At 42.5% G+C, this 144,179-nt stretch overlaps 1 protein-coding gene across 1 annotated transcript; it reads left to right on the top strand.

The window, feature by feature from the left end:
* The first annotated feature begins 14,933 nt into the window (after positions 1-14,933).
* Positions 14,934-97,309, top strand: LOC126235406 (glutamate receptor 2-like). Its single transcript, XM_049944128.1, has 8 exons — positions 14,934-14,990; positions 32,722-33,021; positions 37,817-37,878; positions 44,925-45,095; positions 48,195-48,418; positions 64,017-64,243; positions 78,588-78,841; positions 97,078-97,309. Exons 1-8 carry the CDS (start codon positions 14,934-14,936, stop codon positions 97,307-97,309), a joined length of 1,527 nt encoding a protein of 508 aa, XP_049800085.1.
* Positions 97,310-144,179: the final 46,870 nt, after the last annotated feature.

The raw sequence follows: 144,179 nt of genomic DNA on the forward strand, positions 1-144,179 counted from the left end.
CGTGCACACTGAATAGTGCAGATGGTGTAATGTGCAATTCTAACCACAGCCATCGTATTGCAACTCATCTGTAATTTGTAGCCGACGCCATTTACGTTAAGACGCAAAAGGCACCATCCATTGGTAAAATTTTCGTTAAATCGGTTTCTTCCATAACGTTTCCCCCCGAGTCAGTAATATACTGTTGAAATTTGACGTCATCCTGAACAGCGGTTTTTTCCTAGAGCGTACTGAAACTGAAACTTTGATTATGGAAGCCATGTATTTCATCTTTCATTGAAATGTCCGGTTGAAATAGTTTTGTCATCAGAGATGGACTGCTCACTCCTTACTTGACATTGTTAGCCGGAAAAGACGGAGTCGTGTTATGTCAGAGAGAGAAACTCAAAACGTTTGTCTCTGAGCGAAAGGATATACAGGAAACGTAGTTAGAATTTGGAAAAATATTTGACTATGCTATGTATAGATACACTGAAGTACCAAAGAAAATAGTATGGACATGCGTATTCCAAAACAGAGATATGTAAACAGGCAGATACGGTGCTGCGGTCGGCAAGTCTGTATAAGACAACAAGTGTCTGGCGGAGTTGTTACATCGGTTACTACTGCTACAATGGTGGGTTATCAAGCTTTAAGTGAGACTGAACGTGGTGTTATAGTCGGCGCACGAGCGATGGGACACAGCATCTCTGAGTTGGCGACGACGTGGGGATTCTCCCGTACGACCATTTCACGCGTGTAACGTGAATATCAAGAATCGGGTAAAACATCAAATCTCCGACATCGCTGCAGCCGGAAAAAGATTCCACAGGAACGGGATCAACAACAACTGAAGAGAATCGTTCAACGTGACTAGAGTGCAACGCTTCCGCAAATTGCTGCAGATTTCAGTGCTGGCCCATCAACAAGTGTCAGCGTGCGAATCATTCAACGAAATATCATCGATATTGTCTTTCAGAGCCGAAGGCCCAGTCGTGTGCCCTTGGTGACCGCACGACACAAAGCTTTACGCCTCGCCTGGGCCCGTCTACACCGACACTGTACTGTTGATAACTGGTAGCATGTTGCCTGGTCGGACGAGTCTCGTTTCAAATTGTATCGAGCGGATGGACGCGTACGGGTATGGAGACAACCTTATGAATCCATGGACCCTGCATGCCAGCAAGGGACTGTTCGAGCTGGTGGAGGCTCTTTAATGATGTGGGGCGTGTGCACTTATAGTGATATGGGACCCTCGACATGTGAAGATACGACTCTGACAGATGACACTTATATAAGCATCGTGTCTGATCACCTGCATTCATTCATGTCCATTGTGCATTCCGACGGACTTGGGCAACTCCAGCAGAACATTGCGACACCCCACTGGTCCAGAATTGGCTCCGGGAACACTATTCTGAGTTTAAACACCTCCACTGTCCACCAAACTCCCCAGGCATGAACATTATTGATCATATCTGAGATGCCTCGCAACGTGGTGTTCAGAAGAGATCTCCAACCCCTGGTACTCTTACGGATTTATGGACAGCCCTGCAGGATTCATCGTGTCAGTTCTCTTCAGCACTACTTCAAACACTGATCGAGTCCATGTTACGTCATGTGTCATGGATCGCGGGGCCCTACACGATATTAGGCAGGTGTACCAGTTTGTTTTGCTCTTCAGTGCCTGTACCTAGTAGAACAGTTCTGCATCTACATAACTTACCCTGCCACCTCTGTGAAGTGCAAGGTAGAGGGTTCTTAGCATGGTACCACATATCAGGATTTCTTCCTGTTCCAAGCATGTACGGAGAGTGGGAAGAACGATTGCTGAAGTTGCTCTGCAAGTGCTGTAATAATTTTATTCTCTAGAATCTTCACTTACTATTGGCCCTCGAAACATTGTAAGTAGGTTTTTGCAGAACGATGTGCCCCTACCTTCAAAAGTCTGGCAGCCTTTGTTTTTCAACTTTTCCGTGACGCTATTCCGTTCGTCAGATAAAACTATGACCATTTGTGTCGCCCTTCTTTGCATACGTTCAGTATCCTCTGTTAGTCATATCCGGTCTGGGACCCAAATACTTGAGCAATATGCTAAACCTGGCCGCACAAATGGTTTGTAAGACTGATTGGATTTTCGCAGTATCATGTTAATACGCCGAAGTCTGCTACCTGGCTTATCTGCTGTTGAGCCTATCTGATCATTCCATTTCATAGCCCTACACATCGTCATACGCAGATATTTCAAGACTGATAATAATTGTGAATTTTTAGCAGTTTTGTCACAGGGGTACAACTTTACTTTTCTGTACATTTAGAACAAATTTCTAAACATTGCACCACTTTGATATTTGTTAAGACCTGACTTCATACTGTGCGTACTTTTTACGCACTATTTTATTTTACATAAACCCCTCATCTGCAAAAAATCTGAGATTACTATTAATATTGTTTGCTAGGTCATTGACTGATACTGTCATAAAAAAAGCTAATACCCTGAAGGACTATGTTCAGTGGCATTAGGTATAATACACTACTGGCCAATAAAATTGCTATACCAAGAAGAAATGCAGATGATAAACGGGTATTCACTGGACAAATATATTATACTAGAACTGACATGTGATTACATTTTCACGCAATTTGGGTGAATAGATCCTGAGAAATCAGTACCCAGAACAACCACCTCCGGCCTTAATAACGGCCTTGATACGCCTAGGCATTGAGTGAAACAGAGCTTGGATGGCGTGTACAGGTACAGCTGCCCTTGCAGCTTCAACACGATACCACAGTTCATCAAGAGTAGTGACTGGCGTATTGTGATGAGCCAGTTGCTCGGCCACCGTTGACCAGACGTTTCCAATTGGTGACAAATCTGGAGAATGTGCTGGCCAGGGCAGCAGTCGAACATTTTCTGTATCCAGAAAGGCCCATACAGGACACGCAACATGCGGTCGTGCATTATCCTGCTGAAATGTAGGGTTTCGCAGGGATCGAATGAAGAGCAGAGCCACGAGTCGTAACACATCTGAAATGTAACGTCCACTGTTCAAAGTGCCGTCAATGCGAACAAGAGGTGACCGAGGCGTGTAACCAATGGCACCCCATACCATCACGCCGGGTGATACGTCAGTATGGGGATGTCGAATACACGCATCCAATGTGCGTTCACCGCGATGTCGCCAAACATGGATGCGACCATCGTGATGCTGTAAACAGAACCTGGATTCATCCGAAAAAATGACGTTTTGCCATTCGTGCACCCAGGTTCGTCGTTGAGTACACCATCGCAGGCGCACCTGTCTGTGATGCAGTGTCAAGGGTAACCGCAGCCATGGTCTCCGAGCTGATAGTCCATGCTGCTGCAAACGTCGACGAACTGTTCGTGCAGATGGTTGTTGTCTTGCAAACGTCCTCATCTGTTGACTCAGGGATCGAGACGTTTCTGCACGATCCGTTACAGCCATGCGGATAAGATGCCTGTCATCTCGACTGCTAGTGATACGAGGCCGTTGGGATCCAGCACGGCGTTCCGTATTACCCTCCTGAACCCACCGATTCCATATTCTACTAACAGTCATTGGATCTCGACCAACGCGAGCAGCAATGTCGCGATACGATATGGGGGCACCAGTTACAATTCGTATGGTATTTGTTTCTGCCCGCTAAATTGCACAGGCTATAATCCCCGTGCTCTGCCACTTCTTCGACAAGAAGCTGATGTACTTTTTTGTTGGACGATTCACGTCCACATACGGCTGCTATGATGCAACGTGCTCTTCGTGGTGTACAACAACAACCTTCGCCAGCAAGATTTCCAGCCCTCTCGCCAGTTGAACATGAATGGGACACGATGTAGCGGGAACCTACTCGTTCTCCAGCGGTTGCAAGAACCATTGCCGAATTGCAACAAATGGCTCAATATGCTTGCGACAGTCTGTCACAGGATGCCATTCCGCACCGTTATGATCGTTTGCGTGGGAGAATACATACTGGGTACTGTTGCTACTGTTTGGGAAGCCTTTACTGTAACATGTGTGTTTCATTCGGCCTGAATTTGTTATACACTCCTGTAATGATGGACTAAGTGTCAACCTCATTTGTCTATAAAATGATCTTTTCGTTGAGGCCGTTGCATTTTTTCCCCGGTAGTGTACAGTATGAACAACATCTACATCTACATCTACATCTAAATCTACATAGATGCCAAGCAAGCCGCTGTACGGTGCGTAGCGGAGACTACCCCGTACCACTACCCATCATTTCCTTTCATGCCCCACTCGCAAACAGAGCGAGGGAAAAACGACTGTCTATTTGGCCCGATATGTGCCCTAGTTTCTCTTATCTCATCTTCGTGTTCCTTGCGCGCGATGTACGAGGTGCATTCAAGTTCTAAGGCCTCCGATTTTTTTTCTAATTAACTACTCACATGAAATCGATGAAACTGGCGTTACTTCTCGACGTAATCGCCCTGCAGACGTACACATTTTTCACAACGCTGACGCCATGATTTCATGGCAGCGGTGAAGGCTTCTTTAGGAGTCTGTTTTGACCACTGGAAAATCGCTGAGGCAATAGCAGCACGGCTGGTGAATCTGCGGCCACGGAGAGTGTCTTTCATTGTTGGAAAAAGCCAAAAGTCACTAGGAGCCAGGTCAGGTGAGTAGGGAGCATGATGAATCACTTCAAAGTTGTTATCACGAAGAAACTGTTGCGTAACGTTAGCTCGATGTGCGGGAGCGTTGTCTTGGTGAAACAGCACACGCGCAGCCCTTCCCGGACGTTTTTGTTGCAGTGCAGGAAGGAATTTGTTCTTCAAAACATTTTCGTAGGATGCACCTGTTACTGTAGTGCCCTTTGGAACGCAATGGGTAAGGATTACGCCCTCGCTGTTCCAGAACATGGACACCATCATTTTTTCAGCACTGGCGGTTACCCGAAATTCTTTTTGGTGGCAGTGAATCTGTGTGCTTCCATTGAGCTCACTGCCGCTTTGTTTCTGGATTGAAAAATGGCATCCACGTCTCATCCATTGTCACAACCGACGAAAAGAAAGTCCCATTCGTGCTGTCGTTGCGTGTCAACATTGCTTGGCAACATGCCACACAGGCAGCCGTGTGGTCGTCTGTCAGCATTCGTGGCACCCACCTGGATGACACTTTTCGCATTTTCAGGTCGTCATGCAGGATTGTGTGCACAGAACCCACAGAAATGCCAACTCTGGAGGCGATCTGTTCAACAGTCATTCGGCGATCCCCCAAAACAATTCTCTCCACTTTCTCGATCATGTCGTCAGACCGGCTTGTGCGAGCCTGAGGTTGTTTCGGTTTGTTGTCACACGATGTTCTGCCTTCATTAAACTGTCGCACCCACGAACGCACTTTCGACACATCCATAACTCCATCACCACATGTCTCCTTCAATTGTCGATGAATTTCAATTGGTTTCACACCACGCAAATTCAGAAAACGAATGATTGCACGCTGTTCAAGTAAGGAAAACGTCGCCATTTTAAGTATTTAAAACAGTTCTCATTCTCGCCGCTGGCGTTAAAATTCCATCTGCCGTACGGTGCTGCCATCTCTGGGACGTATTGACAATGAACGCGGCCTCATTTTAAAACAATGCACATGTTTCTATCTCTTTCCAGTCCAGAGAAAAAAAATCGGAGGCCTTAGAACTTGAATGCACCTCGTATGTCGGCGGTAGTAGAATCGCTCGGCAGTCAGCTTCAAATGCCGGTCTCTAAATTTTCTCCATAGTGTTTCTCGAAAAGAAACATGGGTCCCAACACACTGTTCTGAGGCGAACCAGAAGTTATTTCTATATCCATCGATGACTCCCGACACAAGACATGCTGCGTCGTCCCTATCAAGAAATTCTCAGTCAAGTCTCAAAATTCGCTTGATACCCCGTACTATCGTACGCTATAGAAAGCGCGCGCCTGCTACTGAGTAAATCGCCTTTCGGACGCCAAGAAATGCTGCATATACCCGACTCCCTCGATTTATGGCTTTCAGCATGCCAAGTAAGAAAGGTGCTAGTTGCGTTTCACATTACTGATGTGTTCGGAATCCATGTTGGCTGATATGGAAGACTTAATTTTGTTTAAGACACCTCATTATTTTTGGGCTTAGAATATGTTTTAAGACTCTACAACAGACAGAAGTAAATGAGATTAGATGCTAGTTTTGTGGACCAACTCTGATATCCATCTTGTAGATACTTTTTTTTCGAGTCACCTGGGTACGATTTTTTGTTCAGGGTATCTACGACATATTGCGGTTAAAACAGGAGCTAACTCGGTTACAAATCCTGTGTAGAATCTGACAGGTATCCCATCAGGTCCTGTAGCATTGTTTACTTTCAGTGATAAAAGTGTCCTCTTCTTCCTCTGCATCTTTTGGAAGCAGTGAAACCTTGCAGCCATATTTTCCTCCTCCTACTTTATTGTGTTTATTGTGCTGCTGGAGCAGCTAGCTATTCGTGGAATCCTCTCAAACGCAGCTGTTAATGGGACTTTTGTTTCCTCGTTTGTAGTTTCTAATCAAAATTTAGTGACATTGCATACAATTCCACTTTCCTGATTATGAACTTCCCTGCACCTACGGTGCACAGAGACTGCAGTACCGCGCTCTGTAGTAAACAGATAGCAGAGAGAACAGTCCAAGTGTACAGGTCAGTAAGCGGCAGTCAGCTGAGGCGGCCGCCGCTTTGGAACAGCAGGATCAACTCGCCCAACACTCACGTCGAGAACGCGTTTCTGCACATGGGTCACCTTTATTTGCACAACTTCTACGAGACGTTGGCTGTACGACCCTGTACAGCTGAGTGAGCAATGCGTCTGTCCTCTAGTGTGTTACTAGTGTCATGGCATTGAAATACTGCTTGGCATTGAGTATGAACTCCTAAACTGAGCTATTTTGTATCCTCATGGCAGTCATCTCTCTTCTTCTGTTTTAGTAAAATTATTTTTTTACAAGAGCAGATATAATAAAACATGATAATTAAATCGAGACCTTACGCTATCGATAGGCTTAGTGCCCCTGCTGACTACACCCATCACTCGCGGCAGACAATCTGACCGAGTCCCGTAAAAGTTCGGGCAATGCGTGTGCATCTGCACAGAAGAAGCTCATGGCCGGTTAGCCTGAACTATATATGGAGATGTCCGAAAGAACAGATACTATCGGTGACCATGCAGCGCTATAGAAAGAAATGATAATTCAATCAAGACCCTAAGCTGTCGACAGGCGTTGATATACATCAACGGGGACAGTTGAAAATGTGTGCCCCGACTGGAACTCTAACCCGGGATCTCCTGCTTACATGGCAGGCGCTCTATCCATCTGAGCCACTGAGCGCACAGAGGATAGTGTGACTGCATCCCTTGCACGCTCCCCGTGAGACCCACATTCCCAACTTAATGTCCACACACTACATTCGTAGTGCCCCTGCCCAGTACACTCATTACTCGCGTCAGACAATCTGATCGAGTCCCGTAAGAGTTCGGGCAATGCATGTGCATCTGCACGGAAGAAGAAGGTCATGGCCGGTAAGCCTGAACTATATATGGAGACGGTATCTGTTCTTTCGGACATGTCATACGGCGATAAATATGGCAAGAAGGGGTGGTTATACAATAATTAAAATAATCAAGTGTACTATAATAATTCATTCTGCTAGAGATCATTTTACAAAAGTACATCAGATAAGTCTTCCAACCCCAAAATACCTTTCATTTGCGAACAAATTGCTAAGAAGGAAGAATATTTTTTATTTTGAGGTCCATGTTTCTTCTCACGCTCTCATTTTTAATGCTGATGGTTCACATTACTTGCGCGTTATTGTCTGGTTTTTGCTTTGCGCTTTGCAAATGTTTTCTGTTAGAAGAACACCTCTCGTGTGTCAACAGACAGTGACCAAAACCATTTACAGCAATGAAATCACTCTTTACCCTTTATTTGGTGTGGGGCGAGCGTTATCTACTTCGTCTCCTGTTATAGCTTTTGGCTCGAAGTGATGGATGGATATGCATGTAATCCCCAGTAACAAATCGGCGTACAAGCTCATTTATAAGTTATCACTATAGCAAAATCTACTAATACCAGTATTGCTGGCCCCTGTTTTGATCACAGCCGAGATAGATTCTTCCTACACGTCGGCCAGGGGCCTGAAGATGGCGTAGTAAAACGCTGAAACTGGTTGCCAAATAAAATAAGGTTGAAGACTTGACGGCTGAAAGGTTTTTAATTTGACATCCTGTATCACACAGCAGAGAACCGCAACCATCTCTCAAAAGGTGGAGATATAAAGTCATTTGTAACCTTTTAAAAGGGTTCAAATATTGCTAATGAATTCGTTATCGCATGTTTTTTCGCAAAACATTTTAAAAAAGCGGAACAATCTTGCACAAAGCTTTTGATCATTAAATATTCAAGTAAAATGAAGTGCACTGTTATTCTGGTATGCCAATGGCACCAGCTATTTAATACACATTTAATCGCTGGTCGTGAAAAACTGCGCTGTGTACTCTCTCCATGTTTTCGTCTGTGGTATTTCTGAGACGTTAGCCTCATGGATGATCTTCGAGAGTAGTACCGTCATGTTCAAATTCAGCTACCCATTCCGTAGCTGTTGAATGTGAAAAACTGTTCGTTCTAACTTTTTGAATTTTAGGTTGTGAGAAAGATGCTGAAGCACTGTATGACTGTACAGTATTTCATTTTATTCACGTAAACAGAGCTCATAGTACAACAGCATGGTCAAAACCATTTCACAATACTATATACGTGACATGTGACAAAACAATAAAGAGTCAATGATACAGTACCGTGTGCGTGTGACTGCCCGAAATTTTCGATTTGTCCTCATAACTGTATATTGATGAGAATTTTCTCTCCATGGTGTGTGAATAACCACTATTCAGAGTGAGTCGTTCGTGGAAATGTTTAATACGCTGGTTAGATAGAACATACGCTTCCCTATGACTAGAAATGCGATTCAGTAGCGATGATGAAGCTGCAGGAATCGTCACTAGGCAGTTTTATTCGCAGCTGAAACATTTCTGCAGCAAATGTGTGAAGTACACTGGGTCCACTCTACGATAACTCACCCAATAGCGGGAATAATCATAAAAGAGGTTGGAAACTGCAAGTATCTTAAACACTCCCGTTAACACCTTTTTCTCGTATACTCTGTGCAGGATGAAACTCGTGTCTCAAGGGTTTCTTTTTCAGAACTGAATAATTTTGAGATTGAAGTGGCAAGGAGATAGACAAAATGTTATACGATAGTGTCGTCGCCAGAACTTTAATTCCCTTATGAACAATTATATATTACATACATAAATTTTTGCGTTGGTCATGTTAAAAAAAAGTGACATGTTGTGGGGTATCAAGTGAAATTTATGACTGAATTGCCGGCCGAAGTGGCCGCGCGGTTCTGGCGCTGCAGTCTGGAACCGCGAGACCGCTACGGTCGCAGGTTCGAATCCTGCCTCGGGCATGGATGTGTGTGATGTCCTTAGGTTAGTTAGGTTTAACTAGTTCTAAGTTCTAGGGGACTAATGACCTCAGCAGTTGAGTCCCATAGTGCTCAGAGCCATTTGAACCATTTTTTTGACTGAATTGACGATTTCTTGGTAGGGAGACGCAAAATAACGTGTTGGATGGATAGTAATCGATGGATGAAGTATTTTCAGGTGTGTGTAAGGATCCTTGTTATTCATGTTATTCGTTAATGACCTGGAAGTAATGTTAATAGTAACATCCAATTTTTTGCAGCTGAATGTAGTTGTCTGTAACAATATACTATCTGAAATAGGCAGCGCAAATATTCATTCAGATCTGGATAACATTTGAAAGTGGAGAAGTTATTGATAACTACCTTTAAATGTCCCGCACCTCACAAAACGCAGAAACATATTATCTCAGAACTACTATATCGATGAGTCAGAACTGAAATGAGTCAACTTGCACAAACATTTGGGCACAACAATTTGTAGAGATAAGGCGTGGGATGACTACAAAGGCTCAACCAGTAGTAACTGAGGGACCTAGAATATACTACAGCTTCTTATGTATAGCTTCTGTAAGGACCGCGAACACAGAGTAAGATTTATTACATTGATCAAAGGTTTCATTGACGTTAGCCGCATTTGGGCATTGAAATATGTACGTGGTAACAGGTGGAAATTTGTGTCAGACCTGGACTGTAACCCAGATTTCCCGCTTAACGCAACCGGTTGCCTTAATCACTTCAGCTATCCGAACACACTCCCTCCCCCCTCTCCCCGCCACAAGTTCAAAATTCCCAGCCTTTTACACACTACTGCCGTACGTTACATTTCCGAAAGAACACACATCACATATAAGCGAGCTCGGATAATCGGCAAATCAGGTTTCCAGTCTCCACGTGTTACCATTGAGACACTTCAATGCCCAAACGCGGCTAACGTCAATGAAACCTTCGAACAGTGTGTTTATATTGCTGCTGGATCAAACAAGGTTTCTGCTCTTACGGACATGTCCGAAAGAACTGTCACCACATACACTGATCAGGCAAAACATGACCACTGCCCACCACGAGGCACGTGACGCAGTAAGGAAAGAATGTAAGCGGAAGAGAGACGGAATGTATCGCTACCGCCCAGGTCCGGACACCATCCGAAGTATACTTACGGTATCCTCAACGAATGTGACGAAAAGAGTGTAAGAAAAACTTAACGCCTAACCTTATCAATATCTACGCCCGGCAAGAGAGTGAATAGAGCACATATGTGGCAGAGCGGACACAAGAAAGAATGATGATACTGTGGGGGACGGACTCTACACTTTCGTAAAATAGTTCTGATTATTTAACAGCACACGACACACACCCTTGTTAATACAGGATTGCGTGAGGCGCGTTTGTAATCTGTTAAAAGTGACGTCTACGTGGAGCGCTCATAGAGACAAAAACGTAAACGTAATCTCAGGGATTATATTTCGTGTTATCACATTAAAATATTGCTGCAGGATATCTTTACCATAGGAAAATTTCATTGAAAGGAACCTTTGAATTAAAGAAATTTTTTCCTTCTTTTACACTGAATAATCTTTGTTTTGCCGAGAAGCGGTCAATGTCTGTACTGAAATGAATGTTCTTAGTTTTTACTCGTATATATCACTTCACAGTGTCTTGAAAGGAGGATATAAGATGAACGTCAACAAAAGCAAAACGAGGATAAAGGAATGTAGTCGAATTAAATCGGGTGATGCTGAGGCAATTAGATTAGGAAATGAGACGCTTAAAGTAGTAAAGGAGTTTCGCTATTTGGGGAGCAAAATAACTGATGATGGTCGAAGTAGAGAGAATATAAAATGTAGACTGGCAATGGCAAGGAAAGCGTTTCTGAGGAAGAGAAATTTGTTAACATCGAGTATAGATTTAAGTGTCAGGAAGTCGTTTCTGAAAGTATTTGTATGGAGTATAGCCTTGTATGGAAGTTAAACGTGGACGATAAATAGTTTAGACAAGAAGAGAATAGAAGCTTTCGAAATGTGATGTTACAGAAGAATGCTGAAGATTAGATGGTTAGATCACATAACTAATGAGGGGGTATTGAATAGAATTGGAGAGGAGTTTGCGGCACAACTTGACTAGAAGAAGGGGTCGGTTGGTAGGGCATATTCTGAGACATCAAGGGATCACCAATTTAGCATTGGAGGGCAGCGTGGAGGGTAAAAATCGTAGAGGGAGACCAAGAGATGAATACACTAAACAGATTCAGAAGGATGTAGGTTGCAGCAGGTACTGGGAGATGAAGAAGCTTGCACAGGATAGAGTAGCATAGAGAGCTGCATCAAACCAGTCTCAGGACTGAAGACCACAACAACAACAACATATCACTTCACAATGGTTGGTAATTTACATTCATTTTGTTAGAAATAACATTTTCCTTTTTTACAAGGTTTCAAGTATTTCTACTGTGGGCATTGCTCTATCTTCCGCCCTTACACCACTTGACGAGTGAGAACAGCTTGATAAGATTGAATAATCCCGGTAAACATTAGCTTTTTCCTTTATTTAGGTTACAGGTGACGGGAAAAAACCGGGTTAAAAAAACCTTCCCGGAGTCTTCAAACTGCTCACTCTCCCGCTACTCACAAGTATTGATTGTGAAATATGTTATCATTTGATTACCTTGATCTGACGATCATTTTTACAATAAACAGTTTTACAATTTTAAATCATTTTGCCGCCGGAGTGGCCGAGCGGCTCTAGGCGCTACAGTCTGGAGCCGCGCGACCGCTACGGTCGCAGGTTCGAATCCTGCCTCGGGCATGGATGTGTGTGATGTCCTTAGGTTAGTTAGGTTTAAGTAGTTGTAAGTTCTATGGGACTGATGACCTCAGAAGTTAAGTCCCATAGTGCTCAGAGCCATTTGAACCATTTTAAATCATTTTATCGAGCATACAATATGAAAATATGCAAATCACGCTTAATTTGACTAAGTTCGTTAACTTTTCAAAGCTCTTCAACTTTCAATGTACGTCCACTTTACATATGTAACATATAGCACAAAAACTGTTTTTAGGAGATACATACAGCATAAAAATTTTTTCATTCATGTCTCTCGCAGTGAATACTGCAGAATATATCAATAATTTGTGGTTATGCATTTTAACGTATTTTTATAACAAATTAGGCGACGTCCTTGCCGCAGTGGATACACCGGTTCCCGTGAGATCACTGCAGTTAAGGGCTGTCGGGCGTGGTCGGCACTTGGATGGGTGGCCATCTGGGCCGTCATACTATGCTGCCATTTTTCGGGGTGCACTCAGCCTCGTGATGCCAATTGAGGAGCTACTCCACCGAATAGTAGAGGATTCGGTCAAGAATACCACCATAACGACCGGGATAGCGGTGTGGTGACCCCACGCCCCTCCTATCCGCATCCTCCACTGAGGATGACACGGCGGTCGGATGGTCCCGGTAGGCCACTCGTGGCCTGACGACGGAGTGCTTTTTTTTTTTATAACGAATTATTACGACGCTCATCGTCGGTTGACATTGTTGTTCGATACCGCTGGAATGGTGGGCAGACGATTGGGAACACTGAGTTCGCTTCCGTGGGTTCCGAGGTGGTAGTCGAAGGCATCATGACAGCAGTGGACTATGTGAACATTATTGCGGACCATCGGCATCTCTTCACGCTTCAAGCCTCCCCCTGCGGCGAGGAATTTTCAGCAGGATAACTGTCTGTGTTGGAAGGCCAGAATTGTGCTACAGTGGTTTGAGAGACATTATAGTGAACTCATATAGATGTTTTGGCCAAGAAGTGTGCCTGATCTGTACCTACCGGAACATGTATCCGGCGCCAGCTGCACGCCTGTAAACCGTCATCCCGCAATTTTCGGGAGCTGCTTGACGTCTGTGTGTAGACACCTGATGTCACGTAGTTCTGGAATCCGTCAAGTACTTACAGAAGCCATTTCAAGCAGAATTTCTGTTGTACTGTGTTTGAAAAGTGGAATAACACGCTACTAAACACTTGGTCATAATGTTTTGTCTCATCGGCCTATACGGATATGGAAGATTAATTGCGGTGTGCACAGAGTTAATTCAGCAGTAATTATTCCTACACTCCATACGTCATACACGGGAGGAATCTCTTATATTCACTTTACAGTGGTTTACAGAATGTAGGTGTAGATGTAGATGGTGTCAAGGTACTAAATTGTGTCCAATTTCGTATAAAATCAAGTAATACAGGGAAGTTTCTTCAGAGTGGTAAAATGTACCTACCCGAAGACGTGTGATGGTAACATTGGAGAGAATTCTTGAGGAACTAGGAAATAAGTGTATTTTAGTTTTATAATGAAGCTTGGAAATAGAACAGAATGTCTAAGTTCCCGAATAGAATAAAAGAAAGTACTCGTGAATACTGGATGGCATTCTTATTCAGCCATTATAATTACATTCTAATTACTTCTTACACAATACGTTAGTTCGCCTCAAGGATTATTTAGCTGATCGAGTGACACAACTCCATCGTAAAATTCGCACTTTCACGGACGACCGGCACTATTAAACATAGTAAAACATTCCAGGCTACTGTGTGGTTGTCCGACAGATTCTGTAGCCTTCCTGCCTCGGTGCGGTAATGAAACCCTCGACCCCCTTCATCCATCTTCAATTATCAGAATATGGTTGCAAACGACTCTCAGCATGATGTAACAAGTACTAAGTAGGAAGTCGAAGAAGGTATCCATCCGATATTGCTGTTCGTAAAGAAGTAAATTTTTGGGGACCACAAACTGAAAACCTGTCAAATGCGCTTAACATGACACACGACATGTGTACCTCATGCTTCGACTCTCAAGTGTTGCAAGAGAGGAGATGAGTAATTCGTATTGCGCTTATCGATCATAACAGAAGAAAAACGATGACCATTACAATAGTGGACGCTATTCGGAAGTTAACTGGCTGTAAACCCCCATGCTCATCAAAGTTACTTTAAATATGTGTAATCACGTCTCCTTTAGCAAAGCCACAGTCGATTGCTCGCCCAGCATTGAGCCCTACTTGTTCACAGACACCACATGACGGATGACAGGCTGCTGCACTCAGCCTCAGTAAAAGAAGCTACTAATCAAAGTACATGTAGTCAACATGGCGATGTTAATTCTAAGTCAGAAAGCCATTCGTATCTCTAAATTAAGTTTTTTCATGTTTCAAAATAATTTATGATATTCAGATTACTAGCACAGTGTAGTTATCCCATTTGTTTTCTGACAATCACTTCGTGTGAATGTACTTGAATAGACAATTAAGATTTTTAATGCTCTCCAGAAATGCTACGGAAATCAAGAATTCTATCAAAATTCCTCAGACAAATGGCAACATATCATCAGACGGGAATTATGCAGAATACATTCCAAAAAGAATTTATTCACAACTGTCCAGGAATGCCGCTACTCATTGTGCCAAACAAAGATTTGCTCTCCAAGGCCTCTAACCTGACGGTAAGTGAAAAATCTCAAAAAAATTCTTGACCGATTTACTACAAATTTTTAGCCGATACTCTAATTAACATTCCGACGGGTACAGATGATGTACTACATGGTTGTAATTGAACTTTTCCTATTTAACACTTTATAACACGGAAACAAATTACCGTACGCGGATCAGACTTGGCAGCATTAATGTCAAGAACAGGGGGAAGAGAAATAATGTAGAATCAATTCAAGTGAAACAATTTTAATTTGCTGCTACGGCACACCATACCATTACATACCGGTACTGTTACAATAGAGGCTCAATATGGCGTCCATCACTGTCCAGTAGAGCTTGAAAGCGAAGGATTGCATTCTGCACAGCAGAACGAAGCATGTCCGTAGATATACTGGCTGCCTCTTTTGATACGCTGCACTTCAGAGCAGCACATGTGTGAATGCGCTCCTAGTAAACTCTGTCCTTCAGGTAGCCCCACAACGTGAAATCACAGGGAGTGAGTCAGATGGTCGTGCCTGCCAAGCATTTGGAAACGATCGGCTGATATTTCGATCGTTTCCAAATGTGTTTCGGAGAAGCAAGTGAACTTCACGAGCGATGTGCGGTGAGGCCCCATATAGCATGAAAACTGTTCAGTTCAATGCGTCTCTCTCCTGTAGGGCGGGTATGACATGCTGGCGAAGCATATCGCAATAACGCTGGCCAGTCACATTGCACGTCTTTCGTCCTTGAGCGCCAACCTGTTCAAAAAAGAATGGGCCAGTCATGAAAGAAGCCGTGATGCCATATCATTGTGACACATTCACCATACAGAGGAACTTCATATACAGTGACTGGAGGTGAAGATCCCCACACTCGGAAATTCTTGTGTTCACCTCACCTGTCAGAGAAAAATGAGCTATGTCTGTTCATAGGATGGTCCAGGACCAGCCCTCGTCAACTTCAATCCTTGCCAGTGCAAGCTGCTGTACGATATGGATCTTGTAAGGATACCATCTGAAAATGATTCGAAGCACCTTCCGTTCAGTGGACTACGGGATGATCAACTGTCGTGCGGCAGCATGCGCACTGCCTGACGATCGAGAATTGTGACAGCGTTGTCTGCCATAGCAACAGCGATTTCATCAACCACCAGTGGTGCAACTTGGCTATGAGGCTATGAATCACGATGACTGATCATGGCACATTGTGGCCACAGTTGGAACTGGACGGTGGCGGTGTGACGCATGGAAATCATGCACCCCATACTCTGGATATTAATGCTACCAAGTTTGGTACTCGTACGGTAATTAGTTACCGTGTTAAATAGAGAAAATTTAATTATAACCACCCGGTATTTCCTTGAACAGATTTTGTGTTGAAATCGACTGCGAGGAAGCAAATGTTGTGCTCTGTTGTACTATGAAAATGTTTGATTTCGGTTTCTGCCTCTACAATATCTGGGCACTGATACCACTGGACAAATTGTTCCTCCCACAAGCATTCTTTATCATTTACAATTTTGAATAAAAACTGTATACACAACAATGTGTCATTTTTTTCCTTCCTCGCTTTCGGTTTTTGCAGAAAGTAAGAAAGTTGTATTTATGGTTTACCGGTTTATGACTACAATGCTACTGCGGTATGTGAATTGTCTGAAACCCCGTAATCCTATTCGATTGTAGATTAACTTGTATGAAGTTACTATCTTAACAGATCCAGCAGCTTGAGAGATCTCTCTCATACCCTGTGTACCGATTTAACCATTCATTTTAAGGGAGGAGGGAGACAAGATGGACGGGGAGAAGGTAGAGAAGGAGATGGAGAGAGTTGTGTTAGGACGAGAGGTAGGGAGGTAGGGACGAGGAAGTGGACAGAGTGGGGGGGGGGAGGAGGGAGGAGGAGGATATGGGTAAAGAGAGGGGAGGAAGAGAAGGTGTAAGAGACTAGAGGAAGAAGGAGATTAGCATTTATATCCAATTCTCATATATAATTAGCAACTGTGAATGATTACTGGGTTTGCTAATGTTTTAATATGTTCTTGCAAAGTTTTGATGGCAGAATGACGAGCAGATTAATGTATTCTCAAACTATTGGTGTGAAATGTCGTAACAATATCTGCTTCTATAAATATTTACACTTTGATAATGATTTTCCTTTCCTTTCCGTCTGTTACGCTAACTGCGTAAGTTCGTATAACTTAACTATCTAATTAGCTTTATTGATATTGGTTATGAAGAGAAACTTAATCTCTGTGTTGTGTAAACATAATCATTGTACAGATAAAACCTTCTTTTGTTGGTCCGTGTCTGCGTAAAATAATATGGGATATTAAATGTAATTATTTGCCACTCACAGAAGGACACAACTGAACAGGCAGAAGACATAGAAGTTGAGTACACTGATAATACAACAGACTACATCACATCTGGAAAAAGAAGCGGGTGGTACACACAAACACATACTAAGAAAGTAAAACATAGAACTGGAAACACAATGAAGCAAGGGGTAAGAACAGTATACAGTACAAAGAAGAACATGAAAAAGAATAATGACAGACAACAGATCTCCAGACAAACTCATTAGATCAAGTGCGTACCAACTCCCATCCACCTTCTGTCTGTTCCAATAATAGGATAAATATACAAGAATATCCGAACAAGGTACACAGTACTCATGAGAGCTCTAAAGAGTAGTAGCACGCCCTCCCCTTTGGCAGAACACTTAATAAATGAAAACCACCAGGCCACAAATATCGAAAATGATTTACACATTGTAGGCCACCCACATTTTTTGGGTAATGATCTGAGTATCTGAAAATATGTCTTCAAAATAATGCTCTTAATATGTACCCCTCTCTACATAAACTTTTGACCCAGGAAGTAGTTTATATACAAGTAGCAATCTGGCTACAATTCATAAACATATTCAAGAGTAGGATATGATTACTTTGCGAAACGGAAAAAATTAGAGCATAAATGAATACCTGAACACAATTCAAGATTACTGTTACTTCTAGCATTTTCTTGATCTGACTTGGAGCATGTATAATTAATCTTCATTGTTGGAAGATCATGTCCAATAAGCATTCATGGCTCCGTCTGATAATCTAGCACATTTCCACACAAAACCTGAAATATTAAGATGTACCAAGCACGTCGAACATAGTCTGATAACCAGCAAGCTGCTTCAGAGTCTCCACACCACTACTTTCATTCTAAGTGTAAGGCATACAAAGAACAGGAAAAGGTGCCTGCTGACTACAGCTTAGAAGAGGCTTATATTGATTGCAGTTTTGCATTACACTGACAATCGTTCCTGCTGAAGACTGACTTCAGATTGTAAAAGAATACAAGGCACGTGCTATAAGCGCAATCTAAGTTTACTCTCGGAAAATTGACTGATGGGAGCAACTGTAAATGGGAAATGCCTTTACGACCACTCCCACTGTGTCGAGTATCAACTTAGTTTACACATATAGCACTTGCCTTTGGGCATTTAATTTCGTAAGTGACACAGGAATAGAAATAAACCCGATAAACTCCAGTTAAATTTATGATTATTGCGAAGCAGCCCATTTCTATTGATATATGATAGAGTAAAATTGTCTGTACATGGAACACATGGCACACAAGCAGTTACATGAGGAAACAATGAACAAAGAAAAATTGAGTATGTACATTGGAAAATTCTGAACACATTAAAATATACTACAATGGAAAATCCAGGATGGAATGTAACAATATTGTGAAAAGGAAAGTTACTACTTACCATATAGTGGAGATGCTGAGTCGCAGATAGGCACATCAAAAAGACTGTTGCAAATATAGCTTTCGGCCAGTAACGCCTTCTTCAAAATTAGATGACATACACACACAAGCGCAATTACACAAACGCAACTCACACACACATGACTGCAGTCTCAGGCAAGTGTGGCCACACTGCGAGCAGCAGCACCAGTGCATGATGGGAATGGTGACTGGGCGGGGGTAAAGAGGAGGGAGGGGGAGGGATAGTGGGATAGGGCTGGCAGACAGTGACATGCTGCTGGGGAGCATGCAGGGACGAGGTGGAAAGAGGGTAGGGCAGCTATGTGCAGTCAGGCGGTTACACGGAGGGCAGGAGAGAGATGGGGAGAAGGGGATAGCGGAAAAGGAGAGAAGTAAGAAGACTGGGCGTGATGGAGGAATGAGGGCTGTGTAGCACTGGAAGGAACAGGGAAGAAGGGGATGGATGAGTGAGGACAATGACTAACGAAGGTTGAGGCCAGGAGGTTTATGGGAATGTGAGATATATTGCAGGGAATGTTACCACCTGCGCAATTCAGAAAAGCTGGTGTTGGTGGGAAGGATCCATATGGCACAGGCTGTGAAGCAGTCATTGAAATGAGAATATCATGTTTGGCAGCGTGCTCAGCAACAGGGTGGTCCACTTCTTTCTTGATCACAGTTTGTGGGTGGCCATTCATGTGGACAGAGAGCCTGTTGGTTGTCATGCCCAAATAGAATGCAGCACAGTGGTTGCAGCTTAGCTTGTAGATAACATGGCTGGTTGCACAGGTAGCCCTGCCTTTGATGGGATAGGTGATGTTTGTGACTGGACTGGAGTAGATGGTGGTTGGAGGATGTATAGCACAGGTCTTGCATTTAGGTCTATTACAGGCATATGAGCCATAAGGTAAGGTGTTGGGAGCAGGGTTTGTGTAGGGATCGACGAATATATTGCATAGGTTCGGTGGGCAGTGGAATACCACTGTGGAAGGGGTGGGAAGGATAGTGGGAATGACATTTCTCAATTCAGGACAGGACGAGAGGTAGTCGAAACCCTGCTAGAGAAGTTAATTCAGTTGCTCCAGCCCTGGGTGGTACTGAGTTATGAGGGGAATGCTCCTCTGTGGCCAGATGGAGGGACTTTGTGAGGTGGTGGGAGACTGAAAAGATAAGGCACAGGAGATTTGTTTTTGTGCAAGGTTGGCAGGACAGTTACGGTTTGTGAAGGCATGTCTTCATTCGACTAGCGAGAGGCTATGATACCTTATATGCTAGAGAATATCCTTGCGACAAGCTTGCAGTTCTGAATTAGTAGAAGAATGAATACCGTTTGAGCCCTAATGGACCATAATTCCTCTTGTACAGAGCTCTGTTAATTAGTTGGAATTCTCCCTTTGTCCTTCTTCAAGACTTATATGGTTTTCAGCAGTGCTGGATCTTCTCCCTGCCCAGCATTTAATGTAGTTGAAGTTTCACTCACGCTGCTGTGTTCCACTAAAGGATTCCTTGAAAGACAGTTGCCATCCTTGAGTTTGTGTACCTCTGTGAAGTCATACTCCCGAGCCTCAGTGCTCGTTTCGCCAGTCGATCCAATGGATCCTTCAAATTAGTCAGCCAGCATGCAGGATGGTGTTTTGCCACAACGGTGACAGGTTTCCCAAATAAGTATGGCTGCAACCTGTTGCACAGTAGGTCATCTCGGATTTGGATACTATTCTACAAGTGTAAGCTACACCTTTCCAATACCTTCCTAAATTTGCAGTAGAACTGCACCTATCTCATAACCACCAGGCTCAGTGTTTATTTCTCTCTCAGCGTTCTCGTTATACAATGCTAGGGCTCGTGAAGGTGTTAGCAAAATTCGTGCCTTGGTAGGGAATTCCTTTATGAATCGCCAGTATTAAGAGCATATTCTTAGAAATTGTCGCCCATCACGAATGTGCCGAGAAGTTCGAAAATCTGTGACCATTTTTATTTTCTCTGTATTGGGGCGGACTACATAACCATTCAGTACCTGCTCCAAACTTTTAATTTCTTGGGCAACAAATGCAGCTTTTAGGATTCAGGCCTAAATGTTCTTCAAATGTCTTCGAAAAACGACAGTTTCATTTAGATAGCAAAGACACGTCGTCTGTTTAAAGTATCGAAGCAGGTTGTCCTTCCTACGTACAGAGGTCACTGGAACAGTACATATTCCACAAAGAATAATTTTAAACTCATAGACGTTAACAGGAGTTATGAAGGCAGACTTTTTCGTGTAAGCCACGTCAACCTCGATTTGCGAGTAGACTTTATGCATGTCCACAGCTGAGAAACGCTTTTCTTCTTTCGAGCACTCTAGGGAGTCATGAATGTGCGACAGTGGGAAGACATCTTTCTTCGTGATTTTTTTCTGTCATCGCTGGACGAGGCCATGTGCCATCCTTCTTCTTCACAAGAATTGTACAAGAGGACCAAGGACTCTTAGGCTAGTCAACGGCATGCCAACTAGCCAAGTTTGAGCGCCTCCACAACAGAGTGTGGTCAACCTGAGTGGTAAGCAGATCGACGAGACCACCTTAAAACTTCGCAGTGTCTCCCAGAAAGGTGCCTGTCGCACCCATCATCAGTGCAGTTGAACATGCAGCCAATACCCTATCTTCCAGTGTGGCTGAAGAGATCCATAGAGACACCTGCAGGGCACTCACCAAGACCAAGCCACCCAAATCCAACATCTCAGGCGACGAAAGGGTGGGGCTCAGGCAGCTCCAGGAGGATGACACCATTGTGGTGATGTCAGCAGACAAGAAGAAAACGGAGAATGACAGAAAGATACAACAGCTACTGGAGGATCCTGCATACAAAGCAATAGGAAGCGACCCAACAGACAAAATGGACTAAAAGACCAGGGCTTTGCTGAAGGAGATGGGTCTGCCTGAACAAGTCATCAAGAAGCTGCATCCCAAAGCGCCAGTACCACTCAGACTGTATGGACTCCTCAAAGTTCATAAGAATGAGGATCCTCTTCGACCTATTGTTAGCAATATTGGCACAGCCTTATACCCTATTGCAAAATACCTGAAAAAGTTGCTGACACCATATGTGGACAGATGTTCACACCACATTCAGAACTCGGAGGACTTCCTACAACAGCTGAGGAACTACACTTACAAGGGGAGGCCGCCAATTGTGAAATTCAGATTCGATTCATACTGCGCATAATAAAAGCTCATGGCCAGAGGTGTAATGTGGCAAAGCACCAAGATGCACTTCTCAGCCGTTGTCGAGAAAATCGACAGTTAAAAGAAACCGTTGCGATGAAATACTCTCTACGAACAATGATTTTCTACAGCGTCGTGGCGCAGCGGTAAGCGCTCGGGTTCGTAATCCGAAGGTCGCACGGATCGAATCTCGCGCCATGCAATTTTTTTTTTATTATTAGTTTTTTGTAATTCAAATATATATATATTGCTTATGCATGTTGGTGAAGGCGGATCGCTCTCCAATTGTACCGCCTCCATTTTTCCGTTTTTTTTTAACAGGGTGTACCAAAGCTCTCCCGTCCGCACTGATTTTCGACGATGTTATATGTTGCGCTAGGGACCACATCTACCTTCTTTCGAAGTTAGCAGGCAACTACGCTGTTATGCGGCGGCTCGTTTCGGTCCATTCAACATCTGTCCTTCAAATGTAACGAGCGAGTAACGGAGTTTATATTTCATACTTGCCACAGCAAATTTGTGTTCGTGGGGTCTCTATTATAATTCGAACGTTTGACTTACGCTATACGTATTCGTTTCGGAGTATCGTTTCTACGTCTTCCGTTAACTATACGTGGTTAACATTATGAAGACAATTAATAACATTTGTGAAATACAACTTTGTTTGCGGAAAACATAATGATGTTCGAAGTCGCCAGTTTTTCCACGACAAACGACTTTCAACAACTTATTATATGCATAATTGTTGCAACTGATTGCGGGGAATTATAAAAAACAAATACTAAAAAAAAGGTTGCATGGCGCGAGATTCGATCCGGCGACCTTCGGATTACGAACCCGAGCGCTTACCGCTGCGCCACGACGCTGTAGAAAATCATTAACCGTAGAGAGTATTTCACCGCAACGGTTTCTTTTAACTGTCGATTTTCTCGACAACGGCTGAGAAGTGCATCTTGGTGCTTTGCCACATTACACCTCTGGCCATGAGCTTTTATTATGCGTAGTATGAATCGAATCTGTATTTCACAATTGGCGGCCTCCCCTTGTTAGTGGACTCTGACATCATCGTCAGTTTCGACGTGGTGTCTCTGTTCATATGAGTGCCACTGAACGACTCACTCGATCTTACCGGAGAGAAGTTGGATGGGGCTCTCCTCGACTTATTCAGGCATATACTAACCTCAATATACACCCTATCTGGAGGTTAATTTACGAGCAAATGGAAGGGGTGACGATGGGTAGCCCTCTATCACTAGTGGTGGCCAACCTATTAATGGAAGGATTTGAAGAGGAAGCACTTACATCGGCCACATATCAAGCCAAGTGCCTTTTCAGGCATATGGATAGTACCTTTGTCATCTGGCCCCGTGGTAGGGAGAAGCTAGATGATTTTCTGGACCATCTGAATTCACGCCACCCGAATATAAAATTCACGATGGTACTGGAGCACAGAAGAACGGAATGCCCAGAACTCTAGTCCACAGGGCGCATACTCCGTCAGAACGCGACAGTTTGGCGACGGAAATAGAACACTTATAATCGGTGTTCAGCAAAAATGGGTTTCCATCTAGAGACATCCAGTAGGCACTTCGATCTGCCAGTCAGCCACAGGTTCCAGAAGAAGAAACAGAAGAGGCGCAGAAGATAGTACACCTACCATATGCTGGACCGATCTCTGCCAAGATCAGCAGAATTCTCATGAAACATGACATCAAGAGCATATTTTGCCCACCCAATAAAATTAGGACGATGCTGGAGAATGTAAAGGATGATCTGGGGTTACGCAAGCCAGGTATTTACAACATCCCGTGCCAGTGTGGGATGTCACACATCGGCCAGACCACCAGAACTGTGGACACCAGGTACAAGGAGCACCAGAGGCATACCAGACTCATACAGGTAACAAAATCAGCCATGTAGGGGACTGTTTAGAACTTGGTCACTCGATGAACTACAATGACTCCAAGATTATCACGCAGACCCCAAGATACTGGGACAGTGTCATAAAAGACTCCATCGAGATAAAGGTCACGGATAATTTCATCAACCGTGACACTGGGTACCAGCTCAACGCTGCCTGAGATCCGGCTTTTGAGCTTCTGAAAACTCAACGAAGGACAATTTAAGATTTCGGATGAAACAGAAGTGCAGATCGAGAAAACAGCCATGAGACAGAGCACCAGACATTACAGGTCGGATTTGAAACACGCAGCCCCAGAGGACGGCGAGCCTAGTGTGAACTATGTTACAACAAAGGAATCCTAGAGTCGAAACTTCTAAAACGAGACGCAAGAGTCTTAACATGTGGTACTTGTATAGAACAAATAGGATGTGCGTACGTCCGGAGGTCTCTTACTTCGCTGGTGTAGACAGACGTTACACCTCGACTCGGACACAAATCTGAATACAGGAAACAGGCACGTAGATGACCGGACGGACAGCTCATAATTTTGTGAAAAAGAAATGGGATGATTTGAAAAAGGATGTCCTCCTTCGTAGTCCAACACCGTGACCTCACAACCACGACGCCGTTGCTATTCAAATTCGATCGACGTTGCTCATCTTGAGCTTGGACCGTTCACTGTTTCTATTTTGCTTCTTCTTTCACGGTTTAGTACACCTAAAAGCCTGAGCAGACCCATGATGTGATGCCTAACTATGCATCATGGCTCGGAAATAAAGCCAATTCAGAAAAAAACTTTATTTAACATTTTACTCTTACTTTGATGCACTCGTTATACCCGCAAAGTGTGAAGAACTACTTTTTAATCACCCTGCATTCTATCAACACCTACATTTACATCTACATACATACTCCGCAAGCCACCGTACGGCGCATGGCGGAGGGTACCCCTTACCACAACTAGTTGTGTCCTTTTCTGTTCCACTCGTAGATAGAGCGAGGGAAAAACAACTGTCTATACGCCTCCTTATGAGCCCTGATTTCTCGTATCTTAACTTCGTGGTCCCTACCCGAAAAGTACGCTGGCGGCAGTAGGATCGTTCTGCAGTCAGGTTCAAATCCCAGTTCTCTAAACTTCCTCAGTAATGTTCTTCTAACTGAATGTCTTCTTCCCTCCAGGGTTTCCCACTTGAGCTCTCGAAGCATATCCGTAACAGTTGCATGCTTATCGAACCTACCGGTAAGAAATCGAGTAGATCGCCTCTGAATTGCTTCGGTGTCTTATTTCAGTCCGACCTGGTGCGGATCCCAAACACTCGAGCAGTACTCAAGTACAGGTCGCACCAACGTCCTGTATGTGGTCTCCTGCACAGGTGAACCACACTGTCCTAAATTTCTCCCAATAAACCGAAGTCGACCGTTCGCCTTCCGGACCACAATCCTCACATGCTCGTTCTATTTCATATCGCTTTGCAACGTTAAGCCCAAATATTTAAACGACGTGAATGTGTCAGAGCACTACTAATGCTGTATTCGATCATTACGGGTTTGTTTTTGCTACTAATTAGCATTAACGTATATTTTTCTACATTAAGAGCCAGCTGCCGTTCAACCAGAAATTTTGTCTAGGTCAGCTTGTATCAACCTACAGACACTTATCTTCGACATCTTCCTGTAGAGTACAGCACAATCAGCAAACAACCGCAGGCTGCTGCCCACCCTGTCTGCCAGAACATTTATGTGTATAGAAAATAACAGCGGTTCTATCACACTTCACTGGGGCACTATAATGTCACCCCCGTCTCCGATGAATATTCGCTGTCGAGGACAACATACGGGTTGTATTACTTAAGGAGTCTTCGAGCCAGCCACATATCTGGGTGCCTATTCCGTATGCACGTACCTTCGTTAATAGTCTGCAGTGGGGTACAGTGCTGAAAGCTTTCGCAAAACTAGAAATACGGAATCTACATGTTGCCCTTCATCCATAGTTCGCAGTATATCATGTGAGAAGAGAGCAAACGGGGTTACGCAAGAGCGATGCTTTCTAAAGCCGTGTTGATTCGTGGACATGAGCTTCTCGGTCTCAAGGAAATTTATTATATTCGAACTCAGAATATTCTCTAGAATTCTGCAGCAAACCGATGTTAAGGATATTGGTCTGTAATTTTGCGGGTCCATTCTGTTACCCTTCCTATATACAGGACTCACCTGCGCTTTTTTCCAGTCGCTTGGCACTTTGCGCTGGTAGAAGGATTCGCGATAAATGCAAACTCAGGGACCAATGACTCTTTGTAAAACCCAACTGGGATTCCTCTCGCAGAATGGGTGTTAAATCTTGCGTCCTCGCCTCGTGTTTCTCCTGCCTATTACATAGCTTTACAAACGCTGGTTTTATTCTAGCGGCGGTAGTCAAACAAATTAGGACCCGCTCCTCTCGCGCCACACACCATCTTCAACCGTCATTCGCCAGGAAATCCCTTATGCAGTGGCCATTCATTTTACCAACCGCCCCTTTGACAGTTGCAGTATACTTCGTGGTTGGTACAACCCACTATTGATAGTGGCTCAGTTCTCGTCTGCACCAATCTGTCAGCTCCAACACGCCATCTCCTAGGGAACCATGCCAGCCTCTCTACGGGCACACACCAGACCCCTATCTGTCAAACCTGCGAGGGTTAACCGCGTCTATATACAAATAAAACCTGTTACGGGCTGACACTAAAATTAACTGTTCTTAATGAAAAAAAAATTACTTTTGCTATTTCGGTCCCCTAAGACCACAAACTTTTCCACAGATTACTCAATTTTTTGAATTATCTGGTCATCATCCTCTACTGAACGAACTACAGCTTCGACACATTCAGTCACCTCAGTTGATACAAATGGCTGCAATAAGTGGTGTCACGTCCATGTCAGAACAATAGTGAATGTGCCGCTCATTGTGTCATGCAGCCCGTCAACTCGTCATCACCGTACATATGATGCCAACATCCTAAACATCATATTACTGTCTACACAGCAAGAAAAAAAGTTCTGGTGCAAATGTTTCACCGAATATATCTATTTGCGAAAGCACTGAAATTAATATCATTTTTCATAGAGTGTTGTTCTGCTAGAAATATTGTCACGTACAAGAAGGTGTAGGTAGATGAATGAGGAGCACTAACTTCACTTAACGAAGGTTTATTCAGCACTTGCACATACAAGAGCGCCGAGCGAACTGCATCCGGCCAGAACACGTATGGTATACATACAGCTACAGAACATTCTAGTACAATGATTCTTGCCATTTGTGGATACTTCTAGAATGTACTCGAACCTAATATAGAAATTTAAATTTTCCACTTCAGGTGAGTTTTGAACTCACGACTCTCCATGCAACAAACTAGCATCATAACCACTACACTACGGCGGCTGTGCTACTCGGCTTCTTCTGTGACATTGCTCCCTCCTTAAGCGAACAGCGTCTCGGTGTTACGTCCTCCTGATCCGAGAACGAGTCATCGGTCGTGCATACTCCGACTTCCGATGGCTGATGTTCGCCCTGGCGGTGATCTTCTTACAACTTCCCTTGCCACTACGCTCTTCGTCACCTCTCCGCTTGTTGCCTGCCGCTGGTGCTTCGAATTTACCCTGGGTTGCAGGATCCTTATAGGACTTCATTCGAAGGATGTTGACCGTATATCTGATCGTTCGTCGTCTTGTGTCGGGGTCGAAATCTTCAACATCATAAGTAACATCAGACAACTGTCTTACAACCTTATAAGGTCCAAAGTAGCGCCTGAGGAGCTTCTCAGAGAGACCAACCTTCCGAACAGGAGTGAAGATCCAGACGAGGTCACCGGGCTGGTAGACGACAGGGCGGTGGCTCGCGTCATACCTTCGGCGATCGTTTTCTTGAGTCTGCAGCGTGCGGAGTCGAGCTAACTGCCGAGCTTCCTCAGCTCTGGTTAACACCTGGCCGATGTAGTCGTCATCCATGTCATCAGGATGTAATGGAAAAACAGTGTCCATCGTCGTCGTCGTCGCCTCACGTCCATGCACCAGGAAAAATGGCGTAAATCCTGTGGTGTCTTGTTTGGCGGTGTTGTAGGCAAAGGTCACGAAAGGTAGCACCTCATCCCAGTTGCTCGGACGAACATTGACAGCACGCCGGCCAAGGTCTTATTAAGGCGTTCAGTAAGCCAGTTAGTTTGCGGATGGTAGGCAGTGGTCATATGATGAGTAATGTTGCACCGACGGCTTATCTCTTTCACAAGATTCGATTGAAAAACTTTCACTCGAACCATAATTAACGACCTTGGGGCACCGTGTTTTAATTCAATTTCTTCTACGATGAATTTGACTACCTCGAATGCTTCGACTGCTTTCACGGCTTATGTAATGGCATAGCGTGTCAGATAAACAGTGCAAACAATAATCCATCTATTGCCTCTGGCAGAAGTTGGAAATCGTCCGAGGAGGTCAATCCCAACACGCTGGAAAGGTGTTCCGGCTGGTGGAATTGGTATGAGTCAGCCAGGTGGTTTCTGAGGAACTGCGTTTCTCCTCTGGCACTCTCGAAAGAAAAATCTCTTGCGACCCTATCGTTTGTCTTAATAAATCCTAAATGCCCGGACTCAGGTGTGTCATGGAATTTCTGTAGAACATCTAAGCGCATGTGTTTAGGAATCACTGGTAGCCACCTCTTTCCAAACGGACCAAAGTTTTCCTTACAAACAACCTTAAATCGTCCTTTCACATCCTCTGACCGATTTAAGGCAAGCATAATTTGAGATATCTTGGCGTCCTGCTTCTGCTCAGCAGAGAGATCCTGGAGTGCAGCGAGGCAGTCACTATTTTAATCAAAGTCTTGATGGTCTTGCACAGGGTTTCTTGAGAGACAGTCGGCATCTTGGTTTTTCTTCCACTTTTGTACACTATGGTAATGTCATACTCTTGAAGACGTAGTGCCCATCTGGCGAGTCGTCCTGTTAGATCCTTAAGACCTGTCAACCAACAAAGTGAATGATGGTCCGTTACAACTATGAATGGCCTTCCATAGAGATACTGTCGAAATCTGCACATGGCCCAGGTCACAGCAAGACATTCTCTTTCTGTAGTTGAGTAGTTTCTCTCGGCTTTTTTCAAGTGTTCTAGAAGCATAGGCTATAACTTTCTCTTTTCCATCCGAAATCTGCACCAGAATAGCACCGATCCCATCCCCACTGGCATCTGTGTGTAGTTCTGTAGGTGCTCTCTCATCATACAGACCAAGTACAGGGTCAGTCGTCAGAGCTTTTCGCAGCACATCGAAAGAATCTTGTTGAGCACCAACCCAGATAAATTTAGCATCGGGTTTTAACAACTCTTGGAGTGACCTGGCTTTGATACAAAAATCTTTGATAAAACGACGGTAATAAGAACATAATCCGTGGAAGCTTCTTACATCTCTAATACTTTTAGGAATGGGAAATTCCGTTATAGATCTCACCTTTTCTGGGTCTGGCCGCACACCTTCATTTGACACTAGGTGTTCAAGTATTTTGATTTCTTTTGCTCCAAAGAGGCACTTTCTTGGATTAAGTTTCAGTCCGGCTTGTTGGAGACACTTAAGAACGGCCCACAGTCTTTTTATGTATTCATCATCTAAATAACAAAGACACATCGTCCACTTCAGGTGCCTTAAAAGATCATCCATCATCCATTTAAAAGTTGCTGGTGCATTACACGAACCAAACGGCATTACCTTAAACTCATACAGGACCTCAGGAGTGATGAATGCAGTTTTCTCACGATCAGCCCCATCTACTTCCGAGTACATGTCCATAGTTGAGAAATCTTATCCCCCTTCAGACAATCTAGTGTGTCGTCAATTTGTGGAAGAGGGTAAACGTCCGTTTTAGTTATGTTACTAAGTTTCCTGTAGTCAACACAAAAGCGCCAACTGCCATCCTTCTTCCTGACGAGAACCACTGGTGACGACAATGGGCTCTGCGAACTCTGAATGATTTTTAATCATTTTTTCTACCTCGTCGCGAATTATTCGACTTTCCGTTGCTGACACACGATATGCTCTCTGGCTTATTGGTTGATGGTCTCCAGTGCTAATCCGGTGCTTCACCGTCGATTTGTCTAATTTTCTCTTCACCTGTGGATTGAAGCATTCAGAGAACTCTTGAAGAATGGAAAGTAGCTTCTTCTGTTGTTCCTTAATGAGATCTGGTAATAGTCAAGCTAGAAGATCTTGTCTCGTAGTGGTAGCGCCAATTTCGCCCACAGGCTCGGCATGGGAGGTTTCTATGACGCTCAGCTGTTCTGCAATTAACGGCTCGGCGTTTGCTACACACATGCGTCTTGGAATAATCTGCGGTTCTCGGCGACAGTTCACTATCCACAATTCACCGAATGCGTTCTTAAACGAGACGACAGAGGCTGGGATGACCAAGTTATTCTTCAGTGGTATGCTTCTCTTACATTCCACTACAAGATCCATGGGTTGATGCATGGCTTGACACATGACAGTTACCTTTCTAGCGATGACTGCAGGAATGATCACTTCACCCAGCACACATAGTCTCCACCCACTCGAATGCGCATCTTTCTGTCCACAGTATCTCATCCCGTCTAGCATAATCTTCGAGCGACCACAATCTATAATTTCCTGGGCTGGCCGAAGTGGCCGTGCGGTTAAAGGCGCTGCAGTCTGGAACCGCAAGACCGCTGCGGTCGCAGGTTCGAATCCTGCCTCGGGCATGGATGTTTGTGATGTCCTTAGGTTAGTTAGGTTTAACTAGTTCTAAGTTCTAGGGGACTAATGACCTCAGCAGTTGAGTCCCATAGTGCTCAGAGCCATTTGAACCATTTTTTATAATTTCCTGAGAAGTTTTCAAAAAGTCCCATCCGAGAATGACGTCATGACTACACTCTTGTAAGACGATGGATTCTAAGGGCTGTGTATGGCCACTTATACCCACACGAATGGCACATCTTCCTAGGTTTTACATATCTGCCAATAGCCACCTTCAGCAGAGATGTTTTGCTGTCGACGCATACGGTTTTCTGCAACTGGTGACAGTACTTATCCGAAATGACTGAATGTGATGCTCAAGAGTCCACAAGAGCTTGGGCTGGTCGGCCATCCATGAGGATATCGACGTAGTTTCCTATTATTTTTGTCGTGATCGACGGCGGAGGATTTTTCTCTTCGGCCGCCTCACCTCCAAGGAAGGTTGCACCCTTTAGTTTTCCAGTTGGCGGCGCCTAGGTGATCGGCTGGAGCTTCTAAACGGCTAGGGAGACCTCGATCGACGTGTTGGGGAGCGACCTCTCCAGCGGACAGCTTGCGGCGATGGTGACTTACGTCATCCTGCAACCACAACTTTTAGTTCATATTCGTCGTCCCGGAGTTGGCGTCGGCTAAGCTCGGTCTGCTGTCTTCTGGCGCGGGCGTCATCAAATATCCTCCGCCTTTCTCGATAATAGCGCACCACATGTCCCCGTCGTCTTCAGTGGAAACATACTGGTTGGTTATCCTGGGTCCTCCAGACGTCAGTCTTCCTTGGTGCCCAAACAGGCTCCTCATGCCACATTGTAGGGCCGTAACTTCGCCTAGGTCTCGACTTTTCCACTGTTTGAATGGGAAATGAAGGATGAGAGATTGGGTTCAATGTCTGTTCCACTTCCTCTCTTATGACGCTTGAAGCGTCTCGGTGTTTTGCTCGCCGTGCAATCGAAGTAGTACCTTCTGAACTTCCTCTGTCACTATCTGACGAAGAACACTTTTGAAATCAGTTCCTTCCTCCATCAGAGACATTGATACGACGTTTGGAAGCCCTTCAGACTTCTTGCGTGCAATTCTTTTTTGATGCATTGTCTAGATATACTGGCACCATTTTATGAAGTCGTCTGCTGTCGAAACCTCATTCAGGAGTGGGGCTTGATACATGACTTCAGCAACACTCTTCATGAGATGTGCAACCCTATCTTTCTCCTTAATTCTAGGGTCCACTATTTTACACAGCTCCAAGACGTCTTGAATGTAGGATGCTGTCGTTTCTCGTGGACGCTGTGCCCTGCACTTTAATTTATCCTCATCCTTGCAGTTCTGTCGTTGTGTGTCGCCGAAATACTTGCGCAGTTCCGCCTGGAATACTTCCGAGCTTGTGAACTTCTCCTCGTTGTTCTCATACCGTTGCTTGGCAGTGCCCTCCAAGTAGAAAAATACGTTAGCCAAACACACGGTGTCATCCCTCTTGTTAAATTTGGCCTTACGCTCATATACCTTCAGCCACTTGTTTGTATCTTGACCATCTTCACCAGAGAACCTGGAAGGATGTCTCATGTAGTGGCACACAGTTGCTGTCATCGTAACGTGCTCTTCTTCTTCTGTCTCCGATAGATTGCCATCTGTTGAATATGGCTCGAATCGGGTTTCTCGCCACGTAAACGGCGGCTCTGTCGTGGCATGATGGGAGGCCACTGTGTCGTCGATAATGTGTGCTATTACAAGTTCCAGTACCCAGCGTCTCCACCAGAATAATTTCACGTAGAAGAAGGTGTTGGTAGATGAATGACGAACACAAACTCCACTTAACGAAGGTTTATTCTGCACTTGACCGCGGAGCGAAGTGCCTCCGGCCAGAACACATACATTTCAGTACAATGATTCTTGCCATATGTGGATATTTCTAGAATGTACTCGAGCCGAATATATAAATTAAAATTTTCCAGTTCAGTTAAGTTTTGAAGTGACGACCTTGCACGCAACAGTCTTGTAGTATACTCACTACACTATGGCAGCTGTGCTACTTAGCGTCTTCTGCGACAATGTAACTAATTTTAAAAATATATCTAATTCAGAACATAATTTCCTTTGATTAGTAATTTTATATTTTTGTCCCCTCAGGATCTGTTTGAGAAGCGGCAGTCAGAGTTCGTGTGGCTGTTGCTGCTGAATGACAGGAAGCCAGATTTGGTGTTGCACGATCTGCACATTGAGTTCAACTCGAATTTCTACATCGCGGTGCCATCAATTCGGGGCCGACTCAACTTACTGGAAGCTTACAGGGTAGGCAAGGGATATCCGCTCATTATGAAGAAGTACTGCACATGGCGTGCCAGCAAACAGTTTATCTGCGGAAACGAAACCGTCATCATGCGCCGAAAAGACCTGATGGGATACAACATGACGGTGGGGATAATTACGGTACGTCATCATTCACTTTACTCAAAAATATATGTCTGTCCTTCAAGAATGGAAAAACGTTGAATTATGACGCATTTTATTGGGATAGTGTACCAACTAGAAGTAGGCAGTTGTAATAGGGGCTGTTCAAAGCTAAAGGAACCAGCAGTGCAGAATGAACATCCGTCTCCGAAATCAAAAGTGGCCAATGGAGTTAAGTGACAATTGTTTTATATAATCGAAATGAAAGTTCCATTTACGGTGACATGTACCGCAATGATACTTACTGCTAGAAATTACGTATGTATGAAACAAAATGTAGGATGTGACAACGACTACACATAGTGTTGCGAAAATTAAGGTTTTCACATCGTAACACTGTGTGGTGGTGTATGCGAGTATGTTTCCATTTTAATTTATTCGATTTTTTCCTAATATTGTATATACATGAACAAGGCCCTGTGTAGCTAATCTGACATGAGAAATAGAGCCGGTGACTTCCACTGGCAGGTCCATGTGGCGTCGTCATCCGTCACAGCCCCGTCGTCCTGGTGGGGCAGCGAGATTCGCACCAATTCCATCACAGAAATGACCAGTGCTTACTGTCGGCAACAGTGCGCTCGTTGTGCAGTGCGCCATTACCAGTCACGTGTCCTAAAACACTACCGCCACTGTGAGTGTGGAGATACGCCTTCTTCCTTGCCACGCTAGTCCGCGAATTACTGTTGGGTTCACTCTTTCAGAAAAATAACCTGCCTTGCACGATTGCACTGGCCTTGTTGAATTATCACAGTGACAGCATCCCACGTCCACCTGCTGTCACAGTACTGCTGCCATACACCGCTCAGGCTTTCGCTAATATGCCCATATGTGGTCGTTTGTGCAACATTCTCTGTTCCTTAAGAACATTTTTGCGCTCCCGCTGAACAAGTTGGAAGGCAGCGTTATCACTGAGTCGGCGTGAAGATTAAGACATGCTCTTACGAGCTCATCTGTTATAAGTTTCTTTTCGATTAGATCCGTCAATTAATTTGTAGTTCAGTGTATGTGATCATTGCGTTATTTAAATTAAAACATGAAGAAAATAAATGATCTTTGTTGAAGTGTGAAGTAATAATTTTTCTAAGATCTTTTGCTTTTTTTCGAAGTATGAGTGTACTCTCACTTATAAAATTCTCATATTAATAATTAATCAGGGCTTTCGTAGCTGAGCAGAACAAACAGCTGGTTAGATACCCAAATTTTCGTTTACTAATTTTTAACATTTTTTCTACGATTTTCGCAGATCGAACTTAAAGTGACACTCTACCCATAGTAGTACCATCCCGTTATTTGCTACGTAACTTCATCATTATGAATACTTGCAAGTCAGAGGAGATGTTGGTAGTTGACACTTGTCTGGATTATCAGAATCTTTACCAGCACGGTGAACTCAGTGTCTGGCTCCCCTTTGATACAACTGTAATGAAATTGCTTGTTGGTGTGCGAATTTATATGTACCTTCCCCCTGTAGCTTCTTGTTAATCGGTATCAATGATTGGATGTTCCGAATGTAAGGGCTTATTTCATTCTAAAATGTTTCAACGAATTATCTCCTCTGGGGTACAGACCTCTTGCTGACGATGATACACTCCTGGAAATTGAAATAAGAACACCGTGAATTCATTGTCCCAGGAAGGGGAAACTTTATTGACACATTCCTGGGGTCAGATACATCACATGATCACACTGACAGAACCACAGGCACATAGACACAGGCAACAGAGCATGCACAATGTCGGCACTAGTACAGTGTATATCCACCTTTCGCAGCAATGCAGGCTGCTATTCTCCCATGGAGACGATCGTAGAGATGCTGGATGTAGTCCTGTGGAACGGCTTGCCATGCCATTTCCACCTGGCGCCTCAGTTGGACCAGCGTTCGTGCTGGACGTGCAGACCGCGTGAGACGACGCTTCATCCAGTCCCAAACATGCTCAATGGGGGACAGATCCGGAGATCTTGCTGGCCAGGGTAGTTGACTTACACCTTCTAGAGCACGTTGGGTGGCACGGGATACATGCGGACGTGCATTGTCCTGTTGGAACAGCAAGTTCCCTTGCCGGTCTAGGAATGGTAGAACGATGGGTTCGATGACGGTTTGGATGTACCGTGCACTATTCAGTGTCCCCTTGACGATCACCAGTGGTGTACGGCCAGTGTAGGAGATCGCTCCCCACACCATGATGCCGGGTGTTGGCCCTGTGTGCCTCGGTCGTATGCAGTCCTGATTGTGGCGCTCACCTGCACGGCGCCAAACACGCATACGACCATCATTGGCACCAAGGCAGAAGCGACTCTCATCGCTGAAGACGACACGTCTCCATTCGTCCCTCCATTCACGCCTGTCGCGACACCACTGGAGGCGGGCTGCACGATGTTGGGGCGTGAGCGGAAGACGGCCTAACGGTGTGCGGGACCGTAGCCCAGCTTCATGGAGACGGTTGCGAATGGTCCTCGCCGATACCCCAGGAGCAACAGTGTCCCTAATTTGCTGGGAAGTGGCGGTGTGGTCCCCTACGGCACTGCGTAGGATCCTACGGTCTTGGCGTGCATCCGTGCGTCGCTGCGGTCCGGTCCCAGGTCGACGGGCACGTGCACCTTCCGCCGACCACTGGCGACAACATCGATGTACTGTGGAGACCTCACGCCCCACGTGTTGAGCAATTCGGCGGTACGTCCACCCGGCCTCCCGCATGCCCACTATACGCCCTCGCTCAAAGTCCGTCAACTGCACATACGGTTCACGTCCACGCTGTCGCGGCATGCTACCAGTGTTAAAGACTGCGATGGAGCTCCGTATGCCACGGCAAACTGGCTGACACTGAGGGCGGCGGTGCACAAATGCTGCGCAGCTAGCGCCATTCGACGGCCAACACCGCGGTTCCTGGTGTGTCCGCTGTGCCGTGCGTGTGATCATTGCTTGTACAGCCCTCTCGCAGTGTCCGGAGCAAGTATGGTGGGTCTGACACACCGGTGTCAATGTGTTCTTTTTTCCATTTCCAGGAGTGTATTTATTGGGATTCCACCTCATCTTAAGGAATCACATCAGTATGATTTTTTTCTTATTTAGCTACTTTATGAGCAATTTAAGAAAGCAATGCTTACAAGCGAATAATGTTTATTTCATGGACATAATTCGATTTTCATTTTCTCCCTTTGTGTACTCCTCCATGATTACTGACCGCCAGCATAAAAAAATAATTGCTGGCTTTTTAATATAATCCATTGCCTGGACCGTCGTGTTGAAATCATTATATAAATTTCCGTCGCACGTTTGATGTAATTTATTGGGCCATATTCTTTTAAGGATTTCACATGAAATTGTACGGAATGGAATCAGGATAAATCGAGATTTTCTATTCTTAACAACTGAAAAATAAGGGCAGGACACCTTTTAACTGGAAGAACACAATTGAGGGTTCAGAGTTCTTCCTCAATTTTCAAATTCTGTGTAGGTCAGTGCAGTGCACTCGATCGTCTTGTTCACTGTGTGAAGTGAAGACATTCAGTGCAGGAATCACATTCCGTCTCGATTGTTTTAACTCTAGTGGCGTCTGCCAATTATAATACACCAGACCGTTGGCGTATGTACGGTAGGAAGACTACTCTAGTTATTCCTAATACATGAAACAAGCAGTATATAACATTATATTCACTGGCTTATAGTCAGGCTCTCTAGCTGTCCTGCAAATGTGCACGTACATGAACTTTGCTAAGAAGTTAAACGTATTTGTGGCTGTTGTGTGATTTCTTACTTTACATGTGGGTATTTGTGTGGTTTATTGTTGTACATGCGGGTATTTTAAACGTATTTTTTGTGCTTTCTTATTTTACATGTGGGTATTTGAAAATAAGCAGTTTAAGATGCTATCCAACTGTTATTCTTGGGAACCATATACCATACAGACATTTAACAGGGTGGTCAGAAATAAGCTGAAAAACTTGTAAGAGTGTTTCAGGGTAGGTTGTGCTGAGGAATAATTGTTAAGATAGAATTTCAATATGTTGCGCAATTTCGGAGTTAATTAGTATTGAAGTATTGAAGTTAGACAATCAGGCGCTGTGTATGCAAATTCTGGCGACCCATCAGAGACAGTGTCTCGAGATGTGTTCTTCGATTGGTTCAAAAATCGCTCTAAGCACTGTGGGACTTAACATCTGAGGTCATCAGTCCCCTAGAACTTAGAACTACTTAAACCTAACTAACCTAAGGACATCACACACATCAATGCCCGAGGCAGGATTCGAACCTGCGACCGTAGCAGCAGCGCGGTTAGGGACTGAAGCGCCTAGAAAACGCTCGTCCACAGCGGCCGGCTCTTCGATTGGTTTCCTGAAACCGGACAAGACAGCGATATAAAAATTGGACGTGGGGCATTAGTAAGGATCGAATCCGAGCCAACAGCGGATCAGTCTCGTGCGCTATCATCTACGCTGCCAGAACAGCCAACACTAAATGTACCTGGCGGGCCGCTTGGCTTGGCGCATGAAAGACATGATTGGCTAACTTCAGTGTCAGTTAACTCGGAACCGGCGGAACGTATCGAATTTCTTTCTGAATAATTATTTCTCAGCACAACCTACCCTGCAACACCCTTATAAGCTTTTCAGACTGTTTCTTACTACCCTGTATAAGGAAGATTTGTACAGTGAATGTGGCGGGTCTCATAATTTGTAATAGACCCTTTGATACGCATGACAAGAATCCGATATATAGCTATTGACAATAATTGTATTATTTCTTGGCGTCTAATATATTTCTCGGTGGTTTCAGGACTGGCCAGAAGTGACTTTCTTCAACAAGACACACTGTGGAGGACTTACTTGTGAAGTCTGGCAAGTTATGTCGCATAGACTTAACGTCACGTGAGTAGATTTTTCCTCAGGTAGCATACAGTGTGTCCAAGGAAGAAAGGACAATATTTGACAAAGTGAGAAAAGTGACAGAACGGGCCTTACGAAGCAAAAGAATATGCGATAGCCATATCCCTTTATTAAACACATCCTAAGACGAATCTGAAATGGCAGGTAGCATGGATGTGTGAGAGGTGTGGTGATAAACTCAACACACCCAGACGGAAAAGAAGATTATTTACATTTATTCGCCTCAGCAATATTCGAAGAATACCGACGAAAAAGAACAACTGAATTCCGAAGAAAGATGATATTTCTATGAATACAGAATTATTTTGCCTTCTTCGAAATCAAGCGTTATAAGAGCCGCCAAAGAGCTATTAATGAAAGGTTCAATCAGAATGATTCTTCAAGTTATTCTTTCAAACATTTGAAGGCGATTTTACAATTTTGCACACATGAATTTTACATCCCATAACAGTGAAACAATACATTTTTATAGACTTTACAAGTTTCACAACAATTTTCCATTATTAAATAGATGTGTTAATAAAATGCCCAGTTCATACACAAACAATGGAAGGATTAACAGTATTAAATAATTACTGAAGGAGCTGAAAACATACATATCGTTAATAAACAGTCGTTGACAGAAAGTGAGCAGTTTAAGATTAGCCCAGACATCGCTGTGTTATTTCATTCAGTTCAGATCAGGTAGTTCAAAACACACACACACAGTAAAACTACGTACTCACATGGTGACATCAACAAAAATGAATTACAGATCGCACACTGAAAGGAATCGTATGGCCCTTTCTGGTCTTAGCTGTGAATGATTTTAATGTTTAACATTTCGGTTCTGTATTCTTGGTTCAAAAAGGCGTGTGAAATCTTATGGGACTTAACTGCTAAGGTCATCAGATCCTAAGCTTACACACTAGTTAACCTAAATTATCCTAAGGACCAAAACACACCCATGCCCGAGGGAGGACTCGAACCTCCGCCGGGACCAGTCGCACAGTCCATGACTGCAGCGCCTAGACCCCTCGGCTAATCCCGCGCGGCTGTATTCTTGAATTTAAAAAAATAATTGTGGCAATTTAACGCTTGAGTGTTTAAAAGAGTACAAGCAGTTCAAAAAGATTTATTTCTCGTGACAATTTTAATACATGGGCTTTTATAAAGGAAACACACCGTTGTAAAAGATGAAACCTTTTATTATACACAGCTGTGATTGCACCAAATAGTGAAAGCGTTTCCGTTTGGAAAGTATTCCTTTTTACAAGTGGAATAATAGCTCGTGACTGTTCTACTAAATCGGAAATCTGATCCACGTTGGGGACAAAGACAAATATGACAGTAAGCAATCAAAGCTAGACAGCATTACACGGGAGAACCGAAATTAAATTTTATAACAAGTCCTCCCTCAAAGAACAGGAGTGTTCGCGAATCATAAATAGCACTTTGGTCACTGGTAATGCAGGTGCCCATAAGTTTCTTTCTGCACCCGTCCTTAGTTGGATGCTAAATAGTAACAGCTCGGCATTCACGAACCGAAGCAGCAGAAATGAGAATGCACTGACTCTGAGCACGCGAACCTACAACCACAAAGGCACTGAGAAGCACAAATTCGTCAGATGTCATAGGCGCGCTTTTCACAACTAATGATCGCCATACATAACTTGGGTAACCGGACCTCAGTTTTCTTTGAGAAATCATAGTTACCATGTAGAACGGTTAGTAAACATTCCCTCTCGATTGAGCACGCGTGCAGTTAAATCCATTCGGTGAAGAGCTACACTGCCTGCTGCGGGATACCGATGAATGCACCACTACGAATGTGAAGCACAGAGGAGTTTAACGAGTGGATTAGTATTAACGCATCTCCCCCCCCCCCTCCCTGTAGAGGTAACTTGGAGCACGGGCCGGAGGGGGAAGGGGGGCACATTTAATTAAGGTATAGTACGTCCTTCAGTAATCCGGTCAACAAGCTGAAGCTTAAGCTGACTCTTTTCTTGGCTGCTCTGTCCCGGGCAAGAAAGTTGACTGAGGGTATAACCCTTAAGACATGATACGAACCGACAAAGCGGGGGGAGCCTCTTAGATGAAATCTTCTATTATTACCATGTGTCCAAAAATTTTTCAAAAATGTTGTGTCACTGGCTTTTGACGACATAGAGTGCCTCCTCGTGTTATGCCTTGCAGCCTCCTTCTGGGGGGGGGGAGGGGGGGGGGGGGGAGCGAGCGAGATGGCGTAGTGGTTAGCACATTAGGTTCGCATTTGGGAGGATGGCAGTTCAAATCCGCGTCCAGCCATCCAGATTTCGGTTTTCCGTGATTTCCGTAATTCGCTCCAGGCAAATACCGTGGTGATTCCTTTGAAAGGTCACGGTCGATTTCCTTCCCCATCCTTGTGACATTCCGAGCTTGCGCTGCGTCACTAGTGACCACGATGTCGACGGGTCGTTAAATCCTGACCTTCCTTCCTTCTGGAGCGTGAAGCGAACATTGTTCTTTTTAGCTTGCTTAATTTCCTTAACAACATTGTGATGAATATCTTCAAGCAGAAGGCCATTTATCGATCACAGTTTAATTATAGGAGAATTAATAGGATATGCAAACATCAACGTTTTCCTTTCACGAACTGCAGTATTAAAGGCAAAATTAAGCCATTTGATAGAATGGCCCTACTTTAACTGATATTCAGCGTAAAAAATAATAAGGGCCGTATTCAAAGTACTGATGACTTGTTCTACAAAGGTTGTCTGCTGCTAATATTATATAGCTGTTAAATGAGAAGCTGTAGTATTAAGGCGAAAAGGGCAAAAAGGTGGGAGCTTTGTCGCTTACCAGGTCGTTACAGCAGCCCAAACAAGGAAAATCTTTCTGCCAGATGACGGATGGTATTGCCGGTTGTCATTACCTTTCTCGTGGCTAGCTAAATGAAACGAGTAAATGCATCAACCACAAGAAATATATACCTATTACCATTTTTTGTACGGGGAAGAGGCCCCAGATAATGGGGAAATTCTCTTCTAGCGTGTAATGTAATGAATCTTGACGGGTATTTGAATTAGGATTAGCCATCCTACAGTCACGACACTGACCGACTAATTTACTTATGTTGGAGCTCAAATTCCCCCAATTTAGATGCTCCCTCTTTTCATGATTGTTTTGTACGTTCCCAAATGGACTCCAAATCAGGGTTTGTGAAGATAGTGACAGGGTCAGATCCTGGAGGAGATAAATCTTTAATTTACCTTCAGTGCCGGTTCGGTAAGACAAAGACATTCGTTAATGGAAAACCCTAAAATCTGCTGGGTGTCATTACGTTGCTGTTTCATCTTATTTAACTATGCACCTTGGATCCGTTTATCCTTCACGGTGTTTCTCTCGAGACTGTAGAAACACACAACGGTTTCTGGCTGACTTGCAATTCTTGGGTTATTTCCATCTCACGCTGAAACATACCCTAACAACCAAGCGGGGTCCGTTTTATAGGGCTGGTCAGTACCCTAGTTGAAAACGAGATAATCCGCTTCTAGCTGTAACTGCTAATGCGCTGGATTGAATTTGACTTTCTCTAGGGCGAACAGTACAGCCAAGTCTTTTTCTTACATAATAAGAGATGCAAATATTTCAATGAAAGTCCCCTCTATTACTCTCTGCGCCCCTCACTTTGAGAACGACTGTATAACGGCCTGTTCGCACAAACCAAGTTGAACATGGCGCTATGGCTGATGGCAGCGTCCGTATCACTCCCCCCCCCCCCCCCCTCCTCCCACCCGTTCCGCCGTGTGTGACTGAAGAGGTCAGTCTTACTTCAAGGTGCGTTTAAATAGCCTAGTACACACTACTGATTACCGTTGTTCAAACCTCATGAAGTGTAATGCATGCCCTGTGCCCTCCAGGAAGTGACTCAAAGTGCAAATACAACAAACAACGGCAAAGTGGTGAGAAGTTTATTCACAAACCAGCTGTACCATTGGCCATAGTGGAATTCTTGAAAGAAACTTTCAGAGATCTGTCGGATGTAAATCTACTGAAGAAACGTCACCCTAGCCAGACCCAGAATCCTAACTAGTCCATCAACAACACAATTGGGCTATAATTCTAAACACAGTGTTTGTGTCAATTAGCACACTGCATTTTGCTATCTTTGATGCAGATGAAACGTTCAATGAAGGAAATGTTGCAACGTATGAGGTTCTGAAAAGACTGCTACAAACTGGTGGTCGTTTCACGTCAAAATAAGTGTTAAATTTAGATAAAGAAAGGATTAGGACAACAGAGGGAACTATTAGAGACTTTGAAACAAGAATAAGACATCGTAGAAAAGCAGAAAAAGGGAAACTGCAACATGAGATGAAAGAGCATGCAGGTAACCTATCATATGGAGCTGGGATGTCTTGAAAACTTAAATAGCTCTTTCCTATAAGCTGTAATTTTTAAGAATAAAGTGAACTTTTTCTCAGCTTCTACTTGCCAGAATTTGCTCAAAATTACAGGTTATACACATTGACGTATTGTGCACATATTAATACAGGGATTTTCTTGTTTTGTACATCTCAAAGAAATTTGAGTCTTAGATACATAGAAAAGTGTAGACACTTACTTTTATTTTCATGTCCATCTACAAAAATAATTATTATCTTAAAATTAATCAAAATTCTTAGAAATCCGTCAGTCAAAGTTATTAGAAATGTGTGACCTATAAGTCAAAGTTATTCAAATTTTTATTCCCAGCGGTTTCTGAGAAAACGTACCTTTTATATGGATTAATTTTAAGTTATTTAAAGTAACGTTTTAAAATCAATCTGCAGCCCTTCAATAACAACAAATAATGCCACTTAAATGCTATAAAAATGTCAGAAAATAACTCAGCTTTGGCATATATTAAGGAACTGTAGAGCTGGCTAATATTAATTGTAAGATACCTATTTAGTGTTTTGGTTTGTGTAGGAAGAATCTGTCACGATAAAGTGAATGGGTCCAAACTGTTAAAGGAATATGATTCTGGGAATATTTATTTCGTATTCTCGTGTAATCTTTTTAGGATATTTGTTCTTTTTTCTTTCCCTTTCTGTACGTTACTGTGATCCGCCTCTTCCAAAATTTTTGGTAAAAGATAAGAGGGGTTGCAGGAGTCCAATTCAACTAACAGAACTTATTCAAAGAAAGGAAACAGGCACAAAACTCAGTGTAATGCAATAAACTGACAACATCCGTGATTACTGTTGGTGTGTAAAACACACGTTGAACCCGAATTCCACCGACAAAATGTTGGGAGTTGTTCACGGGTATTTTCTGAGTATCTTGGCGCAGTGGATAAGTAGTCTCCAAGGGCTCATTACAGAGTAGTGATGTAATAACGATTTATTAGATTTGCTAACCCAATTACCTTGTAACATACAGTCCTCAGAAGTTACAATACCCCTAGTTCGCTAACCCAATTACCTTGCAACATACAGTCCTCAGAAGTTACAATACAAAACACAGCAACCCTAAAAAGTACTGTGATGTGGTTCCTGTGGCTGTGAAAATAGCTCATTTTGCTATGTCTGAACGGAACAGGTTTATTTCCAAACAAAATACATGGCAAATAACGTCGACATCTGTACTGTCCTGCAGATATTTTAAAGCAATACAGATAGGTAAATGAGGGTAAAAGTTGAGACGTATCACAATTGCTATGTGCCGAGCCACGGAGACAGTGGGTCCGCTATACCAGTAATACTCATAAAATATTTGTGAACAGCAGCAAAATTTTGTCAGTATAGTTCAGGTTTCTCCCTGTATTTCCCTAGTATTCAATACAATCATATCGATATCTGTGATTTATGGATTAAGTAAAATGAAGAACTATGCTAGACAGTGTTTTTGTTTCGATTTTTAATCACTCCTTAACGCGTTCATTAAAGTGCGGTAAAAAGTACCTGCTAAAGTGAACTGAAAAAGAGGCCTGTGGTCAGGCACGCCACAAAGCACGCAACGGTGCTGCACGTAGAGAGCGAGCTATCAGGGCGTCGAGTCTTAAAACGAAATCAGCACTTCTTGCCTTTTGAGGGACTTCTGCATTCTATGCCCTGGCAGTGAGCAACACGAAAAGACGGAACCTGTAATTATGGGTGAAAAAATTGACGAGCAGATGGGAGTATAGGGGAAGTTTGACTTCCCTTTTAATTTAAACTTTTATGAAAGGACGAATAGTCGTTCCCAAACCAACTGAGAAAAAGCAAAGGTAATTATCGATTAAAATGTAAATGTGCTTCTTTAAATGGTTTATTCGTTATTTCTCTTCCCTATGTCGTTACAAATATTTCGACAAAACTTCATTGTCCTAAGATCACTCGTTTTACATGGAGGCCCTCTCGAGTAGCAAAAGTTTAATTATAATCATCGTATTCTTTCCGTACGTAAACATCCTCACTGTGTGCACCATTTCTCTTCCCGGCATCAGTGCAAATTTCTAGGCGGTACTGTGAACGCAGAGTTCTAATTTTCTTTTTAATTTCCTCCTCTGTTACCGGCGGCCCACATTCTTTTTTAGGTACAGCCTATATCATTTCATGCTGTATCACGTTTTTGCTGTTGCGATGCTCTTTACTTCTCATGTCAAAAAGACATTGCTTCAATTTATATTGTCAGTTAAAACACACACACGTATTTTTTTGTGAAAAGTTGTTATATTCTACCTTCTTTCTCGACGAAACCACTTTGTTAGGGAGCCGTGGGAACTATGAAATGCATATCTGCAGACGTCATAGTTTGAAGGCACATGTCTGAGCAAAAGCAGCGACTTCTGTCGGAAGAATCAGTGCAACATTGTATGCACTTGCACCCACAGATATAGAATTGCCTCTGGTTCCGTGCAACATGCAATAGCAAGGGGGCGGGGGGATAGCGAGTTTAGCCAGTCTGCGCAACTCTGTGTATTCGTGTTGCGCACTAAGAGGAACATGTAAAGAGGTACTGAGAGCAACAGCATCGAGTGTCTACGGTTCAGCGAGTGCGTCTGTTCCGGACAGGTGCAGTTTCGGAGGCAACGAGTTCTTCGGCAGCCGGCTTGCGAACGGCACTTGGGAAGGCCTCGTGGGGCAACTGGTAAAAGGCCATCTGGACGTCGGGCTGGCGCTCATGATGGTAACACCGGAGCGCCAGAGTGTTGTAGACTTCTCGCTGCCACTCACCTTCTCGAGGTAAGTCATCCCTGGTTAAACTGAGAGGCTTCCCTTCTCATACGGCAGTTAAGCACAAACGTTCATGAAAACTCCAACACGTAAAAAGACCCAACTGAATGCAAACGCTGGAGATGTTCAGTATGTCTTCTAACAATAAACGATTAGTAGTACAGAGTAATGACATGCTGCCTTTGTTCACTAGGAGGATCAGCATTAATAACGATTTCAGTGAATGAAACTAAAACTAAAAGGAAATGTAAAGCCAAGTACTATTATGTTTCGTTAATGTGTACAGCTGCAGTATGAGATGTTTGCACAGGCCATGGTGATCAGTCTCTAGGAAAAGGGTATGCTCCTCAGACAGTGTGATTGATGTGTGGAACCACTAGATAGCAAATGTCCGTACCCAGAGATGAGTGTGTTAGGGACCGTAGAATGTGACTACAGCTCAGAATAATCATCATTTAGCACCCACAGGCATAATGGATGCTACTACGTTATCGTCAGTGTTTTGTAAGTTTCGATTCATTTCGACCGTGCTTTTTGGTAATACAATTTTCACAAGTGTATAAGACAGACTCGAAGCCCACACCAACCACTGTAGTACAAGTTTATATGCCAACTAGCTCCGCAGAGATTAACAGATTGAAAAAAAATGTATGATGAGATAAAAGAAATTATTTAGATATTTAAGTGATACGAAAATTTAATCGTGATGGGGGACTGGAATTCCATACTAGCAAAAGGAAGAGAAGAAAAAATGGTAGGTGAATGTGGACTGGGGGAAAGGATTGAATGAGGAAACCACTTGATGGAATTTTGCACAGAGAATAATTTAATCACCGCTAACATATGGTTTAAGAGTCATGACAGAAGATATTGGAAGATTTCAGATTAATTATATAATGGTAAGACAGAGATTATGGAACCATATTTTAAATTGTAAGACATTTCCTGGGGCAGATGTGGACTCTGACCACAGTTTATTGGTTATGAACTGTAGATTAAAAATGAAGAAATTGCAAAAAGATAGGAATTAAGGAGATGGGACCTGGAAAGTTGGAAGAACCAAATGTTCTTGAGAGTTTCAGAAGGATCATTAGGCAACGGTTGACTAGAAAAGGGGAAAGAAATACAGTAGAAGACAAATGAGAAGCTTTAAGAGATCAAACAGTGAAGGCAGCAGAGGGTCAAATAGGTAAAAAGACAAGGCCTATTAGAAATCCTTGCATAACGCTGGAGATACTGAATTTAATCGATGAAAGGAGGAAATATAAAAGTTCAACTAAAAAATGAGATTGATAACAAGTGAAAGTGCAAATGTAAGGATTTAGAACGATACTTCTCTAGGAGAAAGACAAATACCGCCCACAGGAAAATTAATGGGACTTCTGGAGAAAAGAGAAGGAGCTGTGTGAATATCAGCAGCTTAGATGGAAAACCAGTCCCAAACAAAGATGGAAGGAGTATATGCAGTAACTATATAAGGGAGATGAATTTGAAGGCAATGTTATAGAAATTCAAGAAGACATTGATGAAGATGAGGTGGTAAATATGATACTGCGAGAAGGATTTGACATAGCACTGAAAGAGCTAAGTCGAAACAAGGCCCCAGGAGTAGATGACATTCCGTCTGAAGTACTGATACCCTTTAGAGCGCCAGTCGTGACAAAACTCTTCCATCTGGTGATAAAGACGTATGAAACAGGCGAAATACCCTCAGACTTCAAGAAGAATATGATAATTCAAATTCCAAAGAAAGCAGGTGCTGACAGGTGTGAATGTTACCGAAGTATCAGTTTAATAAGTTAGTTTTGCAAAATACTAACATGAATTCTTTACAGAAGAAGGAAAACTGATAGAAGCCGACATCAAAGAAGATCAGCTTGAACTCCGGAGAAATGTAGGAACACGAGAAGCAATGGTTATAGTATTTGTAGACTTAGAGAAAGGTTTTGATAATGTTGAATGGAATACTCTCTTTAACATTCTGAAGGTATCAGGGGTAAAATGCAGGGAGCAAAAGACTCTTTACAAGTTGTACAGAAACCAGACGGCAGTAATAAAAGTCAAGGGTCATGAAAGGGAAGCAGTGGTTGAGATGGCTGTGAGACAGGGTTGTAGCCTATCTCCGACGTTATTCAATCTGTACATCGAGCGAGCAGTAAAGGAAACAGAGAAAAATTAGAAGTAGGAATTAAAGTCCAGGGAGAAGAAATAAAAGCTTTAAAGTTTGGCGATCACATTGTAATTCTGTCGGAGACAGCAAAAGACTTGGAAGAACAGTTGAACGGAGTGGACAGCGTCTTGAAAGGAGGATATAAGATGAACATAAACGAAAGCAAAACTATGATAACGGACCGTAACGGAATTTAATCAGGTGATGCTGAGGGAATTAGATTAGGAAATGAGACACTTAAAGTAGTAGACGAATTTTGCTATTTGCGCAGCAAAATAACTGATGATGGCGGAAGCAGAGAGGGTATTAAGTTTAGACTTGCAATGGCAAGAAAAGTGTTCGTAAAGGAGAGAAATTTGTTAACATCTAATATGGACATAAGTGTTGAGAAATCTTTTCTGAAGGTATTTGTCTGGAGTATAGCCATATATGGAAGTGAAACATAGACAATGAACAGTTTAGATAAGAAGAGAATAGAAGCTTTTGAAATGTGGCGCTGCAAAATAATACTGAAGATTAAATGGGTAGATCACGCAACTAATGAGGAGGTATTGACCAAAACCAGGGAGAAAAGGAAACTGTGACACAACCTGGCTAAAGAAGGGATCGGTTGATAAACACAAATTATGAGATAACTGGAGATCAACAATTTAGTACTGGAGGGAAGCGTGCGCGGTAAAAATCGTAAAGGGAGACCAAGTACAGTAAGCAGTTTCAGAAGGATGTAGTATGCAGTAATTTTTCAAAGGTGTAGAAGCTGGCACAGGATACAACATGGAGAGCTCCATCTAACCAGTATTCAGCCTGGAGACTGTCACAACAACAACAACAATATGCATAAGCTGAAAGCAAATGAATTTCTCTTTTTATCTTAGAAATAAATTTTCATTCTGTAGTTTACAAGAACTGATATTATGATCCTTATGTTGTGGTTGTAGGCTGATCCTATTCCTTCAGGAGCCGAAGGAGGAGGAGTTTACATGGGATAACTTTTTACGGCCCTTTGACAGACGTCTCTGGCTGTGCACCATCACCGTCATAGCCATCATCTGGGCTGTCCTCAGAATTCAAAGAAGATACAACAGAGGTTTGGGATGTCATGGCGGCTACAACCAGACGTACAGTGATATCTTACACGTCGCAGGAATATTTCTCATGAGAGGTACAGGCCATCTCTTATGCATTTTTTTAAAAATTGTGGCTAGAGTTACTTTGCATGAAAGGAATCAGTTCTATTGGATTATGTGTGCATTGTTGTTGTTGTGGTCTTCAGTCCTGAGACTGGTTTGATGCAGCTCTCCATGCTACTCTATCCTGTGCAAGCTTCTTCATCTCCCAGTACCTACTGCAACCTACATCCTTCTGAATCTGCTTAGTGTATTCATCTCTTGGTCTCCCCCTACGATTTTTACCCTCCACGCTGCCCTCCAATACTAAATTGGTGATCCCTTGATGCCTCAGAACATGTCCTACCAACCGATCCCTTCTTCTGGTCAAGTTGTGCCACAAACTTCTCCTCTCCCCAATCCTATTCAATACCTCCTCATTAGTTACGTGATCTACCCATCTAATCTTGAGCATTCTTCTGTAGCACCACATTTCGAAAGCTTCTATTCTCTTCTTGTCCAAACTATTTACCGTCCATGTTTCACTTCCATACATGGCTACACTCCATACAAATACTTTCAGAAATGACTTCCTGACACTTAATAGGATGTGTGCATAGGAACAAATAAACAAAATAGTAGCTAAGCAAAGAGATGAATTCACATTTATGTTAAATGACCCATGGATTGGCACCCATGGAGAGTGAAATGAGACATCAGGGCGACAGTAGATTTGTTCAGTTAACTTGTATATTCCGGCCCTTGGCTACAGTACATCAGGAACAGCTTGGTGACGGCGTCCAGCTGCCTCTCTTGTGAAACCTTGCACGTTCGGCACTGCTGACAGCGCAAGAAGCGGAGCCAAGTGTGGCGTCACTCGAATACTGCTGTTAGCGATGTAGGCTCCATTATCTCACACGCTGTTCCATTTGATAACAAACCACTCCAGTTTAACTCATGCCTGTTTGCTGACGCTAGCTTCCCCTGCTCGAAACAACTAGCCACTACTACCGTCTTGTCAAAGGTAGAGTGCAACCATTGTGCATCTACCTGCTGAAAGTACAATCCCAGCTCGATCACTTCTTTGTTGCGTTCTCTTATCTGCCTTCGTCCTATTAGCAATTTCACTATGCAGGAATCCTGCCCCTCTCTTATTACCATATTCGCACAGACAGTGATTTCCCCGCGGTGGAATTTTGTAACTTTGCTTCTTCCATTTCTACACATCTTTCCTCGTCTTTTTTAATTAATAATAGTCGTCGCGTTTTCACTCTTACAAGATTCTTCAATATCCTCCACTTGACAGGATGCGTATGAACTGTGTGGCACTCGTGACGTTCTTGTTTTCCTGCTACTGGTATAGAAAACGAAATGTAAACTTTCGCTCCATTAGTTCTCACATGTACTTTGGCTACCTTGAAGTAAAAAGATAAGTTTTTGTGCTCAGGTTTTAAAACCAACCCCCGCTCCGGTGGTAGTTCCCTCTGTACTTTCCTCAGACCCTCTAACTACTGCTCAGGCGACAATAGGTTTATCCCCAATTGACCTCTTGCACCCTGCTGCATAGCCTCCTGTAATTCTGTTACTTCCCTCGTGCTTCCCAAACACTAACTTCTACACACTGCAACCATTTTGTCATTACTACTTGTCTATCTAAGAGTTCTACTTCGGTTTGCAGTTCCCTGACATTCTGATTAACTGACTCTTCTGCAGCTCTAGTGTACCGCATTACTTCTCCAGCCAGTTGTCGTAGTAGTCGTGTGTTAGTCAATATGGCCTTCTCTGAACTTTTAATATGCGTACTTGCGTAGTGTGCCAATCACTCACGGCTCTTTTCCCTTTTCTCTACTGATTAACCCCTCCTACGGTGTCGTTTACCGTTTGAATGTTTTCTTCATCAACAGTGGCAAGTATTGTTTTCATAAGGCGATCTCCAGCGTCGATCCAAGTCCTCTTTCTTTGCATGTGTGCAATAACCACCAGTATCTGGGTCATCTAACTCCTTAATTTCTCCTACGCACTATGTACTCTCTCACATACCCTGGCACTTCTTTTGAGTATCCAGTGCCTTTCCGTTCTCTGATTAAATTTGCCGAACGCTTCATCCAATCTTCTCACCTCGCTATGCATCTCCCATGCGTTGAATACTACCTGGTGATCACTACGTCTTCCTGCTCGGCGGACAACTCTTCACCTTCGAGGTGCTGGTTCCGTAACGCTTCCACCCCAACGAAGATCAGTAGTCCTGCTGTGAACCACATCATCTCGCCTTCTATGCACCTCACCTACAGGCAGGAACGCCTATTTCCTTCCTCCCCCTTAAAATCATTGCTGCTCTACAGCTGCTTTTACTAATTACACTACACCTAACCTAAAAAATATTAAATGACCCCTCCAGGGCCATAATCCATACGGGATTTACCGTTTCATTCACAACCACTTGTTTATCTTTCAGATTGATTCACAACCACATGTTTATCTTCCGAGTCATTCACAACTTCTTGTTTATCTTCCTATATCTTTCTCCTCATTCTCCTTTTCTGAACCGCATCTCCTTTCCCAGGAAATCTTTTGGACTCCCTTGAAAAGGTTTCAACCGCCCTACATGTACAACTGTCGTTCTCATCGGCAACTGCAGCTTGAAATTTGGTGGGTGACATAGTCTCTACCATTTGTTATGACCCCTGATACTTTGCAAAAAACTTCTTTGTCGTTCCCTTCGGCGTAGTCAAAGTTGATAGCATCACACACTGACCAAACTTATCCTGTGTCATTCTTGCCGTATGGCGCAATGCTTCTTCCTGTTTCTTCAGAGCTCGTGTATTTGTCCTCTGTACACTGTTCCAAATTTCCCTAATCACTCTGAAAATTCCTTAACAGACTCTTCAGTCTTCCCTTTCTTCGTTTTCAATATGTCGAACAGTGACGGCATTTTACGACCATTTACTACTCCATATGGCGATAGTCCTGTATTCCCATGCTGCCTTGAGTTGTAGGTGGAGAAGATGTACTTTATATAGGTATCCCAATTTGTGTGATGTGAGTTACCGTAGTATCCAAACGTATTTCCGATTGTCCTATACACCCTTTCAATTCTTCCGTTTGCTGTAGATGGAAAGGACTCGCCCTTAACTTCTTCCCGGCTCGGCCAGGGATTTTCTCTGTCTCTTGATGACTGTGTGTTGTGTGATGTCCTTAGGTTAGTTAGGTTTAAGTAGTTCTAAGTTATAGGGGACTGATGACCATAGATGTTAAGTCCCATAGTGCTCAGAGCCAATTGAACCATTTAACTTCTTCACATTCAATAACTTACAAAATTCCTTGAACAGAGCTGACATGAAGTTCGTTCCCTGGTCTGTTCCTATTGTTTCAGGCAGTGCAAGGTTCAGTACCCAATTATTCACAAGTGCTTGTGCCACTGCTGCTGCCTGTTGGATTGGTATCGCGACGATTTCTACGTATCTTTAAAAATGTTCTTTGTTTATGAGTACGTACTTATTTCCTGCAAGTGTTTTACTGAATGCACCTAAAACGTCAGTTCCCAGAAATTCTAATGGTGCAAATGCTTCAGGTAACCTGTGCAGTAGAACTCTTGGTCGGCACAGATCCGCTCTCTGTGCGCACTCTATGCAATTCTGAACGTACTGCCGTACGTCCGTCTGCCCATTCCTCCACCAATACCTTTTTGCTATTCTTCTGCTGGTAGATCTGCAACCTCCATGACCCGCTAATATGTGATCCTCTATTCCTTGGCTTCAATGGTACCACTATCAACAGTCCCAACTTGGTTTCTCTGAATAGCAGCTCGTCCTACATAGACAACTGTGACTACTTAAAATACTGTTTACATTAGTCATCCTCTCCCTATGCCATTTCCCATTCCTTATGCTATCTGCATTACCGTGCTTCTTCCCAGGTTTTTGTGTGACTTCGAAATCAAATTCACTTAGTCTTAAGCCCACCGCGCCAAATTTAGAACCTTTTTCTTTTAAAATGATGTCAAATGTCTGGCAATATTCGCAAACCCTTTTACTAACCGGCGGTAATAGTTCGCAATTCCTAAGAAAGATTGCAACTTTTTTACAGATTACGGGACATGAATTTCACATACAGCTCTAATTAATCTTCGGTCTGTCTTAACCTCACCCTAACGTATGATATGGCCCAGGTGTACCACCTCTTCCACGACAAATTTAGAATTTTCTATACTCAGTGTTAACTTCGCTGCTTGTAACCATAGGAGTACCTCCCTCAATCGTTGCTTATGCTGTTCCATATCACTCCCATACATGACTGTGTCATCCAAATGCACTGAGCATTGCCGTGGTTTTAAACCTTTGAGTACTCCATCCAACAATCTCTGAAACGTTGCAGTTGCATTTTTAAATCCGAATGGTCCGGAAAACGCTCTTTTGTGTCGATAGTGTGATGCAACCTCTATCTGGTGATAACCAGTCTTCAAATCTATTGCTGAAAATATTTGGGTTCCCTAAATGATCCAAGGTTCCTGTGATGTTTGACAGATGGTAGGTGTCCATTATTGTCTTCGCATTTAGATGTCTCCTCCCGGAAAGCTAGACTCAACATTGATCCAAAGTGATTTCCCAGTACCCTTAGGTACACAGTCGTGTGAATAAATTCTTCATGTGACCGTTTGCAGTTTAATTGGCTCGTCTTTGGCAACAGACTCCCTACATCGCTACACATGCAATGGCTTCACCTAACATATTTTTTATCAAGTTTCACTCTATGTTGCCGAAAATCGATTACGGCACAATGCTGACATAAGAAATCTGATCCTAGAATCATGTCGTGACCCTCACTCACGTGTGACACAATCTCTTCAGGCAAAAGTCTATGTCCACCGATCCTAAAGGTGTGACGTCTTGACCACCTGCTCCATTACACTCTGTACCATTGCTTGCATTTCACCAGTTCACTACTGGCAACAAACACATGCACCCCTGTGTGCAATAACATCCGGCATCTCTTTTTTCCTACTATTCCTCTTATAGCACAGTCCACCTCTACATAAGTTTTTGTAGCATCCAATCTTACTGGGAATGACTAGAAGAGGGTCTGGGGTCCCATTGGCGTTTAATACCTTATTCTTCCCAGTCCTCTACTTCTAAAACTGTTACTTCCTCTTACTTTATTCACATCACCCTGAGGCTCGAGACACTACCTCCTTACATGTACCATTCATCCACACCTGAAAAAATTTATATTACCTACGGAAACTGATGGACTTGCATTCCAGTCAACAAATATATCTCCTCACACTCTATAACTAACTACACTGTTGTGCGCAGGTCCTTCGGACCCCCTGTCTGTACACGCTTTGACGTTTCCACATGCAACCCTCTTAAAAAGCATCAACGCGAGTGCCCTGTACGCAGCATTGACTGTAACATTCTGTCCTAAGTCATATGCACTTCCATTAATTTTCCTTATCCTATCGTGTGGCCGCAACAGCTACTACCCCTAACTGTTCCCTATAGTGTCTGGCAGTATATAGTGTATCTATGCATTAACCAACAGCTACTACCCCTAACTGTTCTCTATAGTGTCTGGCAGTATATAGTGTATCTGTGCATTAACCATTCTTTAAATTCTTCGAATATTGTGGCTCCCTTAAGACCTTCTATATACAGTAGATAAGTTTTACTTTCCACACTTAGTCTCAGTTTTTCAGCACTCAATAAGTCCTTATCAGACCAACTTCCCACTTCAGCCAGATTTCCAAGGACTCTCACAAAGGACTCATTGCCTTACCAGTAAAGGAGCAATTAAACTTGCGACTGACAAATTTACACCCCAAAGTGATAACTGTGATTATACCAACCCACACAGTTCTGTATTATCCACTGTTTGTTGTGCTACCTTTTCTAACAACATTCTTAGTGCTTCCGGCTCTGACATACCTGCATCTCTGTTTCTGTCGAAGCTTTGCCCCTGACAACATTCATTTTGAGAACTAACATTCACAAGACAAGGAAACAAAATATATTAATTTAATTCTAACGTCTAAATCTGAGCCATCTCGAGTCCTGGCTTTGACTAGCCTTATGCCCTCAACAATTTCATGTACAACATTTAACTGGAGCTGATTCTGTACATTGCGCTGTTTGGCCATCAAGGTTACACTGTGCATATCTAACAGGCACTAACCAATTGTGACTTCCATTACATCTATAAATAGACAAATCCACTGGTTCTCTATTCGAAACAAAATCTAGTTTGCAAAATACACCACTATCAAATCTTTTCTCCGTGACCAAAATACAATGAAAAATTTTTGGTCTCTGTCTACCTTAGGTTGAAGGTTTAGATGTCACACTAAGGTGGTGACATCAATGATCTGACACCAGTGTTAGATGAACCATGGACTCCCATACATGAAGAGTGAAATGAGATCTCAGGACAACAGTAGATTTTCTTGATCAACTATTTATTCCAGCCCTTGGCCATAGTTCATCAGGAACAGTTTGATGGAGGTGTCCAGTTGACTCTCATGCGAAACAATAGATGTCCGGCATTGCTGATAGTACAAAGAGCAGGAGTGAGCTTGGCATGACTGGAATGCCTCTGTCAGCAATATCTCCAACTGTGACCATGAGGACAGCACAACTGCGCAGCTGACAATTCTGTGGCTGTGACCTCCCTCCAGTTAGCAGGCAGCTTTATGCTGCTTTCGTAACTTGAGGCTGGTTGCCTTATGCCATGGTCGAACAGCGGACCCAATACTCCATTTCAGGATGCCGCTCCAGAGTTTAAGAACTCATGGTGTAGACTATGATACAGAGACGAGAATATTTTTGTACATGAATGGCTGAGTACTTATATGATCCAGTCTATGTTCGTTTAGGATTTAAGGCATATACTCTAAACACTTCTATGGTGGCAAATGAGGAAAGGCTTCCATCCTTCTGCTAGCATATTGCAGCGTTTGCTGTTGCTATAATGCACCGAGTTGGCTCTACGTGACAATGTTGTCAGCCACATTTTGCTTCGCAACACATAACACTCTTGCCTGTTTGCAGCTGGCTCTTTTGCAACTCACTTCCACTCTGGCATACTTTTGACCAAAATCGATATGCTACATTTAGAACACTTTTTGAGATATGTGTGTGTGTAACATTGAGATATTATGAGAATTAAGAATTACTTGTAATCAATCATTATTCCTTACAGACATATGGAATTACGTTCTGAACTTTTTAATAAATAAAGTTAAAAATAGTAAGAAACATAAATTGTTTGATAAATCTTTAAAAGGTTGCACTACAGAGCCATATCTTCTCTCCAGACATAAATAATGTAATTGACTGATTTCCTATTTTTGTACAACATTTATATTTATATTTGGTGGCTGAGCTTTTGAATAGGAACATTTGGAACAATACCTTCACATAAATAAATGGACCATTTTTCAGTCTCTGTCGTTAAAGTTGTAAGTAATAATGTATACTAAACATTTTATTTGCAGGTTATTGATACAAAATGTGAAATGAATTTAAATTATCTATCAGGTGGATATCATAACATTAGATATTTAGGTATTTGACAAAGATATTCTAAAAAAAGTAAATGGAAAATATTTTTTATGAGATTTAAAGTTATGAAAAACGAAAAATTTACATAATATGCATATATGGAGGAAGTGAGACATATTGATATGTATCATATTAAATGGTCTTGAGAAAATTAACTGAAGGAAATTGTGTGAAAAACTTTTACAAAAATGTCTGAACACATAAGGGTTTAAGGAAATGAAAAATGGAAATCGTAAACATGAAATGGAATTTTGTTCTTGTTGGTTAATTTTCTTTAAACATAATCTAGTAATTAGAATTTTACACAAAAATCAGCTATTAATAAGCAGCTGTCATCATATTTCTCTATGAAAATATTTTTTCTTAAAAAATAATATTGAAGTGCAAAATTTTTCGTTTATGGTGTGTCATACATTATCTTGACTACTTTTTAGCAAGACAGACCTTATACTTGTATAAGAATATTATCATTCCCATTTGATACACGAAGAGATAAACTGTTCTCATGTTGTGTTAATACAGTGATGTCTATTTAAAATTTAGTGCTCCAGTACCAAGCATAGACATTTCTGGACAACATCTAAAACACATTACATGAAGTGTACAAACGTACAGGAATCAGTTGTTGATGCTTGTATACATTAACTTCACTTATCTTGTCACAATGAAATTTCAAACACTTTATCAAGAATATGAATGTAACTAAAGCCGAAAAGAATGTAATATAATAAAACTATGCTATGAGATGATAAACTCTGGCCACGTATAGCAGACAACAGGGTATACATTCATCTCTACATGCTGGACTGTAAAACCAGAATACCAAATAAAAACTTGAAAAAGTGGAAAATAAATAAAAACTACGAAGAAATGAATAATTATATTCAACTACTGGAGAAGCCAAGAGCTGTACAGAAAAAAATTACATCGCAAAGTCGCAGGGCATATAGGCTTCAAGTACAGACAACACTTAAAAAGCTTGCTAGGTGACACAGAAAAATAAGAGAAAAATCTTAAAGTTATAATCGTCACATCAAATCGAAACCTACCGTGTATTATGGTAGTGAGAAAGTGGCCTGTGGTACACTAGTCAGTTACCAGCATTAGACAGTTAAGACAATCAGTGCAGGCTGCAGTTGTCAGTTGATTGGTATTTGCCTCATTAACAGATACTCTCAATGGTAATTCCCATTTTTTAACTTATGAGATACATTCAAGTTATAACCCTCCGATTCTCTTTCTCTCAAACTAAAACACGAAAACTGTGAAACTTGCGTCACTTCTTGACGTAACTTTCCTGCAGCCCAACACAACGTCAACCCAAGATTTCATGCCCACAGCGAACGCTTCTTTAGGGGTCTGGTTTGACCATTGGAAAATCACTGATGCTTTAGTGGCACGACTAGTGTTTGTACGAGTATCTTTCTTCCTTGGAAACATCCAAAAGTCGCTAGGAGCCAGGTCAGACGAAATGGAGAGCGTGAGAAATAATTCCAAAGTTGTTGCTAGGAAGAAACTGCATCGTCGCGTTCGCCAGATGCACTGGTGCCTTGCCTTGCAGAAAGAGCACACGTGTCGTCTTTTCTGGCCATTTTCTTCCAAAGCTGGAAGGCTCCTATTCTTCAAAACGTCTTTGTAAGATGCACATATCACCCAGTGCTCTTTGGAATTCGCTGAGTAAGGATTACGCCATCGCTGGCCGAGAACACGACCACGATAATTTTTTTAGTACTGTTGCTTACCCGAATTTTTTTGTTGCCAGAGAATGTGAGCACTTCCATTGAGCTGACTGGCGTTTCGTTTCGGGATTGCAAAACGGCATTGTTGGAATTGTGTGAACAATATATTTCGTGTGTGACGGCGCAAAGTGCACTGTGTAAAATAGACCTCTTTGGCATTGTCTAACACTCTTTGTGTGCGCTAATTATTCTGTTGTGTTCGCTGTAAATTTTTTTGTTCTTGAATGTGCAAATATAGTTATTAGTAAAATGTCCTTTTTTTCTCCTTAATACTTATTCAGCTGCGCAAATTCCAATAGGCATCCATATCTCAATCAATGAAAAGAAAGTCCCATTCACTCCATTATCTCACGTTAATATTGTCTGGAAACAGGCCACGCACGCAGTCTTGTGGTCATCCATCACCATTCATAGCAGCCACCAGGAGGACACTTCGCAAGTTCTTCATGGTTGTTTGCCCAGATCCACATAAATACCAACTTGTGAAGTGATGTGTTCCATACTCCCTCGATGGTCCTTCAAAGAAATTTTCTTCACTCTCTTAATCACATTATCAGACTAGTTGGTCATCACATGAAGTTCTGCATTCTCCAGACTGCCCCATCCACCAACGCACACTAAAGACTCTAGTGGCTAGTGTTGCTGTTACTGGATCAAGAAGCCCTGGGTTCGATTCCTGGCCGGATTGGGGATTTTCTCTGCCTGGGGACTGGATGTTTGTGATTTCCTCATCATTTCATCATCATCATCATTGTTGTTGCTAGATTGGATTGAGTTAAAAATTGAACTGTGTAAAAATTGGGTCTTTGTACGGGCCCTGAAGAACACGCAGTTGAGCGCCTCCCAAACTAATCATCTTCATCGTCATCACATTAAAGACAGTCAGGATAACATCAATCCATGTGTGACTCAACTGGCGACAAATTTCAATCGGTGTCACTCCATGCAAATGGCAAAACCGAAAGATTTCACGCTGTACTCGTAATGAAAACGTTCCCATTTTAAGTGTCAAAACAGTTCTCACTCTCACCGCTGCCACTAGAGTTCCATGTGCTGTACAGTGCTGCCAACTATGCCACGCTTCACAATAAACCCCATGTTTTTATTTGTTTTCCAGTCTTGAGAAAAAAAATACCAGGAGTTATTATAACTTGAATGCACCTCATAGTTGGATGTCCTCGTCCAGTACTGCCACAGGCTGAATAACTTATTAACATTATTTATGTTCTAGCATTCAGCCAAGATTCCACTAACTTAAGGGAAAGCTAATGATTATTATCCCAGCACAGAAATTTTATAATGAAGACTTTGCGAGTGTTGGCTGCTTTTCAAGAATGCAATCTGCTCAGATTAAGAAAGTCTACCAATTAATTCCCTCCATGAACCATGGACCTTGCCATTGGTGGGGAAGCTTTCGGGCCTTAGCGATGCAGATAGCCGAAGTAGGTGCAACCACAACGGAGGGGTATCTGTTGAGAGGCCAGACAAATGTGTGGTTCCTGAAGAGGGGCAGCAGCCTTTTCAGTAGTTGCAGGGGCAACAGTCTGGATGATTGACTGATTTGGCCTTGTAACACTAACCAAAACGGCCTTGCTGTGCTGGTACCGCGAACGGCTGAAACCAAGGGGAAACTACAGCCGTAATTTTTCTCGAGAACATGAAGTTTTACTGTATGGTTAAAGGATGATGGCGTCCTTGTGGGTAAAATATTCCGGAGGTAAAATAGTCCCCCATTCGGATCTCTGGGCGGTGACTACTCAGGAGGACGTTGTTATCAGGAGAATGAAAACTAGCGTTCTACAGATCGGAGCGTGGAATGTGAGATCCCTTAATTGGGCAGGTAGGTTAGAAAACTTAAAAAGGGAAATGGATAGGTTAAAGTTCGATATAGTGGGAATTAGTGAAGTTCGGTGGCAGGAGGAACAAGACCTCTGGTCAGGTGAATACAGGGTTATAAATACAGAATCAAATATCGGTAATGCAGGAGAAGGTTTAATAATGAATAGGAAAATAGGAGTGCGGGGAAGCTACCACAAACAGCATAGTGAACGCATTATTGTGGCCAAGATAGATACGAAGCCCACACCTACCACAGTAATACAAATTTATATGCCAACTAGCTCCGCAGATGATGAAGAAATTGATGAAATGTATGATGAGATAAAAGAAATTATTCAGATAGTGAAGGGAGGCGAAAATTTGATAGTCATGGGTGACTGGAATTCGATAGTAGGAAAAGGGAGGGAAGGAAACGTAGTAGGTGAATATGGATTGGGGGGAAGAAATGAAAGATGAAGCTGCCTGGAAGAATTTTGCACAGAGCATAACTTAATCACAGCTAACACTTGGTTCAAGAATCATGAAAGGCGGTTGTATAAATGGAAGAAGCCTAGAGATACTAATAGGTATCAGATAGATTATATAATTTTAAGACAGAGATTCAGGAACCAGGTTTTAAATTGTAAGACATTCCCAGGGGTGGATGTGGTCTCTGACCACAATCTATTGGTTATGAGCTGTGGATTAAAACTGAAGAAACTGCAAAAAGGTGGGAATTTGAGGAGATTGGACCTGGATAAACTGACTAAACCAGATGTTGTAGAGAGCTTCAGGGAGAGCATTTGGGAACGATTGACAAGAATGGGGTAAAGAAATGCAGTAGAAGAAGAATGGGTAGCTTTGAGAGACGAAATAGTGAAGGTAGCAGGTGATCAAGTAGGTAAAAAGACAAGGGCTAATAGAAATCATTGGGTAACAGAAGAGATATTGCATTTAATTGATGAAAGGAGAAAATATAAAAATGCAGTAAATGAAGCAGGCAAAAAGGATTACAAGCCTCTCAAAAATGAGATCGACAGGAAGTGCAAAATGGCTAAGCAGGGATGGCTACAGGACAAATGTAAGGATGTAGAGGCTTATCTCACCAGGGGTAAGATAGATACTGCCTACAGGAAAATTAAAGAGACCTTTGGAGCAAAGAGGACCAATTGCATGAATATCAAGAGCTCAGGTGGAAACCCAGTTCTAACCAAGGAAGGGAGAGCAGAAAAGTGGAAGGAGTATACAGGGTGAGTCACCTAACATTACCGCTGGATATATTTCGTAAACCACATCAAATACTGACGAATCGATTCCACAAACCGAACGTGAGGAGAGGGGATAGTGTAGTTGGTTAATACAAACCATAAAAAAATCCACGAAAGTATGTTTTTTAACACAAACCTACGTTTTTTAAATGGAACCCCGTTAGTTTTGTTAGCACATCTGATCATATAAACAAATAAGTAATCAGTGCCGTTTGTTGCATTGTAAAATGTTAATTACATCCGGAGATATTGTAACCTAAAGTTGACGTCTGAGTACCACTCCTCCGCTGTTCGATCGTGTGTATCGGAGAGCACCGAATTACGTAGGGATCCAAAGGGAACGGTGATGGACCTCAAGTACAGAAGAGACTGGAGCAGCACATTACGTCCACATGCTAACACCTTTATTGGTCTTTTTCACTGACGCACATATATATTACCATGAGGGGTGAGGTACACGTACACACGTAGTTTCCGTTTTCAATTACGGAGTGGAATAGAGTGTGTCCCGACGTGTCAGGCCAATAGATGTTCAATGTGATGGCCATCATTTGCTGCACACAATTGCAATCTCTGGCGTAATGAATGTCGTACACGCCGCAGTACATTTGGTGTAATGTTGCCGCAGGCTGCCACAATACGTTGTTTCATATCCTCTGGGATTGTAGGCACGCCACGGTACACATTCTCCTTTAACGTACCCCACAGAAAGAAGTCCAGAGGTGTAAGATCAGGAGAACGGGCTGGCCAATTTATGCGTCCTCCACGTCCTATGAAACGCCCGTCGAACATCCTGTCAAGGGTCAGCCTAGTGTTAATTGCGGAATGTGCAGGTGCACCATCATGCTGATACCACATACGTCGGCGCGTTTCCAGTGGGACATTTTCGAGCAACGTTGGCAGATCATTCTGTAGAAATGCGATGTATGTTGCAGCTGTTTGGGCCCCTGCAATGAAGTGTTTGTTACAACACGCAACTGAACGTCGGAGGCTTCAAGCGTCAACTTTAGGTTACGATATCTCCGGATGTAATTAACATTTTACAATGCAACAAACGGCACTGATTACGTATTTGTTTATATGTTCAGATGTGCTAACAAAACTAACGTGGTTCCATTTAAAAAACGTAGGTTCGTGTTAAAAAACATACTTCCGTGCATTTTGTATGGTTTGTATTAAACAATTACACTAGCCCCTCTCCTCACGTTCGGTCTGTGGAATCGGTTCGTCAGTATTTGATGTGGTTTACGAAATATATCCAGCGGTAACGTTAGGTGACTCACCCTGTATAGAGGGTCTATACAAGGACGATATACTTGAGGAGAATATTATGGAAATGGAAGAGGATGTAGATGAAGATGAAAGGGGAGATATGATACTGCGTGAAGAGTTTGACAGAGCACTGAAAGACCTGAGTCCATACAAGGCTCCGGTAGTAGACAATATTCCATTAGAACTTCTGACAGCCTTGGGAGAGCCATGCCTAACAAAACTCTACGATCTGATGAGCAAGATGTATGAGACAGGCGAAAAGCCTCAGACTTCAAGAAGAGTATAATAATTCCAATCCCAAAGAAAACAGGTGTTGACAGATGTGAAAATTACCGAACTATCAGTTTAATAAGCCATGGCTGCAAAATACTAACACGAATTCTTAACAGACGATTGGATAAAATGGTAGAAGCCGACCTCGGGGAAGATCAGTTTAGATTCCGTAGGAATTTTGGAACACGTCAGGCAATACTGACCCCACGACTTATATTAGAAAATCGATTAAGGAAAATCAAACCCACGTTTCTAGCACTTGTAGATTTAGAGAAAGCTTTTAACAATGTTGACTGGAATACTCTCTTTCAAATTCTGAAGGTGGCAGGGGTAAAATACAGGGAGCGAAAGGCTATTTACAGTTTGTACAGAAACCAGATGGCAGTTATAAGAGTCGAGGGGCATGAGAGGGAAATAGTGGTTGGGATGGGAGTGAGACAGGGTTGTAGCCTATCCCCGATGTTATTCAATCTGTATATTGAGCAAGCAGTAAAGGGAACAGAAGAAGAATTCGGAATAGGAATTGAAATACATGGAGAAGAAATAAAAACTTTGAGGTTCGCCGATGACATTATAATTCTGGCAGTGACAGCAAAGGACCTTGAAGAGCAGCTGAACGGATTGGACAGTGTCTTGAAAGTAGGATATAAGATGAACGTCAACAAAAGCAAAACGAGGGTAATGGAATGTAGTCGAATTAAATCGGGTGATGCTGATGGTATTAGATTAGGAAATGAGACGCTTAAAGTAGGAAAGGAGTTTTCTATTTGAGGAGAAAAATAACTGATTATGTCGAAGTAGAGAGGATATAAAATGTAGACTGGCAATGGCAAGGAAAGCGTTTCTGAGGAAGAGAAGTTTGTTAACATCCGGTATAGATTTAAGTGTCACGAAGTCGTTTCTTAAAGTAATTGTATGGACTGTAGCCATATATGGAAGTGAAACATGGACGATAAATAGTTTAGACAAGAAGAGAATAGAAGCTTTCGAAATGTGGTGCTACATAAGAATGCTGAAGATTAGTTGGGTAGATCACATAACTAATGAGGAGGTATTGAATAGAATTGGAGAGAAGAGAAATTTGTGGCACAACTTAACTAGAAGAAGGGATCGGTTGGTAGGGCATATTCTGAGGCATCAAGGGATCACCAATTTAGTATTGGAGGACAGCGTGGAGGGTAAGAATCGTAGAGCGAGACCAAGAGATAAATACACTAAACAGATTCAGAAGGATGTAGGTTGCAGTAGGTACTGGAAGATGAAGAAGCTTTCAGAGGATAGAGTAGCATGGAGAGCTGCATCAAACCAGTCTCAGGAATAAAGACAACAACAACAACAACAACAACCAGTTAATTACGTGAATTCCGACAAAAAGTTTCTCCACAATGAATCACACACCATTAGGGTACAGAAATGGCTGCCACAGTCTAATTGTCGAGAGAATTGCGCAATGACTGCTTCGATCTCTCAGTTCATCTTTAGTATACAGAATGGACCAAGAAGGAGCTATATTTTTGGGAGTCTCACATGAAACACCAATTGCTTCCCATGCATGAACCTATCATACCCATTTGATCTTAGCTATCATAATTTTGTCCTAAATTAACACAGTAATATGATTACTCAGTAAACTATATTAATGAACAGGAAGCCTCACGTCCTAGCATATCTGCTTAAAACATTTTATGCTTGCCTTCACACTGCTTATGATTGTCAATGGGGTGACAGGTTGTGGCGGGGATAGTGACACGAAGTGGCGTGACAGCGTGCGGACTTCTCTGCTGGTGGCGTCTATGTCAGCGATGGTGGTTTACACTGCCTATTGCGGCACCCTCACCGCCTCCCTGGCCACCCACCGGCTGAAGATGCCCTTCACAGACCTGCAGGGCCTGCTGAGGGATGGATCCTACAAACTGCTGCTGACATACGGCTCTGGAGAGATGGCCCTTTTCGCTGTCAGTATGGTCCCAATATATATGCTTGTCATTCATTTTTGTGTGTCCTATGATACACTAATTTGTCAAAACTGGAGCATCAATAAGAAAAAAATTGCCTGGAAAGAACTTTGTAGCACGAATCATATACATGGCAATAAACATATAATTATAATTACATAAATGAAAATGACTGGAATACTCTCTTAGAAATTCTGAAGGTAACAGGAATAAATATAGTTAGCAATGAGATTCCTAAAATTTATGCAGCAGTTAGAATGCAGTTATAAGAGTCTAATGACATGAAAGGGAAAAAGGAGAAGGTGTAGCGGAGAAGGGAGTAAGACAAGGCTGTTGCCAATCTGCCATGTTAGTCAACCTGAACGCTGAACAAGCGCTGAAGGAAACCAAGGAAGGACATGGAAAGGGCATTAGCGTTTAGGGATAAGAAATAAGTCATTGTTGTTTATCGATGATATTGTAAAGTACTTGGAAGATCAGTTGAGAAGAGAGATTGGTATCATACAAAGGGGTTATAAGATGAACATTAACAAAAGTAATACTATGGTAATTGAATGTAGTCGAATGAAATTAGGTGATGATAACGAATTTGATTAGTAAATGAGAGTCTTAAAGTAGTAGATGAATTTGGTTATTTATAGAACAAAAAAAAAATGATGATAGCCAATGCACAGGGATCACAAAGTACAGACTGTTAATATGAAGAAAAGTGTTTCTGAAAAAGAGAAATTTACTATCACGGAACATAAATATTAGATATTTGGAAGTCTTTTTAGAAATTATTTGAGTAGAATGCAAATTTGGTGGACAGGAGTGTTCGTTTATGGTAAATTGTGTTGTGGTGAGTTGCCGATATATTACAGGATGAAATATGAAACATGAATTTCATGTTAAAGGTAAAAGCATCACAACTGTATAACACAATCCCTCTAACGGATTTAAGGCAAAAGCTAGACAAACAATAAAAAAATTTAATGCAATATTGATAGATTGAAAAAATAATTATTATGAATTCCCAAACCCCACCCCTACACACAAATTCACAGAGAATTCCAATCTATTCAATAATCTATTACACTGACAGCCCTACTTGTTTTCTCAGTAACAAACTGAATATGCTGCTGATCAAATTATATTTACATTTTAGAAAGCTGTAGGACATTAGTTCACACTATGAAAGACATAAAAATTCCCCAGGAAGAAAAGTTTGTTTGATATAAGCAACCTATACACAAACATACCAGTAACAGAAACAACAGACATTATAAAGAGGAACCTGATACACTATGGGAAGGTACCTACCATTGAGTCACACTAAATAATAAACTTATTAGAAATTATTCCACTACAAAATTATTTTAAATGCGAAAATAAAATTTACAAGTAAACTTATGTAGTAGCAGTGGACAACTGAACTGCCAGCGCAACTGTAGATATATGTATTAATACACTAGAAAAGAAACTATTCAGTTCGAATTTGCACCTTTTAAACACAGTTATTTACTGTCATAGATATGTAGATGGTAGAAGATGATGACAATGACATCAACAATTAAACAGCTGGCATCCTCAAATTAAATTTACAATGGAATTAGAACAAAAAAGGTCAATGAAGTTTCCTAATATAACGATAAGTTGTAATAACAACTACCACAGCTGTGAAAGATATAGGAAACTCATCACAACAGACATTGTCATAAATGAACAATCCTGTCATCCAAATTCTCATGAATAATAAGCATTTCTGGAGAAAACTGTCAAACAAATATAAGTGCTATATAAATGCTATTATAAAAGTGGCTGATAGCATGAGAAGGTAATCAAAAAGATACTCAAGGATGCAATATGTAATACTTGGTACTTCAAAACCCTGAGACGCAAAACAAGTAAGCATAAATATATATGTAAGCCATAAATTATATATTGTACTACAGATGTAAGCAACATACTTTTATCGGACATTTTTACGAAAGAAATTGTATCATCATTGCAGGATTACTTGAAAATGCCGAAACTAACTCGTCATGATAGACATATAGCGAAGTAATAAAATGTCAATTAAAGAAACAGCAGAAAATTGGAACAATTTATGTAATATGTCGTTCTTCCGATAGTAAAATGCAACACAAAACCTAAAAAAATTGCTGTGTCTATCTCTTCTTCTCCTATTACAAAGCAGTTTCCTCATGCAACGTCTGAGCTGCGGGAGTTGTCTCAAACAAGCGAAATTCTGTTACATTTATCTATTGAAACTATAAGCCAACTTCATCCCAGGTATCGAATGCAAGTTGTTAAGATACTAATAAATCGGATGAACAAACTACGGAAATTTTTGGGCGCTATCTGTCTATTCTAGAGAAAAATTCAAAATCAGCAGTGCTCTTGCGGACAAACCTTGAAACACTCATTATTCACATGATAGTTGGGCTCGTATGTTGGCGGCAAAAAAGCCGTTCTACGCATGCGAATGATCACTCCATAGATATTCCTACTCTATGTTTATTTCACAGAATGCAGCATAGCAGAAGCTGCCTCTTTCTGGAATATTGAAAGTGCTGTTCTACGGTCTTTGAAACGATGACCAGTACAGCAAGCTTAGAGCAGAAAAGTTTTTATGATCTAAGGACGACTCTCTGAGTGCGCCATTGCTTGAATAATCTTCAAAATTTACTCTTTCATTCGAGCTACCTCATGGCGTTGTAGAATTTAGCAATCTCAGATAAGAAACTACGTCAGTGGATTCTTTTCAGAAGGAATTATTCAACTGCACAAATTGTAAAATTTTGCGGTTTTAGCAACCATGTACACAATTTCCTTCCTGTAATTCTAATTGAGAACTTTACACAGCTTTCACTCATATTTGTAGTTACTTAAGCCAGTTTGAATACTTGATTTTTCTTTTGAACAATCTCAAAATTATACCATTCTTTTTGTCAATAATTACGTGTCAATTTTTTTTAAGTGGATCTGGACGTCATGTGGGCGCAAGAAATGGATTTTTTTTTTATTTAATAAAATTTTGTGATTCTTTCTGGTTATAAAAATGTATAGTTTATATATAATATCCAAACATTTTCATGTTTAAGTGCCTTTCTAAATCAGATACCGCACGTGAATGCCAAGTTATCGCACTAATGTCAGACACGAAACATTGCCTACAATGTTTAGTTATTCACTTTTGGCGCCGCTGTTTCCATAGCAACTCGTTTGTTTAATATCCTTAAAGAACATGTCGATTATACTATGAACAGTGATTTTATTAGATTTTGACTCTCATTAGTCCTCTGTGAGATTATAAAGTTGACCTTTTAATCAAACAACAATACACCATATTCCCAGGAACACACATTTTTAGGGACCCTTTATTCAGCGATGTACGTAACGAAGATAAAGAAGAAAACAAACTATCATACATATATCACATCAAAGAGTAAAATATGTATGTTCCCAACACCCCTACAAGTTCTCGAAATGTCAATTCGTGAACTCTGAAAGTCCCACAGCTTGACAGCACCACTGATGTTTACCTTTAGGCAGTGCCTTTGTCAAAAAATCAGCTTGCTGCTTATCGGTATTTACAGGTTTCACACTGAATTTTCCTGTTTTAATTAATTCACGAATATAGTGGTGCCTCACGTCAATGTGTTTTGTTCGAGCGTGATGCAAACCACTGTGACTCAGTGCAATGGCACCTCTATTGTCACAGCATGCACTTACTGGTTTTTCACTATGCGTAACACACAATTCACGAAGCAATCCTTGAAGGTATACCGCTTCTAGCGCTGCTGCCGATTGAGCCATATACTGAGCTTCTGTAGTTGATAGAGCGACGGTTTTTTGTCGGTTTGAAGTCCAGGAAACTGCTGTCCCAGCTAACTTGAAGATATAGCCGGCCGTTGATAGCCGCTGATGAAGGTCTGATGCATAATCAGCACCACAGAAAGCTTCAATTTCAGTTGTTCCACTTTTTCGGAAAGTTAGTCCTACATTGACTGTGCCTTTAATGTATCGCGTAATTCGTTTGACCGCTTCCCAGTGGATTTTCCGATAATTAGAATTGAATCTGCTTAGAACCCCCACAGCATATGCAATGTCCGGTCTTGTGCTTTGAGCTAAATACAGTAGTGATGCTACGGCTTGCTGATAAGGAATGCGATGTAACACAAGGTTTTCCTCATCTGACAATTTATTTTCACATTTTTGCAGCTTTGAACCAGGTTCAAATGGATATGCAACCGGACTACAATCTTCCATACCAAATTTCTTGAATATGTTTGCTACATATTTGCTTTGATCAATACTAATCGTCCCTTGTTTCCTGTTTCGTTTTATTCTCGTGCCAAGACACCAACTAAATTCACCAAGCTCTCTCATCTTAAATTGGTTCATTAATCCTTTCTTCAATTCTTTCTTCCACCTATTATTTCTATTAGAGAAAATGATCAAGTCGTCTACATAAACGGCTATAATGAGTATGTTTTGTTTCTCAATTCTGAAGTAAATGCAAGAATCATATTCTGACTTCTTTAGGTTCATTTTATGTAATGTCACATCTAATTTCGTATTCCAGACGCGTGACGTCTGTTTTAGACCATAAATTGCCTTCTTCAGCTTGCAAACCTCCATCTCCTCCCCCTTCTTCACGTAGCCCTCACGTTGACGAATGTAAACTCCTTCATCGAGATCACCATATAGGAATGCAGTTTGAAAATCCATGTGTTCAATGTCAATACCAAATTCAGCTGATAAAGCTAACAGGATGCGAGGTGAAGAATGACGAACAACAGGCGAGAACGTTTCATCAAAGTATATTCCTGGTATTTGGGAATAACCTTTCGCTACAAAACGAGCCTTATAACGTTCAATTTCACCATTTGACGTTTCTTTGACCTTGAACACTCATTTCTAATTAATCACCTTCCTACCTGGTGGTAAATCAGCCAAAATCCATGTTTCATTTTCAAGTAAAGATTTATATTCATTATCTAAGGCTTCCTTCCATTTTTCACAGTCATCACAATTCATTGTTTCTTCATACGGATTTTCTTCAGAAATGCAAGCAAGACAAGCAAAATCATCATTAAAATATTTAGGAGGAGGAGGAGGAGATTAGTGTTTAACGTCTCGTCGACAACGAGGTCATTAGAGACGGAGCGCAAGCTCGGGTTAGGGAAGGATGGGAAAGGAAATCTGCCGTGCCCTTTCAAAATATTTAGTATTTGGTTTTCTTTCACGTGATGATTTTCTTAATTCTGGTTGCATTTCTGGCTGCGCAACTTCCGTATGACTATGTACGTTGCTATTTACTGTTTTCTCGGCGTCACTTTGTGCTAATTCAAGATAAACTGCATTTCTGTCAACTTCAGCAGGTTGTGTCAGTTCAGTTGCCTCTTCAATGATGTTAGGTGCTGGCGCTAGTTGACGACTGTCCATACGATTACTGTTTGGAATACTGTTTCTACAAGTGCACTTTGAGTTTTCGATGAATTGCACATCACGGACTTTCACAATCGTCTTTGGTGAATTTGGATCAATCAGACGATATGCTTTAGATCCACAAGTGCACTTTGAGTTTTCGATGACTTGCACATCACGGGCTTTCACAATCGTCTTTGGCGAATTTGCATCAATCAGACGATATGCTTTAGAATCTTCGCAATATCCAACAAAGATAAGTTCCTTAGATTTGTCTTGTAATTTAGTCCTTTTTTCTTTTGGTATATGTACAAATACCACTCCGCAATTCCTCAGGAGTGACATTCTTAACAGCTTTTGTTGAAAATCGATTCTTCAAATAAATTGCCGTGTTTACAGCTTCAGCCCAAAATTTTCTACTTAGACCTGCATCTGTTAACATTGATCTTGCTTTTTCAATGATTGTCCGATTTAAGCGTTCTGCAACACCATTCTGTTCTGGCGAGTAAGGAGTTGTTGTTTCATGTTGAATTCCATTAGTCTTTAAAAATAACTTCATGCGCCGATTGACGAACTCTTTTCCACTGTCTGTTCGAAGTATTTTGATTTTTCGACCAGTTTCATTTTCTACTCCTGCTTTGAATTCGATGAATGTGTTACAGACTTCTGTTGTTGATTTTAGCATATAACCAAAATATTTTCTTGACAGATCACCCGTAAAAGTGAGAAGATATCGTGAGCCTGCTCACGAAGCCAAGCTCATTGGTACACAAACATCAGAACGCACAATGTCAAGTAGAGCTTTTGCTCTTCTACTTGATGTTTTAGGAAAAGGTTGTCGACACTGTTTACATTTTATGCAGAGAATACACGGATGTAAAGTGAAGTTCGTCCAGTTCAGTCCATCAGCAATTTTTTTTTTAATAAATGCATGCTTACACGATTCAAATGTCCCAATCTTCGATGCCAAAATTCATAACTGTCAATTTCTACAACATTTGCGTAATGATGCACTTCATCTAATCGATACATACCATTTATTTGCGTTGCAGTTGCTACTGGTGTTCCAGAAAAAATTACATCACTTTTATTGTATACACCGCACGGCACATTGTCAAACAATATACACAATCCACGTCTTGTCATCTGACTAACCGACAGTAGGTTGTAAGCAAGGCTTGGAACATACGCACCATCATTAGCAGTTATCTGTTTATTCTTGTCGTCACAAGTAACTCGAAGATGAACATCGCCTTCTCCAGTAGCCTGAAAATTAAGAAACTTCCTGGCAGATTAAAACTGTGTGCCGGACCGAGACTCGAACTCGGGACCTTTGCCTTTCGCGGGCAAGTGCTCTACCGACTGAGCTACCCAAGCAGGACTCACACCCCGTCCTCACAGCTTTACTTCTGCCTGTATCTTGTCTCCTACCTTCCAAACTTTACAGAAGCTCTCCTGCACACAGTTTTAATCTGCCAGGAAGTTTCATATCAGCGCACACTCCGCTGCAGAGTGAATATCTCATTCTGGAAACATCCCACAGGCTGTGGCTAAGCCATGTCTCCGCAATATCCTGTCTTTCAGGAGTGCTAGTTCTGCATGATCGCAGGAGAGCTTCTGTAAAGTTTGGAAGGTAGGAGACGAGATACTGCCAGAAGTAAAGCTGTGAGGACGGGGCGTCAGTCGTGCTTGGGTAGCTTAGTAGGTAGAGCACTTGCCCGCGAAAGGCAAAGGTCCCGAGTTCGAGTCTCGGTCCGGCATACAGTTTTAATCTGCCAGGAAGTTTCATATCAGCGCACACTCCTCTGCAGAGTGAAAATCTCATTCTGGAAGCCTGAAGATTGCTATTATCTGCTAGTGTCACTTTAGCAACTGTGGTCGATTGGAAAGTGTTGAACGAGTCTCTTTGATTCATCGTATGTCGTGAACACCCGAAATCCACATATCAGCCATCACTATGATGCGAAGATGCAGTTAGAGCCAATAACACAGTTTCGTTTTCAGTTCTCACTGCAACCGCAGAATTTGAAAATTTATTTGGTTTCTTCTTTGTTCTACACTCATTCGCCTTGTGACCAGATTTCTGACATTTATAACACTTAAAAGGCTTGATATTTCGCACATAACGTTGGATATTCGTCTTCTGGTTTTGGTGTCCTGCTTACTAGCTGCCAGCGCCGAATCTATGGTCTCATTTGTGGATGCAAACTGACGTTTCGTCGATTCTTGAATTAATCGCTGACTTATTAAATCACTAGTAATCTTGACACCCGAATTCTCAATTTCCATAATCAATGGATAGAAATCTGCTGGAAGTCCACTTAGCATAATTGCAGCTACGAAATCATCGTCCATTTTCTTAGCAATGCTTCGAATTTGTTGAGCAAGTGACATAATTTTCGACAAATACGCCTCCATATTTTTCTCAGAAGCCAATCGTACATACATTAAGCGTTGTAACAGGCCAATATAACTAGATAAACTCTTATCTTCAAATGCAGATTGTAAATTTTGCCATGCTTTTTTAGCAGTCTTTGCTCCACGAAGTTTTGGATACACAGATGAATTTACAGATAAACTTAATTTCGATCATGCTTTCTGTACATTCTTCTCATCTTCGTCAGTGCTAACAATTGTGTCCCATTGTCCCTCATGTTTCAGGTACATTTCCATCGTGAATTCCCAGTTGCTGTAGTTTGTCATACCGGTCAACTTTTCAAAATTAAACAGTGACTGTCCACCCAAAGCAATCTTGAATACGTTCAGATAATTAAACAAATAAATCTAGAAAGTTTCTCTGTAAAAAAAATAAAAAATATAAAAATAAAAATAAAAGAAATACGATATCAACACGTTGAACACACGCGAAAATTATGTAACCTTGATTTATCAGATTATTTCTTCGGTATGGAAAGTTCACTAATCTCTCCTATTAGATATTGACTCTAATTAGTCCTCTGTGAGATTATAAAGTTAACCTTTTAATCAAATACGCAATACACCATATTGCCAGGAACACACATTTTTTGAGACCATTTATTCAGCGATGTACGTAACGAAGATCAAGGAGAAAACATAAACTATCATACATAGAACACATCAAAGAGTAAAATGTGAATGTTCCAAACAGATTTATTGTAATCGATCTTTCTGTCGACTCAAGTAGATTACTTGGGTTTAAACTTTTTGTGACTGCGTATTTCAACCATTTTTCATCGTTAAGTTCCAAAACGAAGAAATCTAATTGTAGTCGTACATTTTATGGTAATTTAGTAATAGCAAGCTTGAGAGGCACCCACATGCCTTGCTCATACTGTGGCATCAAGCAGTTAGGCCTGCAAGATGAGTGGTCTGCCAAGCGAGTAGAATCATTCTTATTTATCGAGTAACATGAACTCTAGTACTCACAATTAAGTTACAAGTTATCCTCCTATATGAATAATACGCAACGGAAACACGCATCTGACTATCAGTAATTTACAGAACTCTGACTGTTCACTACGCACTGGCAATACCACATTTTCTTTCCTTTTTATTTAACGGCTTTTGTCAACACGTGGCCATCGCACTGAATATGAGTGGCGCACACATTATAAATTCTGGATATCATGACAACATACAATTCGAAGGAAAAGGCCACCAATCTTTTTCTTTTCACTATCTTATTTATTCCGATAAATTCTATAACCAAAACACACAAAATCTATAACCTACAACAATAACACATGAGAAATTCCGCCCAGTGGGCATGGCTTTACATTGGTGATTCTCTACCTTATGGTCTCGTAATTATTTAACGCTACAGTGCACTTTCTGGATAGGATGGTGGATCTTTTATTATATCTCACACTTCGACTCTCGCAATCATCATCACGAAACTTTCCTCCAGACCGAGCGGTACAAAAGGAACATGCATAACCCACTACCTCTGCAACTACCTAGCTACTCTCCCATGCAAACCACACATACCCAAATTACATGACATAAACCACACTACAACATGGAATACAACACAGGGATTAGTCACAACATTATCACTTTCAGCTTTCCCACTTCAATTAATATTTATCCCAGTTTCACACGACACTGCCCCACTACGTAATTCTACTTTCCTACTATGAACTCTGGAGATATATGCACGTCTTCCTATGCAATGCAAGCCAAGTGGCGTTGCTGGATAGACGGCTGACTCACCTTGTTTCTCTCTCAGAGTATTATAGTTTGAATCAAGCGTCACACGGAAACATATCTCGCAAAGTAATATTAAGAACATATTCATCACACACACGAGTCCTCAACTGATACCATGGACGAGTACTTCTCTCTATCCTTTGTCTCATACACAGATTGAGACTCACACAGTACTCACCACGTGGAAGTACTAGTCTCTAATTTCAAGTCCTGCACACGCCATTTCTTAAATATTTCAACTTATGGTACACACGCTATTTCTTAAATATTTCAACTTATTGTACACACGCTAGTAATTCAGCTTAACTTAAGCACACGGAAGTATTTCAACTTATTGCTACACATGGTTTCATTGTGACCGTTGGTCACTTCCGAAGATTACTACGATCCCATTAATATTACCTGCCTGACATTTAATTCTCCCCACAAAAGTTCCTGAAATAGAGAAATTATTATTTCAAACTACTCTTAAATATTCCACATGCATACCATGTCTCCACTATTTTGTCTTTACGGAGCACATCTAAGACAGGTCTTAACAACACAAGATCCAGCGGCAGAGTGCTGAAACATGGCCATTCTTCAGGTCCTCTCGCACCTCTGCTGAAGTGGGGGAGCACCTTGCTACCATATTGGTCAGCCACATTTCAGGCGCTCAAAGCTCAGGTAAATTTCATCTCTTTGGTCCCACCAAAGGTGGCCAAAGGATCGTCTCAAAGATGATCATATATTCACATTCACTATCTGCGGTTAGCAGACGACCATACATTCATTCATTTCACAGATCTCACCAAACTGGATGTAGGGATTTATTTTGTGGGAGTGCACATGTGATCAATTAAATAAATAAATTGTCATTCTTTCCCACACTGGTATCCGGCTTCGCTGTATTAATTGAAATTGAGTTATTTTACAAAAACAATGTGTTGTTCTGACAAAAATAATGAAGTATGTTGTACCTATTTTCAATGTCGGGCGGTACTGTACCCTTTCAAGCTTTCAGAATTGATTTCATCTGTTGCTAAATGTAAATACTGTAACAGTGAAAAATCCTTGAGATTCAGTGAAGACGTAGGTTAAGTAAGAGAAAAGGCCTATCCAGTAAAAATGTCGTGGAATGTCAAGTGTGTGAAGCAGCGAAATGTACAATGACATCTCCTAAAACACGCACAATATGTAATGAAGTGAATATTCGCCTAGCTTATGCCATGAGGTGTATTGGGAATGGAAGGAAAGCAGTCCAGGTATTCTGCGCTATGATGAATCTCCCACTGCCACCTGCTTAATGTGAGAGGTATTATAAAAGTTTGCATAACGCCCTAACAGAACTCAGTGAAGCATCTGTGCAGATAATAGCGAAAGAAACTATAGACATTTGTCAGTCTGCTGATATTGTTGCTGCATTGCACTGTTCCTGGCAGAAGAGAAGCCACACGTAACTGAAAGGAGTCGTCACAGTTACCTCCGTAAATATAGGTAAGATGCTGGACCATGAATGTTCGACAAAAAATGGCAAAAGTTGTGCCAATAAGGTAAATGAACACAAACGTGACAAAAACTTTGAAGATTTCAGTGGTGGTAAGGAATTCAGGGTTGCAGCCTTATTTTTAGTAGTTCAGTTGCTATAAGTGATGTGTGATACATTCACTATCTTGGTGATATTGATACTAAAGACTTTAATAGAGTTGTTGCTAAACTGTATGGTGAAACTGAAATTAAGGAAATGGAATGTATAGGACACATGAAGAAGAGAATGGGGAGAAGTCTTAGGAAACTCTGTAAGGACATGACAGGAAAAATCTCTCTGATGGCGAAGCAGTTGGTGGACAAGGCAGATTCGCTAAATCAGAAATAGGAAACCTCACAAAATATTGTGATCTAGCCATCAGGAGAAACAGCTTAAACGTCAGTAAGATGAGAAAAGGAATTTTGGGTTACTATGTTGGTGTGCATCCACAGCAAGGCCCCTACCCGTATGAATCTGTTCACGGTGCATGTACAATAGATGTGAAGAAAATGGATATAATATTATAGCGCTTGCTTGCACAGCGGATCATGTTATTAAACAATGTATTAATTATTTTAAGCTGGAGCATGTCACATGTTTTTCAGTTATTAAGTGAAAAACATTTTTTGAAAATGCATAGAACAACCGATTGCTCAATATTCATGGTTTACTGTTTCAGCAAGTTAATAATTAAAAGACCAAAATTTATTTTACCTTTTGTTAAAAATAGCCTGGAAGTACAGTGTACATAAAATAAAAATTACGTGTAACTTAACGCATAAGATAAAAATGAATATTCAGTGCAATATGTATTCTACAGTATTTAAATTTTCTTCACATGGAGGTACAATATACTAATTATTTGGTTTCATTTCAGTATCTATTATAGTTTTTGAGTTATTACATTTCAAAATACTAGTAAAAACTACAGGTCATGATGTCCAGGTCCCTAAAACACGTCCCCAAAATGAGGTTATCTTCTGCAGCAGGGTCTAAATTATTTTGTCTTTCATCACACGATATCTTTCTAATCCACATTGTTTTCTGTCTCATACACTCATTCAATGCTAACAGCAAACATGTTGGGCATTACTGCTTACATTAAAGTAAGCCTTTAAAACCAAATATCAAATTAGAACAAACCTTTAAATTTGGATAATATAAGCCGAAAAGAAAATATTATTAGGTTTTATACAAACTCAATTACAATGTGTGAGCTATTCGATCACCTGTCAGATGTTAAATATATTGGCACTTGTTCGAGCAATCCGCTTCTTCTCGTGGGAATGAGGTGCCATATGTTAATATCACTCCCAACGCTTACTCTCCAGAACAGACAGCCCTTATACCCGACCTCCTCTCCAGCAGACTGAATATTGCATATTATCTCTTCATTTTCTGCTTTAATGTCCACTGATTTTCTAAAATCTGAATGCTTTTACCCTCACTAGGGGAGTGGAGGGGAAAACATAGATTAAAAGTATACAGAACGTGCTATCTAAGCTACTTTCTGTAGATAACATACAGATAAGAAGAGATTAGCACAAGTTCTAAAGAAATGGTATATGGTATTAAACCAGTCAAAAGACTTAAACTGGAATTAAGTTACCCTTTACAGTGATATGTGTATCTCCCTTGTTATAGTCAGTGATATACGTACAATTAAGTGTGTTATTTGTCGTAGAATAAAAGATGTGCCCAAACGAAAAGGAGGTTACAGTTATATGTAAAAACTGTTAATAAGAGTGTTATAACTACAGTTCATGTGAAATAATTCAGCTACAAGTAATTGTCATTGACACTGATACACCGATCTCACAGCGTAGGAAGAGAGTAGATGGCTTTAGTGTAGAAACTCCTGGGTTGCTAACAGATCCAGTTTTCATTGGTGTCATGCACTTCCTGGTCACAGGTGGACCTCTGACGTCACAGAGATCGTTTAATGGTGTTGAAAATTTGTGAGTCAAACAGGGATATTTGGGGGCTGTAAGGAGGATGTTCCAAGACCACCCATCGAAATTTCTGAAGGAGCTCGAGGTCATTCTTGGTCACAAGTGGTCTAGCGTTGTGCTGCATTCGAGAGTTTTCCCTGCGCTTGTTCGTGATGTCCTATCTTCATGATAGCCTATTTCAGCCTCGACAATGTGTTTCAGTGATCGGCATTACCTTTTGCACCCCATGGAAGCCAATCGATGAGAGACGCCCTTATTCGTCGAAAAAGAACTGCCTTCGGGGCAGAGTGGCCATTTCTTGTACAAAAGGAGGCGGGATGTGGCACCCCATGTAGATCCATTTGGAGGTAGAGTTGAAGTGGCGACATAGTATTTTATGACATGCCACAATCTGAGTAATGAAATCCATCCCTGGCTCCGCGTATCTCAGCACATGGGTCAGTCGAACACCCATTCTCGCCGTCTTCTGATTCTCCGAAAGATTCTTGGTTACCCACTGTGCACTACCTTTGCGATAACGAAGCTTCTCGTGGTTTATGTGATACAGAGATCCTTTGCTTATGGACAGTTAACAGCTATATCACGTGTGGTAATCTAGCGATTCGTCCGTATGAACTCCTCCACAACCGAAATCATGGCACTGGTGGTGACAGCCTGTACCAGCGCAAGGCATGGCATACCCTTGATGTTTACACGTCCCGCCTTGTTCTCAGTACACCTCTTCCATTAAGGGTCAGGGGGGAATCCATCATGCAAGGAACTGCCGAAACAATTCTCCGGAAATGAACATATTTCTTTGAAGTTGTTAACCCTGCTTGTGCACCTCCAATACCATACATGCAGTGTGTCGACACATTCATTGACTGGGATTACACAGAATGCCACTACAGCGGAGGACTTCTTTTCGACTGGGCATGCCTTTTATTATTGCTATCTTTGTCAGACCTATGAAAGACCAATTTGTTGGTATAGAGATCAGTGGCCGGCCGCGGTGGCCGAGCGGTTCTAGGCGCTTCAGTCCGGAGTCACGCGGCTCCTACGGTCGCAGGTTCGAATCCTGCCTCAGGCATGGATATGTGTGATGTCCTTAGGTTAATTCGTTTTAAGTAGTTCTAAGTTCTAGGGGACTGATGACGTCAGATGTTAAGTCCTATAGTGCTTAGAGCCATCTGAACCATTTGAGAGAGATCAATAGTGACACCAATATTTTCTGAAACTATGAGTTAAATTTTTGAGTTCTACTTCCGTTGATAACATTCTTTAATTTATTTCAATACAGAATACTAGTGACGCAGTTCTCTCGTCGGTATACGAGAAGCACGTCGAGAAAGAAAAGATTCCAGTACGAAACAAGGAGTTGTTTGATAGACTATGCAGCTCGCATAAAAATGCAGCAATGATACCAGAAGTTATCTACAGAGGATACAAGAGGCTTGCAAAATGTCCTACAGTAAGCACTCAGGAGCACATAAATATTCAGACGGCTATCGCCCTCAGGAAAAGAAGCCCTTATCGGGAACTGATTAATTACCAGTAAGTATTTTTTTAACACGTTACAATCTATAAGTCACTTCAGTTTCACACCATATTCAAATTTGGGTAACCATAGGCTGTGTGGGGAAGGTGTTACGTAAACAGTTGTATATTCGTTTAGTACTTTCTTTCCTCATTTTTGGATGTGATAATTTATGGTACAAGCTGTTGCTAGCCTTATGAATTTCTCAATCATTTTATATGTTCTTTGCGTCTGTGCTATTAGATGATCAGGGGCTGATTGGGGGGCTATTACTTTCTAATGCTCTAAGGTACACTGTATACCTGGTTCTAAAATTCCTACGTATTTGTCCCACATACACAAACTGATAGACATGAAAAATTACGATACTGCATGCATGCCCTTCTATCATACTTTTTACAAACACAGGCACTGCAATACAGTATTTATCCGCCGATACCAGGCTAACGACTTTCCATTGAATGCCTCCCCTGTACGAGAATTACAGTAAGTGTTCGAGTGCAGGTTAATGACACATATACAATGAAGTTTGAGCCTGGCCGTGAAGCGTGCATGGATAGCCGGAATGGTTAAGGCGACCGCTCGCGACAAGCGGGAAAATCTGGTGTCGAATCCCGCTCAAGAATAAATTTTCGGTGTCATCGTTACATTCTACAGTTGGAGGATTCCCGCATCCGCAGCTGTGAACCGATTTCCTGTAATTACAAATTAATTTGCAGATACCATACTGGCTATGTTTATTATTGTAAGTGGTTTGTCTACCACGTCTGATCTGTATCACAGTGTTAGTTCGGTATGGTACAGTATGTTGCGTCCTTGTCTCTTCATTATGTTGTCAACCCTAGTTGTGACTGGTGTTGTGTGTCACTATGTGCCATTTTTTTGCTTACGGTCTACTGGATTATTGTGTGTTGTGTTGTATCTGTCTGTGTGCATGTTTCCTGATTGTGTGTCGTCTGTTTCTGTATTTTGCTGTTTATTTTATCTTCTGTCTTTGCATGACCACATAGAAACACTAAACAGAATAAAGCAAATTCCACAGCATAATTTTTCGGAATGCGTACCTCACTTCTGAGAGAGTTGTGCCCATAAATACCATGGTTACAAGATGCTGTTATTAAGGACGCCATCAAATGTTGCTTCCTCCACGCAGATGTGTGGAATTTAATGTGCTATATGCTTATAGTTCTTTTACCACAATGTGGGTAACAAATGCACAAGTGACGAAGATAGCTAATACCTAAGTCATGAAACAAAATGATCATTTCAAAAATAAAAACTGCCTGAGCATGAAAATCACTTTCCTCAAGAAATTCACAGCGGCTGTGGATAAATTTGCATACAGAAAAGACTGTTGTTGTTGAAGTCATTGACTGCTAGTGATGCCCGCAAGAAGTTACATACAAGAATAACATTATGAGTAAATTCTGTTAAAACGACAAATCCGAAAGGCTGTGTTCTGTCGTTGATAGTCATCCTTGCAATACACATACCTGTCTGTTGAAAGTATTTCCCATTTGGGACCTTGAGCACTATCGCTTTCATATAACGGAAGATAGTCTTCTTTAGTTGGTGATGATAAGCATTCCTTTATACGACCTGCCAGGGTAGCCGAGAACGCTGACGTGCTGCTTCCTGGACTCGGGTAGACGCGCTGGCCTCGGATCGAATCCGCCCGGCGGATTAACGACGAGGGCCAGTGTGCCGGCCAGCCTGGATGTGGTTTTTAGGCGGTTTTCCACATCCCGCTAGGTGAATACCGGGCTGGTTCCCACGTTCCGCCTCAGTTATACAGCTCGCAGACATCTGAACACATTCACACTATTCCATGGATTACACTAGATGCAGACAGTTGGGTACACTAATTCCTTCCCAGGGCGTATGCGGTGGCGACAGGAAGGACATCCTGCCACGCCTTAACATTAACACGCCACATCCAATTAACCAGCAGACCCCGCAAGTCAGGAGAGAGAGAGAGAGAGGCATCCCTTTATACAGGAAAAGACATCTGGACAGATTGGCTGTCAATGATGACATCGATGAAATTTTTTGACTCCTTGGTAACTGTCGTCCATGGATTATTCAGGTGAAGCGGCCTCACATCAATAGATGGTCACAGTGGCTAGTTATCCTCAAACAGGAAACCAGGCGAAAGGCTGGTTGTGGTACCACATATTGGTACCACACTATGGCTGTCAAAGCTGGCAATGCAAGTTTCTGTCAGACACTTGTAGCAGTCGTATGGGATCTGGGGGACCCAGTGGAACGTGCCCGCTGAACCACATCACCACTGACTCACACCACAAACGGTCTCTCTGCATCTGGAATATAGAATGGCCGTCGGCAGACACACAGCCCGACTTGCGACCAGAGCGACTTCCCTACGCGATGCTATACAGACGCCGCCTGTTTGCGGCTCTGACACCATCGTTCGTGCTTTAGTTGAGAGAATCTCATCCTTGTTGCTATTGTATCAGACGGACTCTGTTTCTTACTGCATTATTTGTAATGAGAAATACAAGTTAAGTAAATCTTCTGTTTACTATTATAACTTGTTCACTAATCAGTCCTGTCCAACTTTTCTATGAAGACAGTTGCCACATCACGCTGTAGCCCACCTACGCTTACCGTTGAGTACGAAGTCGTGCACGACACTGGTACCCCTGCACGGCAATGGGATCTGACTACAGCGTGTTGAGGAGCAGCTTAGTCATGGGTACGGCGAAGGACTTCGTCAACAGGTCGACTACAGTTGTCTGCAGTTGGCCGGCGGAATAGGACTCTAAGTGATGCGTGACTTTTGCGCCATAATAATCGTCGAAAAGTTACTTTCTTTCTTTGCAGCAGTGCACATGTTCAGGATGTCCACAGTGGTAACATACCGATGGGTCCCACAAATGTTGTTCTTCTGCATGGATTTATACAGGGCAGAGGAACTGGTTGCTTCCAAGAAATTGGGTTGTCGTTCGACAGCTGTGGTATAAGCCTGAGTTGGCGGCGTCCATCACCGAGCGAGGTGGCGCTGTGGATAGCACACTGGACTCGCATTCTGGACGACGACGGTTCAATCCCGTGTCCGGCCATCCTGATTTAGGTTTTCTATGATTTCCCTATATCGCTCCAGGCAAATGCCGGGATGTTTCCTTTGAAAGGGCACGGCCGACATCCTTCCCCATCCTTCCCTAATGCGATGAGACCGATGACCTCGCAGTTTGGTCTCTTCCCCAAAACAACCCAACCTCCAGCCGCGGCGTCCGTCATTCATGGCGCATTGGACTGGTGGCGGAGATTGGCGCCAAAGACTAATGCATCTGTTACTCAACATTCTCTGTTACCTCTTGACGTACTGAGTCGACAGTCGTGACTGCTATCACTCGTGCAGTCGGTCCTACACTTCTGGTTGCCATAAACTACTGCTTCTCTTCTCTTACGACGTGGTACATGCTCTCTTCCACGACTGCCACAGGAGCCACATTCTGGAGCAGTCACACGTCTTTCATCCCACTCTTTTTTTGTTTTGGTTCCTCGATGCGCCGACATCACTCGTTGCATTCCTCTGTTGCTTTGACATTCTTTATCAGAAGAGCCAGTTACATGTCTTCTGCGATTGCTTTAATCAAGTATGAGATATTTGTTGGCTTCTGTGATATTTGTACTCACAGAGAAATAATGCTACTATTTTGGATGTTTTGGTACAATGAAAGTCAGATGGGCGTCTCGGTCACCCTCTGTGCCTTAAGCCGACCTACACTGACTTATACTGGGTGGTTGTAATTTAAGTGCAGCTGCTCATAGAAGTGCAATGTGGGATGCAATTGTTGTAATGCACTGAATCTTGGTAGATATGCTTACCCGTTGATGCGGAACCAATTTAGGCGGGAAAAAATGAGTCTCTATTTCGGCCACCAGGAGCAAATCTGGCCACTGTGAGTGCAATAAGGACGTACAGCAGTTTCCCATATGTAATGGATAAGGGATGGAGTGCGAGCAGCAAAGATCAAACAAGGGAGAAAGGCATAACAGTGATTTTATTATTAACAGCCGCTTACACAATATGTTGAATATTAGCATCAGAGACGTCTACGAGATGCTGTAAATCGCCAGATTTGCGCCTAGTGACCAAAATTTGAACTAATTTTTTCCCAGCTTAAATCGGTCCACGTATACGCTTTAGCATATTACTAACTTACGCTGCAATACGATGCTTCAGCCTATACTGAACCTCCTTGAGCAGCTGCACTTTAATTATAACCAGCGTGGAGAATTTCCACCATCCAGAGGAGAAGAAAGTAGATTTAAATGCCGTGATGTGCAGGGCTGAAACTGTTTCTGACGGGGACCATCTTAATTCTGAAATTAATCATCTGTAGCACGTGTTCCGAAAGACTGCCAGAGTTACGTGGTACAAAAAGTCAGCGCTCTCCAAGAAACGTAAACGTGAAAAAGACAGAAAATCATGTGACGATCCACCGATGGTGGTTCTTCCGTTCGCGGGGTTACATCTAGCATAACAAGCATAGTCCTGGGAAGACTAGGAATAAGACCTATTTTCTGACCACCTAAGAATATGAAGGAGACGATGCACCTGGTTAGTGACAGTCTCTGCCTCATATGCCTGGGATTTTTAATATTCCCTGTGAGTGCGGAGAAGCTAAAACAGTCAGTTCATTAATATCGTTTCCTATTGCTGTGCAGAACAACACCACATCATTAAAAATCGAGAACTTGAGAAAATTGCAACTACGGAACACAGCCTCACAAGCAGACAAAAAGTGTCTCACTCAGTAGGCATACTGAGTTGTTACAATCAAGTGCCTTTGTATGTACAACATTCTTGTAACGGATCCAAAACCGCTACCAGGCTCGAAGCAAACACAGGGAGTTTGCACACCTACGGCAACTCGCTGGCGGACAATGCGACCTATTGTTCCTCGAGGAGGGACGAAACGCGGCCTGTCCTTAGCATCAAGTAGCATGTTCGCCAGTGACGTCAGGAGGTGATAAAGTCGACTTGCAAACTCTTTGATACAGTTCCAAATGCCCCGTTAGTACCATTCGACGGAGCACACTTCTCTCAGCTTCCTGTGCTGGCGCAATTTTAATTTGTTATCCGAGCCGCTAAGATGTCCCATTCCGCCATCCATATTATTGCTAACATTATTCCAAGAGGACTCGTAATAATTTCGTTTAGTTTACAAATTTGTTGTAAGGGTAGAAAATCGGTGGAAAAATTTTCTCGTCAGTATAACTGTATTTATATTTTTGTCAAACGTAAATAGAGTTTAGATTTAATGCTAACATTGTGGCGCTTGGGAAACTGACTAGCATACTGCGTTTTTTGCATTACTACGGCTGTAATGTTGATGTTTATTATATGTATGAATGTTATTTCTAAGAACCTTGAGTATAGATGTTGTGTTTCAAGGTAAATGAGTGCTTTGGTTCTTGATACCGCAATTTTCTAAGCGTTGTTGTATCCGATACATTCTGGACAGTGAGAAGTGGCTCATCACATAGTTTCTAGGTTGTGGAGTACGACTGAAAATGAATAGCATAAATAATGTACAAGGTACAGAATTTTCTCATTTTTTCGATTGGTTTTAGCTTGCTTTAGACTAGAACGACGCCTAACAATTTTCACTATTGTGCAAAACAAACGACAGTTTACGAGGGCATTCCGACAATGTCAATCGAAGCAGAAGGGTCAGAGAAGTGCTTTTCAACTATGAAACTAAAGCAACAAATCGCTATTTCCCCGTCCTCTGTCTAATTCACGATGTAATCATGCAAACAGTCAACAGATGTCGTTACGATCGTGTTCTGCACGCAAGATGGCATTCCGATCAACGGGAATCACGCCAGCAACGACGTCAGGGCTCTTATCAAGCGGGGTAGTCTTTGCAGGGTAGTCGCACATCCACAGTCGCTGTGTACACCGTCACAGACGGTGCAGAGCAGACGGCTACAGGCTGTCTGCTGCAGAGGGCCGTAGCAAGAATGGAAGCGGAACAGTCGATAACTGATGTGTCCCGATGGCTTAATGCGAATCGTTCTGTTGCTTCTCGGATGAGGCGACAGTTTGTAGAAGACGAAACTCTATACCGGAGTCCAGGACAGGGCCGCCCACCTGTGACATCAGAAAGAGTTGACCGTTATTTGGCTGTAAGAGTACTGCACTGCAACTGGCATCTGATCTCGCAGCATACCTTGGACGTGTTTTATCGAGAGAACGCTGTACAGTAGGGTTCAGCAGAGTGGTCTTTAATGGTGGAGACCTGCTGTCTGTTTACCTCTGGCGTGTCTTCACAGAAGGGAACGTCTAGAGTGGAGCCGTCACATTCCATCTGGATGGTCGAACGGTGGGCCAATGTTTCTTTCACAGATGAGTCCCGATTTGGGCTGGAGAGTGATTCTCGAAGGATTCGTATCTGGAGGGCACACGGAACACGATTATGGCACCCAAACATTGTGGAAAGAGACCGATAATGAGGAGGATCCCCAATGCTGTGGGCAAGGATTATGTTGACCATTCAAACACCTCTTCACGAAATTGTACCAATGAATCAGGTACCGTGAGGAGATCTTGGGATCTCATGTGCAGTTTTTCGGGATGCTGTGGGCCCCGACGTCATATTGATGGACGATTATTCTCGACGTCACAAGAGCACGGGTGGTTGATGTTTTTTTGGAAACAGAAGATTCTGCTCGAATGGCGTGGACTGCTCGCTCTCCCGATTTGAATTCCATAGAGCACGTCTGGGATGCACTAGGGAGACGGGTTGCATTACGTCAGCATCCACCAACCACTGTCCGAGACTTGTGAGCAGCTCTGCAGGAAGACGGGTCTTTATTGTCTCAACAAGAGATTGATGACATCATTCACAGCAAGTCCCGCCGTTTTCAGACCTGTATTGCTGCCAGAGGTGATGACGTTCTATACTGAGCACCTTAACCAGTTGTCAGAATGTGTGCAAATCCGTTACGTTGGAAAAAAGAAGAACATTTTTGTCTGTCGTTATGCATGTTGCAATTGTGTACGTTCTGTATTTCTATTTCACTGACACCTGTTTATAATGTTTTGTGGCACAATAAACGCAACCTTGCAAAATTTCCGTTTGTTCCTTTAATTTTGAAGAAAAGTGTATGTTTTCTCTTATTTCAAGTGTTTTAAACGACGGATGTATTTCGGTTCTACTATGAATGTAGCTCATTATGTAAAGATAGTAGTTTTCCTAGTTAATGGGTAAATCGTGGCACGCTCTTTGTCACAGATACTTTCTGTCATTGACGTCTCTCTTAAGTTCTCGCAGGATCGTGAACCGGATTTAAAAAAAAAAACTGAATTTTATGACATTCATACACCATGAATTCTAGGGATGTTTGCATGTAACGAATGTCCAGTCGCTAGACGCCCAAATAAAGAATTTTCTCCTTTGTAAGAATTTCACGTAAAAAGGCAAAATTGAAACCTTGGTGCAACACTCAACTTCAGATACTACCGGCCGCCAGTTGTGACAACAGTGCGAGTGTTGCACGACGTAACTGCCGAGCAGGCAGAAGCTGTCCGTGGACTATACAAGACCACCACAGCAGCGGCCGAGACAGTCAGTTCTTCCTGACAATGAGGATGGTGGTTATCGTCAAAAGCTCGAAGCTTTAGCCTGAATGATTTGGCAGCAAATCCGAGTATATTTTATACAAGAACGCCGTCGCGAAAAACTTCCTTCTTATTCGGTGTATAAGAGAGTGTGTTGTCCCATGACGCTGGGCCTTGTTCTTCAATAATTACTCCACTAAGCAGACTTGCTACTGATAGTAACCAAATGCCTTCTTTAGTTCAGCCCGGAATTTGTGTCAGCTGTCGAGCTCCTCTTCATCGTACTTGAACCATTGTTGGGCTGTGCCCTCCAAGTGAAAGTACCATTTTAACGACGAAAGTCCGGACCTGCAGATAGCTCGCCAGAAACAGAACATACAACCTCTCGATGGCAAGGTCTGTTTGCACAAGAGCCCCCCGTGCCATACACTGTCAAATGCCTGCCATGGTAACTGTTGTGGCGTAGTAAGACAACCACGCCACTTCGAAGTAGCCGAAAGGCACGCGTTAACTCACGCAGGCTAGTAGATAGGTCTGAAACAGGATACGTAATGAATGCTATAAAGAAAAGTACGTAGCTCCTGGAATACTTAACTTTAATCCATCCTTGTGGTAGATCGCTCTTGACGATACAAGTGAGACTCTTTAGATACAAGCTATGTAATGCTAATGGCACCTTGCTAGGTCGTAGCCATTGACTTAGCTGAAGGCTATTCTAACTATCGGCTCTGCAAATGAGCGAGGCTTCGTCAGTGTGCATCGCTAGCTACGTCGTCCATACAACTGGGGCGAGTGCTCGTACGTCTCTCTAGACCTGCCGTGTGGTGGCGCTCGGTCTGCGATCACTGTCAATGGCGACACGCGGGTCCGACATGTACTAATGGACCGCGGCCGATTTAAAGCTACCACCTAGCAAGTGTGGTGTCTGGCGGTGACACCACAGTAACCTCCAGAAATGTGTCCCCGCATTACTCTGGCTGCAGAGTGGCTGGGTGACGAGCTAAATACTCTCCTGGCGGAAGGACACCGGTTTTGCACTCCAGTGCCAGCTGACTTCTAGAAGCGAGGAGCTGCCATTGTCTGCAGCGATGTTTACGCTTCTGGCGGCGAGGCTGATACCACACGATACCGTGGCGGCTGCCGCAGGTTAGACTGAAAACAACTTGGTGTGTTTGTGTTGACGTGGGATTGTTTTCGTTCGATCCTCCGAGGTTGTGTCGAAATGGTTCAAATGGCTCTGAGCACTATGGGACTTAACATCTGAGGTCATCAGTCTCCTAGAACTACTTGAATCTAACTAACCTACGGACATCACACACATCCATGCCCGAGGCAGGATTCGAACCTGTGACCGTAGCGGTCGCGCGGTTCCAGACTGAAGCGCCTGGAACCGCTCGGCCACATCTGCCGGAGAGGTAGTGTCGTTAGCAGTCCAGAGTTTTGGCAACCCACGGTATGCGTCTGAGTGTTTGGTGGCTGCGGCTCAGGCGGTAACCTGGGGACGCAGGAAATACTAACAGAGAAATTTGCTCTTGATCTGATTCGAACTGGTGACCTGCAGCGCGCGAGCCAGCAACGCTAACCACAACTCCAGATTACGTGAGCTCGTAGCAACATAAGTCATATGAGACAAATACTGTAACAACTATTACGATTAACTCATATGATAGACTTATAAATGCAAAAAGTAGAACGGAAAGTTAAGGAGTACCGTCAATGTGGATTATAATACTGCTCTTCATAACGTGCAGTACAAATATGAACAATGAGTCACATACACACCAACATACATATCAGCAGTATCATTCCACATTTAGATTCATTGAAAAAATAGTGGCGTTAATGTTGTACAGTGAACAGATACAGGAAAATAAATGCAAATGAGTTTACTAAATGAAATTATAATTACAGTCATTTTTAGAAAAAAAAATAAGTTGAATTCTGTCTCAGAGCTATGACTTTGGAAAATAATATATGCTCCATCCGGATGTATTTCTTCGAAAAAGAGTTATATCTTTTAATGTAACACCCTAAATGAAGCTTCCGGGCTTTTATCTGGCACAGATGTAACTGTTAAGTTTTCACTGTAATTATGATGTGTGTTCAGGCACCTCCTCCATTGAGGACGATATGCAAGTCTATAGATTCGGTTTCTTTCGGATTCAAAATTTGTAGAGCAGTTCCATTTCCATCGTCGGTTCGAAGCAGATGTAGAACCCATCACCACGGCGCCAGAATCAACTATAAGGACGTACTATCCGCTCATCTGCTCGCTATTGATTCCCTGCAATGTTTTCTTCTCAAGTTAACAATACCGACGTGAACTTTCTGAGGAAACGGTTTAAACGGTGTACGGTGCACGGTGCAAGTATCCAGCTGCAGGCTACCAATTATTGCATTCTCTTTGTATTGTTTTTATTTTTAGAGCGCAACGTTAACACAAGCATCACTGGGGCTAAGCTTCTGTGAATTTAGTAGGCAAGTGTCAGCTCGACAAAGCAACATATCACTACCACTATAATATTTCACGGATACGTTATAGAAACAAGTCAGGAGAACTAATTACTGGTCACCACTATTAAAGATTGCTATCTAGATTTTCTTTCATCAGTGGTGTGTATATAGCACTTAATTATACGCGTATTAAACTGACAGTGACAATATTGCGTTGACTGGTAACAATATTTCAAATAGCTTTATTCTTATCCTTATTAAATACCACAGCATAGATCCTAATCTGACTTTACTTTTCTGTTCGTAACTGATTTTTAAAACTAAATCCACTCTGATAAAAAGACTGCAACTGACTAATCTTTTCGTAGCAGTTATTACCGACATTTAAATGAAACTATTCTGCTGAAAGAACGTGAAATATTTCAGGAGATTCTTTTCCAGAGATTAAGTTTTTATGAACCGTTGTGTTGCAGTTCATTAATAAACAATTATTCTGCATACAGAAAACGACTACTTGGGTATTTAAGTTTATCTTTCTACTCTTCTGTTTCCTTTTCACTAAAGTTTGGCACCGTGCGACCGCTACGGTCGCAGATTCGAATCCTTCCTCGGACATGGATGTGTGTGATGTCTTTAGGTTAGTTAGGTTTAAGTAGTTCTAAGTTCTAGGGGACTGAAATGAAATGTCGTGTGGCTAGGGCCTTCCGTCGGGTAGACGGTTCGCCTGGTGCAGGTCTTTCGATTTGACGCCACTTCGGCGACCTGCGCGTCGATGGGGATGAAATGATTACGATTAGGACAACACAACACCCAGTCCCTGAGCGGAGAAAATCTCCGCCCAAGCCGGGAATCGAACCCGGGACCTTAGGATTGACATTCTGTCACGCTGAGCACTCAGCTACCGGGGCCGATGACGTCAGAGTTTGTCCTATAGTGCTCAGAGCCATTTGAACCATTTTTATCTTTTTCAACTGAACCAGATTATAGTGGGCAAATTTAATTCTATTCTGTAGTGGCGTAGCAAGACAGCCACGCCACTCGGAGGTAGCCGAAAGGCACGCGTTAATCTCACGCAGACTGGCGTGAGGTCTGGAACAAGGTCAGTGAAATAAGACTAGCAAAACAGGAGGTAACTGGTAGAATACTTAACTTTAATCCACAATCGGTGTACATCGGTCTGACGGTACAGGCATCACAATTTATATATTTATTGAATACGGCGCCTTGCTAGGTCGTAGCAAATGACGTAGCTGAAGGCTATGCTAACTATCGTCTCGGCAAATGAGAGCGTGATTGTCAGTGAACCATTCCTATGAACGTCGGCTGTACAACTGGGGCGAGTGCTAGAAAGTCTCTCTAGACCTGCCGTGTGGCGGCGCTCGGTCTGCGATCACTGACAGTAGCGACACGCGGGTCCGACGTATACTAATGGACCGCGGCCGATTTAAAGGCTACCACCTAGCAAGTGTGGTGTCTGGCGGTGACACCACATATTCTTAAATATTTTTTCCTCGTAATGATAATAATGTTAAACACTTCCTTATTTTATTTTAAATCAAATTATCAGAATTAGCCTGAAATATGACATAGCCCAAATTACTTAGGAATTCACTGATAAAATATTCCGGGTTGCTGTCTACTTATTAAAAATTCATCTTTTCTACTTTAAACAAAAAACACATTTATTACTTGTTTCACTTACACTCGTGGTGTTACATTATGAGAAAAACAGAAATTCTGTTTATGCTTCTGTCCATCGCATTTACCTCGTACCTGCCCTACAAAATAATATAAAATAAATTATTTCTAATAAAAGGTGCCACTTTAACCTACCAAACAAGTTTAGCTTTTCCACTTCAGGCGCGATTTGTCTACTCTGACTCATCCAGTATTAAACTAGTGAAATTACTCTACTCAGCTGCTACTCACTCCAGCTCGGTGTAGATTAAGTGTTGCTTTTTGCTGTAGGTTATAGCAACAATGCTGCAGAAATGCGACTCTCGCTGGATCCTCATCTTCCCCTGATGTCAGATGATAGACAACCACTAACTTCTAACTAGGCCTAACTGCACAGCGCTTTGACCCTCTTACAACAGTACATTCCATTATAGAATCACTCAAATGAAGTGCTAATCCGTGGCCAAGTTCATTGATGAATTATACGAGCGTTATTCGGATAGAAAGGCTCTATCGGTCGCGAAATGGAAACCACTCTGAAAATAAGAAACGTTTTATTTGCATTAGTTACTTACACCTTTCAGCTACTTCTCTACATAGTCGCCGCTCCGTTTGAGACATCTACCGTAGCAGTATACGAAATTATCTATATCCTCGTCGTAGAAGACAGTTGCCTGTACTTTCTATCAGTTTTCCACACTGGTCTGCAGCTCGTTTTTCTGTGCCAGAATGTTGTCTTCACAGCCAGCGGTTCGAGTGAGCGGAGATGAAAAGCAGAGGGAGCCAGCCCGGGCTGTATAGCAGGTGATCAAAAACTTGCCATCGAAAACATTGCGAGTGTGTCCTCATTGCACCTGCCACGTGTAGCCGAGAATTGTCATGAAGAAGGAAATGCACGACAGTTGCTTGAAATCAGGTGAAATCTCTCACCAGCAAGCCGTACTTGACGGGAGACACTATTTTCTAGTCATTTTTAAGTCCTGACTGTGCACTCAGAAGTGAAAAGAGTGACGTGATGCGATCGACAGGCATACTAGGGACACTTCCGAACACATCGGCGTTAAGCTTCATCAGATTGTCACTGTGGTTTCCATTTCGCGAGGGGTGGACCTTACTTTCCGAATAACCCTCGTATGATATTAGGGTTCAGGTCCTACTTTGGTTCTCTCACTTGTTACGGCGACAGGTTTCTTTATTACCTGCCAGACACCGTTATCTCAGTAGCTGGCCGGGTTGTGGTTCCTGTCACTGCTACAAAGAGCCTGTCAGTACATCAGTGAAACAGATTACAATGTCTGTTACGAAGATTCATTATGCCTATTAAAAATATTAACACTTTGTGTGCATATACCTCATTATGTACTATTCCTGGCGTAATAGCTTTCCCAAGAAAGTGCCATGTTAAATAAATCGGGCGTTACAATATCTAACGCCTTTAAGAGGCAGCAAAATTTTTATTTTCGATGTTTCACACAATTATCGGTCGAATTTAAATATATAAAACGCTGTCATAATCTGCTCATTAAGAGATAGCTTTATGTTAAAGGTTTAACACAGTAAGAGAAATATGAGTCACAATCTATGCATATGGCTTGACGCAACGTAAAGTACGGTGGGAAAATTATCCGGATTTTATTCAACCAGTATTTGAAAATGAGTGCACGTATTGATTCCCAAGAACATTAGATGTAACTTCATACCTTTTCGTAACTTTTTCTCGCTAACATTTCCATGAAATAATGAAAGGAACAATGTTTACTTTTATTATATTTTCGCTGTCCATACAGTAAGACTTCGGTATGAAGTTTTGGTTTATTACTTCTGTAGTGGACTGTTAAGGCAGCCAGTCCACAGTGAAGTAGCCGAAAGGGCACGCGTCAACTCACGCCGTCTGGCGTTAAGTCTGGAACAGGATTCGTAATGAATGTGATAAAGAAAAGAACGTAGCTACTAGAACACTTAACTTTTATATTGTCCTTTGGTATACAGCATTCTGGATGATACAAGTGAGACTCTATCTTGAGGTACATGCAACGTTACAAATGGTTAATGGCGCCTTGCTAGGTCGTAGCCATTAACTTAGCTGAAGGCTATTCTAATTGTCTCTCGGCAAATGAGAGAAAGGCTTCGTCAGTGTAGTCGCTAGCAACGTCGTCGTACAACTGGGCGAGTGCTAGTCCGTCTCTCGAGACCTGCCTTGTGGTGGCGCTCGGTCTGCGATCCTGACAGTGGCGACACGCGGGTCCGACATGTACTAATGGACCGCGGCCGATTTAAGCTACCACCTAGCAAGTGTGGTGTCTGGCGGTGACACCACAACTTCTTTACCACTAACTGTATCCGCAACACGTTTTTGAGACCGTATCTACACATATCATTGAATGTATCTGCAACATTATATCACTCTACGACACATAGTTTGGGAGCTATGACGTTTGATACGTGGGAGTTCAATTCTGTAAAGACTCTACAGTACACTGGATGTGGGTTACTGATCATATTCGAAGCCTCTCTCCTATTTAACACTTCTCACAAATTATTTACATGAGAAATGAAATTTAGTTTTGTTATTACTATAATGCAATCAAACTGTTAAGTACTCATTAACTAAATAAATATCAAGTCGGGCAACATTACTCACTTTTGTTATAGACTGAAGAGCCAAAGAAACTGGTACACCTGCCTACTGTCGTGTAGGGTCCCAGCGAGCACGCAGAAGTGCCGCAACACGACTTGGCATGGACTAATGTCTCAGGTAGTCCTGGAGGAAATTGACACCATGAATCCTGCAAGGCTGTCCATAACGTCATAAGAATACGAAGGGGTCGAGAACTCTTCTAAACAGCACACTGCAAGGCATCCAAGATATGCTCAATAATGTTCATGTCTGGGCAGTTTGGTAGCCAGCGGAAATGTTTAAGCTCGGAAGTGTGTTCCTGGAGCCACTCTGTAACAATTCTGGACTGTGATGTCTCGCATTGTCCTGTTGGAATTGCCCAAGTTCGTCGGAATGCAAAATGGACATGAATGGATACAGGTGATCAGGCAGAATCTTTACGTACGTGTCGCCTGTCATAGTTGTATCTAGAGGTATCAGGAGTCCCATACCACTCCAACTGTGCACACCCCACACCATTACAGAGCCTCCACCAGCTTGAACAGTCGCCTGTCGCCTGTTGACATGCACGGTCCAAGGATTCATGAGCTTGTCTTCATAACCGTACACAACCATCCGCTGGATACAATCTGAAACGAGACTCGTCCGATCAGGCAACATGTTTCCAGTCATCAACAGCTCAATGTCGGTGTTGACGGGCCTAGATGAGGCATAAATCTTTGTGTCGTACAGTCATGAAAGGTGCACAAGTGGGATTTCAGCCTTGAAAGCGCATACGATGATGTTTCGTTGAATGGTGCGCACGCTGATACTTGTTGATCTCCAGCATTGAAATCTGCAGCAATTTGCGGAAGTGTTGCACTTCTGCCACGTTGAAAAAAAATGGTTCAAATGGCTCTGAGCACTATGGGACTTAACATCTATGGTCATCAGTCCCCTAGAACTTAGAACTACTTAAACCTAACTAACCTAAGGACAGCACACAACACCCAGCCATCACGAGGCAGAGAAAATCCCTGACCCCGCCGGGAATCGAACCCGGGAACCCGGGCGTGGGAAGCGAGAGCGCTACCGCACGACCACGAGATGCGGGCGCCACGTTGAACGATTAACTTTAGTTGCCGTTGATCCCGTTCTTGCAGGATCTTTTTCCGGTGGCAGCGATGAGGGAGATTTGATGTTTTACCGGATTCATGATATTCACGGTGCATTCGTGAAATGGTCGTGCAGGAAAATCCTCACTTCATCGCTACGTGGGAAATGTTGCGTCCCATCGTTCGTGCGCTGATTACAACACCACGTTGAAACTCAATTAAATCTTAATAAACTGCCATTGTAGCAGCAGTAACCGACGTAATAACTGCGCCAGCCACTTTTTGTCTTATATAGGCATTGCAGACCGCAGCGCCGTATTCTGCCTGTTTACATATCTCTATATTTGAATACGCGTACCTATACCAGATTCTTTGGCGCTTCAATGTAGGTGGTAGGTTATTTTGCAATGTGAATGTGGACCATATAGATAACGCTTCGACATATAACACAACAGGTGAAAGAAAAAAGTCAAATATCGGAAACGATTTTTGCTGTTGCCTTTACATTTTAGCGTTGATTTCATTTCACTGGCCTGATCAAATGTCAGTTTCCGATTGTAGCTGCTTTGCATGAATGGTACCTGTAATTCAATTGTTCCAATTCCATTAGCACAATGAAATGGATTAATAGTAGTGGTACATTCATGCCGTATATCTTCTTTCTATAAATATATATAAATTAAAATACCCACGTGGCTTAATCTCAGGTTTTTGTTTTGTAAATATATTGTGCTAATTTGGTGAACTATGATGAAGTAAAGTCCCCTCCGCTGTAAAAATGATGTCATTGTCGTCTATTAATGAGTGGCAAAATTCCTTGGAATCGCAGGAGCTCGAACAGTCCGGAAATGCTGCGGGGTAGGTACCAACTTTTTGTGGCAGAGGGTGCTTTGTACCGATGTTTCATGACAGAGGATCCTTCCGACCAACGTCACACAGGGGGGTATTGCAAAGATATCGCGTAGTAGGGGGTACTTCGTGTCAATGTTGCATAACAGAGGGTGCACCCTACTGACGTTGCATGGCACAGGGTTGTTTGTACCAATGTTACGTGCCAGAGAGTGTTTTATAACGCATGTTGCATGGCAAAGGGTGTTTTACAACGTATGTTACGTGGCAGAGGGTGTTTCTTATCAATGCTGTGTGACAGAGGGTGCATGATATTGATTTTGAGTGAGAGAGGGTGCTTTTTACGAATGTTGCGTGGTACAGGGTGCTCCATAGCAAAGTAACTGTGCAGAGGGTGCTTCATACAAGTATTGTGTGGCAGAGAGTGCTTCGCACCAATGTTGCGAGGCAGAAGGTGCATTCTAGAAAAGTTACGTGGTAAAGGGTACTTTGTACTGATGCTACGTGTTAGAGGACGTTTCTTACCAATGTTACGTGGCAGAGAGTGTATTCTACCGATGTTGTGTGGAAGAGGTCGTTTATTAGTGACGTTACATTGGGAAATGCGGGAAAAGGTCACACACAAAATGTAGCTGGCTCCATAATGGCGCAGGCGCCAGGCGGTCGGTATGTGGCCATAACTTATGCTGGAACTTTAATCACAACTCTACCCAGTGGCCTATAAATAAAATTACCGCTACCCTAGATGAGTCGTCAGGCTGTAGATACTTAGTTTCATCCTTCAAAGCTGGGGCGGATCGCTAGTTTCCAATAGAGAGAGAGAGAGAGAGAGAGAGAGAGAGAGAGAGCGTAGTTTCACTACAGTAAGGAGAAGGAAATAGTTCATGATTTTTGTTTAAATTTATCTATGCCATTTAAGATGTGTGACAAACTTTTATTGCACCCATGTAGATATTGTGTGGAAAAAATACGAAGTGAACACTGATGGAATGTACTCCATCATAGTTGGAGACAAAGAATGTCTAGAAAACTTCCAGATTATTGTACTCCACTGTTATCGGAGACGCAGAAAGCGCAGAAAACTTCCAAATGAGAGACATAAATCATTATTCCTCCAACCAGTATTAGTGAAAACTTATCACTAGCCATTCGGTATGCACAAAAGCCTTGGCTTTTACAGATGGTTTCTGCAGTTAACAAATTTGACAAGCCGGCCGCTGTGGCCGAGCGGTTCTAGGTGCTTCAGCCCGGAATCGCACCGCTGCTACGGTCGCAGGTTCGAATCCTGACTCAGGCATGGATGTGTGTGATGTCCTTAGGTTAGTTAGGTTTAAGTACTTCTAAGTCTAGGGGACTGATGACCTCAGGTGTTAAGTCCCATAGTGCTTAGAGCCATTTGAACCAAATTTGACAACTGTGTAGAATATAGGGTTATTGCCAGTGATTTACATTTTGAGTAAATGTATCATCATTCACGTACCTTTTTTCATCTAATAAAGCTGTGAATAAGTTCAATGTCATTAAAGTATTATTTTTTCCATTACTTCACACAATATCACTCTGTCCTCATGAAACGAAATTTTGAAAAGCAAGTATTTTATCTGGTGACCCAGTCACGATTAAGATGAGTTAAGGCGCTCAGATGGGGCGAGTATTAATTGAGTGAGTTGAACCCTGAAGACAAAATCCACATTTCTAATGTCGATCTCTGGAATGCTTACATTACCAACCAGAGGTGGTAGTGCAAAACAGTTTATGGAAAACCGAACTTGGGATTCCATGAAAACGTACTGTCAGGTCTCATAACTATTCTGTAAGATACATGAAATATATGAAAACATGGTCAATTTTTGTATACAGATTGTGTCGTTTCGTTTGAAGTATTTGAAGGTATCGAACTGTGTCTTTCAGAGGCGGTTGTTGTGCTGTTTTTCATGTGAAGTAATGCCGTATTATGGTTCACAGCCTGCTGCAGATGCGGAGTGAAGGGCTGATTCACCGCATCTACTGGAAATACTGGCAACTGAGAGATGGTCAGGAGATGCGGGAGTCTCTCAAGCCGGTGACCATCCAGACAGTGGTTCCTGCTCTCGTCGTCTTGGTAGCCATGGCACTGCTGTCACTGTGCTTTCTGCTGCTCGAGAGGAAATTCTGCAAAAGGCCCGTTCTGAGCGACGCCGCCACGAGCACTGACTAGAACAGCGCATGTGCAGTGCTCCTCATTGCAGCTGTTGCTGCAGTTTAACGTATGCAGTAATGACACTCATTGCTGTGATATTTCTTACCATCTGACAACTGGAGAGGCTAGTGCTCCAAACGGCGAAAAATTCTCTTAAACCTTTTATGGCTGAAGGGACACGTTTGTAATACACACTAATTTGCTGTACTTTTAACATATTGTTCGTCCTGTGAAAATCACTCTACAACCAAAAATTTAAATGTAAAAATGCTAAGTCCACATGAAGACATGGGTATAATTAAGGTCATGGTATACATGTGTTCCATCTCACCGATTTTCAAAATAACTTAATTTAAATATTTCTGGCACTGAAAATGTATTGTTAGCCATAATCAAAGATTTTGGCCTTATATTTGTCAAATACATGTAAAGCAGTTTTTATTTTTGCACTGTGTGATTATGAGTGTTTTTAATTATATTGTATGACAAAGCTGTACAGTGCCTGAAAACGATTGAAGCATTGTAGCGTCCAACGAACATGACTTAAATAAAATATTTTATATTATGATAATAAAGAATTGCAATATAAATAACATTAAGTAGGAGAAATATGCATAAACGCAATTCATACATTCAAATTAAGAAAAATTTGTACTTGAACCATGTTACTGCCACTTTCTTTATGATAATCCCACTGTTCTGTGAAGTCAAGAATCCTCGTGCTTGTTTAACTGCTCTGTCGCATTTACTTTGGCAATAACAAACAGGAATGGCTCTTTAATTCCATTTTTCACATGAAAAGAACTTATATACAAAAACTGAATGATTAACAATGAATGATCTATGGCTTACTACAGAAAAGTAACCAGAAAAGATGTAGCTGCTTTGTATAATTAGTCACCTGATATAGCATCACAATATATGAAAGAATTCTTCCTCAAGCCAGTAGTGCAGCACAACTTACATATATTAATGCTTTATTGAGCACAATCACGTGTACAGTCAAATTTCGAATCCTGTTCCTTAGAACATCCAGGCCCGAAAAATGACTACAAGGAGAAAGAAAAATTCGCATCACCTCAGACGAAGACTAGGTGCCAGACTCGGATCAGCGATTTAATATTATCTTTACAATGATAATAACACCCTCTTCTATCAGCGATTAGTTAGTTAACTCAAAATTATACAAATTTATATCGAAAAACTTGGTGGGTACTGCACTGCCCGTAATGATGACAGGGCTCATCTGAAAGATTATAAATAGAGTCATTACATAGTTTGTCATTATTTAAATCAACAAACAAGTCCGCCAGTTCCTATGCTTTTACATAAAAATTGACAAGAATTGTAGATGAACGTCTGTGGGGTTTTACTCTCTTGCAGTTACCTGATTATTTAAGAGAAAGAGATGAAATACAATAAACTAAATCTTCATCGAATTCACTCTTAATAACCGGCTTAAATTGCGTCAGTTGTTCTAGTCTGTGGCATTACACAAATAAACACTATGTGCCAAGTCTTTATAGGTACAATGTACCTAGCAGAATAGACAACTGAAATGATAATCATTTTCATCCATATATTCACTATACATTTGTAACGTACATATACATATAACAGCAACTTTGGAGCAATATAGCTCTTTGGTATAATAGGTTTATTCAATTATGCGATGTGTTTGTTGTAGTATCATTACGTCATTCAGGGATCTGAGCCTAATTTTTACCATTCTGTTTCTGCTTCTATGGGCAACATTCATATTGATATTAAAAATGTTTTAAATTATATCAAAATGTTTGATATTAAAAATGTTAGGTAGTAGGACTGTGGCTCAAATTCTCGGCAGTGTTTTAGTAATATAACACATATGAAACAAGCAAAACTGTACAGCTTGGATTAGATTTATGAGACATACTGTTCTTCAAGGAAAGGGTATTTAGTGTTAGTACATAATAACCATAGAATAACGAGGAAAGAGGTGCGAGAAGAAAAATAGCTATGTATATATATAGACAGGATATTCAGTATTAGAATCAGAATTTGAAAGAGCTTTGGAAGATTTAAAAGCAAAGATGGCAGAAGGGATAGATAATATTCCATCAGAATTTCTAAAAGCGTTGGGGGAAGCGGCAACAAAACTTGAAGGTATGTAGAACGCATGAGTCTGGCGATATACCATTTGAGTTTCGGAATAACGTCATCCACACCCGAAGATTGCAAGAGCCGACAAGTGCGAGAAATATCGCACGAGCAGCTTAACAGCTCAAGGGTTCCAAGTGACTGAGGAATAGTATATAGAAGAACAGAAGAGAAAATTGAGGATGGGTTAGATGAAGATCACTCTTTCTTTAGGAAAGGTAAAGGCATCAGAGAGGCAGTTGTAAAGTTGCGATTGATAATGAAAGGAAGACTACAGAAAAAAAAAGACACGTTCATAAGGTCTGTCGACCTGGAAAGAGAATTCGACAGTGTAAAATGGTGCAAGATGTCCGAATTTCTAAGAAAAATAGGGGTAAGCTGCAGGGAAAGACGGGCCATATACAATATATATATATATATATATATATATATATATATATATATATATACAATATTGTATACAATACAATAAGCCTAGAGGGAACAATAAGAGTGGAAGACCAAGAACGAAGTGCTCGAAATAAGGAGGGCGTTAGACAGGGATGTAGTCTTTCTCCCCTACTGTTCAATCTATATATTGAAGAAGCAATGACGGAAATAAAAGAAGTTTGAAGAGTGAAATTAAAATTCAAGGTGAAGGGATATCAATCATAAGATTTGGTGATGACATTGTTACTCTCAGTGAAAGTGAAAAAGAATTACAGGATGTTCTGAATGGAATGAACAGTCTAATGACTACAAAATATGGGTTTAGAGTAAACTGAAGAAAGTCGAAAGTAATGAAAAGCAGCAGAAATTAGACCAATGAGAAACATAACATCAGGAATGGTGATCACGAAGTAGATGAATTTAAGGAATTCTGCTACTTAGGCAGCAAAATAACCCAAGGCGGACGCAACAAGGAGGACATAAAATGCAGACTAGAACTGACAGAAAGAGCATTCATGGCCAGGAGAGTGTCAAATTTAGACTTTACTTTGTGGAAGAAATTTCTGAGAACATACGTTTGGAGCACAGCGTTCTATGTTAGTGAAACATTAACTGACGGTGAACGGGATCGGAAGAGAATCGAAGCATTTGAGATGTGGTGCTACAGCAGAATGTTGAAAATTTAGTGGACTGATAAAGTAAGGCACGAGGAGGTTCTGCACAGAATCGGCGGAGAAAGGAAGACATGGAAAGCACTGACAAGGAGACGGAACAGGATGGTAGGGCATGTGTTAAGACATCAGGGAATAATTTCCATGGTACTACAGGGAGCTGTGGAGGGTAAAAACTGTAGAGGTAGACAGAGATTGGAATACATCCGGCAAATAATTGAGAACGTAGATTGCAAGTGCTACTCTAAGATAAAGAGGTTGGCACAGGAGAGGAATTCGTGGTGGGCTGCATCAAACCAGTCCGAAGATACGACGACGTCTATAATTACTAAAGTGTTGCCGGTATAGGGTTTTGTGCACAAACTGATATCTCGATTGTGTCCCATGAATGTTCGATGATATTCATGACAGGCGACCTGGGTGGCCAAATTATTCGCCCAAATTGTCCAAGATATTCTTCAAACCATTCGCAGGCAATTGTGATTCACAATCAGTAAAATTGCGACTGTCAGCCATACAAATCTCATCGTTGTTTGGGAACAGGAAGTCCATGAGTGACCCCATGAGTCTCCAAGTAGCGCAGCATAACCATTTCCAGTCAGCGATCGGTTCAGCTGGCCGAGAGGACCAAGTTGATTCCATGTAAACACGGCCCATATCATTATGGAGCCACCACCAGCTTGCACAGGGCCTTGTTGATAACTTGGGACCATGGTTTCATGGGGTCTGCGCCACACTCGAACTCTACCATGTGCTATTACCAACTGAATTCGGAACTCATCTGACAAGGCCAAGGCCTTTCCTGACATCTAGTTTTCAACCCATACGGTCACGAGCCTAGGAGAGGGACTGCAGGCGATGTTCTACTGCCAGCAAAGGCACTCGCGGTGGTCGTCTGCTGCCTTAGCCGTTGTCCGTGGTGAGAGGCAATGCATGAAATTTGTTATTCTCGGCACACTATTGTGACTGTGGATCTCGTACTATTGAATTCCCTAACGATTACCGAAAAGGAATGTCCCATGCGTCTATTTCCAACTACCATTCCCCGTTCAACGTCTGTTGATTCCAGTCGTGTCAAGTCTGAATCCCTTTCACGTGAATCACCTGAGTGCAAATGATAGCTCCGCATATGTGCTGGCCTTTTATACCGCGTGTACGTGATACTATCGCCACCTGCAAGTGTGAATATCAAAATGGTTCAAATGGCTCTGAGCACTATGGGACATAACTGCTGAGGTCATCAGTCCCCTAGAACTTAGAACTACTTAAACCTAACTAACCTAAGGACGTCACACACATGAATGCCTGAGGCAGGATTCGAACCTGCGACCTTAGCGGTCGCGCGGCTCCAGACTGCAGCGCCTAGAACCGCTCGGCCACTCCGGCCGGCCTGTGAATATCGCTACCCTTGACTTTTTCACCTCAGTGGATTATCAATGGTCCTTTGTAAGGCGTCGCTGGCAGATCCTGCTATTCTGCTCGTGGTGCTGTACCTCTTCACAATTATGAGCGTCGAGGACTGTCCCTCACGTTCGATCGTTGAGTGGGTCTTCAGTTTCCTTGAACCCCCATCATTGATCTGCACCTCTGGACTGTAGTAGGTCTTCATACCGATTACATGGACAACGTCTCTGTACTTTTGTCTCTTTGATGGAGAATCATTATTTTCAATTTCATATGTGACGTGCGACAAGCTACAAAGGATGCGACAAGGCCCAAAGTTGTGCATCAGTAACTTTTCTGATAGTTCCATGTTCCACACAATCGTGAAAATCTGTGGTGGCCTCAACTCCATAGATAGAGGCGACTGTGAGTATACATTCTGTGTAACAGTTATGCTTATCAATAAGTTTATACAATTACAGCCACTGCCAGTAATAATAATAATAATAATAATAATAGTAATAATTTGCTTAACTTGTGTAACAAAAGGAAGAATTGGTTTTGTCGAATTTTATTGTTTTGTACACATTTAAATACAGTTTAGGGCAGCAACGAACTAACGTGTAAACTTTCGGTACTCACCGTTCCGAATTTTTGTGTGAGTGGGAGTTTTCGTGCCTTTTTATTTTTTTGGACAAATGTCCAAGACCCGTAACATATGTAATAGTCCATGAATAACCGTCGTGTTGAAAATCATACATTCTTACGTTGCACCAACAAACAACTGACGCTATTGTACACTCCTTTGTAAAATGTTCGATTGTACAGACGCTTAATTGGTTTCGACACTTTCTCAACCAACAGAACTGGTCTGGGAGGCCCTAATTCCTTTGCGGATAACTTTTCCTGGTAATTTTCTTTTTGTTAGCGCTTAAAAACAGATTCAACAGAGTTGAAACACTGCACGCGAAAGCCGATTCCTGCACAGTTAACAACCAACTCCGAACACAAACTGCCGTTAGTGGAAATGATTAAATTCAAGTGGTAATGTCTACCAACAGGTGCACTTTAGAATACAAATGAGGCTCCGAGAGCCATAAAGGTCAAAAGCGTACCGTCGTCAAACCCGCATATAAGTGAATATAAGAGAAACCAGTGAGACAGCGAATGTTCATATATACACCGTGGGTCTACAGCACAGATTAAATTGACTCACCACAAGGTCAACAAATTCAGAAGCGTGAATAAATGTTACAGTCTCATAATCGGCGCTGATGTGCTTTAGGCCCTTACGGTTCTCACCGCCTCAAATGAATTACTGTATGATAAAATCCAAAACTTAATGTACTGTAACTCATTCACGAACCCACAAACTAGGTTTTTCTATCAGTATAACTATAACATATACCGATGTCCGTTCTAATTTTACTATTTAGTGAGTGAATTGGCATATATGAGGAGTGTGCTACCTTCTAGCGTGATTTAAGCCAAGCGAACGAGGATAAAAGTCCGCTGCAGCGTGCAACCACCTGGTGGCAATGACGTAAACTTGTAGTTGCGTGATAGGAGATAGCTGTGCACGCTGTGAACTGTGCACTTTGTTTATCAAAGCCGTATGTATTTGGTCCATAAGGCAACGACGCCACACCAGTTGCGCATGTACATCTGATGATGTGCTTGCGACGCTGATGCCAAGTTTCACGGAATCTAGAAGAGCAGCAATACATAGCGCGGGAGATTTAGTGCCGTGTATTTAAGATTAGCGCGTCTGTGTTACGTTTAAAAGCATTCAAAGAAAAACAACCAAAAAATCTTCAATGTGTCAAAAGTCAGTCTTCACGTGCTCTTGTGCTCTTACACAGCTGCCATCACTGTCCATAGACTGTCGCCTCGTTTAGATTTCCTGAATCCGTCAGCTAGGGGAGCTACTTGTACCTCTGTACGGTGACGGAAAATCGCCGCGTCCGACTGGACCGTTAGTTGCTAAATGGCTCTGAGCAGTATGGGACTTAACATCTGAGGTCATTAGTCCCCTAGAACTTAGAACTACTTAAACCTAACTAACCTAAGGACACTACACACATCCATGCCCGAGGCAGGATTCGAACCTGCGACCGTAGCAGTCGCGCGGTTCCGAACTGAAGCGCCGAGAACCGCTCGGCCACCCTGGGCGGCGTTAGTTGCTATCATAGAAATATCTGAGCCCATAGATCGCCAGTTGAACTCAGACATTTCCAAAAGAGATCCGTTAAATTTCCATTACCTGATAAATCACACAAATCTAAACTCTGGCGTTACGGGTGAATACCTATGGATTGCAATTACGAACAACTTAAACTGGATCGAACACACAAAAAATGTTGCGAGGAATGCAAACCAAAGACTGCGTTTTACTGGCAGAACACTAAGAAAATGCAACAGATCTACTAGAAAGAATGTCTGCATTACGCTGTCCATTCTCTTCTGAAGTATACCTGTGCAGTATGGGATCCTTACCAGATAGGGTTGATGAAGGACATCGAAAAAGTGCAAACAAGGGCAGCTCGTTATGTATTGTCGCGAAATCAGAGAGTTTGCGTCACGGATGAGATTTGAGAGTTGGGCCAAGATCGTTTTTTCGATGCGCCAAGATCTTTTCACGACGTTTCATTCAACAACTTTCTCCTCCGAATGCAGCCGTCCTCCCCGATAGCTGCCGGCACGGTAGCTCAGCGTGTTCGGTCAGAGCGTTAGCTGCCCTCTGTAATAAAAAAACTGAGTCAACGGTGCAACACTGAACTTGAACGGGTGTCATGGGACATCCGCACCGAACCAACGCATCGAACAAAATCGAGCAAAATGAAATCAATAAAATTAAAATAAAAGAAAAAGAGATAGCTGAGTGGCAGTCTGCCTTCGGCAGGGCAACAGAGCGGACGCGTACGTGTTGACTTCGTGCGGCGCGCGAGCTCGCCTTGTTAACTTTCTGACGGCCGTCGCTTAAGTGCCGGCTTACCTTGTACGATCCATGGCGAACCGTTACCGTAAATCAACACTCCGATTTACTTTCTGCAACGATTATGCCCGACCCAAAGCACTCGAGGTGGAGCGTTTTCTGCGAGAGGAAGCGAAGATCCCGGCGACCCATATTATCGGCATACATTTGTCCATCGTGAGCAGCACGGTCTATGTGAAAATCATTAACGACGCGGCGTGCGAACGCATACTATGTGAGACCAAACAGGGGCTCCGCTTCTGTCACGCTGATGGCAATGTGGGGGAGGTAACCGTCGACCACGCAGGCTTAGGTATGCGAACGATACGCATTTTCGAATTGCCATTCGAACTTCCTGCTGAGGAAGTCGTCGCGGCACTACGCCCATACGCCACAGTCCATGGCCACACTGCGGAGAAGTGGACACAGTTTCGGACGTATCCTGTCCTAAACGGGGTCCGACAGGTCACCATAGATCTCCGAAGCCACGTCCCGTCCTACTTACAGATCGGCGGATGCCGTGCAATAATTATATACGACGGCCAGCCTCGGACCTGTTCCGGGTGCGGCAAAGAAGGCCACCTTAGATCCGAATGCCTACAACGGCGTATTACGCAACTTCCAGCTGCCGAAGAACCACCCACGTCGCAACCTACAGTGCTACCGGTGACCTATGCCGCTGCTCTAGCTTCTCCTACCACTGTGCAACGTCGCCCGGTCACCACAAACGACGCCACCAACGAGCCCGACCGGACACCGACGGAGAGCGCCTCGGACGACCCGCCGCCTCGGCCGGCCATCGACGCCGCTCCGAAGATGCCGGCGCAACCAGACGCTGACCCTGACCTCGGAAACACGATGGAGATCGACTCGCTCATCGTTCCTACAGCGGCCTTTCTGCCAGAACGACGCGACTCCCTTCCGTCGTCGGACACGGAGGGTCGCACAAGGAAACAACGTTTCCCGAAACGTCGCAAGCGAAGACGTCGCACCGTTTCCGGCCAAGAGGAGACGTTACAAGTCGAGGAAGATGTAACCGTCGACCAGCACGAGGCCTCAGAACCCGCTACTGCTGACGAAAACGTAATGAGCGCGGAGACATCTATCGGTGTTCCTGCGCCCCGTGCTGACGCTGAACTAAATCACGAACGTATCACAGGCGACACTACACCACGCACAGTTACAACATCTTCTGCAGACAAAATGGACGATACACTAGTTTCCGCTTCCACGGCGTGGCACGAGGAGGAGGTCAAGGAGCAGGAGCCGTTACGGGACCCTGCGCCGTCACGGCCGCACCACTAATCATACTCTCCCCAGACTCCCCTGCGGGCCAGCGGGATAACGTTCCGCTGCGACGCCCACACCCTTGCGCGGACGGAGGAGTGGACCAGCCTCCAGCAATCCGACACCAGGCCTACCGGATAGCAACCATCAACACCAACAAAATCCGTTCCAGGGTGAAAATCCGCCTTATGCAGGAGATGTTCTGGGCTTCGGATATTGATTTCGCCCTTCTGCAGGAAGTTCACTTGGCTAGTCTCCCGGATATCAATGGCTATACCGCCCACGCCTCCGCGAGTGATCCTATAGGCCGCAGGGTGGCCATCTACGTCCGCCACGGGATTTCTGTGACCGATGTCCCCTTCCTTCCATCAGCTCGGGGTATGGCACTCACTGCCATGGGGACACGCATCATTAATGTCTACGCTCCCTCGGGCACCGACCGACGGCATGAAAGAGCCCAGTTTTATTCCGAGGAAATCGCTCCCCTGTTTTTAGGGCGTTATGACCATTGCCTACTAGGAGGTGATTTTAACTGCGTTCTGTATCCTAAAGATCAGATTCCCCACTATACTACGTGCCAGGAGCTACGTATAGTGGTGCGAGACCTCCTGCTTCACGATACCTGGGAAGTACAACACGGCGACCTTTCTGGCCATACCTTTCTTACAAGTCATTCCGCAAGCCGACTAGACAGGATATATGTCTCACAAACTCTTAGATCTGCGATACGGGGCGCCGAACGCTGGCCGCTGGCCTTTTCCGACCATTGCGCTTACATCTGTACGGTCCTCCTTCCGCCGCAATCAGTATGGCGCAGCCGTGCGCCATGGAAACTCAATACCTCACACTTGCATGACCTGGCGTGTCGCCAACAAGTCACTGAAACGTGGACAGCCTGCGAACGACGTCTTTCTCGCTACCACTCGACATTGACATGGTGGTTGGACTGCGCCAAGCCGGCGATCCGGAAGACACTGATGAGATACGGGAAGGACATGGACGTCTGGCATCGCACCACTGTTGACTTCTATTACGCGATTCTCCGAGATCTGGATGCTCAATCGCCAACCCCGGACAACCAGTTGGAACGGCAAAGAACTAAGGCGAAGATAATTGCGCTGGCACGCCGGAAACTGCAAGGGGTCGTGATACGGACGCGGCGCCACGATCACGCGGACTTAGAAATTCCATCCATGCATGATATAGTGTCTGACAAACGAAGGCGTCGTCGGCAGATCACCAGCACTCTGACCACGCCTCATGGAACGCAGGTGACCACTCAGAATGACATCGTCCACGCATTAGTCGAGCACTACCGTCGTACTTATAGTGATGAAGACGCTGTAACTGCAGCAGACGACTCCATTTTGCATTACGTCACGCGCACCCTCCCCCACACGGAGGCGGATGCTTTAACAGTGGCGGTCACTCTAGACGAAGTCAACAACCCAATCGCCAAGGGTGCAGTCAACAGGTCGCCCGGCAATGACGGCTTACCGATTGAGTTTTACCGTACCTTTCGGGACCTCATGGCCCCACGGTGGACGACTATGTATCAAGAACTGATGACATCTGACCAAGCAGTCCCACCCGCCTTTGCTGAGGGCATCATTATACCAGTCCACAAACCAGCCCGTGGTTCGATGGTCACGAGTTACAGACCGCTCACCCCACTCAATGCCGATTACAAGATTTTCGCGCGCTTACTGGCAATGCGGCTCCGAACTACACCCCCTCATATCCTCTCGCCAGAGCAAACGACGCCTGGCGGACAGGTTAACATACAGACTGCCACAGGGGAATGCCGCGACTTAATTGCGATAGAGGCGGCCTGTAGACTCCGGGCAGCGGTCGTCGCTATAGACTTCGACAGCGCCTTCGATAAAGCGCGTCATCGTTTCCTGTTTTCGGTGGCAGCCCGAATGGGCATCCGCCCTCCGTTTCTCGACGTCATCCGGCGTCTTTACGACAGTGCCAGTTCATGTGTCCAAGTCAATGGACGTTTAGCAGGGCCGGTACCTATCTGCCGTTCGATAGGCAGGGGTGCCCCCTCTCTACCCTCCTGTATGTCATTGCCCTTGAGCCCCTTATTGGTGGCTTGACCACCGAGCTCTCTGGCCTCACCCTACGCCAACACACTTTTCGCTGTCGGGCATATGCTGATGACCGCCTCCTCCTCATTCGCTCCGGCTCTGAGATTCGGGAAGTCCTCGAATTGATTACCCGTTATGGCGCTGCCGCTGGCAGTGCCATGAATGTCGCCAAATCTTCTGCAATGCACATTGGACGAGGCCTCCAGGAGGGTGAAGTGGCACCCCTGCCGCTTGTGCGAACTTTCCGGTACCTGGGCATTACCTTTACCCCCACGATCACACGCACAGCGGCAACGAATTTCCGTCGCCTGTTACACGTCATCCGCAACGACGTCCGCCAGAACCTCTTGCGCCGCCAGGACACACTTCAACGGGTTGAGTTTATTAATCTTTATGTGGCATCAAAATTGGTTCACATCGCGCAAGTTCTCCCTCTGCCAACTGCAATTGGGCGCAACCTTCAGGCACCTTTTGGCTATTATCTCACGGCTGGTTCAATTTTTAAAGTCCGTTATGAGACACTTACCCTGCCCTCACGGTATGGTGGCGTCGGGCTCGTCAATGTCCGTATGCGAGCTGCAGCCTGGTACATGAGTACCATGAGAAAACAGTGGATGGGCCAGGGTACATCTCTAACACGCAGATTGCTTGAGGTCCTCCTACCTGCTTCCACCTCACCACCGGTGTTTGTCGGCCATATCGTGCCTTATTTGTCCCATATTTCGACCTTTTTCGTCGACTACAGTTACATACATACCAGTCTCCCAGATACACGCCCACCTAGGACTAAGGATTTTTACAGCCTGTTGCTGCGCTGTGTTCCCCGGAATGTGATGGAAACCAAACATCCCTCCATCCAGTGGCCCATAGTGTGGACTACCATCCACCAGCCCTTCCTCCATACGAACGTCCGGGCACTGTGGTATCACATAGTCAACAGGAAATTTGCCACGGAGCAGCGCCTGGACAACATTGGCTTGTCAGAATCCCCTCTTTGTCTCCATTGCCAGCAACTGGACACTGATGAACACCGTCTGACATGCGCCTCATCGCAAGATGTATGGCGCTTCGTGCAGCAAATCATTGCCTGCTATCTCCGGCTGCCACCAGACACAATCGAACCTCGAATGTTTCTATACCCGGAGGACCGACATTTTCCCGCCGTCAAATGTCATGCTATTACGTGGATCAAAGGGTGGGCGGTCGCTTATCTCTTTCATGAGGGACCTAAATCCCGCCTCGACTTCTGGACCTATTTACGAACAGCCCATGCAGCTCTCGAAAACACGCCACGTTACCGAACATTATTTGCTAACTATCTTCGAGCGGTCTTTGTTAGACCTCCACTGAGTTGGGGGGTGCCTGGCTCAGAGGGCACCCACCCCTCCTCCCCCGGCGGTGTCTGAGTTTCAACCGCCTACGATCTATTCTACTTCTGACCTCCGCGGATGGGAGAGCGCGTCGCAGATTGCGCGGATTTTATTTCTTTTTGCTTTTCCTTTTTCCTTTCTTTTTCTTTAACCAGAATTTATATTTCTTTTCTCTTTCGCATATGTGTTCCCATAATTTTATGATATTAGTGAATCTTACAAAAACACGTGCAAATAAATAAATAACAACGCCTTCCACTACTGTTGATTCCTGCGTCTCCCACTTCCCTAAGCACCACTGGATCGGTGGTGGTGAGGGGGACACTGTGGCCAGGCCTCAGGTTTCGACCCCTGCCCACTTTGCCCCCCGAGCCCCCACTGGTCCAATACATTATATATATATAAAAAAATGGATAGAGCGTCTGCCATGTAAAAAAAAAGTGGTCAGCGTGACGGATTGTCGTCCTACGGGCCCGGGTTCGATTCTCGGCTGGGTCGGAGATTTTCTCAGGGACAGTGTTGTGTTGTCTTCATCATCATTTCATCTCCATCCGGCGCAGATCGCCTAATGTCGCGTCGGATCTAATAAGACCTGCACCAATGCGGCCGGACCTGCCCCGAAAGGGGCCTCCCGGCCAATGACGCCAAACTCTCACTTCCATTTTCTCCTCCGGATGCAAAAGTATTTTTGACACCCATCTACATAGGGAGAAACCATTATCGTAGTAAAATAAGGCAAATCAGAGCTCGCATGCAATGATTTAAGTGTTAGTCTCCCCCGTCTGGTGTTCGGGACTGGACCGGTAGTGGAATTGCCTTGAGGTAGCTCTCGATAAACCCTTTGCGAGGCACTAAGTGTGAATTGCAGAGTAGTGATGTGGACGTAGATGTAGATGTGATGGATGACGCCTTGCAGTGTAGTAGTTGTCGTAAACTCAACTCCTTTTCCTCCAATAGGTTACAAGTCGAGGGCGAACTTCATCTTTATATTTTTCTGCAGTGCGAAGTACTTTGTGGCGGAATTCCTTGTACCTGCGATGGTCGGGTGAGCAGCATGAGTCCGAGATGGCCTAGCCTATCCTTCCTGGCACGTTCGGATGGTTCGTTGTTTTCGAATCGCTGCTGAGTTATGCCGTCGAAGTAAAATTAGCATTTGCCAAATACATCGTCATGCCATTTGTTGTATTTGGCGACTCAGCCGAATATTTTCGTCTGTTTCGCTGCGTATTGACCAGTGTCTCAGGAAAACAGTGATGAGTGCCTGATGTGCAGCTGACTTACTGCTGGTGTGGAATCCACTGATCTTCTGAATATGTGTATCTTGCGAACGATGGGCACCTGTGTGCACGTGGCGGCTTTTACGTCGCATTATTGAAGCCACAGTGATGTAAATGTTTTGAAGCACCCGTCGTCTCCAACAAACAATGTCACGTCGAAACCACAATAAAGCCCAAATCCGAAAGCAGGGTCGTCAATGACGTACAGCACTTCGCTCTTGAAGCACACCAGAATACAGAAACATTACAAACATAAAAACTTCTAGAACCTCCCAATAATGATTAATTATAAATAGGAAATAACTGCTGGTCGTCGGGATGGAAGCGGCGACCCTTAGTACCCTAACCAATGCCGCTCACCCATACACAACATACACGCAGCATGGCGCACGGCAATACTGCCTGATTACTACACGACGTTTTCCCACACTTTTGAAAACGCTGGATTGTACCCACATAATTCTCTTTTTATTTATGTTTTTCTCTGGTATGGGCAGCACTGTTTTCTAAAGAAATGGCAGTCAGTTTTTCTTTAACTATCGTTTTCCTGTCCACAGTGATGAATAGCTGTCGAAGAACTCCTTACATTTCTACTATTTCTATTTAGATGATTGCTGATAATTCTTTTCAATCCAGTAATGGTTTACACGGTGGAGCTCTGTGGTAATAAATTCGCTACGTTCGGCTTTTCTACCGACTCATGAATTTGAATAGCGAGAACCTTAAGTTATAAATCAATGGCGGGAACGCCTGCATCTGTCGCCATCGTGCGCCTGCTGGCGACATCAGCGCTTTTGGAAAGCAGTGCTTGCCTCTTGCTGCGCACCGACGCAGTGGCCCAGATTGTGCTTTCGCTTCAGGAGCGCCTGCACTTCAACTGTGTCTATATTGTACTCTCTCACCAGGAAACAGGTAAAAGTATGTCATAATAGAAAAATATCTAGGATTCCTTAAGACTAGAGTAGTATTGTTTCGTGTATGTAGTGCCTACATCTACATCTACATACATACTCCGCAATCCACCATACGGTGCGTGGCGGAGGGTACCTCGTACCACAACTAGCATCTTCTCTCCCTGTTCCACTCCCAAACAGAACGAGGGAAAAATGACTGCCTATATGCCTCTGTACGAGCCCTAATCTCTCTGATCTTATCTTTGTGGTCTTTTCGCGAAATATAAGTTGGTGGCACTAAACTTGTACTGCAGTCAGCCTCAAATGCTGGTTCTCTAAATTTCCTCAGTAGCGATTCACGAAAAGAACGCCTCCTTCCCTCTAGAGACTCCCACCCGAGATCCTGAAGCATTTCCGTAACACTCGCGTGATGATCAAACCTACCAGTAACAAATCTAGCAGCCCGCCTCTGAATTGCTTCTGTGTCGTCCCTCAATCCGACCTTATAGGGATCCCAAACGCTCGAGCAGTACTCAAGAATAGGTCGTATTAGTGTTTTATAAGCGGTCTCCTTTACAGATGAACCACATCTTCCCAAAACTCTACCAATGAACCGAAGACGACTATCCGCCTTCCCCACAACTGCCATTACATGCTTATCCCACTTCATATCGCTGTACAATGTTACGCCCAAATATTTAATCGACGTGACTGTGTCAAGCACTACACTACTTATGGAGTATTCAAACATTACATGATTCTTTTTCCTCGTCATCTGCATTAATTTACATTTATCTATATTTAGAGTTAGCTGCCATTCTTTAGACCAATCACAAATCCTGTCCAAGTCATCTTGTATCCTCCTACAGTCACTCAACGACGACACCTTCCCGTACACCACAGCATCATCAGCAAACAGCCGCACATTGCAATCCACCCTATCCAAAAGATCATTTATGTAGATAGAAAACAACAGCGGACCTACCACACTTCTCTGGGGCACTCCAGATGATACCCTCACCTCCGATGAACACTCAACTCCTACCTTTGTCCCAATATACACTCTAAGGAAAAAACAAGAACGACGCACCACGAAGAAATTAGACGAGTAGGACGGAAATCATTAGATGTGATTTCCATGTACAGACAAACAAATTATTACAATTTCAGAAAAATTGGATGATTTATTCAAGAGACAGAGATTCACACACTTAGGAAGTAAATAACACGGTGGTCCACCTATAGCCCTTACGCAAGTAGTTATTCGGCTTTGCATTGATTGATAGAGTTGTTGGTAACCCTGAGAGGGATATCGTTCCAAATTCTGTCCGACTGGCACGTTGGATCGTCAACATCCCAAGACCTTTCAAAGGCCCTACCCACAACGCTCCAAACGCTCTCAGTTGGGGAGAGATCCAGTGCTCTTGCTGCTTAAGGCTTGGTTTGGCAAACACGAAGACGTGTAGTAGAAACTCTCATCATGTGCGGGCGGCAATGTGGGAATGTAAGCCCAGAATGGCTTACCATGAAGGGAAACAAAACGGACGTAGAATATCGTCGACGTACCGCTGTCTTCAAGGGTGCCCCTGATGGCAATCGAAGGGGTCCTGCTATGAACACAAGTGGCTCCCCAGATCATCACTCCTGGTTGTCGGGCCATATGGCGGGCGACAGTCAGGTTGGTATCCCATCGCTGGTCGGAGTGTCTCCAGACACGTCTTCACCGGTTATCGGGGTTCACTTCGAAGCTTGACTCATCATGGAGGCAATTCTACCCCTGTCCTTAATGGTCTTTGTGGTCGAATCGGTGATAATGATGAGTCAAGGGCTATGAGTGCTTTTCTGGCGATTGCTCAGTTCTGAAGTTCTGTCGTCTCTCTTGGTCGACTGCTTACTTCTTGATGGTGTGTTCAGCCATGGTTCACCAATTCCTGCCATGTCGTCGAATAGTGCCATCGCTCCTACTCAAATGACGAACAATTTGCTGATTGCTCCAATCGGCTTCTCTGGGCCCAGCTACACGTCCTCTCTCAAATGCTGACATCTGCATATATTGTTCATGTGCCTGTCTTTTGGGCTTAGTTACTGCCCAACTGATTACACGTATGCCCTGGTATCGACATGTCCCCTTTTACTCTGGTGGCCAGCTACGGGCAAAACTGTGCTGCAGCGTCACACGTTCATCCATCGGCCGCCAATGTTTACATTGCTGCATTCCGTCAATACCTATTTGAGTACAAGTTTGAGGCCAATTTGCATAATTCCTTAGTCATACGTCTTCTTAGAGTGTATTTACCCAGTGGATCAGTCTTACATGTAAATCTTCACCGAGAAACATACACCGCGACCCATGTCAGTGCGTGGCATAGTACTACATATTGGTGTTTATTCCCGTTCCAATCGCGTATGGAGCGCGGGAGGAATGACTGCTTAAATTATTTCTTTGCGTGCATGTCTCGGGAGCATAAGCATGCAAAAAGACAGTGGAAATCAGTAAATTAAAGATACACAATGTGTATCCATAGGATGTGTTGCGTGTAATCGAAAAAGTGTCGTCATGATCTTTCTATTGGTAAAAGAATCCGGATCAGTCTCACACTCCGATCTTCGGGAGGAGACTGCCAAGAGAAGGTGACTACGAGAAAAAGACAGAATTGCCAACGGAAGGATAACCTACTACAGCTGGGAGCATGGAATATCAGGAATCTGGACGTAGTCGGGAAGCTAGAAAAGTTGAAAAGGGAAATGCAAAGCTTCAGTCTAGACATAATGGGGTCAGTGAACTGAAATGGAAAAAAAGACAAGACTTTATGGTCAGATGAATACAGGGGAATAACAGCAGCAGAAAATGGTATTATAGTTGTACGACTCTTTATGAATAGGAACGTAGCGAAGACAGTGAGTTGTGAATCAAGAGTTCTGGGATAGGATTATTCCGGTCAGAATAGACAGGAAACCAACTCCAACAACACTGTGTGAAGTAGAATGATCACACGGGCTCAGTTATAGGTAAGTATGTGGCAGGCTTGGGTTTATTGGCGGCATACTGGGAAAATGAAATGAGTCTACAAAGGAGACTGCTTGCAAATCACTTGTGCCATCCACTTTGGAATACTGGTCAAGAGCGTGGGACACATTGTTGCTGGTTCAGGTGTAAATTCCGACGTCACAAGCAGAAGATGAAGAAACAGGAAAAGTATACGAAGATATTGAACAGATACTTCAGTACGTAAAGGTAAATGGGAATCTAATAATGACGTGCGATTGGAGCACGGTAGTAGGGGAAGCAGTAGAACACAGTATTACTGCAGAATATGGGCTTGGTGGAAGAAATGAGGGAGGAGAAACTCTAATCGAGTTCTGCAACACAAAGTGGAGTTATTAATAAGGAATGCATTATTAAAAAACATCAAGAAGAGGAGGTATACTTGGGAAAGGCCAGGAGACAGGATAGATTCCAAATGGATTACTTTATGGACAGACAAACATTCTGCCATCAGATATTGGATTACAACTCGTTTCCAGTAGTAGATATCAAATCATAATTTAGCAATGATGAAGAGTGGACTGAAATTTAAGCGTAAGAATCAACGTGCAAAGGAATGGAATACTGAATAAATAAGGAACGATAATACGTGTTTATAGTTCTCTGAGACCATAGGTACATAGATATGAATATCACAGTAGGTAGTTCAGTTGAAGAGGAATGGATATCTCTAAAAATTACAGAAATTAGACAAACGAACATAGGTACCAGGAAGGCAACAGCGAAGAAAACTTGGGTAACAGAATAAATGATTCAGCTGATCGACGACAGAAGGAAGTACAATAACGGTCAGTGAAGTTCAGGAATACAAAAATAACTTAGGAATGAAATTATAAAGGAAGTGCAGAAAAGCTTATGCGTAATGGCTGTAGAAAAAATAGGAAGAAATCGAAAAGGAAATGGACTTTTGAAAGAATGATTCAGCATATGGAATAGTCAAGACAGGCTTCGATGAAATTAAAAGCAAGGGCGGCAATATTAAGACTCAATGAGACTTCCACCGCTAAACGCAGGGGAGAGACAGGTTAGGTGGAAAGATCACAGTGAAGATGTCTATAGTGGGGAAGGACTTGTATGATGACATCATTGAGGAACAAATGGGATTCGAAGTGGAAGACTTGTGGGATTCAGTATTCGAATTATTTTGCAACAGACCTTTGGGAGACGTGCGATAAAATAAGGTAGAATGGATAAAAAAACATTCCTTCAGAATTTCTAAAATGAGTGGGCGAAATAGCAACCAAAAGACTTTTCAAGCAGGTATGTAAAATCTATAAGGTGGGAGAAATACCATGAGACTTTCGGAAAAATATCAACTACACACTCCCGAAGATAGCAAGGGCAGATAGGTCCACAGTTATCGTCGCACAATTATCTTAATGGCTCGCGCATCCAAGTTGCTGGCAGGAATAATATACAGAAAAATGGGAAAAAAATGAGGATCCGTTAGATGACGAACTGTTTGACTTTCGGAAAGGTAAGGGCACCAGAGAGGCGGGACGTTGCGACTAATAATGGAAGCACAATTAAGAAAAATCAGTACATGGTCAAGTGTGTGTTTAAAATTCAGAGCGAAAGCATATCAATGATAAGAATCGCTGGCGACATTGCTATCCTCACTGAAAGTAAAAAATTACAGGGCATATAGAATGGAATGAACAATTTAATGAGTACAGAATATGGACTGGGAGAAAAACCGATGAAAGTCGAAAGCAGTGAGGAGTAGCAGAAATGATATTAGCGATAAATGTAGTAGTAACACTGAATGCTAGGAAGTAGACGAAATTAAAGAATTGTGCTATATTTGAAGCAAAATTACTCGTGAAGGACGAAACAATGAGGACACAAAAATCTGATTAGCACAGACAAAGCGAGATTATTTGCAAGAGAAGTCTGTTAGTATCAAATGTCAGCGTTAGTTTGAGGAAGAAATGTCTGGGAATGTAAGTTTGGAGCACAGTGCTGTATGGTAGTGAATCATGTACTCTGGATAGTTCGCAAAAGAAGAGAATCGAAGCGTGTGATGTAGTGATAGAGAAGGATGTTGAAAATTAGATGAATTGATGAGATAAGGAATGAGGAGGAATCGGCCAAGAAAGAAATGCGGTTACATGGGAATCACTGACAAGAAAAACGTACTGGGTAATGGGGTGTGTGTTAACACATCAGGGAATAACTTCCATAATGATAGAAGGAGCTATAGAGGATAGAAACTGTAGAGGAAGACAGAGTCTGGAATAGTCCTACAGCCAACACATAAGTGAGGAGGATGTAGGATGCAAGTACTACTCTGAGATGAAGAGGTTGACAGGAGACAGGAATGCGTCGTGGGCCGCATCAGTCCAGTCAGAAGACTGATGACGCAAGAAAAGGAAGCAATTAGTAGGAAATCTTTAGAATCTTCACTTAATACTTATTTTTGTTTTCTGGGTCAGTAATACACAACATCACCAACAAGGATCCAGACACACTGACGAGGGGCTCGTCAAAAGTTATTTCGACATCTGTGAATGATTCTCCACCCAAGGTAACATATTGCGTCCTCTCCACCAAGAAATTTTCAATCCAGTAACAAATTTCGCCTGATATACCATATGATAGTACTTTCGATAATAAGCATACGTGTGGCACTGAGTCAAATTCTTTCCGGAAATAGGGAAATACTGCATTCAACTGTCTTGATTCTCGGCTTTCAGCAAGTCTTTTAAGAAAAGTGCAAGTTGGATTTCGCGTGAGCTATGTTTTCGAAGTTCGTGTTGGTTGGTATGGAGGAGGTCATTCTATTCGAGATATGTGTCAATGAGATTAGACGGTGGTTTTGTGGGCAACTTCTGTTATCCTTCTTGTAGATAGATATCGCGTGTGGTTTTTTTCCTGTCGCTGGGCACGGTTTTTTGTTCGAGAGATATACGATACTTTATGGTTAAAAAGGGAGCTAAAGAGCTGTAAATACTGTGTAGAATGTAACTGCTATCCTGTCTGGCACTGGGGTGTTTTTTAATTTTAGATATTTTAGCTGTTTGTCAACGGTATTGTTCAAATGTGTGTGAAATCTTATGGGACTTAACTGCTAAGGTCATCAGTCCCTAAGCTTACACACTACTTAACCTAAATTATCCTAAGGACAAACACACACACACTCATGCCCGAGGGAGGACTCGAACCTCCGCTGGGATCAGCCGCACAGTTCATGACTGCAGCGCCTTAGACCGCTCGGCTGTCGGCGGTATTACTCACGAAGTATCGATCATGGTACTCACCCCCAGATGTAACCCAAAAGTTTACAGATAACCTCCTTTCGATAGTATAAACAATCCCCAATCATATTGTCATCAATGGAGGAGACTATACAGCGTGGTCCATTGATAGTGACCGGGCCAAATATCTCATGAAAAAAGCATCAAACGAAAAAACTACAAGGAACGAAACTCGTCTCGCTTGAAGGGGGAAACCAGACGGTGCTATGGTTGGTCCTCTAGATGGCGCTACCATAGGTCAAACGGACACCAACTGCGTTTTTTTAAAATAGGAACCTCCATTTTTATTACATATTCAGATAGTACGTAAAGAAATATGAATGTTTTAGTTGGACCACTTTTTTCGCTTTGTGATAGATGGCGCTGTAATAGTCACAAACGTGTAAGTACGTGGTATCACGTAACATTCCGCCAGTGCGGACGGTATTTGCTTCCTGATACATTACCCGTGTTAAAATAGACCGTTTGCCAATTGCGGAGGTTCGAGTCCTCCCTCGGGCATGGCTGTATGTGTTTGTCCTTAGAATAATTTAGGTTAAGTAGTGTGTAAGCTTAGGGACTGATGACCTTAGCAATTAAGTCCCATAAGATTTCACACACATTTGAACATTTTGAACCAATTGCGGAATAGGTCAACATCGTGTTGATGTATGGCTATTGTGATAAAAAATGCCTAACGGGCGTGTGCTATGTATGCTGCTCGGTGTCCTGGACGACATCATCCAAGTGTCCGGATAGTTACGTTATTTAAGGAAACAAGAAGTGTTCAGCCACATGTGAAACGTCAACTACGACCTGCAACAAATGGTGATATCCAAGTAGGTGTTTTAGCTGCTGTCGCGGCTAATCCGCACATCAGTAGCAGATAAATTGCGCAAGAATCGGGAATCTCAAAAACGTCGGTGTTGAGAATGCTACGTACATCAACATCGATTGCACCCGTAACGAAAACTATTGGGCAACGGAAAATGCACAATGGCTGCGACAAGTGGAACATCAGCGACCTTGGCGGGTTAATGTATGGTGCGGCATTATGAGAGGAAGGATAATTGGCCCCCATTTTATCGATGGCAATCTAAATGGTTCAATGTATGCTATTTCCTGCGTAATGTTCTACCGATGTTACTACCAGATGTTTCACTGCGTGAGAGAATGGCGATGTACTCTCAACATGATGGACGTCCGGCACATAGCTCGCGTTTGGTTGAAGCGGTATTGAATAGCATATTTCATGACAGGTGGATTGGTCGTCGAAGCATGATACCATGGCCCTCATGTTCAACGGATCTGACGTCCCCGGATTTCTTTCTGTGGGGAAAGTTGAAGGATATTTGCTATCGTGATCCACCGACAACGCCTGACAACATGCGTCAGCACATTGTCAATGCTTGTGCGAACATTACGGAAGGCGAATTACTCGCTGTTGAGAGGAATGTCGTCACACGTATTGCCAAATGCATTGAGGTTGTCGGACATCATTTTGAGCATTTATTGCATTAATGTGGTATTTACAGGTAATCACGCTGTAACAGCATGCGTTCTCAGAAAAAATGAGTTCACAAAGGTACATGTTGTAACACTTGTAACACTAAACGTAACTGGGTTTTCTCTTTTGATGCAGGTCAGTTGTCAGGATGAGCATTACTGCAAAGGGCATTTGATTCTAAAGCATTACGTCAGGATGAAAATACTAAATAAATTAATTTTTCTCTCTTAACAACATGTGGGCAGGGTGGGTTCTTCCTTGACTCGGGTATGAGGTAGAATGAAACAGCATTTTTACATAAGATAACTTTTATTGAAAGTTTTGTACAACTGTTTCCTTACTGGATGTTCTGGCTCGGAGAGCGCCAGCTGTGTCCTTTGCAAAGCCTTCTGCTGCGGCAGCGGCGGCGTCTGATTATGCGTGGCGGTGTGTATCTCGTGTCGCCGTCTCGCTCAGTTGACTGGAGACGCGCATCATGCTGTGGCCCGTTTAATTATTGAGAACGAAGTCGTGAATCGGACGGTGATACCTTGGATGTGGCGTCCCAGTGCTTCTCTTCTCTAAGCGGCCGCGTATGTCAGTGTTGTGCGTCGGGCAGCGGAGCGGCGCGGCCGGGGAAGGCCAGTGTCCCGAACTCGAACAACGGACTCCCGCTTGCCAGTCTTCGGCTGTCAGATCTTCATCCCAGCTCACAGGTGACTGCTGGTGTGAGAGCGTCTCCTTCCCGTCCTCACGAGTCACCCGGGTACGTAAAAATCAGTCTTCAAATACCTTTTAACTTCTGTCTTCTGGCGCCGAGGCTGCTGCTTGCTATTCCACTACAGCGGCGGACTTGATGCGTCTGTGTATGATGTAGTCTCTTCTTTCATGACGGTCTTCAGCACCGAAACTGACTGAAAACTACTGCTACTCTCTCTCGTTGGGCCCACTGTGTCTCGCGTATTTATTCACTTCAGTTCACTGGAGGTGAACGACTTCACGGTCATTGCCTCTTCTGTCACGTTGAAAAGCTTCTCGAAGAATCTTCTTAACGTCGGTCATTGGCTCTTGGAATGTAGGCGAGGGCCTGTGATCACATGTGACAGTTGAGAAACATGTGAGCCGCTCGGGCGATGCCCTGACGGCTGAATCGACAGCGTCCGCTTATGTGGGGAGGGCGATGGCTTCTTCTGTCACGTCGAAAAGCTTCTCGGAGAATCTTCTTGACGTGAGCCAGTCGGGCGATGCCCTGACGGCTGAATCGACAGTTTCCGCTTCTCTCCTGAACGTGCTGACTTCAAGCACCGGCCGTTGCCACTGCTACTTTGCCCGCTGTTTGCCAGTGTGTAATTCTTCTAAACTAAACTAAGTTTTACATTTATTTTCTAATTTCTACTTCACTCCACATTGGTTTCATTAATTTATTTACCTATCTTAAGTACCACTCAACAACGTATCACATTGGAACAACCGAAATAAAATGTTCAAGCGTACCTACGTTCTGTATTTTAATTTAAAAAACCTACCTGTTACCAACTGTTCGTCTAAAATTGCGAGCCATATGTTTGTGACTATTACAGCGCCATCTATCACAAAGCGAAAAAAGTGGTCCAACTAAAACATTCATATTTCTTTACGTACTACACGAATATGTAATAAAAAATGGGGGTTCCTATTTAAAAAACGCAGTTGATATCTGTTTGACCTATGGCAGCGCCATCTAGCGGCCATCCATAGCGCCATCTGGTTTCCCCCTTCAAGCTAGACAAGTTTCGTTGTTTCTAGTTTTTCGTTTGACGCTTATTTCGTGATATATTTGGCCCGTTCACGATCAGTGGATCACCCTGTATATGCAAGAATGTTTACAGGTTGTTAGCAGCTCTTGAGGCTCTTTCTCACAACCACTATCCAAACCTCTCAGTTATTGTATAAATCTTCACCCACAGTCCTTCACTGCATATCACCCTCTACCTGATTCTTCCATTATGAAAAAATCTTATTCTCTTGTGTGGAGGTTGTATGGAGGTTTTTCGGCCTTCGTCCATCGCCTGTTTTCATCACATGCCCAGACCACGCTAAACGCCGTTTTTCCACATGTTCGTAGATGTACGTGGAAGTTTTCATTCATTTCCCGATTTCCATATCTGAGAACCTTGCGGCGGGGCAGTTGGCCTCTTGATCGCTAGCACTGAGTGAAGGAAGCTGTAAAATTAATGTCCACCTGCCTCAGTATAGCGTTCGTTCACCGTCCGTTGCTCTTCATTCGTAGGTACTATGCAGAAAATGTTAAAAGCAGCGCTGAAGAAAACCATCGTCCATACCTACGACTGCATAGTCCGGGTAACTCAGGTAACAAAATAAACCTGCAAACCTCTAGTTTTAACGGGCATAAGGGGATGCTTCCTTCCTTCATTGAAGATGTCCGCTTATTGATACTAATATTTTTTATTGTCTTTTTGCTATGGTGTCAATAAGCCCACATTTACGCCGATAGCACATCCACTACTAGTTCATGCAGCTTATGTCACACGTAAGACAGCCAGAAATGTGCTAAGTCCAACCTGAAAAATTACCAGATTAATACAGTCAATACTCTGCTACGAAATGAGTTACACACTCGGTCGTTTTCAGTGGATTCTTCAAATGAAGATGCTCGCCAAAAATGTTCTGTAAATGCATACTGAACACGCCACGCAGTATTCTTTACAAAGGCCGATAGTTTCACACGTGGTTTTCTCTACAACAAACACTCCAAAATCTCCCAAACTTCACAGAACTGTCCGTAACAGCATCTGCTTGCATGGCGATACAAATCAAACGAGGTACAACAGTCTTTTCTTCATTTTACAAATAATTTTTTCGGACACGTCTAACATGACCTTCTTGTCCAGTAACTAGTCCACGACTGACTGAATGCCGTTGCTTTCAGGGCATATAACTCATCGCAATGCGCGGGAAATACTTTACTCTCATTCGTTGATCAAAACGAACAGCCAATCAGATTAATCTTTCGTGATCATATTCGTGCTCAAACTGCTTTACTCCAATCAACATTCGCAGGTGCATTTACGTCTTTTCATGCTGCAAGTATTAACAAAATGTTGCACCAAACCAAACCAAACGAAAACTAAGAGAAAACTATGCTTGAAATATACTTTAGAACTGATTATCCTCTTACTACCTTTCTAGTTGCCTTATTACAAAAGCAAACACTCATAGACAAACTTCATCCGCGAGTTAGGGGGATTCAAAGTTTTTTCATAACCGCCTGGTGGCGTAACACTTGCTAGTTACGTAAGGTGTAATACAATATAGAATTGAAATTCGACGTAATGTCCCACATACACACTCGCATTAACTCTCATTTACTCTCACCCTTACACAAAATATAAATATTAACTTTTAAACTGTTATTTCCATTACGAATGAAAAATTATCGAAAGTTTAGAACTGAACATCTTTATAAAATAAATCAGCACACTAAGAGTGCTACTACTGGTTTCAAATAGCAAAAGAAATATAAACTGTTATTATTACTATCTGAATTTATTTTCTTAAGTGTCAGTTAAGTACTTTTTTAATAGGTTTTTTCTATCTCTGAAACTATTATGGGTAGCCGTAACAAATTTGGACACAAAGCTCGTCGGAATAACAAAAGGTCATGTACCAAATTTGGAATAAAACAGCTAATATTTAACGTAATTATTTAGTTTTTTAGGTGAGGTGAATAAGTGATTTTAGTACGTGCCACAGTGAGCATTCTCACAGTCCGCTTTAGCGACAGGTGGGGCTATGAAGCATACGGCAGGCCACATACTGGCCGCCACCGAACGCTAGTATACTGCACGGTTGCAAAACAGCTCGCCATAACGTAACAAACTTACTGCAAAAATCTGCACTCGGGTAATAGCTGCGACGCTACAACCTCTGTAGCAAAAAATCCATTTGCTTGGCTTCTGATGTGTTTTTTGTGTTCCCACGATTCTACTCCAAATAATGAAATGGTACTGATTCATATAACTTTTGTTGTCTCTTTCTTAATTTTATGTGTCTAAGGGGTGGAAATCAGCTTACTTATTGCTTGTTTGGCTTGTGTTGTCCTCTGGCTTTCTTGTTTAGTGGAACCCTGCTCTGAGATTATAACTCCTAGATATTTATAGTTTTGACGTGCCTCAATAACATTTCCATCTATGAGAGTCCCATAATGTTTACTTCCTATGTAGAGAGATATTTTTTTTTTTACAATTATCTGTTGTTACTCGGGTCTTATCGCATGCTTGTACGATTTTCTTCACCATGTGCTCTGTATCACAGTCTTTTGCAGCCAATGTAAAATATGGCAGTCTTGATATTAATTTGGAAATTGCTGAATTAGTGAAAGACTTTTGTATCGCTAAGTTATATTTCTCGTGTGTCAAATTCAATTCTGGTATTCAAATTATTAGCAGATACTAGTTATCAGATTTGATTTTCGAAAAACACTGTATGTGAAAATACTTAGATAGAAAATGATGATTTTTTAATATCCTCCAGACACGCTAAGGAAGTCAAGAGCCCTAACGGACTTGCTCAGACAAATGGCAACATATCATCAGACGGGAATCCTGCAGCGTACGTTCCAAAAAGACTTTATTCACAGTTGTTCAGGAATGCCGTTGTTCATTGTGCCAAACAAAGATTTGCTCTTCAAGGCACCGAACATGACGGTAAGTGAAATATGTTTTTATGTTCAAGCACCGTTCTCTTGCAAAACATTGATGACGAGTTGAAAAATAAATGTTCGAAAGATGTATGTTAATTATCGTCTTAATACATTAATCTGAAAATATTTGCTTCTGCATATATTCACACTTTTTCCCCATTCAGTCTTTTATTTTAACATGCCCAGGTTCTTTGTAACTTCACTAGCTGATTATCCTAATCTTGTACTGGATTAGGAAAGGAACTGAACAAGTATGTAGTGTAAAACCAAACAAATATTACCAACTTGACTTCTTCTTTTCTTGGTTCGAATCTACCTAAAACATTCTAGAATTTTGAGTCCCATTTGAAGCAAACACATCTTGTCCTCAATTTTCGTAGATATACGAACATTTTAGTGGATTTCTTTATTCTAAATCATGGAAACAACAAGGCATAAAAGTAAAAATGAAAGGTAATCAGAATGGCGACTAAGATTCAACTAAAGAGTCTGGAAACTCAGAGGCAGAACACATTGGCAACATAACAGACCACATCACATATGCAAAAAAAAGCAGATACGCATATAAGAATAAAATAGCACATAGAACTGCAAATAAAATCAAGAAGCAAGGGATTACAACAACATGCGTAACGAATAACACAACGCAAAACACTAAGATCAGAAAATAGTACTACAGACAAATTCAGCAATGCAGGAAGATGTCAACTAATATGCAACTCTTATCAATCCAAGTATATAAGAGAAACATGCAGAAATTCCCGAATACGGTACACAGGACGCATGGAAGCTGTAAAGAGTGACATCTCTCATTCCCCTTTCTCAGATCACTTAATATATGAAAACCACCAGCCCACAAACAATGAAACGGATCTACGTATTGTAAGCCATCTACTCTTTTCGAATAATGACCTGAATACATGAAGGTATGTCTTCAGAACGTTGCCCTGAAAGTGTAAACCTCCTTGCATAAAGTTTTGTCCCAAAAAATAATTTGTAATGTAACCTGACCTTCATAAATATATCCACGAATAGGATGTGCTTACCGTGCGCAACGGAAATAAACGGTGGCGCAAATGAATACCTGAGTAAAACCATTCCTACTTCTAGCAGTTTCATAATCTTACTCAAAGATTAATTTAGAAACCAAACCTGAAATATAAAGATGTACCACAACCACATCGAACATTGTCTGATAACGAGCTCAAAAAATGGCTCAAATGGCTATGAGCACTATGTGACTCAACATCTGAGGTCATCAGTCCCCTAGAACTTAGACCTACTTAAACCCACCTAACCTAAGGACATCACACACATCTTTACAGTTTTGAAAAGGCTTTTACTGGCTGTAGTTTTGCCTTACATTGCCCAACGTTGCTACTAGAGCTAGAATTTTGATTAAAGTTCGTGCCTGAAATTAATTCCAGATTGTAAAATAAATGCAAGGGCACATTAGTAGTTGCATCTTGGGACACGAATTTCGCAAGTGACAGAGGATAGAAAATAAATCGTGGAAGCTTCAGTTAATAATTTATGATCGCTATGACGCAGTCCATAACCATTGATACATGAAACAGTACATACTCTCAGTCGCAGTATGTAGTGCCGTAAGACACCGGCTTTCAGCTTCTCACCTCTCTAAACAATTAATTGTTGAAAAGAAAAATGCAAAAATATGTTAACAGACATAAATATACAAACGAATCTGCTCCACCTAAGGATGAACAACGTTAAGATAGAAGCGGCATACCGCCGCTTGCGCGAAGCCGGTCGGAAACACAGTCAGGAATAGAATAGAATGCCTTGTTCCTCGTTCAAAGAAGCTCACAAAACAGATCAGGGAGCCCACACAGACCCTTGATTGGCTCGCACTTGCAGCCACCTGTAACGTCCCTTAGCAAAAGACATATTTTGTAGTAAAGAGAAAATATTGTGTATCATATTTTGTTATTGTATGGAATTATGTATTTTTTTTATTATTTATTTTAGATAATATCTGTGTCGGCGAGTACTGAAACCGCACAGACGATAAATATCATACAAAGATAAGAATATACCACTAGTATAAATAATACAGAACGGACATTAATTTCTCTGTCTTCTTCTTGGAGTTGTACCAGTAAGATAGGCTGTGACGTTGCAGTAAATGCTAACGTAGTCTTCTTTTGTCATGGTCGATAGATGTACGCCATTACGTACTCATTGTAAAAGGTGTGTATTAGTTAACATATTTGAATGTTTTGAATAGAGTTATTTAATGAAACCTTGCATTATTATTTGTAGTAGCTTGCTTGGAATATTATCCCATCCTTTTGAGATATTTTCAGTTATTTAAATATTATCCGTGGTGCAGAGCTGCGCTACGAACTAACGAGCCGCTGCCGCGGCGCATTCAAACTGCATAAAAAGAAATCGATCATACCGCAAAGAAGCGGGAAGGTAATAGTGAAATAAAATCATCTCTTTCAACTTCCGGACTTGCAGAGCAGAGCAGCAGATTTTATGATGTGTTTTGCAGGTTGACGCGGGCTGCTGATAATATATTACTAACAGCACAAAAAAGATAATTTACCTTCGTAACATAATAGGAATTTCGCTGTGCTTAGTTCTTGTCTGGCAAACCTTATAGTGAAAACGTATTTTTCTCCGACAATAGTCTCATGTTCTTGTGCTAGTCGTGGTAATTATTGGTGTTTTACTCTTAACAAAAATCCACTGCAAAATTATTTTGATGATGAACAATCTTTGCGAACTGTAACATAAATATTCCATAACAAAATAATTTTTCATTTTCAATAACTATAAAGTAGGGAAGATATGTTGACTTTTATAGTGAGTTACAGTAACGAAAAATGTTCCTTTAATAGAAAGCCAGATACAGAACAATAAGAACCCAATATATTCTGTTTTGTTGAAAATTAATGATTATAAAGAAATTCATGGCACAGCATTAATAAAAGGTATTTCGCGGCTCTTTTCGTATATGCGTTGTTACGCAAATAATAATAATAAAACAAAGCAAAATAAGAGAAAAGAGTTTTTACGAAAAGTGAAACTGACGCGAAACACCGAAGTTCTCTCTAGCAGTCTTGCCTTCACTCGACTAGTCAAAAACTGTGATACCTTAAGTAATAGACTATTTGGCACAAAACATCTTTGGAACACGGTTGCGGATCAGAATTTGCAGAAGGACGAATACATTGAATGTTAGCAGTCTGACAGGCAGATTTCAACATTCCCAAGCACACCAATAACATATACAATTAATTAACATTAGAATACAACTATTATATACAAAAGGTTCTTGTTGAAGGTAAAACCGTAACAAATGAACATTCAGCTCATTGCAACAACACATTCCTTACTGCTTTAAAAGAAACAACACGTAACACGGAACGGAAATAACACACACACACATACACACACGCACGCACACACACAGTATTAATTGCTCCGCTCCACGCTGACCAATGTCTAATAAACAGAACTTGTCAGATGTCTTACTGCACCTTTCAAACTCCTCGCGATGTGCTATATCTTTCGCGATACACGTCAACTGCAAGATGGTGTAATATTTGAATTACTGCCAAAGCTAAAGTTTTGGTTTTTCTCGAATTCCTTCAGCCAACGAGAGCTCACGACGGAATGCGCTATAACCCAGTGCCCACCAAAACTGTTCGACTAGACAGCCGCAGGTTTCATTTTCATAATACAAATATTTTCAAGTTCATATTTTAGATTTTGTTAATGACAACTGCTCATTCCTTTGCAGGTGACGTACTGTATGCCTAAAAACACAACAATCGTAGAAACATGCGATGACTATAAGATAAAAAGGTAGTATAGGACTATTCGTACATGTATCTGGAGTCAAACAGTGCAACATATTGTAACGGTTTTCGTCATCTAATGTAACTGTTAATATTTATGTTCTAGAATAAGAAGACACACTGAAGAAACAAAAACTGTTTGCATCAAAGGGACCCAAAATCCCATATTGTAAAAATAAATTTAGTTTATTTACTTGCTTTTAACAGTTTTAATACAATATAGTAAGTAAAAAGTCTTTTAAAAATTCATTGGAATGTTAATTTAACACAAATATTATTTCCCTCCGTGTTGTGAGAAGAAATAAATTCTTCGATGGACCTATTCTGAGTAAGCTACAGGCACTAATACCTGTCATATTCCTTATCTTACCATGCCATCACTCCCACGTCCAGGTGTGCTGGACAAGTCTTATGTCCACTGTCTTTCCAGGCTGTGAATTAAATGTCCAGCATGTTTGATTGCCTTGCACATTACACACTGTGCTTTACGTGTTACCTACACCTTCCCATCCAAACCCTCACAGCTATTCCATTCTGTCACCAGCCATCCTAGAAATCCCAAATACTACCCAGGCAACAGTAAAGCTATGTGTGACTTCAATGGTCAATAATGTGGAAACGCGATCTCAAATTTCAATACGAGCTTTGTCTGCCTAGATTGCAAGTTTAAAATGTGCTACGACCGGTTGTCGATTTTGATAGCAATCATCTTCAGATAATAAAATTCGCTATAGAGTATAGCACTTCACGTTGCACGGTCAAGTACTGATCCATTTAAACTGTTATAATGACTCGGTACATGATATTCATTGTGTGACACGTTAAACTCTGTGACCATTTATTATGATAGGAAGATGATTAGTAGCACAACCTAAACCGGGCATATCATTTTATAATCTCGCAATCCAGACAAATAAAGTTTATATAACACAATCGATATTTGTTTTAAGGGGGCCCGGAACGTCCTATACCTCCAATGTTAAATGTAAGGAACATTTTCTTATGAACTATTATCACCAGAATGATGAAACTTTTAGAGTATAATATTACATATATTTAATACCATGTAAGATATGTATTTTAATTTATTGGTGTTTTTTGGGAAATTATTAATTATTTTGTGACTGAAAATAATTGCCACATTTTTTGGCATAGTATCTCTGAAATAAAATCTGTTATCAATTATGTATCACAAAAAGGCTATGATACAAGGTGTATATTGGCACTGTTTACATTCCTTGAAAATTTTAAGTCTTTAATAGTTTAGCAGAAAATGTTCCTTATATGGAAAAAAGTGAATGTGTGGGAAACGAGTTTCAAAGTTTCACTAACATTTTAGTGGAGTCCAGCACCACAAGAGGGGTTTTCACTGACACTAGACAACTCCCCATCTATCCTTCTTTTCACACCTTTCACTCTTTGCCTGGCTTGCCTCTCACACTCCTTTTCTTTCCTTTCAGCATCCCGTTTCCTCTTATTGTCTATCGACATCATTGCACTCACCATGTACTTTCCGGGCATCACGTCCAACTTCTGCAGCACATTGCACCTTTTTTGTACGTAGCAATGGCATCATATACTCCAAAATGAAGAGTATGAAATTCCACAAACACATTTTTTGGGATTCTTGTCCAAATTACATTATTGACACTCTCATTTTGATTTTGTGTACGTTCATGGAGACATTTCTTCAAAAGTTCAGTTGCAGAAAGATCTCTGATAATTGGTTTTATAGCCTTCATGACAGTTTCTGGTAGACTGTGATGATGCTTGTATACACGTTCAGATCCCTGATATTTGTTGTATTTGCACCAGGAATTGGGTCCCTGTGGGCATAGTCCATGTAGTGGTTCCTCGTCAGTCGATAAGGTGTGGTAGCAAAGTGTCATTACAGCCTTTTCCATTGCATCAACGCTGTGAGTATTTTGTCTTATTGCCGGTCCATAGTCTCTCTGCAATCTGTTGATTACCTCGTCTGTCAATCTTTTAGCTCCACCCAAAGGTTTTCCATCACTGAGTACTTGGCCTTTCATTGTGGTCTTCAGTCGACGCAGCCTTGTTCCTATACGTTTCTGAACGTGACCTATGCACTCCTGTTTAGTAATGGTAACATCATTTCCATAAGGTTTCAGCTCAGATACAGCACCAAAAGACTTCGAATCACCATCACCCAGGAACTGTAGGTATCTGACCTTGTACCACAGAAGAGAGCGACTGAAAACGTCTTTCACACCGGAAACTTCCATGACCCCACTAGACCCACTGTAATTCCTTCTACAGTTTTCTGGATGCTCATCCTTCACTCTTTCAGGACACCTACAGTGCTTGGATTTAATTACAACATCTATAACTTTTGTAGTATCAGTACTTGTTGCCATTATTACCCCATTATGTGGTTCAGATGGCTCTGAGCACTATGGGCCTTAACTTCTGAGGTCATCAGTCCCATAGGACTTAGAACTACTTAAACCTAACTAACTTAAGGACATCACACACATCCATGCCAGAGACAGGATTCGAACCTGCGACCGTAGCGGTCGTGCGGCTCCAGACTGTAGCTTCTATAACCGCTCGGCCACGCCGGCCGGCCCCCATTATGTGAAGTGTGCCCGCGCTTCTGCCACGTACCATCTAGTGCGACAGTCAGGTCCCGAGGATTCTGAAAATCTGGAATTTCTTCATTCACCGCCACAGCCTCCTCCACTGCCTCTTTCATGGATTCTTAGGCAATATCTTCAACACAGGATCCAACAACCGAGTTATATTTTGAGAATTTCGTTGGTGGTGGTGGTAGAGTCATTACACCACAAAACATTTGACCAGCAGAGTATACCTTACCGATTGACCTTAGAGCATAAACACATCTAATATTTACACCATAGTACTTGCTTTTCTCACTATCAGTTTCACCTTGGCCTATTTCGACATATTCTGAGTTCCAAAATGAAACACTGTAATGACAACTAGCACAATGGAGACAGATTTCTGCTGAAAGTCCTATAAGTCGTACTCAATTTACAACATTCCTTACACAGTACTGCTCAATAACCTTTGAGAGCAATGAAATGTTAATTATTTCGATCACATTATCCTCACTACACTTCTCCAATAAACTGCAGTATTTTTCAGTTGATCCATGCTACTTCTTGCTTGTGCTAGAGACAGGAGTAGATCTCACTTCATGAATAACCTCACTATTTTCAGAATCATTTCCCAAGGTCGGAGAAATTGTCACAGTTCCACTAGTGTTCCTCGGAGGAGGCTTCTTCCTCTTGTAAACTCCGTTACTAAATCGAGGCATATTTGATAAGGTCCAGTTACGCAATAGAAATACAACACAAATCGTGCAATAACCACCAAATGCTCAATGTAAACAACAGTATCCAAAGACTACAATATGCAGACAAAATAATTGCCTATCAGATCGTGTTGCCAACATAATATAAAGTCTTTGGAAAGACCGGAAGTTTTGAAAAACGATGTTTTCAGTGAACATGTGTCCATGGAAATTCAATGTCGTGACATGACCTCTACAGCACATTATTGAAAATAATATTTTCAATACTTGGAGTTGAGCTACAGGTAAGATTAATTTGTCATTTTAAAGAGGAAGATCTGCAGTATTTTATTTCACAATAAACTGAAAACCCGAAATTTCATCATTTTCATGTTCCGGGTTCCCTTAAACTATCTAGAAGGCTCTACCTCGCCACCCTCAGCTCCATCACAACCCATCGGTATTAATGTCATCGGAACTGCCTTCAGTGACCTTAGGGACTTCGAATACTTCATATTTCACGGTAATGTCAGTACTTCGAATGTCTTTACATACTACTTCTGTTTTGCCCCTGAACCCACTTAATATCTTTCGTGATTTTTATGTACTACTGCTACTGCACTCCTACGTCCACCCCTACCATCACTGAAGCGTCACCGGAACTGCCAATCACACTAGTTACTCCGAAAATTGTGGATTAGACGCTAGTATCGGTCGCTTTCGATTATTTTTACATGTAACATCCTTCCAACCTCACCATCGCTTCTAAGTATAATAGGGGTGTCTTAATCGACAGTATTTTCTCCTAGATAGTAATACGGCTATGTGCTAAGATTCGTAGAATTTACTCGAGCCATATCGGAGTGTTGCCCACATGCCAGTCGCTTCTCTCCCCTACCCTAAAACATCCCTAGGAATTTTAGGGTTGACTTCGTCACACATAAGAGCGTTAGATAAGTTTCAACGAGCAGAAAAAATGAACGGTAACTTGTTAGTCAAAATATATCATTTCACAGCGACGCTACTGTACCAAAAACTGTATAGAGAAATATCTTAGCTCTTTCCTACGGCATATCTAGGCGGGGACTGTGTTCTAAGATACCTTCCAGCAGAACTAGGCACTAAAGACGTACGTGGTCAAAGTACGGCCATTTTTATAGCAAGAACTTCGAGAACGTTTGCATAATCAAATGGGAATTATTAAAGAGCTCTTCTGAGTCTTGGATCTCATAAACAGGTTTCAAGAACTAATCATAGGCCACATGAATCACGATTTTGGCCATGTTTGCACCTTTTATGTAAAAAAAAAAGAGGCATCTGCAAGATATCCCGCGTCACATCAACATCATACTGCCTCCGACGGAGCGGAAATTCTAGGGTAAAAAAGTGGAAGCACTTACGGAGGAAAAGTACCATGCCCATCTTTCAATCGAAAGACAGTTCGCTGTGGTGCGACGTCAGAAAAGAAGTATTTCCTACGGAAGAGAGTCTCCACAAAATGTCTCAGAGCTAGGTCACTTTGCGAACGATGTAACCTGGTAGACATTCCTAACTCGTGGATGAAAGACCGAATTTTGAACTGGACGAGGAAAAAGACGCGCGTTGATGAACAGAACGTCAGATACCACAATAAGCATCAACCATGCATTACATCTAGAATGGAAGCTATTACCTGACGCAAGAAACAATAATTGTGCCGCGATTATAGAACAATATGTTTATTATACACTAAAGATGAAAACACAATAACGAGAAATTGCATCATGAACCTAGTGGAAGAACACCATGACATTAAAAAAAATACACGACATATAAAAGATGGATGAATGAATTCCTGCTAATTGCATTATCAACAGAAAGAAAATGTTTGACTTTTTTAAAATTTTTGCTAAAAAAGGTTTCAGTCTTCACCGTAAAATTATTCATCAACAAAAAACGCCAGAGCCCAAAATTTTGATTTTCAGTGTGTTTATGTCTAAAGAAGAGTGACCAAATGAGAAGAGGAATTTATTTCAACAGAAGCATTCGTCAGCTCAGCAGAAGTGCTTATATGTCCTCAATTAATAAATTTAGTTTTAAAAACTTTTTTTTGAAGTTGTCAGTTCTCGTGATCGTTTGAGTTTTAGAAATAAATGAAGTTTTGTTTAAATTTTTTAGAACAGTGAAGACTCCAATATAAACCTAGAGTGACATTTTAGTGAACGAAGAAATTTTATTTATTTATTTTTCTTCATTACTTTAAGAACACCTTTGAGTTTCCCAAGAGCATTGAGGTTTTAAAGCAGACATTACACCTAAGAAATAAAAGGACTTTAGAGATAGCAGAATGACAGAATCTTACCGATAACGAGTCATTTACGGCATAAAAGTGAAACGATAGAGGCTAGACGACAAACAATGTCGTTAGAGCACTTGTCCAAGAAAGGGAAACGTCCTAGGCTCGATTTCTGGTCCGGGACACAGTACTGATCTGCTAAAATTTCCCCATTTAAGGAGATCGAAATTAACTAACTTTAAATGACTTCGGTAATAGTATATATTTCTTCGCCACTGAGTATCACGCTGTTACAAGCACAGAGTGGGTCTTTATTCTTGTATACTCGCCTCGTGTAACTCCTTGATATGGTCATATTGCGTATTGGGTAAATTCATTAATACTGATTTTATTCTTGCGGCGGTCCCAAATTATATTAAGACGCGCTCCCCTCGCGCCACACACTGCCCTCAAACGGTCATTAGTCAAAGAATTACTTACGCAATGGCCTTCGTGGTAGCTACTACCTGGCAATAACAGTAGCTCAGTTGTCTGCACAAATCTGTCAGCTCCGGCACGCCACCTCCTAGGGACCATAGGCTCACATTAGACCCTCACCATCAAACCTGCTTGAGTGAACCGTGCCCAAATACAAGTAAAAGATATAGCACATTGACACTAAAATTAGCTGTCCTGTAACCAAAAAGATTACTTTTTCTGTGTGCGTCTACCTAAAATTACAAACTTTGTTACATATTAGACAATATGCTGAATTATATTGTGATCATATCTCTCTTGGATGAACAACAGCTGTGACACATTGAGTAGTAAAAATTGTTGTTAATGACAACAATAAGTGGTGTTACATCTGTGTCAGGACAGTATTGCACGCGTCACACATTATGTTGCGCAGTCTGTTGACTCGTCAGTATCGACCACAGATGATGCCAACATCCTGCACTTCAGACTATACACTGAGAAAAAAACACGTTTTGAGAAATATGTTACTTAATAAACCCATTTGCGTAAGCGACGAAATCAACATTTTTATGGAAGCATTGTCCTGTTAAAAATAATTAATTCATCTCATAAATTCCTTTGATTAGTGATTTTGTTTTTTGCACACACAGGAACTGTTCGAGAAGCGGCAATCGGAGTTCGTATGGCTGTTGGTACTGAATGATAGGGAGCCGGATTTGGTGTTGCACGATCTGCACATTGAATTCAACTCGAATTTCTATGTCGCTGTGCCATCAGTTAAGGGTACACTCAATATACTGGAAGCTTACAGGGTGGGCAAGGGATATCCGCTGGCGACGAAGAAGTACTGCACATGGCACGCCAGCAAACAACTTACCTGTGCAAACGAGACCATCGGTATGCGCCGGAAAGACTTGATGGGATACAACATGAAGCTGGGGGTAGTTGAGGTAAGTCACCTTTCGATGTACTCAAAAATACATCTTGAACTGTATAAAACCGAAAAATAATTGAACTATTTCTGACGCGTAGTACTGGTACAGTATGTGTGATAGAAGTAGATATTTTTAATGGGGGCTGCTGGTACCTAAAAGAAACAGCGGTGCAGACTGAAACGCCATCTCCAAAACCGGAAGTAACGAATGAAGCTAAGAAACACTTAAATTTTTTGTGTAATCGAACCGAAATTGCCTGTTATAGTGACGTGTTCAGCAATGATCCTCTTGCTAGAGGTTACGTAGGTGTGGAATGAAATGCAACATGTAACGGCGGCACTTAGTATTACACCCCTTAAGGTTTTCGTACCACCACACTGAAATACAATTTTCTTGGTTTTCTGGACCCTCAGTTCTCTCTGACTCATCAATGTTTCGGAAGAAAAATACCCCCTTCCACCTTCTGGCGCAATTCCGGTCATACAATTTGTCTCTTTATGTGGTTATCGGCTGCGAAGATTTACATTCAGATCACTGCAACGGCTCATCCTCAACATTATTTAAGCGGGAATCCCTCACCTGTAGAGGCGATCTTTTGGGTGGAATTTGAAAAATCCGTATTAACGCTCACTGAATCAGATGCGTAAGCGAAACGTCCATGAAATGCCAACACGGGAAGTATTTTCCAGGTGAAATTCTCTATCGCTTACATTACGTTTGTAAATAATCTCTTCTGTTTATCTGTCTTCATCCCGTATCTACGCAGGGTCGGCCCGTCAAACGGGAAATTTGATGTTAGTGTCTCGTATGTTCTTGCTTGCCAACCCCCCGTCCTCACATCCCATTTTCCCCATTCCCCCCTCCTCTCTATCCCCCATCCCTCCCGTTCCACTCTTGGACGGAAATTGTATACTACGTCTGTTTGTGTCTGAAGTTAGCCGTGCGAAAGTGTGAGAATCATGCAGCTGAGGTGGGACATGGGTATCACCCAGGCATTCAGCTATTCAGCTGTGGGAAACCTCCTAAAAGCCACATCCGGGATAGTCAGCACACCAGCTCCCGTCGTTAATCCGCCGGGTGGATTCCATTTCCATCTGGGACCAGAGCACTTGCCAGAACGCCGAAAGCGGCGTGATAACGAGCGCGGCTATTCGGACGGGTCAACATTTATAAACACGTCGGATGCACCACAGCTGTCGACAGGGACAACTACCTACCGTTTCTGGATGTTTGCCTGTAGCAGAAATCTGTTGGTGCTCGGGGATGCGGGGTACACAGTAAACATACTCATACAGACTTGTATCTGCCAGCAACGAGCTGCTCTTATCCAGAACAGCGATTTTCGTGTCTGGCGACCATAGTGCAGGGCAAGAGGAGTATGTGTGACGATAAAAACGAAGCATGTGGAACGTCCAAAAATGACTTTTTATTTGATCGGCTACAGGATCGGCTACCGAATTACAGGTAAGAGCAAAGAAAGAGACCGAAGAGCGTCCTCCTTAACGTCTGCAAGAATCGGCACAGACCCAAATGAGAAAGACATCATATTCTGACGATTGTCAAAAAATGAGATATCCTTGGGCTTTCTGCATCTGGAGTCTATCGCACTCCTAGCGAATGCGCCAGGCCTTACGTCGGAAAGGCACAGTGGTGATTAACTGTACGTTGCACTGAATATACACTAATGTAAGACTTGGCCAAAAAAGTAAATCGGGCATTCGATCTCGAGAAGACATCTGTTACGCCGGCCGCGATGGTCTCGCGGTTCTAGGCGCGCAGTCAGGAACCGTGCGACTGCTACGGTCGCAGGTTCGAATCCTGCCTCGGGCATGGATGTGTGTGATGTCCTTAGGTTAGTTAGGTTTAAGTAGTTCTAAGTTCTAGGGGACTGATGACCACAGCAGTTGAGTCCCATAGTGCTCAGAGCCATTTTCTGTTACTTGTCCACGAGTGGTTACTGGGACAGTACAGCGTTATTAATAAGTACCTCCGAGGTTTCGGGGAATGACTCAATGAAAACGGCAACAAATCCAGAAAACAGACAAGTATCAGTGCTCTTGCTCTTCTTAAATTCACACTGCAAGTGCTCAGTATAGGCACCGACTGCGATGCAGCAAGCGCCAATACTGTAATTAAACTCTTTGCGTACTAGTAACACTTCATGGTCTGTATCAGCGACTGCACTGATTCTCCTTCCTTGGGTAAATGTTCCACGTGAAGTGACCATGGATCTTTGACATAACCTTGTGAGAAGAAACACAAAGAAAGGAGAGTGTGGGGGTTACAAAAGGTAAGGGGAGTCATGAATGGAGGCACGTCCAATCTAGTGCTGAGGCAGTTCGGCATAGAATAGTCACGAACATCTGCAAGATAGAGTGGTTAGGCTCTGTCTTGCTGCTAACTGAAGTCTCCAGTGTCTTACTGTAATAGTGGCATAAGCCATTACTGCAGAATTCCCAGGTACACGAAATGACTTACAGATTTCTCTGGGAAGAAAAATCCATATCCTTTTGAAAAGGACATGGCACAAAATACGTTAGCTTCTGGTGAAATAAGGATGTGACCTACAATCTGCTGTGGACGTTCTGTAACCCAAACATACATATTGAGACTGTTCACTGTCGGGACGCAAGAAACGTGGCTTCGTCGCTGAAATCAACTTCTGTGAAAAATCGTCTTCCTGCAGTAGTGGCTGCAAGTCATGGCAAAAGTCAGAACAAAGCTCATGCTCCATAATAGTCAGCTCGTCTAACAACTGCAGCCGATATGGTTTTACATGCGGTCTGTTGCGTAGAATGCTTCAGACAGTTGAGTGCGGGTTCTGTAGTCTGTTGGGACGCGTCGTCAGTTTCTTGAGGCTCCTGACGAATGACTCCTGTACACGCTCTACCTTCTCTGCTGATGGTCTCAACCGCTCTGCCCTCTTCACACGTGATAGGTATTGAGATTTATGGAATGTGTTGTGCCACCCATGGATTGTTTTGTCTGTTGGAGTTTTTACCGGATATTTTTTGTTCGAAATCGGCACTGTGCCGTCACAGCTGACTCACACTTAGCGAAATCAACGACAAAAAATGCACATGTTGCTCTATTACACATCATACGCAGAAACCCCTACCCCCTGGAATTACTCCACAGCGCATACATATTACGAATCTGGATTTAGAGAGATGTTCTGTCCATTGCCACATGCCATTTTCCCTTATGGCTTGCAGTTTTCGCGGACTTGTCCTGTGAAACCCCAGAGGTACTTATGAATAACCCTTTTTCTTTAAGGAGACATTATAAATACATGTGACACCGAGACTAGTGCATCGTTGTTGGTGTCCTCAATGTACCTTCTCAACGTGCGTTGGAAGTGACATCCTGCTTTTAATGGGACAGTGACGGACAAGTTGCCGCCAGGTTAACACAGGGCCGCGTGTCGGATACAATTTTATGGAGCGGCTTTGGCATGGTCTCAAGTGTCAGCCTCCGCCGTTGATTATAGAAGGAAATGGACCGCCAGACACCGACCTTTTCGGCTCAGATACTCCGTACAGTTCAAGCAAGTCATCAGCTTGACGGTATTTCGGTCTCAGTTGTGCATTACGTTACTGTACATTAATCGACTTATGATTAGTTACGTAAGAATTATAATTAGTTACCTAAGAAATAACAATTTTAATGTGACAAATAGTATTAAAATAAGTTGAGTGTCTGTATTGACCATGTGAGTAAATAATATTTGCCACAAAATAATAAAGTTAATACTGGTTGTGCTTCTACTACTGCTGCCGCTGCCATTAGTAGTGATAATAGTAGTAACAATAATAAACGAGACACAAAGGGATTAAAGACATAAGCTGCCAGTGGTCTTTGATTTACATCAGCGAAGCAAGTTGAAAATTTGTTCTGGACCGGGATTCGATCCCATGTCTCCTACTTAGTAAGAAGATGCGCTGACCACTATGACATGTGGACAGAGTGGTCACTGCAAATGCACCGACTACCCTAGCACACCTTCCGTGAGACCCAAACACTCAACTTACACTACGCAATACTGATGTAGTGCTCCTGCTCAGTAACCTCGTAATAGAAATGTCCAAGAGAATAGGCAACACATATATAATTAAGGCGATGACGGCCAATGATTCCTTCAGAGCAGATGCACACCAAGCTCAAACTCTTACTGGAATCAGCGAGATTCTTCTAGTAATGAGGCTAATAAGCAGGAGTACTTCATCAGTACTGTGTGGCGTAAGTTGAGAGTTTGTGTCTGATGGGACGCGTGCTAGGATAGTCCATGAGGTTGTGGTGACCACTTTGTTTGGATGGCTTAGTGGTCTGCGTCTTTTCCTAGTAAACAGTAGGCCCAGGTTCGATTTCAAGTGTGGCACAAATTTTTTGTGTGCCCTATTGATATAAATCAATTACCATTGATAGATAAGTTTTAAACATGGCTGCGTGGTCAGCGACGGTTTACAAAGTAAAATTAAAGCAATGACAGACCTCGGTCGCAAAAATTAAGTCTTTAGACATGGTTTCGGCACCACTATGAGTACCTTCATCAGACGTAAAACATTCAAACAAGCACGTCACGTATAAAATAAATTTCAACCGATAAAGCTTTAGTCTACTTCCAAAATTTTGTGACTAAAGCTTTATCACTTGATATTTATTTTATGCATGGCATGCCAGTTTGAATGTTTTACTTCTGATGAAGGCACTCATAGTAGTGCCGAAACCAGGTCAAAAGACTTAATTTTGCAACCGAGGGCTGTTATTGCTTTAATTTTACTGACAAATAATGTCTTAATTCCTTTGTGTCTTGATGCGTTGTAGCTGCTGCAGCAAAATGGCGTCTGTTCTTTTCGACATGTCTGAAAGAACAGACACTACATATGTAATAATAATAATAATAATAATAACAATAATAATGATAATAATATCAATAATGATATTGACAGACGTAAAAAGAATTATAGGCTTACAAAATAGATATTTTCTGGTGTAGCGACTTTCTGGGAAAGGAAATTTTAGAAGACTACTCCAGCTAAGGATACTGGGAAATGATGGAGATCTGGTTCGAAAGAAGAAGGTATAAGGGTGATGAGTGCATACAGGAGCAATGCTAATCAGTATTGTTGATTTATTAGATATGTCTTCTGAACCTGAATATGTTATTCAGTTCTCTAAAATAATGCTAGAATTATTGCAGACTCGTGTTCATGCTACTGAGAAGGGCTTCAAGAACGTGGTTGAACAATGTAATGGGACAGAAATGACTTTACTCTGATGGGAATGGGTGTTTCTGCCATGTTATTCAGACAAGAGCGTTAAGGTAGAGGAGCGATATAAGGGACAAAGCACGCTGAGAAGATAGCAGGAAAGACAGAGGGTATGGAGATCTCTGTGCTTGTCTGCACACAGCCAGGATAGCTATGCATGTGATCGTGAAATATGATATAACGAACACAGGCATTCATAATCAGTTCTATTCTCTGTGAGCTTTCCTGAGGAAGCCCTTGCAGAAGTCTCTTTTTCAGGTCAAGAAGGAAGAGATTTTTATATTTTTATAAGACGTGGAGAGATGTTGATGCCTTCTCGCACCTTGCAGTTATGTGCTTAGCCCAATTTTGGATTTTCATCTATTATTACTCCTACACTCTTTGCTAAGGAAGAAAAGTCGGTATTTGCCAGATATAGAGTCAAGGATGGTAGTTCAATCCAGATATTTCGAGCTAATGGGCCTAGAGTGACCAACCAACTCCACTTTGGTTTTGGATAGGTTGAGCTTTGACCCTATATCTTGCAGCCATTTTGATTGTGCACACAGGTCAGTGTTGAGATTCTCGATAGATGTCTTCGGGTTTATTGGGCTGGCACTTAGATACAACTGGAGGTCATCGGTGTACATGTGATATTTCCATTAGGACAAAACTGATGACACATCATTGACGAAAAATGTATCAGGCAGCAAGATCCCGCCTTAAATTCCGCAAAAGTTTCCTTGCTAGGACCGCGCCACTGGAGGAGCACCAGAGGCAATTCTTGAAACATGGAAGAGCTCACTGCCCGTAGACGTCTCACCAAAAGAAGAGCTAGCTCCGGCGCAAACCTACTATAACCCTGTATGGAGGTCCCTCAACCGCCTAATAGTGGGCCTCCTCCGATGCAAATCCAACCTGAAGAAATGGGGAATCCTCCCAGCGAGCGCAGACACTTCTTGCGACTGCGGGGCTGAGGAAGATTCAAGCCACCTACTTGTATGCCCCCTCCTGGACAACCAGGGCACAGTACAAGATGTTTCCGAAGGAAATGACAAAGCTGTCGCAGCTGCTATTTTTTGGAAATGCTGACCAGACAAGGAAATGAATGATTTCAATGCCCGCTAAAATACTTAGCTGTGACTGAATGTTTCATTTTGATAGTGCACTGCGATTGGCTGAAGAGGGAAGGGGAATGAGAGAGGGGGAGTGATGGGAAGGGGAAGGGGGAGAGGACGGGGGTGTGAGATGAGAAAGGAAGTGGGTATATCGACATAAAAGTTTTCTGGGTTTGGTACCGTGTCATATTGTAAAAACTACTACTGCTGGAGTAAAACAAACGTTTCGGCCACGATTGCAGCGTTCTTCTGGGTCTAATGTGGGTATAATTTCGCCTACCTCCTGATTTTTCCGATGCCACATTTAAAACTTTTTGACTATGTGGCCCAGGATTGCCATAGCTGGACAACTTTTGTCTGTATATAAGAGGTAGTGTATTGACTATTTATTGAGCATAAATTTATGATCAACTGAAAATTTCATTCTATGTTGAAGTGCTCGAGTAGCTTACACCATGTAAAAGCTGATTCAAAAGAAATTGTATTTTATCCGTCGTGTCTTCTTGTGAATTTCACGTAACTGATATGTGGGACTAAAGTATTTATGTAGAGTCTACCAAAAGTATTCAGAGACAAAATTTATCAATTGCGTGTCAGCTAGTAATTGGGGATAATATCGTTTTCGAATTTCATTGCTAAACGTTAATAGGTTGATGTTATTTCGTCATAGTTTTCCTTTTATCTACTACTACCTTATTACGCGCCCTTTTGACTAAAAGAAACGTGTCAGTGGTTGTTCAGCCACTATGACTAGCCTTACAATGTAGTCTTTCAATTGGATTCTACATTTTTGATGAAGGTACTGATCGTATCACAGTCAATAATTTACAGATAGTACCGGGCGTGAGTCGTGCTTCGGTAGCTCAGATGGTAGAGCACTTGCCCGCGAAAGGCAAAGGTCCCGAGTTCTAGTCTCGGTCGGGCATACAGTTTTAATCTGCCAGGAAGTTTCATATCAGCGCACACTCCGCTGCAGAGTGAAAATCTCATTCTGGAAACATCCCCCAGGCTGTGGCTAAGCCATGTCTCCGCAATATCCTTTCTTTCAGGAGTGCTAGTTCTGCATGGTTCGCAGGAGAGCTTCTGTAAAGTTTGGAAGGTAGGAGACGAGATACTGGCAGAAGTAAAGCTGTGAGTACCGGGCGTGAGTCGTGCTTCGGTAGCTCAGATGGTAGAGCACTTGCCCGCGAAAGGCAAAGGTCCCGAGTTCGAGTCTCGGTCGGGCACACAGTTTTAATCTGCCAGGAAGTTTCATATCAGCGCACACTCCGCTGCAGAGTGAAAATCTCATTCTGGAAACATCCCCCAGGCTGTGGCTAAGCCATGTCTCCGCAATATCCTTTCTTTCAGGAGTGCTAGTTCTGCTTGGTTCGCAGGAGAGCTTCTGTAAAGTTTGGAAGGTAGGAGACGAGATACTGGCAGAAGCAAAGCTGTGAGTACCGGGCGTGAGTCGTGCTTCGGTAGCTCAGATGGTAGAGCACTTGCCCGCGAAAGGCAAAGGTCCCGAGTTCGAGTCTCGGTCGGGCACACAGTTTTAATCTGCCAGGAAGTTTCAATTTACAGATAGTTCGGTGTGCTGTTACTATTAGGCATAGCATGAACAATCAAGAGATTTTTGTTGCATCTACAAAGTCCCATGTCACATGCGTAAGATTTTTATCTAAGGCAGATTCTTAATGTAAAGGTGGAGTATGTGTTATTGTTATGACTTAATGCAATGTTATATCGTCCTTTGGAGTACTGTGTGCACAACTCATAGATCAACACACATGTCATGCAATATGATCTGCTAAAGTAGGTATACATGGGTAAAATCTGGATATAAAATCAATTTTTTCCTCGTTTTCCCGGGCAAAATAACTATTTCAGCTGAGTCCCGATAATGGACGATCGTCGAGTTACGGACCAAGTCGAGCAGAACTGAGTCTCCATTTTTGAAACAAAAAATATGAACTGTTCACTTAATTAATAGTGACACGATATCCTAAGTATAGTAATGGCATGACTAATCAGAATCTTTATGGAAAATGCAGAGGTCCCCGTCCTAATTCGAGATGAACTACCACGACGCATGGCGACCAGTTATATTCGTTCAGTGGTCAGGTCGCCGTGCAAAATATTCAAGATTAAGAATGATTCCGAAGAACATGGGTTACATCTAGACTCATACTAACGACCGTACAGTGACAGGAAAAACTTGATTTGTTTTACAATATCTGAGATGGATCCTATCTACTTAACAGAATAAATGGACACCATCTTCCCCAGCTAGGTTCGAATCCTGCCTCGGGCATGGATGTGTGTGATGTCCTTAGGTTAGTTAGGTTTAAGTAGTTCTAAGTTCTAGGGGACTGATGACCTCAGATGTTAAGTCCCATAATGCTCAGAGCCATTTGAACCATTTCCCCAGCTAGGAACGTTGAAAGATAAACATGCTGTGGCGCTTGTTAGAAGAGGATGAGGCAGTCGTGAGCAGCGTCAGGATTTAGGTGACGTTGTCGTGGCATTCTCCAAGATCAAACTTGCAGTGAAACACCACTGGAGTGGATTGGTTATGAATCCACCAGCGAATATCACGTTCACCTACTCGTGATTATCGTCTTCCGCAAAGAATAATGCTGGTTCCATTGCTAAAATTGTTCGCAAATTACTGGAAGACACAACTGAAGACTAACAGTTATTCTCAGTTTGCACTTCTGTGTATTTTAGCCTAAATGAAAATCAGTACGATATACTCGATCGTCTTGTTCACTGTTGTT

This window comes from Schistocerca nitens, chromosome 2 (genome assembly GCF_023898315.1).
Source record: "Schistocerca nitens isolate TAMUIC-IGC-003100 chromosome 2, iqSchNite1.1, whole genome shotgun sequence".
Lineage (NCBI taxonomy): Eukaryota > Metazoa > Arthropoda > Insecta > Orthoptera > Acrididae > Schistocerca > Schistocerca nitens.

What these genes read in the sequence shown, in the direction of transcription:
- LOC126235406 (XM_049944128.1), top strand. Translation starts at nt 14,934, where the DNA reads ATGCCGCTACTCATTGTGCCAAACAAAGATTTGCTCTCCAAGGCCTCT. An exon ending in GGACTTACTTGTGAAGTCTG is followed by an intron (nt 37,879 to 44,924) that starts GCAAGTTATGTC and finishes TGTTCCGGACAG; the next exon opens with GTGCAGTTTCGGAGGCAACG. An exon ending in CTGCCACTCACCTTCTCGAG is followed by an intron (nt 45,096 to 48,194) that starts GTAAGTCATCCC and finishes TTGTGGTTGTAG; the next exon opens with GCTGATCCTATTCCTTCAGG.